This window comes from Oncorhynchus gorbuscha, linkage group LG15 (assembly GCF_021184085.1).
Source record: "Oncorhynchus gorbuscha isolate QuinsamMale2020 ecotype Even-year linkage group LG15, OgorEven_v1.0, whole genome shotgun sequence".
NCBI lineage: Eukaryota > Metazoa > Chordata > Actinopteri > Salmoniformes > Salmonidae > Oncorhynchus > Oncorhynchus gorbuscha.
In genome coordinates this window covers 27928372-28063639 of record NC_060187.1, presented here as the reverse complement: position 1 = coordinate 28063639, position 135268 = coordinate 27928372, and the positions used below count along the sequence as shown (strand labels likewise).

Sequence of the window (135268 nt, the reverse complement as noted above, 5' to 3'; positions counted from 1 at the left end):
TGTTCCTGGTTCTAAATTTTTTGAATGGGGCATTCCTATTTAAGATGGTGAGGAAAGCACTTTTAAAGAATAACCAGGCATCCTCTACTGACTGAATGAGGTCAATATCTTTCCAGGATACCCGGGCCAGGTCGATGAGAAAGGCCTGCTCGCTGAAGTGTTTTAGGGAGCGCTTGACTGTGATGAGGGGTGGTTGTTTGAACGCGGACCCATTACTGACGCAGGCAATGAGGCTGTGATCGCTGAGATCCTGGTTGAAGACAGCAGAGGTGTATTTAGAGGGCAGGTTGGTCAGGATGATATCTATGAGGGTGCCCAAGTTTACGGATTTGGGGTTGTACCTGGTAGGTTCCATGATAATTTGGGTGAGATTGAGGGCATATAGTTTAGATTGTAGGACGGCCGAGGTGTTAAGCATGTCCCAGTTTAGGTCACCTAACATTACAAACTCTGAAGATAAATAGGGGGCAATTACTTCACAAATGGTGTCCAGGGCGCAGCTGGGGGCTGAGGGGGGTCTGTAAACAAGCGGCAACAGTGAGAGACTTGTTTCTGGAAAGGTGGATTTTTAAAAGTAGAAGCTCAAACTGTTTGGGCACAGACCTGGATAGCATGACAGAACTCTGCAGGCTGTCTCTGCAGTAGATTGCAACTCCACCCCTTTGGCAGTTCTGTCTTGGCCTAAAATGTATTCACATACCTAGAGTCATTTTTCAGCTCTGATTTTACCACTCAGAATCCAGAATGGATATGACAATGGTGCCAGCACAGGATGTAATACACCCTTACAACAATCTACGTTTTGTTCTTCTTGACTTGTTATCTGGTAAACTGCTACTATGTGTCAAGAAAAGAGCCCCAATTAGGGGTTAGTGTACTCCAGTAAAAAAGGTCTGGTCTAGATTAAAAACTATTGCCCTGTGTCCCTGTTCATAGGGGCATGAGAGACTAGTCAGTGGTAGAATTGAGTTGGCACTTTTGTTGGCCCAAACACCCATAGACCCACAAGGTTGAGGTTACTCATGGACAGTAATTAGTAATACAGATTTTGCATTGATGCATTTTGTCTTCTAACTGTCCAATAATATAATCCAAAGTGTTATGAAATATTTGTTTCCATAAATACAAAGGAGGATGTCTCTCCTCATACCTCTGGCACTTTAGTCAGACTGCCAGACTGTACCACAGAGCCAATCAGGAGAGAATACATACAGGTCAGCGGTGCCAGTTGAAAGTCAGGGGGAGTGTCTGTGCCTTTTGGATTACTCTCTTTTAGAGAACCCCTGTGGTTCTTGTCTGCTCTGCGCATGTCTGAAAGTGACAGAGCCAGCAGCCAAGATAGTTTTTCACAGTATGTCATAAAAAAGTATTACACTTATGAATGTATGTAAAATGCTCATATGTATTAGATCCAGTACAATGGAATAACTAAGACCTGAATTTGAATGCAGCGTGTTTCCAATTCCTCCTTCTCTTCCTGTCCAGCAGGGTCAACCAAAAACACTTGGCCTGATGGTTCATGCAGATACTGGGGAGGCAATATAGAAATGTATTGATCACTTAAAAGATTTGACTATTAAATGACCCATATCACAACCAAATCGAATCAAATCAAATGTATTTATTTAATATTGCATTTTGTAAGTTGTCTGCAGGTGGCTTGTTGTGAATGCACTCAAATATCAAGTCATTATCAGGTTATGTAAATTGCGTTCTAATACTCAACGTAGAAGGATTAGTCTTAATGTGCAGTATATGAAAGTGGTGCTATGAAAATAATTATTTCACCTTATCAAGCTCACTCTGACTAACATCACTGCCTATTACTGTGATTAAAAAGAGCATATGAAACATTGTTTTTCATGAGGCCTGCCTGTGCGCCTTCCTTTAAGCACCTCTGTTCGAACACCTCTCCTGTCCTTGATCCATTCCACATACAGCCATTTGCGGATCTTTTCAGTGTCCATGTAAAAGATAGTTATTGCGAGGATGGAGCATTTGTTGACTTAAACGTTTTTTTAAACATCCATGTGAAATGAAGGCCTGCAAAGCTTACAGGTTTAAGTCTAATAGCATAAGATGAAAGTAGACAAACATCAGAATGTGCAATTTGTAGGCCCACTGAGTGGACATTCTGAACCTTGTTTGAAGTCACTAGGTCACATGACCAAAGAGCTATTTAAATTTTAAATTTGGAATAATTCATGGAAAACCATGTGAGATGAAAATGGACAAACTAAAGGGTGTGCAATATAGAAGGGTAGTCAGTGGACATACTGAACTTTGTTTTAAGTCATTAGGTCACATGACCAAAGAGCCATTGAAATTCTGCATTTTGAAAAATTCATGTAAAAACATGTGAGATGAAAATGGACAAACTAAAGGGTGTGCAATATGTAGACCCACTCAGTGGACATTCTGAACCTTGTTTGAAGTCACTAGGTTACACGACCTAGGTGTCATGTTTGTCATTTATTATCATGTCTTGTCCCTGTGCTCCCCATTCTATTCGTTTCCCTCTGCTGGTCTTATTAGGTTCTTTCCCTCTTTCTATCCCTCTCTCTCCCCCCTCCCTCTCTCACTCTCTCGCTCTCTCTTCTCTCTATCGTTCCGTTCCTGCTCCCAGCTGTTCCTATTCCCCTAATCATCATTTAGTCTTCCCACACCTGTTCCCGATCCTTTCCCCTGATTAGAGTCCCTATTTCTTCCTTTGTGTTCCGTTCCTGTCCTGTCGGTTCCTTGTTTAGAATTCACCGTGCTGTGATTGTGTATCGCCCTGTCCTGTCGTGTTTTTGCCTTCATCAGATGCTGCGTGTGAGCAGGTGTCTCTGTCAGCTACGGCCTGCGCCTACCCGAAGCGACCTGCAGTCTGTGGCCGCTTCCCCTGTTATTCCCCTCTACAGACTAGAGGATTTCTGTTATTCCCTGTTTGGACATTTCCTGTTAAGGATTCAGGATTTGTCGTTTTCTGTTTGGACTTGAATAAACTCTGTTTCTGTTAAGTCGCTTTTGGGTCCTCTTTCACCTGCATGACAGAAGGAACCGACCAAGGAATGGACCCAGCGACTTCAGACGCTCGTTACACTGCCGTCGAGATCCAAGGAGCCATGCTCGGCAGACACGAGCAGGAATTGTCTGCTGCTCGCCATGCCGTGGAGAACCTGGCCGCTCAGGTTTCCGACCTCTCTGGACAGTTCCAGAGTCTACGTCTCGTGCCACCTGTTACTTCCTGGCCTGCCGAGCCTCCAGAACCTAGGGTTAATAACCCACCTTGCTACTCCGGGCAGCCCACTGAGTGCCGCTCCTTTCTCACGCAGTGTGAGATTGTGTTCTCTCTCCAACCCAACACATACTCTAGAGAGAGAGCTCGGGTTGCTTACGTCATTTCACTCCTTACTGGCCGGGCTCGAGAATGGGGCACAGCTATCTGGGAGGCAAGGGCTGATTGCTCTAACAAGTTCCAGAACTTTAAAGAGGAGATGATTCGGGTTTTTGACCGTTCAGTTTTTGGTGGGGAGGCTTCTAGGGCCCTGGCTTCCTTATGCCAAGGTGAACGGTCCATAACGGATTATTCTATTGAGTTTCGCACTCTTGCTGCCTCTAGTGAGTGGAACGAGCCGGCGCTGCTCGCTCGTTTTCTGGAGGGACTCCACGCAGTGGTTAAGGATGAGATTCTCTCCCGGGAGGTTCCTTCAGATGTGGACTCTTTGATTGCTCTCGCCATCCGCATAGAACGACGGGTAGATCTTCGTCACCGGGCTCGTGGAAGAGAGCTCGCATCAACGGTGTTTCCTGCTCCGCATCGCAACCATCTCCCTCCTCTGGCTTTGAGACTGAGCCCATGCAGCTGGGAGGGATTCGCATCTCGACTAAGGAGAGGGAACGGAGGATCACCAACCGCCTGTGCCTCTATTGCGGAGTAGCTGGACATTTTGTTAATTCATGTCCAGTAAAGCCAGAGCTCATCTGTAAGCGGAGGGCTACAGGTGAGCGCAACTACTCAAGTCTCTCCATCAAAATCCTGTACTACTTTGTCGGTCCATCTACGCTGGACCGGTTCGGGTGCTACATGTAGTGCCTTGATAGACTCTGGGGCTGAGGGTTGTTTCATGGACGAAGCATGGGTTCGGAAACATGACATTCCTTTCAGAGAGTTAGAGAAGCCTACGCCCATGTTCGCCTTAGATGGTAGTCATCTTCCCAGTATCAGATTTGAGACACTACCTTTAACCCTCACAGTATCTGGTAACCACAGTGAGACTATTTCTTTTTGATTTTCCGTTCACCGTTTACACCTGTTGTTTTGGGTCATCCCTGGCTAGTATGTCATAATCCTTCTATTAATTGGTCTAGTAATTCTATCCTATCCTGGAACGTTTCTTGTCATGTGAAGTGTTTAATGTCTGCCATCCCTCCCGTTTCTTCTGTCCCTACTTCTCAGGAGGAACCTGGCGATTTGACAGGAGTGCCGGAGGAATATCATGATCTGCGCACGGTCTTCAGTCGGTCCCGAGCCAACTCCCTTCCTCCTCACCGGTCGTATGATTGTAGTATTGATCTCCTTCCGGGGACCACTCCTCCTCGAGGTAGACTATACTCTCTGTCGGCTCCCGAACGTAAGGCTCTCGAGGATTATTTGTCTGTGTCTCTTGACGCCGGTACCATAGTGCCTTCTTCCTCTCCGGCCGGGGCGGGGTTCTTTTTTGTTAAGAAGAAGGACGGTACTCTGCGCCCTGCGTGGATTATCGAGGCTGAATGACATAACGGTTAAGAATCGTTATCCGCTTCCCCTTATGTCATCAGCCTTCGAGATTCTGCAGGGAGCCAGGTGCTTTACTAAGTTGGACCTTCGTAACGCTTACCATCTCGTGCGCATCAGAGAGGGGGACGAGTGGAAAACGGCGTTTAACACTCCGTTAGGGCATTTTGAGTACCGGGTTCTGCCGTTCGGTCTCGCCAATGCGCCAGCTGTTTTTCAGGCATTAGTTAATGATGTTCTGAGAGACATGCTGAACATCTTTGTTTTTGTCTATCTTGACGATATCCTGATTTTTTCTCCGTCACTCGAGATTCATGTTCAGCACGTTCGACGTGTTCTACAGCGCCTTTTAGAGAATTGTCTCTACGTAAAGGCTGAGAAGTGCTCTTTTCATGTCTCCTCCGTTACTTTTCTCGGTTCCGTTATTTCCGCTGAAGGCATTCAGATGGATTCCGCTAAGGTCCAAGCTGTCAGTGATTGGCCCGTTCCAAGGTCACGTGTCGAGTTGCAGCGCTTTTTAGGTTTCGCTAATTTCTATCGGCGTTTCATTCGTAATTTCGGTCAAGTTGCTGCCCCTCTCACAGCTCTTACTTCTGTCAAGACGTGTTTTAAGTGGTCCGGTTCCGCCCAGGAGCTTTTGATCTTCTAAAAGAACGTTTTACGTCCGCTCCTATCCTCGTTACTCCTGACGTCACTAGACAATTCATTGTCGAGGTTGACGCTTCAGAGGTAGGCGTGGGAGCCATTCTATCCCAGCGCTTCCAGTCTGACGATAAGGTTCATCCTTGCGCTTATTTTTCTCATCGCCTGTCGCCATCTGAGCGCAACTATGATGTGGGTAACCGTGAACTGCTCGCCATCCGCTTAGCCCTAGGCGAATGGCGACAGTGGTTGGAGGGGGCGACCGTTCCTTTTGTCGTTTGGACAGACCATAAGAACCTTGAGTACATCCGTTCTGCCAAACGACTTAATGCCCGTCAAGCTCGTTGGGCGTTGTTTTTCGCTCGTTTCGAGTTTGTGATTTCTTACCGTCCGGGTAGCAAGAACACCAAGCCTGATGCCTTATCCCGTCTGTTTAGTTCTTCTGTGGCTTCTACTGATCCCGAGGGATTCTTCCTTATGGGCGTGTTGTCGGGTTAACAGTCTGGGGAATTGAAAGACAGGTTAAGCAAGCACTCACGCACACTGCGTCGCCGCGCTTGTCCTAGTAACCTCCTTTTCGTTCCTGTTTCCACTCGTCTGGCTGTTCTTCAGTGGGCTCACTCTGCCAAGTTAGCTGGTCATCCCGGTGTTCGAGGCACTCTTGCGTCTATTCGCCAGCGCTTTTGGTGGCCGACTCAGGAGCGTGACACGCGCCGTTTCGTGGCTGCTTGTTCGGACTGCGCGCAGACTAAGTCGGGTAACTCTCCTCCTGCCGGTCGTCTCAGACCGCTCCCATTCCTTCTCGACCATGGTCTCACATCGCCTTAGACTTCATTACCGGTCTGCCTTTGTCTGCGGGGAAGACTGTGATTCTTACGGTTGTCGATAGGTTCTCTAAGGCGGCACATTTCATTCCCTCGCTAAACTTCCTTCCGCTAAGGAGACGGCACAAATCATTATTGAGAATGTATTCAGAATTCATGGCCTCCCGTTAGACGCCGTTTCAGACAGAGGCCCGCAATTCACGTCACAGTTTTGGAGGGAGTTCTGTCGTTTGATTGGTGCGTCCGTCAGTCTCTCTTCCGGGTTTCATCCCCAGTCTAACGGTCAAGCAGAGAGGGCCAATCAGACGATTGGTCGCATACTACGCAGCCTTTCTTTCAGAAACCCTGCGTCTTGGGCAGAACAGCTCCCTGGGCAGAATACGCTCACAATTCGCTTCCTTCGTCTGCTACCGGGTTATCTCCGTTTCAGAGTAGTCTGGGTTACCAGCCTCCTCTGTTCTCATCCCAGCTTGCCGAGTCCAGCGTTCCCTCCGCTCAAGCGTTTGTCCAACGTTGTGAGCGCACCTGGAGGAGGGTGAGGTCTGCACTTTGCCGTTACAGGGCACAGACGGTGAGAGCCGCCAATAAACGCAGGATTAAGAGTCCAAGGTATTGTTGCGGCCAGAGAGTGTGGCTTTCCACTCGCAACCTTCCTCTTACGACAGCTTCTCGTAAGTTGACTCCGCGTTCATTGGTCCGTTCCGTGTCTCCCAGGTCGTCAATCCTGTCGCTGTGCGACTGCTTCTTCCGCGACATCTTCGTCGCGTCCATCCTGTCTTCCATGTCTCCTGTGTTAAGCCCTTTCTTCGCACCCCGTTCGTCTTCCCTCCCCCTCCCGTCCTTGTCGAGCGCACCTATTTACAAGGTACATAAGATCATGGACATGCGTTCTCGGGGACGGGGTCACCAATACTTAGTGGATTGGGAGGGTTACGGTCCTGAGGAGAGGAGTTGGGTTCCGTCTCGGGACGTGCTGGACCGTTCACTCATCGATGATTTCCTCCGTTGCCGCCAGGATTCCTCCTCGAGTGCGCCAGGAGGCGCTCGGTGAGTGGGGGTACTGTCATGTTTGTCATTTATTATCATGTCTTGTCCCTGTGCTCCCCATTCTATTCGTTTCCCTCTGCTGGTCTTATTAGGTTCTTTCCCTCTTTCTATCCCTCTCTCTCCCCTCCCTCTCTCACTCTCTCGCTCTCTCTTCTCTCTATCGTTCCGTTCCTGCTCCCAGCTGTTCCTATTCCCCTAATCATCATTTAGTCTTCCCACACCTGTTCCCGATCCTTTCCCCTGATTAGAGTCCCTATTTCTTCCTTTGTGTTCCGTTCCTGTCCTGTCGGTTCCTTGTTTAGAATTCACCGTGCTGTGATTGTGTATCGCCCTGTCCTGTCGTGTTTTTGCCTTCATCAGATGCTGCGTGTGAGCAGGTGTCTCTGTCAGCTACGGCCTGCGCCTACCCGAAGCGACCTGCAGTCTGTGGCCGCTTCCCCTGTTATTCCCCTCTACAGACTAGAGGATTTCTGTTATTCCCTGTTTGGACATTTCCTGTTAAGGATTCAGGATTTGTCGTTTTCTGTTTGGACTTGAATAAACTCTGTTTCTGTTAAGTCGCTTTTGGGTCCTCTTTCACCTGCATGACACTAGGAGCTATTGAAACTTTACATTTGGAAAAATTCATGTAAAAACGTGTGAGATGAAAATTGACAAACTACAGGGTGTGCAAGAGTAGTCAGTGGAAATTCTGAACCTTGTTTGAAGTAAGTATGTCACATGACCAAGGAGCTATTGAAATTCGAATGTAAAAAAAAGTTTGTACTTTGTTCACGCTCCCTAACTAATTCAATTAGGAATACAAGAAGCTGCTCACATTTCCACATGTTTATTAGCTTTGGAAAGCAAATGAATGTATAAATCGTGAAAATAAGACCTGTGCAATGTTGTGCGCAATGTTTCCAACATCCTGACACTTATTTGGAGTTTGTTGCTCAAGTGGTTTGGAAGCTATTGAGGTTTGAAAGCACGAATATCTGTCGAATATCAAACTTGAAACTGTCTTTACCTCGGTCTTTTCACCCCACTTCGATGCAAAGTGTTCGTAGCATGTTAGGAGAGCATTTTTGATAACCCGAACCCAAACCATTTTCCTGACCTCAGTCTCCTAACCTGCTATGTTAATTCTCCTAACCTTACTCAAGTGTCGTGAAAAGAGTGTTTGCTTTTTAAATTTTTGACATTTAGCAGATGCTGTTAGCCTCTTATCCAGAGCGACTTACAATTAGTGCATTCATTTTAAAATATGTGGGACGACCGCATATCACAGTCATAGTAAATACATTTTCCCTCAATAAAATAGCTATCAGCAAAGTCAGAGCTAGTAAGGAAGAAAAATTGTAGTGTATGAAAGGCATTTTTTGGGGGTGCTGTGGGATTATTTAAAATATTATTTGTGTTTTCAGAAGATGGGCAGGGACTCTGCTGCCATAGTTTCATTTTGAAGCTTTTTCCAACATTGGGGTGCAGGACAGAGAAGAGCTTGGGCTGGGCTCGATTTGGGGTGTAGGGTCTGAACATAGCCTGAAGGTAGGGAAGGGCAGTTCCTCTTGCTGCTCCGTAGACAAGTACCATAGTTATTTTGAGGTGACATTTCAACCACAAGATTGTCATTTTGGTAACCAAATTTCAACATAGACAAACCTTTAAAATAATGTCAGATCTTCAATGTTATATCCACTATCAGAAAGAAAACTCAAGGCTGGGCAGCACCTCCTACTGGAGAGATACCCTTTGGTCTCCCATCCAGGGTTTTATTCAAGACCAGCCCTGATATTTGTCACTGGCTATTACTATTGTGAGAGTGATTGTTGAGAGATCTCCACTTAATAAAGTAGATTCACTGTTGCTACCAAAGTCATTCCAAAGGATAAGTTTAACAGAGCAAATTAAATGTGACCATACTTTATCACTCATATATCATTAATGATGCTATTTAGGCCTACAGTACCTTCAGAAAGTATTCACACCCCTTGACTTTTTCCAAATGTTGTTGTGTTACAAGGTGGGATGTAAATGTATTCCTTTGTCATTTTTTGTTAACAATCTACACAAAATACGGTGTAATTCTAACATTTGTCAAATATTTATGAGAAATAAAACGCTGATATTTCTTGTTTACATAAGTATTCAACCCCCATAGTCAATACATGTTAGAATCACCTTTGGCAGTAATTACAGCTGTGAGTCTTTCTGGGTAAGTCTCTAAGAGCTTTACACACCTGGATTGTACAATATTTGCACATATTATATATTGATTTATTATTCAAGCTCTGACAAGTTTTTATGTCATCATTTGGTGAAATCCCTGAGCGGTTTCCTTCCTCTCAGTTAGGAAGGATGCCTGTATCGTTGTTGTGACTGGGTGTATTGATACACCATCCAAAGTGTAATTAATAACTTTACCATGCTCAAAGGGCTATTAAATGTCTGCATTTTTTAAACCCATCTACTAATAGGTGCCATTCTTGCGAGGCATTGGAAAACCTCCCTGGTCTTTGTGGTAGAATCTGTGTTTGAAATTCATTGCTCGACTGAGGGACCTTACAGATAATTGTATGCATGAGGTACAAAGATGAGGTAGTCATTAAAAAAGCATAATAAACACTCACACAGTGAGTTCATGCAACTTATTGCGACTAATTAAGCAACTATTTACTCCTGAACATATTTATTCTTACCATAAGAAAGGGGTTGAATACTTATTGACTCAAGAGATTTCAGCTTTTCATCTTTAATTCATTTGTAAAAGAAACAACATATATATATATATATATATATATATATATATATATATATATAAACATGAATCCACTTTAACATTATGGGGTATTGTGTGTAAGCCAATCTCAATTGAATCCATTTTAAATTCAGGCTATAGCATAACAAAATGTGGTCAAGGGATGTGAATACTTCTTAAGACTATTGTTTCAATAGAATTCAACAAAACATTGAAAATACAAAAAGGCCTGTAGTTTCAAGCTCTGGTTGATTTCAAATGTATGATCTTTAGTGATATTGAATTGTGTTTGGTTGTCAACAGAACCAAATATCAACATTTGAAAGACACGTCTTCTGCTAGTTATATCTGTGCCACTGACTTAATAGGCTTTAATTCCAGTTTGTCTACAAATTTATATTGATATATTAGATTCACGTCTCCATCTCAACCAAAAATCTAAGTTAAAGAATAGGCATTTCAATGCATTTAAAGTTTGATTTGATTTAGTCTTATTCTTTAACTTAGATTGTTGGTTGAGATGGAGTAATGAATCCGACACATCCAGTACATTTTGAATTTGTAGAGAAACTAGAATTAAAGCCAGACTAAGTCAGTGGCACAGATGGAACTATCCAAGCAGAAGATTCATCTCCTTCAAATGTAGATTTTTGGTTGCTTTGATAACCAAACACAATTCAATATCACTTGAAATACAATAAATAGCCTATTAAAATGGAAATTCAACTAAGTTTTGGCCGTCTTTTTAATTGTTTGAATATAGGTTGTAATCTCATTGATCAATGTCTCAGCCAAATATTACCCAACTATTCACTTTGAAATGATGTGGTGTGCCCAGTAGGATGTGTGTGTATGTGTGAAAGAGAGAGCGAGAGACACTTTTGTTTATTATCTATTTCAATTGCTTTGGCAATGTAACATGTTTCCCATCCCAATAAAGCCCTTTGAATTGAATTAAGAGTCAGACAGCCGGATGGACGGACGGAGAGTGTCACAATCGTCGTATGAAGGAGACCAAGGCGCACCGAACAAACTAACAAAATAACAAACTAAATGTGAAGCTATACAATAATGCTGACAGGTAACTACACATAGTCAAGATCCCACACCAGAAAGTGTTATATTTCAATCACCATATGCTGCCTAAAGGCCTGCCTAAATATAATCCCCAATCAGAGACAACGATAAACAGCTGTCTCTGATTGGGAACCATATCAGGCCAACATAGAAATACAAAAACCATAGAAGAACAAAACTAACCCTAGATGAACAAAACTAACCCTAGATGAACAAAATTAGAATACCCACTCTAGCCACACCCTGACCTAACCAAAATATAAAAAAACAGAGATATCTAAGGTCAGGGCGTGACAGAGAGAGAGATATGCCATTCCTATTGTGTGGTGTAATTAATGATCAATAGACTAGTTCAAATGTGTTGGCCTATGTAGGATATTATCTCTGAAGCCGAACATACAACCAGTCAACATACAAACCTCTGTTCATCTGGGTATTATAATCTTCAGTGATTATACTGTAATGATTGACTGGCCAGTTGGGTTTCTCTACAACTAGCATATGGTGATTGAAATATAACCTAACCTCTAATTCCCAAACTTATACAACCAAATTGCACAGAATAACAGTATGTGTATTTATAAAGTACCATCATGTAATCATTAAAACGTGATGAAGTACTTGCCAGCCAAGGAGATACATCTGGGCTGTTTGTGTATGTGAAGCCGACTGTCCCCTTAGGAAAACCCTTTGAAGAATCCTTTGAAGAATCTCTGGGTTCTACATGGAACCCAAAAGGGTTCAACCTGGAACCAATAGGGGTTATGTTATGGGGACAGCCAAATAACCCTTTTGGAGAGAAACAAATCTAAAGGGGTTCAACCTGGAACCAATAGGGGTTATGCTATGGGGACAGCCAAATAACCCTTTTGGAGAGAAAAAAAATCTAAGAATGTAGGAAGTTGGTGTCCCTGAGCACCATTCTATTCTCCTCCTGGTGAATCTCTTCTGGAGGTGTCTTGGGACGGATACCCTGGTGGCAGGACAAGGAGATCATCAGGTGACTGACCACTAGATGTCCTCGTACACACATGTATGTATCACATCTGGATTTTTCATGTGGATTTCAATAGGATTAGATTATATCAATTCAATCCAAGTATTCAAACTATTTTGTTGAACTTTACATAATTGAACAGTATTTCAGTTTTATATTCTGTTGCACATGCATATACTGTTCCCGAGCTAGTGGAGGCAGGGAGAGGCCCTGAGTGTAGTAAACTATATGAAAAATTTGAAAATGTGTGTATGTCATTTGAAAGGTATTTTGTGAAAACATGCTAAACTACAGGTTGTTGAAGACAGACAGACAGAGACATGCTGCTATACGTGTTGATTCAGGTCCATCTCCTATTCCTGTCACTAACTCTGGGTTGACAGCTGATTAGAGGAGCCTAAGTGAAGGGTGTGGCCACAGTGTTCCTCTTGCGGTGTGTTTGGTTGAGGCAGTGTGTGGGCCTGTCTGAACTGATGTCACACTTCAAAGCTGATCTCCCGTGATTGGCCAAACAGGGGTTCCGAGGCCAGGTGTCCGTCTGAGTAGGCACGGCGCAAGTGGGTGGAGCTACAGGTATTCTTGATGGCGACCTCGTAGGGAGGTGGGGGGCCCAGCCAGGGGGGGATAGTGGGAGGGGGGGCTGAGTGGGGGGGTAGTCCACATCATCACCCCCATTCACACCTCGCTGCTGGTGCTCGGAACTAGACACACAAACACACACCCACATAAAGAACAGTTGCAGTACATGCACAGTGCGTTGTGAACTTGAATTGACCTTTTATGCACTTTAAAGGCCCAGTGCAGCCAAACATGTGATAATCCTGTTTTATACAGTGCCTTCGGAAAGTATTCAGACATTTTCCACATTTTGTTACGTTACAGCCTTATTCTAAAATTGATTAATTAAATAAGAATCCTCAGCAATCTACACACAATAACCCATAATGACAAAGCAAAAACAGGGTTTTTAGAAATACATTATTTACATAATGTCACACCCTGACCATAGAGAGCCATTGTGGTAAAGTAGGTCAGGGTGTGACTGGGGGGTATTCTAGTTTATTATTTCTAAGTGGGGTTCTAGGTTATTATTTCTATGTTGATGATTTGTATGATTCCCAATTAGAGGCAGCTGGTAATCGTTGTCTCTAATTGGGAATCAATATTTAAGTAGCTGTATTCTCCTCCTATGTTTGTGGGATATTGTTTATGGGTAGTTGTATGTCAGCACTCCATTGTCGTCATGTTTCGTTATTATTTATTGTTTTTGCTAAGGTTCACTATTAATAAATTATGTGGAACTCAACATTCGCTGCGCCTTGGTCCGTTTCTACACACGAACGTGACACAATTCAGACTCTTTGCTATGAGACTCGAAATGTAGCTTTCCATTGATCATCCTTAAGATGTCTCTACAACTTCATTGGAGTGCACCTTTGATAAATTAAATTGATTGGACATGATTTGTAAAGGCACACCTGTCTATATACGGTTCCACAGTTGACAATGCATGTCAGAGCAAAAACCAAGCCATGAGGTCGAAGAAATTGTCCGTAGAGCTCCGAGACCAAATTGTGTCGAAGCACAGATCTGGGGAAGGGTACCAAAAAATGTCTGCAGCATTGAAGGTCCCCAAGAACACAGTGGCCTCCATCATTCTTAAATGGAAGAACTTTGAAACCACCAAGACTCTTCCTAGAGCTGGCCGCCTGGCCAAACCATGCAATCGGGGGAGAAGGGCCTTGGTCAGGAAGGTGACCAAGAACCCGATTGTAATGATCTGGGTGTAGTGGGTGCGAAGTCAGGTGCAGGAAGCAGAGAGTTCAGGGTAGTGCTATTTAATGCACAAATGGCGAACATAAGCCACCCCACGAAAACACAGGGCGCACACAAAGCAAATGCCCCAAACATGGGGACTAAAACAGTCCAGCAAAAACCCACGAACAGGAAACACGTTAACCTCAACCATGCACACTAGTCACACAAACAATCCCGCACAAAGAGCAGGCGGGCCGGCTGGCTAATAAAGCCCAACTAATCACCAAATAAACAACAGGTGTAACCAATAAACAGACAAGGAGGGGGAGGAAAGAATCAGTGGCAGCTAGTAGGCGACGACGACCGAACGGGAAGGGGAGCCACCATCGGTAGGAGTTGTGACACCGATGGTCACTCTGACAGAGCTCTAGAGTTCCTCTATGGAGATGGGATAAACTTCCAGAAGAACGACCATCTCTGCAGCACTCCACTAATCAGACCCTTATGTTAGAGTGGCTAGATGGAAGCTCAGCAAAAATGTTTTTATTTTATTTCACCTTTATTTAACCCGGTAGGCTAGTTGAGAACAAGTTCTCATTTACAACTGCGACCTGGCCAAGATAAAGCAAAGCAGTGTGACACAGACAACAACACAGAGTTACACATGGAATATACAATAAACAAGCCAATAACACAATAAACAAGTCAATGACATAATAGAAAAAAAGAAAGTCTATATACAGTGTGTGCAAAAGGCATGAGAAGGTAGGCAATAAATAGGCCATAGTAGCAAAGAATTACAATTTAGCAGATTAACACTGGAGTGGTAAATGAGCAGATGATGATGTGCAAGTAGATATACTAGTGTGCAAAAGAGCAGAAAAGTAAATAAAAACAGTATGGGGATGAGGTAGGTAGATTGGGTGGGCTATTTACAGATGGACTATGTACAGCTGCAGCGATCCATTAGCTGCTCAGATAGCTGATGTTTAAAGTTGGTAAGGCAAATAAAAGTCTCCAGTTTCAGCGATTTTTTTGCAATTCGTTCCAGTCACTGGCAGCAGAGAACTGGAAGGAAAGGCGGCCAAATGAGGTGTTGGCTTTGGAGATGATCAGTGAGATATACCTGCTGGAACGTGTGCTACGGGTAGGTGTTGTTATCGTGACCAGTGAGCTGAGCTAAGGCGGAGCTTTACCTAACATAGACTTATAGATGACCTGGAGCCAGTGGGTCTGGCGATGAGTATGTAGCGAGGGTCGCAGTGGTACAGGTAGCAGTGGTGGGTGGTGATTTGGTCACAAAACAGATGGCACTGGGATAGACTGCATCCAGATTGCTGAGTAGATTATTGGAAGCTATTTTGTAGGATCGGCAGGATAGTCAGTTTTACGCCGCCAAACTTACCCTAGTGAGTGAAGGAGGCTTTGTTGCGAAATAGAAATCCGATTCTAGATTTGATTTTGGTTTGGAGATGTTTAATATGAGTCTGGAAGGAGAGTTTACAGTCTAGCCAGACACCTAGGTATTTATAGTTGTCCACATATTCTAGGTCAGAACCATCCAGGGTGGTGATGCTAGTCGGGCAGGTGCGGGCAGCGAACGGTTGAAAAGCATGCATTTGGTTTTACTAGCGTTTAAGAGCAGTTGGAGGCCACGGGAGGAGTGTTGTATGGCATTGAAGCTCGTTTCGAGGTTAGTTAGCACAGTGTCCAAGGAAGGACCAGAAGTATACATAATGGTGTCGTCTGCATAGAGGTGGATAAGGGAATCGCCCGCAGCAAGAGCGACATCATTGATATATACAGAGAAAAGAGTCTGCCCGAGAATTGAACCCTGTGCCCTCTGATTTGACACACTGAACTCTGTCTGCAAAGAAGTTGGTAAACCAGGCGAGGCAGTCATTAGAGAAACCAAGGCAATTGAGTCTGCCGATAAGAATACGGTGATTGACAGAGTCGAAAGCCTTGGCCAGGTCGATGAAGACGGCTGCACAGTACTGTCTTTTATCGATGGCGGTTATTATATCGTTTAGCACCACAGTACTGTCTTTTATCGATGGCGGTTATTATATCGTTTAGCACCACAGTACTGTTTTTTATCGATGGCGGCTATGGAAACATATGTCTCCGAATCCCTAGGGCAGGGGTACATTTGGCCATCCACTCCACCTGCCTCCTCCAGTTTATTTTGTGAAGAAGAAGGATGGAGGTCTGCGCCTGTGCAGGTTTTTTTTGTTTCTTTTTTGTTGTTGAATTTTTACCCCTTTTTCTGTGGTATGCAATTGTTTAGTAGCTACTATCTTGTCTCATCGTTACAACTCCCGTACGGGCTCGGGAGAGACGAAGGTTGAAAGTCATACGTCCTCCGATACACAACCCAACTGCTTCTTAACACAGCGCGCATCCAACCCGGAAGCCAGCCACACCAATGTGTCGGAGGAAACACCATGCACCTGGCAACCTTAGATAGCGCACACTGCGCCCGGCCCGCCACGGGAGTCGCTGGTGCGCGATGAGACAAGGATATCCCTACCGGTCAAGCCCTTCCTAACCCGGACGACGCTAGGCCAATTGTGCATCTCTGGTGGCACAGCTGGCGCTGCAGTACAGCGCTCTTAACCACTGCGCCACCCGGGAGGCCGGTTGTGGTGTATATCGACGACATTCTGATATACTCCGCTACACACGCCGAGCATGTGTCCCTGGTGCGCAGGGTGCTTGGTCGACTGTTGGAGCATGACCTGTACGTCAAGGCTGAAAAATGTCTGTTCTTCCAACAGTCCGTCTCCTTCCTAGGGTACCGCATTTCCACTTCAGGGGTGGAGATGGAGAATGACCGATTCCCACCACGGTAAAGGAAGTGCAGCGGTTTCTACGGTTTTCCAACTAATACCGGAGGTTGATCCGGGGCTTTGGTCAGGTGGTGGCTCCCATCACCTCACTGCTGAAGGGGGGACTGGTGCAACTGCAGTGGTCGGCTGAGGCGGACAGGGCTTTTGGTCACCTGAAGGCTCTGTTTACCTCGGCTCCCGTGTTGGCTCATCCGGATCCCTCTTTGGCGTTCATAGTGGAGGTGGACGCATCCGAGGCTGGGATAGGAGCCGTGCTCTCTCAGCGCTCGGGTACGCCCCCCAAAGCTCCGCCATTGTGCTATCTTTTCGAAGAAGCTCAGCCCGGCGGAGCGAAACTATGATGTGGGGGACCGGGAGCTGTTGGCTGTTGTCAAGGCTCTGAAGGCGTGGAGACATTGGCTTGAGGGGGCGAGACACCCTTTTCTCATCTGGACTGACCACCGTAAATCTGGGTGGCAAGGAGACTGAACACTCGCCAGTGAAGGTGGGCCATGTTCTTTACCCGTTTTGTTTTCACCCTGTCCTACAGACCAGGTTCCCAGAATGCTAAGACAGACGCACTGTCCCGGATGTATGACACAGAGGAGCAGTCCATAGATCACACTTCCATACTTCCGGCATCTTGCCTGGTGGCATCGGTGGTGTGGGAGCTGGACACGGACATCGAGCGGGTGTTACGTGCAGAGCCCACTCCCTCCCCCCAGTGTCCAGCTGGACGTCTGTACGTTCCGTCTGCTGTCCGCGACCATTTGATCTATTGGGCCCACACGTCACCCTCCTCTGGTCATCCTGGCATCGGTCGGACTGTGTGCTGTCTTAGTGGGAAGTACTGGTGGTCCACCTTGGCCAAGGACATGAGGGTTTATGTTTCCTCCTGCTCGGTGTGCGCCCAGTGCAAGGCCCCTAGGCACCTGCCCAGAGGGAAGTTACAGCCCTTATCCGTTCCACAGAGGCCGTGGTCGCACGTATCGGTAGATTTCCTCACAGATCTTCCTCCCTCACAGGGTAACACCACGATCTTAGTCGTTGTGGATCGGTTCTCTAAGTCCTACCGTCTCCTTCCTTTGCCCGGTCTCCCTACAGCCCTACAGACTGCGGAGGCCCTGTTTACACATGTCTTCCGGCACTACGGGGTGCCTGAAGATATAGTATCTGATTGAGGTCACCAGTTCACGTCCAGGGTCTGGAGGGCGTTCGTGGAACATCTGGGGGTCTCGGTCAGCCTTACCTTGGGTTTTCACCCCGGTGGCTGGTCCACTCCAGGAGTCTGAGGTGCGGGAGGTTGCTCCGCCCCCTCTGGACATCTGGATATATGTTAGAGGCATACTGGACTCGAGGCACAGGACGAAGGCCCTTCAGTACCTCGTGGAGTGGGAGGGGTATGGTCCGGAGGAGAGATGCAGGGTGCCGGTGGAGGACGTTTTGTTTGGACTTTGTTTTACACACCTGGTTTCAATTCCCCAATTACATGTTCATTATTTAACCCTCTGTTTTCCCCATGGTTTTTGTGAGTGATTGTTTTATTGTAAGTTTGGTCCGATGTTCGTAGGCTTGGTATTACTTAATGTATTTGAACACAAGTTCCTTGTGTTACTCATCTCTGCTGTGCTGCGCCTGACTCCTCTGCACCAGCTACACCCAGATCCTTACAGTTCTTAGTTCTGCATTTTTTGAAAGGGGCATGCTTATCTAAGATGGTGAGGAAGTTACCTTTAAAGAACGACCAAGCATCCTCAACTGACGAGACAAGGTCAATATCTTTCCAGGATACCCGGGCCAGGTCGATTAGAAAGGCCTGCTCACAGAAGTGTTTTAGGGAGCGCTTGACAGTGATGAGGGGTGGTTGTTTGACCGCTGACCCATAGAGGATACAGGCAATGAGGCAGTGATCGCTGAGATCCTGATTGAAAACAGCAGAGGTCAAGTTGGAGGGCAACTTGGTCAGGATAATGTCTATGAGGGTGCCCATGTTTACGGATTTAGGGTTGTACCTGGTGGGTTCCTTAATGATTTGTGTGAGATTGAGGGCATCTAGCTTAGATTGTAGGACTGCCGGGGTGTTAAGCATATCCCAGTTTAGGTCACCTAACAGTACGAACTCTGAAGCTAGATGGGTAGTGATCAATTGACATATGGTATCCAGGGCACAGCTGGGAGCGAGGAGGGTCGGTAACAGTGAGAGACTTATTTCTGGAGAGATTCATTTTTAAAATTGAAGTTCAAACTGTTAGGGTATAGACCTGGAAAGTATGACAGAACTTTGCAGGCTATCTCTGCAGTAGATCACAACTCCTTCCCCTTTGGCAGTTCTATCGTGGTGGAAAATGTGTAGTTGGGTATGGAAATCTCCGAATTTTTGGTGGCCTTTCTAAGCCAGGATTCAGACACGGCAAGGACATCAGGGTTGGCGGAGTGTGCTAAAGCAGTGAGTAAAACAAACTTAGGGATGAGGCTTCTGATGTTAACATGCATGAAACCAAGGCTTTTTCGATCACAGAAGTCAACAAATGAGGGTGCCTGGGGACACGCAGGGCCTGGGTTAACCTCCACATCACCAGAGGAACAGAGGAGGAGTAGGATGAGAGTATGGAAAAAAGGCTATCAAAACTGGTCGTCTAGAGCGTTGGGGACAAAGAATAAAAGGAGCAGATTTCTGGGCATGGTAGAATAGATTCAGGGCATAATGTGCAGACAGGGGTATGGTGGGGTGCGGGTACAGCGGAGGAAAGCCCAGACACTGAGCGATGATAAAAGAGCTTGCATCTCCGGACATGCTGGTTATACTGGGTGAGGTCACCTCATGTGTGGGAGGTGGGACAAGGGAGGTATCTAAGGCATGTACAGTGGGACTAGGGGCTCCGCAGTAAACTAAAACAATGATAATTACCCTAAACAACAGTACACAAGGCATATTGACATTTGAGAGAGACATAAAGCGAGGCATAAAGCAACCACAGGTGTTGATTGGAAGAGCTAGCTAAGACAACAACGGGTAAGACAACAACAGCTAATTGGCTAAAACAACAACAACAGGTAAAATGGTGATGAATGGGCAGAGAGGGTCGGTTAACTACACACCGGGCCTGAGTTTGGGGCTAGGGCCGACAGATAAACAAAGGTAAACAAAGTGGAGTACCGTGATAAATGAACAGCACACAGACAAGACAACGCAGGAGTGGCTTCGGGACAAGTCTCTGAATATCCTTGAGAGGCCCAGCCAGAGCCCAGACCTGATCAAACATCTCTGGAGAGCCTTGAAAATAGTTGTGCAGCAATGCTCCTCATCCAACATGACAGAGCTGGAGAGGATCTGCAGAGAAGAATGGGAGAAACTTTCCAAATACAGATGTGCCAAGCTTGTAACGTCATACCCAAGAAAACGCAATGCTGTAATCGCTGCCAAAGGTGCTTCAACAAAGTACTGAGTAAAGGGTCTGAATACGTATGTAAATGTGATATTTCCATTTGTATTTTTTATAAATAAGCAAAAATGTTTTTTTTTAAACGTGAGGTATTGTGTGTAGATTGATGAGGGGGGGAAACAATTCAATACATATTAGAATAAGGCTGTAAAATAACAAAAATTGGAAAAAGTCAAGGGGTATGAATACCTTCCGAAGGCAATAGACAGTTTATTAGGTACACCCATCTAGTACTGGGTTGGACCCCCTTTGTCTACAGAACAGCATGAATTATTTGGGGCATTCTACAAGGTGTGGGAAATGTTTACATGGATGTTGGTCCATGCTGAAGCAATGGTCAAATCAAATCACATTTTATTTCTCACATGCTCAGAATAAAACATGTGTAGATCTTACAGTGTAATGCTTACTTACAAGCCCTTAACCAACAATGCAGTTTTAAGTAAAAAATACGATTTAAGTAAAATTTAAAAAAATAACAGTGATAAATATTTAAAGAGCAGCAGTAATAACCATAACGAGGCTATATTATGAGGGTACCGGTACAGAGTCAGTGTGCAGGGGCACCGGTTAGTCGAGGTAATTGAGGTAATATGTACGTGTAGGTAGAGTTAAAGTGACTATGCATAGGTAATAAACAGAGAGTAGCAGCATAAAAGAGGGGACAATGCAAATAGTCTGGGTAGCCATTTGATTAGCTGTTCAGGAGTCTTATGGCTTGGGGGTAGAAGCTGTTAAGGAGTCTTTTGGACCTAGACTTGGCGCTCCAGTACTGCTTGCTGTGTGGTAGCAGAGAGAACAGTCTATGACTAGGGTGGCTGGAGTATTTGACCATTTTTAGGGCCTCCTCTGACACCGCCTGGTGTATAGGTCCTGGATGGCAAGAAGCTTGGCCCCAGTGATGTACGGGGCCGTACACATTAGCCTCTGTGGTGCCTTGCGGTCAGAGGCCGAGCAGTTGCCATACCAGGCAGTGATGCAACCAGTCAGGATGCTCTTGATGGTGCGCTGTAGAACTTTTTGAGGATCTGAGGACCCATGCCAAATCTTTTCAGTCTCCTGAGGGGGAATAAGCTTTGTCGTGCCCTCTTCACAACTTTCTTGGTGTGTTTGGACCATGATAGTTTGTTGGTAATGTGGACACCAAGAAACTTGAAGCTCTCAACCTGCTCCACTACAGCCCTGTCGATGAGAATGGGGGCATGCTCAGTCCTCATTTTCCTGTAGTCTACAATCCTCTACTTTGTCTTGATCACGTTGATGTAGAGGTTGTTGTCCTGGCACCACATGGCCAGGTCTCTGACCTCCTCCCTATAGGCTGTCTCCTTGTTGTCGGTGATCAGGCCTACCACTGTTGTGTCATCTGCAAACTTAATGATGGTGTTGGAGTCGTGCCTGGCCATGCAGTCATGAGTGAACAGGGAGTACAGGAGGGGGCTGAGCACGCACCCCTGAGGAGCCCCCCGTGTTAAGGATCAGCGTGGTAAGGGTTGTTATCTACCCTAACCACATGGGGGCATCCAGGATCCAGTTTCAGAGGGAGGTGTTTAGTCTCAGGGTCCTTAGCTTAGTGATGAGGTTTGAGAGCACTATGATGTTGAACGTTGAGCTGTAGTCAATGAATAGCATTCTCACATAGGTGTTCCTTTTTGTCCAGGTTGGAAATCAATGGCTCATCCGTGACAAAGATCGGCAAGTTGTGTCGTTCTGCACATCACTGTTGTACTGCGCCATGATTTGTCTGTTTGTCTGTTAGCTTGCACGATTCTTGCCATTCTCCTTCAACCTCTCTCATCAACAAGCTGTTCTTGCCCACAGGACTGCCGCTGGCTGAATGTTTTTATGCCTGTCGCACAATTTTCGGTAAACCCTCGCCTTGACACTGTCGTGCGGTAAAATCCCAGGGGGGGGGGGGGGGGGGGGCGCTTTCTGAGATACTGGATTCGGCGCGCTGGCACTGACAATCATACCAAACTCAAAGTTGCTTAGGTCACTTTTTCTTTGCCAATTCTAACATTTAATCGAACAGTAACTGAATGCCTTGATGCCTATCAGCCTGCTTTATATAGCATAGATCCATTTTTGTACCTAATAAACTGTCCGGTGAGTATATTTCCACACTATGAGTCTAGAATAATACTGTGAAATTGTAAAAATTATTATAATGCACTTCAGTGTAAGAACTGTTTGACAATACCGCCTGAAAGGTCTGCCTGTTTTGGTGGGACAGTCCTTGCAGTCCTTGCAAAATTCTTGCATGAGGGATTTCTGTTTGGTAAGAAGCTATTTTTGTTTCATTTTTACCATATTAATTGGAAAAAAATCACCGCAAGGTACTTAATTGTTACCCAGTAATTATTTGATATTGAGATAAAAACGGCTGCATTAGACCTTTAAATTCAACAATACCAATTCAAGAAGGATGATATACACCTCTGCAGCAGGGCTGATTGTGACTCTGGGAAGTGTCCAACAGGACCAGGGTGGCTGAAGAGGACGTGGCCCAGATCAGGATGGGCGTACCGGCCAAGGTAGTTGAGGTCTGGGTGTGGATAGGGGTAGTTGGGGTGTTGTCCCTGGTGAGGATAGTGGGGGATGTTTGGGTACTCTCCCTGGCTGTACTCTACATGGTTCTTGTTGTTCATGGCCCAGAACAGCCCCAGAATCAGCATGATGGCTCCCAGAACCACGCAGCACAGAGAGAAGGCCTGCAGGCGACTCTACAATCATAACAACATCATATTTATATTAACATTAATTTTAATAGTAATACATTTCACATTGTATTTCTTTATAGTACCCACCTGAGGGGAGGTGAGAAAGGCAGTGGAGCCACCTGTCACAATGAGGAAGAATCCGAGGAAGATGGCTGCTTGGTGGAGGGAAGGCATCGCTCCGGGACCCCGGGGATGGTGTTTGTTAGTCTCTGTGCTGTAGGGAAGGCATCTCCCTCTCCATGTGACCACCGGGGATGGAAAATATTAGTCTTCCCAGTGGAGTAATCCCCAGGTAAATAACCCTAACCCCCGTTAGGCATGCTCTGTCCCGGTCAGTTCCATGGGACCAGGTCCAATTCTAAGTGTGCTTCCGTGTCGGTTATTTGGGATTCAAGAAGCAATGATATGATGAATGGAGCTGAAGTTAAAGGAGACTTCAAGTTTAAAAACATTCCCACAGAGTCCCGTTACCTCCAGGTTTTAAGACAAATAAAATGGGTGAAATGTTGGTATTTTATTCCTTCCAGGCTGGATAACGAAATTAAGACAAAACATGAAATGATCTCCATCAATTTCTTTTAGAATAATAGAGACACATTTTCCAATGATATCCAGAGGCTCGCATGAAAAACTGACAATATAATACAGTTTCTTAGATAAAGGCAGATTTTCTCTGAAAGTAGGAGAGCATTGCCCGGGAGGGCTGAGCATGTGTGTGAGTGAGAGAGAGAAAGAGAGGGAGAGAGTGTATGCGAGTGTGCATGTGCATGTGTGTGTGTGTGTGTGTGTGTGTGTGTGTGTGTGTGTGTGTGTGTGTGTGTGTGTGTGTGTGTGTGTGTGTGTGTGTGTGTGTGTGTGTGTGTGTGTGTGTGTGTGTGTGTGTGTGTGTGTGTGTGTGTGTGTGTGTTCCGGACTGGAGAGACAGACAAGCTGACAGCAGAAACCATTAAGGATCCTTACTGGCGCCCCACCCTCTGTCTAATGGGTGTGTACCACTCAGCAGCCTAGTAACGCTCCATTCGTGTGTGTGTGTGTGTGTGTGTGTGTGTGTGTGTGTGTGTGTGTGTGTGTGTGTGTGTGTGTGTGTGTGTGTGTGTGTGTGTGTGTGTGTGTGTGTGTGTGTGTGTGTGTGTGTGTGTGTGTGTGTGTGTGTGTGTGTGTGTGTGTGTGTGTGTGTGTGTGTGTGTGTGTGTGTGTGTGTGTGTGTGTGTGTGTGCGCATGCCTGGGTGTATGTGTGTTTTCATGTTCACTCCTTTTTATTTGACCCAACAATTGAAAGTGAATTAAACAGATTTCCATTGAAGATGTGAAAACACTTTAATTGAAACCAATCAGTCAGAATTCCCTCCCATCACTGTGACAGTTCATAGATGTCACTAAAGCTATGTACAGTTGTGGCCAAAAGTTTTGTGAATGACACAAATATACATTTTCACAAAGTCTGCTGCCTCAGTTTGTATGATGGCAATTTGCATATACTCCAGAATGTTATGAAGAGTGATCAGATTAATTGCAATTCATTGCAAAGTCCCTCTTTGCCATGCAAATGAACTGAATCCCAAAAAAACATTTCCACTGCATTTCAGCCCTGCCACAAAAGGACCAGCTGACATCATGTCAGTGATTCTCTCGTTAACACAGGTGTGAGTGTTGATGAGGACAAGGCTGGAGATCACTCTGTCATGTTGATTGAGTTCAAATAACAGACTGGAAGCTTCAAAAGTGGGTGGTGCTTGGAACCATTGTTTTTTCTCTATCAACCGTGCTTACCTGCAAGGAAACACGTGCCGTCATCATTGCTTTGCACAAAAAGGGCTTCACAGGCAAGGATATTGCTGCCAGTAAGATTGCACCTAAATCAACCATTTATCGGATCATCAAGAAGTTCAAGGAGAGCAGTTCAATTGTTGTGAAGAAGCCTTCAGGGCGCCCAAGAAAGTCCAGCAAGGGCCAGGACCGTCTCCTAAAGTTGATTCAGCTGCGGGATTGGGGCACCACCAGTACAGAGCTTGCTCAGGAATGGCAGCAGGCATGTGCAGTGAGGCGAAGACTTTTGGAGGATGGCCTGGTGTCAAGAAGGGCAGCAAAGAAGCCACTTCTCTCCAGGAAAAACATCAGGGACAGACTGATATTCTGCAACAGGTACAGGGATTGGACTGCTGAGGACTGGGGTAAAGTCATTTTCTCTGATGAATCCCCCTTTCCGATTGTTTGGGGCATCTGGAAAAATGCTTGTCCGGACAAGACAAGGTGAGCACTACCATCAGTCCTGTGTCATGCCAACAGTAAAGCATCCTGAGACCATTCATGTGTGGGGTTGCTTCTCAGTTAAGGGAGTGGGCTCACTCACAATTTTGCCTAAGAACACAGCCATGAATAAAGAATGGTACCAACACATCCTCTGAGAGCAACTTCTCCCTACCACCCAGGAACAGTTTGATGACGAACAATGCCTTTTCTAGCATGATGGAGTACCTTGACATTAGAAAAAAGTGATAACTAAGTGGCTCGGGGAACAAAACATCAATATTTTGGGTCCATGTGCAGGAATCTCCCTAGACCTTAATCCCATTGAGAACTTGTGGTCAATCCTCAAGAGGGGGGTGGACAAACAAAAAACACAAATTCTGACAAACTCCAAGCATTGATTATGCAAGAATGGGCTGCCATCAGTGTGGCCCAGAAGTTAATTGACAGCGTGCCAGGGCGGATTGCAGAGGTCTTGAAAAAGAAGGTTCAACACTGCAAATATTGACTCTTTGCACCAACTTCATGTAATTGTCAATAAAAGCCTTTGACACTTATGAAATGCTTGTAATTATACTTCAGTATTCCATAATAACACCTGGCAAAAATATCTAAAGACACTGAAGCAGCAAACTTTGTGGAAATTAATATTTGTGTCATTCTCAAAAGTTTTGGCCACGGCTGTATACATACCTATATGGTATTATTTTTCTGGTATGATTTCAGAATACAGTGCCTTCAGAAAGTATTCATACCCCTTGACTTATTCCACATTTTGTTGTGTTACAGGATTTTTTCCCCCCATACAATATCCCACAATGACAAAGTGAAAACATGTTTTTAAAAATGTTTGTAAATGTATTGAAAATTAAATACAGATATCTAATTTACGTAAGTATTCACACCCCTGAGTCAATACTTTGTAGAAGCACCTTTAGCAGCAATTACAGCTGTGAGTCTTTCTGGGTAAGTCTAGAAGAGCTTTCCACACCTGGACTGTTCAACATTTGCCCATTATTATTTTCAATATTCTTCAAGCTCTGTCAAATTGGTTGTAGATCATTACTAGACAACCATTTTAAAATCTTGTCATAGATTTTCAAGTAGGTTTAAGTCAAAACTGTAACTCGACCACTCAAGAACATTCACTGTCTTCTTGGTAAGCAACTCCAGTGTAGTTTTGGCCTTGTGTTTTAGGTTATTGTTCAGCTGAAAGGTAAATTCATCTCCCAGTGTCTGTGGAAAGTAGACTGAACCAGGTTTTCCTCTAGGATTTTGCCTGTGCTTATCTCCATTCAATTGATTTTTTATTCTGAAAAACTTACCAACCCTTAATGATTACTAACATACCCATAACATGATGCAGCCACCACAATGCTTGAAAATAAATGTTATTTGGGGATTTGCCACAAACATAACAATTTGTATTCAAGACATCAAATTACTTGCTTTGCCAATTTGTTTTGCAGTATTACTTTAGTGCCTTGTTGCAAACAGGATGCCTATTTTGGAATATGTTTTATTCTGTACAGGCTTCCTTCTTTTTGATCAATTAGGTTACTATCGTGGAGTAACTACAATGTTGATGACCCATCCTCAGTTTTCTCTTATTATAGCCATTAAACTCTGTAACGGTCTTAAAGTCACCATTGACCTCATTGTGAAATCCCTGAGTGGTTTCCTTCCTCTCCGGTAACTGAGTTAGGAAGGATGCCTGTATATTTGTGGTGACTGGGTTTATTGATACACCATCCAAAGGGTAATTAGTAACTTTGCCATGCTCAAAGGGCTATTAAATGTCTGCTTTTTTTCTCTTTCTTTTTTTACCCATATACCAATAGGTGCCCTTTTTTTGTGAGGCATTGGAAAACCTCCCTGGTCTTTGTGGTTGAATCTGTGTTTGAAATTCACTGCTCCACTGAGGGACCCTACATATAATTGTGTGTGGGGTACAGAGAATAGGTAGCCATTTAAAAATCATGTTAAACACTATTATTGCACACAGAATGAGTCCATGCAACTTATGTGACTGTTTAAGGAACGTTTTACTCCTGAATGTATTTAGGCTTGCCACAACAAAGGGGTTGAATACTTATCGACTCAAGACATTTAATATTTTCATTTTTGATTAATTTGTAAAAATTTCCAAAAACATTATTCCACTTTGACATTATGGAGTATTGTGTCTAGACCAGTGACAACAAACAAAATGTGGAAAAGGTTAAGGGTAGTGAATACTTTCTGAAAGAACTAGTTAAATGCATTAGATTTAGCATTGGTTAGGGTTTCATGTAATAATCAGTGTAGTTGTATTACCTGGTTTATGGCAGTAATATTGTTATATAATACCGTTATATAAAATCTATAATTACTATGGTAGTTAGATGTAAGTTATAATAAATAGGTTATATAAATAATGGTTAACCACTGTAGGCCTAGTTTGATATCAGTTTAGTTGAATGGTTTTAACAAAGTTTTACTGACACTGCACCGGGGGAATGATGTGACGTGGTTTCTGCTCTCTGATTGGACGAAGCGCTCAACGTAGCAAATGGAGTCATCCCGATTGACGCGTCTTTAGCAAATGAGCGCCGGCCAGAGGCGGGGCTAGCCGACCACACAATATTCACCCACCTGTCTGTCTATGTAGTGATGTGTGCATTTATGTGTGTGTATGTGTTGGCATAGATCATGTATGTGGATTTTAAAAAGCAGAAGTTTAGAAATCTTACATCGCATCCCAACTAAAGGCAATAAAAAATCGATTGTTCCTAGAAGGGAGTCATTCTCTGGAACAGTCTTAACTAGACCATCATCAGGCCAATAGACCAGCAGCGCAGGGAGGATGGATCCGTTGTTGTATCTCGGTGGACTGGTAGTTAGTTCTCTTTCTGTTGTGGATCAAGGTGAAAGGCTTAGACTACGTGATCGTTCACCAGAGATGGATATTCGTCTGTCTATTTCTGCTGCCGCTCTCAGTCATATTTGATGTATATTATTACATGCGCGCGTGGCTCATCTTCAAAATGTGTTCCGCGCCAAAACAGCACGACCAGCGCGTGCGGGACATCCAGAGACAGGTAAATCCACGTGGCTAAATTACAACGACAACGTGTGTGCGCGTGCGTGAGAGAGAGAGTGCTGTGAGGTTCCTGGGGTTCATAAGGTGAATGCACCAATTTGTAAGTCGCTCTGGATAAGAGCGTCTGCTAAATGACTTAAATGTAAATGTTAAATGTTCGGAAAGACTGTAATCCCTCTCTTCCTAAAGAGCTTTTTGGAAAGAACGAGGGATTTGGGAATGAAGGAGAGGAATAACAAACTGCGGCATTCACTGCATAGGTCTTGGAGTTCAGTGTGTGTGTGCATTCCGGGAGCTCAGTATTTGAACATGGCATCAGATACTGTATTTCCTTCTGTCATTTACAAAGTTTAAATTCTTTCTTCCATTGAATGCTCTGTAGTGATTTATAGGGAATAGCAGGAGTAGGGCTTTAATCAGAGACCCCAGAGAAAGTGCAGTGCCTTCTGTGCCATAAAGGTCCAGACCTTTAGGCAGAGGCCATAATACATACAGTATGATACTGTGTGTGGGTTGCAGGTACATGTGTGGAGGAAGGAGGGGGGAAGACTCACATGTACAGGTCGACCTGGCTGGCTGGCTGACTGTCTCTCTCAGAGATGGGAAATACAAGAAGACTAACAAGAACATCATGATCAACATGATGGACATACTGGAGGTGGACACACAGAGGCAGGTAGGACAAACCCACTCGCACGCTGTAGCTCTGTATATAAATGTATGTAGGTGTGTGTAAACCTGGGAAAGTATATGTACAACACGTGGTTCGTGTGGAGCTCCTGGTCAACATGGGTCAGATCACTGCTCTCCTCAACTCCCTGGGCTGGACTCTGCCTGTGCTGCCAGAACTGGACGACCTCACTGTCGGTAACTCCCTGGGCTGGACTCTGCCTGTGCTGCCAGAACTGGACGACCTCACTGTCGGTAACTCCCTGGGCTGAACTCTGCCTGTGCTGCCAGAACTGGACCACCTCACTGTCGGTAACTCCCTGGGCTGGACTCTGCCTGTGCTGCCAGAACTGGATGACCTCACTGTCGGTACGCTATGCATATCATTATCATTATATCTGCATTTCATCAGTATATATTGTTGGCTCAGGTTTTATGGTGTATGGTGGTATATGTTTTTGTGTATGGTTTTGAGTTATTGGTATATGGTATATAATGTATATATTGTTGCATGGCTGTTATATGGTATATATGGTGGTATATGCAATGATGTATATAAACCCCAGATTGCTTCTTTCACGCTTCTAGGTTTGTAGAACGGAAGTTCAGCAAAGTGGTATTGTTTATGTTCTGGTCGCAAGCTTGCATAATGGCGGCACAATCCTCTCACCGATGCTGCTGTAGTGTCCCTTTTTGTTCCAACAACAAACAAAAACCATATCTCAGCTTTCACGACTTCCCAAGGATGCAACTTTACGTGACAGCGGGGTGAGAGCAATTAGAAGAGATGAGGGCCCTGACGTCACTATTTTACATGGGAGCACCTTCGTCTGTCGCCTGCATTTTAACCTGGCCAACTGTCAGCCATATTGGCACTCCCCAGTAGGAGCAGTCCTCCATAGGAATGAATGGAATTCTACACTATTTCAATTAAGGACAAAATTATATGTATTTAAGTATTTTTATTGTTGTAGTGGGGACAGTAAAATTATACTTGAAGGAAAATGTTTTTAAATCTATTTATATTTAATTTGAGTCTTTAGTTCACATAATAATATTTATACTGAACAAAAATATATAAACTGTCACTTTGTGTATGTAGGTAGCAGGGAAGTCAAGCGCAGGAGAATTAAACTTGGTATAAATGGAGTATTTTAATAACTTAAAACACAGACTCCAAAACCAAAGTCCATAATAAAATAAATGTGGGTACAAGAACCCGTCGCACATCAATCCATAAAACATGAACATAACGATAAACAATCTCTGACTAGGACATGAGGGGAAACAGAGGGTTAAATATACAACATATAATGAATGGGATTGGAACCAGGTGTGTAAGAAGACCAGACAAAACCAATGGAAAATGAAACATAGATCAATGATGGCTAGAAGACCGGTGACGTCGATCGCCGAGCACCACCTGAAAAAGGAGAGGCATCGACTTCGGCAGAATTCGTGACATAAACACAGGCCTCCCGAGGAGCGCAGCGGTCTAAAACACGCAGTGTTGCAGTGTCACTACAGCCTGAGGTTCACATAGGGAGTCCCATAGGGCGGCACACAATTGGTCCAGAGTTGTCCGAGTTAGGGGCAGATAATGCCAAGAGTGTGCAAAGCTGTCATTAAGGCAAAGGGTGGCTACTTTGAATAATCTCAAATATGAAATATATTTCGATTTGTTTAACACCTTTTTGGTTACTACATTATTCCATATGTGTTATTTCATAGTTCTGATGTCTTCACTATTATTCTACAATGTAGAAAATTGTAAAAATAAAGAAATACTCTTGAATGAGTAGCTGTGTCCAAACATTTAACTGGTACTGTATATAAACGCAACATGTAACAATTTCAAAGATTTTACCTTCTTATAGTTCATATAAGGAAATCAGTCAATTGAAATAAATAAATTAGGCCCTAATCTATCGATTCTAGGGCATAGGCCCACCCACTTGACAGCCAGGGCCACCCACAGCCAATCAGAATGAGTTTTTCCCCACAAAAGGGCTTTATTACAGATAGAAATACTGATCATGCTGCTTAATCAGTTTCTTGATAAGCCACACATGTCAGGTGGATGGATTATCTTGGCAAAGGAGAAATGCTCACTAACGGGGACGTAAGCAAATTTGTGCACAAAATTTGACAGAAAATAGCTTTTGTGTGTATGGAACATTTCTGGTTGCGCGGTGGCTTCAACCCATCGCCCCATGTCAGTCATCTAGCGTATATATGAATCATTGGGTTTATATATTGTTGTTCGGCTGTGTTATATGATGTATATATATACATGGTGGTATATGTTGTTGTTATTGTTGTTGTTCTATAGAACAACTGACTGATCCAGAGGGGTATACTACAAAGCAGGATCAATGAGTTAGCAGGATCAATGAGTTAGTCAGCTGACTTGCCTTTCTATTCTGAAATAACCCTTTTTTTTTTTTTTAGATAAGCTTGAAATGGGCATGGACTAATTGACTCAATAACCCAAAACACATATCTACTTTTAGTTTTCTTAATGAACCAGAAAATCAATAGTTATTTCTGGTTGTTGATCAAAGTTAGCTGGCTAACTCATGTTAGATGTTTCCATGGCATCTTATCCATCAGGGTTGTTTATTTCCTGTTGGGAGCATCATCACCCTCTCTTATTGGATTAGAGGATCCATTGTTTATAGATGGTAGAGTTCCGAGGGTGAAACTCAGAGGAAATGGCTTCAGAGTGCACAGCACTCCTGGATCAGATTCCATAATGGTTTTCCGGATCCATAAATGTTAGAGCAACAGCTTAATGTTTTCTCTTCAGCATGCTGTAGATTGATCTGGAGCAACACACACACACACACACACACACACACACACACACACACACACACACACACACACACACACACACACACACACACACACACACACACACACACACACACACACACACACACACACACACACACACACACACGATAAACTCTTTGAGTGTTTACGCTGCTCTCTGCTTCACCTGTGAGGAGATTGAGTTCCCCAAGTCCCTAAAGTGTTGTTGTTTTGTTTGTCTATGTATCCTGTATTGTTGGTGTTGTAAATTGACTGTGTCCCTGAGCACTAGTGTGCCCCAACTGTCTTTTGTTTACTGAATAATCAAGTCTACCTGTCTACCCCACCCCATCGCTCCCTCTTTCTCCCTCTCGCTCTCCATCTACAGGAGGTCTGGTGATGGGTACAGGCATAGAGTCATCCTCTCATATCTACGGACTCTTCCAGCACATCTGTGTTGCACATCTGTGTTGCCTTTGAGCTGGTGCTGGCTGATGGCAGAGCTCTCTTTACTGCTCAGATCTTTAAGAGAACCTTGGTGTCGGAGCAGAGCAATACCTCCAGTTCTGAAGCTCACAGAGCAATGCTACAGGCTTCCAGTTCTGTATCCCACAGAGCAATGCTACAGGCTTCCAGTTCTGTATCCCACAGAGCAATGCTACAGGCTTCCAATTCTGTATCCCACAGAGCACTGCTACAGGCTTCCAGGTCTGTAGTTCACAGAGCAATGCTACAGGCTTCCAGTTCTGTATCCCACAGAGCAATGCTACAGGCTTCCAGTTCTGTATCCCACAGAGCAATGCTACAGGCTTCCAGTTCTGTATCCCACAGAGCAATGCTACAGGCTTCCAGTTCTGTATCCCACAGAGAAATGCTACAGGCTTCCAGTTCTGTAGCCCACAGAGCAATGCTACAGGCTTCCAGTTCTGTATCTCACAGAGCAATGCTACAGGCTTCCAGTTCTGTAGCCCACAGAGCAATGCTACAGGCCTCCATTTCTGGAGCTCACAGAGCAATGCTACAGGCTTCCAGTTATGTAGCCCACAGAGCAATGCTACAGGCCTCAATTTCTGGAGCTCACAGAGCAATGCTACAGGCTTCCAGTTCTGGAGCTCACAGAGCAAGGCTACAGGCCTCCAGTCCTTAGCTCACAGAGCAATGCTACAGGCCTCCAGTTCTGTAACTAACAGAGCAAAGCTACAGACCTATAGTCCTTTAGAAAACATAAAGCCAACACCACTGGAAATGGCAGTTAATCTGGAAACAAAGGTTCCACAGTACAACCAGAGAGAGCGAGAGAGAAGGAAAGGAGAAAGAAGGAGGATTGCATCTGCAATCTGCTATGTGGCTCTTACAGAAGGGGAACTGATGTTCTCGTGTGTGTGTGTCTTCTCTCAGGAAGAGAACTCTGACCTGTTCCACGCAGTTCCATGGTCCTGTGGAACTCTGGGGATCCTGGTTGCTGCAGAGATAAAGATCGTCCCGGCAAGGTATTGGGTTCGTCGGCAGTATGAGCCAATCAGAGGGCTGGAGAACATCTGCCGTCGTTTCAGTGAGGCGTCTGAGGACAAGAACAACACATTTGTAGAAGGACTGCAGTACTCACTTGACAAAGTTGTTATCATGACTGACATGGCTGAACCCGACAAGGTGAGAGAGAGAAATAGAGGAAGAATGATAAGGTACTCTCAGAAGGACAATGGAAGATCTAACCATATCCCTGCACTGTGTGTGTCTGTGTGTGTTTCAGATCAACAGGATCAGCCTGCACTATAAGCCGTGGTTCTTCAAGCACGTTGAGAGATACCTGACAGAGAACAACACAGCAGTGGAGTACATCCCTCTACGCCACTACTACCACAGACACACACGATCCATCTTCTGGGAGCTCCAGGTACACACATACACACACATACACACACACACACATACAACAAAATCTCATTTTATTTGTCACCTGCGCCGAATACAACAAGTGTAGACCTTACCATGAAATGCTTACTTACAAGCCCTTAACCAACAGTGCAGTTCAATAAGTTAAAATAATTACCAAATAAACTAAAGTAAAAAATAATAATAAAGTAACACAATAAAATAACAATAACGAGGCCACATGCAGGTTGATACCGGTACCGAGTCAGTACCTGGGGGTACAGGCCAGTTGAGGCAATCTGTACATGTAGGTAGGGGTGAAGTGACCATGCATAGACAAGCAAATGGAGGAGGGGGGTTGGTGTCAATGTAAATAGTCTGGTGGCCATTTTATTCATTGTTCCATGACTTTGGGTAGAAGCTGCCAAGGAGCCCCCCGGTCCTAGACTTGGCGCTCTGGTACCGCCTGCTGTGCGGTAGCAGAGGAAACAGTCCTCCTTATAGGCTGTCTCGTCATTGTTGGTTCTCAGGCCTACCACTGTTGTGTCGTCAGTAAACTTAATAATGGTGTTGGAGTCATGTTTTGCCACGCAGTCGTGGTTGAACAGGGAGTACAGGAGGGAACTAAGTACACACCCCTGAGGGGCCCCAGTGTTGAGGATCAGCGTGGCCGACGTGTTGTTGCCTACCCTTACCACCTGGGGGCTGTCCGTCAGGAAGTCCAGGATCCAGTTGCAGAGGGGGGTGTTTAGTCCCAGGGTCCTTAGCTTAGTGATGAGCTTCATGGGCACTATGGTGTTGAACGCTGAGCTGTAGTCAATGAACAGCATTTTCACATAGGTGTTCCTTTTGTCTAGGTGGGAAAGGGCAGTGTGGAGTGCGATTGAGATTGCGTCATCTGTTAGGGCGGTATGCACACTCAAGTGGGTCTAGGGTATCCGGGAGGATGCTGTTGATGTGAGCCATAACCAGCCTTGCAAAGCATTTCATAGCTACCGACGGGAGTGCTACGGGCAGTAATCATTTAGGCAGGTTACTTTCGCTTCCTTGGGCACAGGGACTATGGTGGTCTGTTTGAAACCTGTAGGTATTACAGACTCGGTCAGGGAGAGGTTGAAAATGTCAATGAAGACACTTGCCAGTTGGTCCGCGCATGATTTTAGTACACGTCCTGGTAATCCGTTTGGACCCGCGGCTTTGTGAATGTTGACCTGTTTAAAGGTCTTGCTCACATCGGCTACCAATCACGTTGTCACACAGTCATCCAAAACAGCTGGTGCTCTTGTGCATGCTTCAGTGTTGCTTGCCTCAAAGCGGGCATAAAAGTCATTTAGCTCGTCTGGTAGGCTCGCGTCACTGGGCAGCTCACTTCTGGGTTTCCCTTTGTAGTCCGTAATAGTTTTCAAGTCCTGCCACATCCGACGAGCGTCAGAGCCGGTGTAGTAGGATTCAATCTTCATCCTGTATTGACACTTTACTTTTTTGATGATTTCTTATTTTTTATAAGCGTCCGGATTAATGTCCCGCTCCTTGAAAGTGTCAGCTCTAGCCTTTAGCTCGATGCGAATGTTGCCTGTAATCCATGGCTTCTGGTTGGGACATGTACGTATGGTCATTGTGGGGATGATGTCGTCAGTGCACTTATTGATGAAGCTGATGACCACTTTCGTATTGAGCGATTCACTGGTACTTTAGTTTTAGCATGTAAGCAGGAATCAGGAGGATATAATTATGGTCAGATTTGGCAAATGGAGGGCGGGGGAGAGCTTTGTATGCATCTCTGTGTGTGGAGTAAAGGTGGTTTGTAGTTTTTTCCCCTCTGGATGCACATGTGACATGCTGGTAAAAATGTGGTAAAACTGCATTAAAGTCCCTGGCCACTAGGAGCGTCGCTTCTGGGTGAGCATTTTCTTGGTTGCTGATGGCCTTATACAGTTGTTTGAGTTCCAGCATCGGTCTGTGGTGGTTGGTAAATAGACGGCTACAAATAATATACGTTTCATCTTCAATGCCCTTGCTAATGGAAGGAGGTTTTCACTCAAAATCTCACGATACATGGCCCCATTCATTCTTTCCTTTACACGGATCAGTTGTTCTGGTCCCTTTGCAGAAAAACAGCCCCAAAGCATGATGTTTCCACCCCCATGCTTCACATTAGGTATGGTGTTCTTTGGATGCAACTCAGCATTCTTTGTCCTCCAAACACGACGAGTTGAGTTGTTACCAAAAACTTATATTTTGGTTTCATCTGACCATATGACATTCTCCCAATCTTCTTCTGGATCATCCAAATGCTCTCTAGCAAACTTCAGACGGTCCTGGACATGTACTGACTTAAGCAGGGGGACACGTCTGGCACTGCAGGATTTGAGTCCCTGGCGGCGTAGTGTGTTTGTTACTTTGGTCCCAGCTCTCTGCAGGTCATTCACTAGGTCCCCTCGTGTGGTTCTGGGATTTTTGCTCACTGTTCTTGTGATCATGTTGACCCCACGGGGTGAGATCTTGCGTGGAGCCCCAGATCGAGGGAGATTATCAGTGGTCTTGTATGTCTTCCATTTCCTAATAATTGCTCCCACCGTTGATTTCTTCAAACCAAGCTGCTTACCTATTGCAGATTCAGTCTTCCCAGCCTGGTGCAGGTCTACAATTTCGTTTCTGGTGTCCTTTGACAGCTCTTTGGTCTTGGCCATAGTGGAGTTTGGAGTGTGACTATTTGAGGTTGTGGACATGTGTCTTTTATACTGATAACAAGTTCAAACAGGTGCCATTAATACAGGTAGCGAGTGGAGGACAGAGGAGCCTCTTAAAGAAGAAGTTACAGGTCTGTGAGAGCCAGAAATCTTGCTTGTTTGTAGGTGACCAAGTACTTATTTTCCACCATAATTTGCAAATAAATTCATTAAAAATCCTACAATGTGATTTTCTGGATTTTTTTCCCTCATTTTGTCTGTCATAGTTGAAGTGTACCTATGATGAAAATTACAGGCCTCTCTTATTCTTTTAAGTGGGAGAACTTGCACAATTGGTGGCTGACTAAATACTGTTTTGCCCCACTGTACATACACATACATAAATATACACACACATACACACAGTGCATTAGACAGATGATACAAAGTGACCCTTTTATCCTGCAGATTTCAGCATGTCATCATCTCCTTCCCCAGAACATAACTCTGCATTAGTCTCCCTAATGTACACAGACACACACGCTGCCATTAGGAAGCCACGTGTGGTTTGCTGGTAATTGTTCCTTAACCTTAAATTATGTTTGAAATTATGGCAAGTTTTTCTCTGACAGTTATATGAGACATAGACGAGGGTCGTGTTCTGTGGGACATATAATAAACAATCTTTCTGAAATAGAAAACTAAAATGTGTTTCACTCCATTTCAAAACTGTTTTTCCTTACTGGACACAACTGTGGAGCTGGAAAGCTGATTGCTATAAACATGAATGTGTGTTTTTGTCTCGAGGACATCATCCCGTTTAGTAACCACCCAGTGTTCCGGTGGATGGTTCCTCCTAAGATCTCTCTGTTGAAGCTGACCCAGGGAGAGACCATCTGACAACTGTATGAGCATCACCATGTTGTGCAGGACATGCTGGTCCCCATGAAACACATCCAGACCGCTATCGCAAGCTTTCACCAGGACATCCATGTAAGACACACAGACACACACAAACTAGTACATTTCACATAAGACACATAGCATGCTTCCTCAACGTAACATACCCTAATACATTATACACACAAGTGTGACTGAGTTGGTTTATCTCATTTAGGGGTGTGAATGAGTTGGAACAGTATATCTCATTTTAGGGGAGTGACTGAGTTGGTATATCTCATTTAAGGGTGTAACTCTCTCACTGTAGGGGTGTAACTAAGTTGGTATGTCCCTCCTTGCAGGTGTACCCTCTTGGTTGTGTCCGTTCGTGCTCCCCCTGGCCCGGGGGATGGTTCATCCTAAAGGTGAGGAGGCAGAGCTATACGTGGACATCGGAGTGTACGGAGAACCCAGGGTTAAACACTTCATGTAGACAGCTGGAACAGTTTGTCAGAGAGGTGTGTGTGTGTGTGTGTGTGTGTGTGTGTGTGTGTGTGTGTGTGTGTGTGTGTGTGTGTGTGTGTGTGTGTGTGTGTGTGTGTGTGTGTGTGTGTGTGTGTGTGTGTGTGTGTGTGTGTGTGTGTGTGTGTGTTCCAGATGCTGTATGCTGATGAGTACATGGAGCGTAGTGAGTTCTGGGTAATGTTTGTCGAGATGTCAAAATCACCGGAGCTGGGCTGTCGGGATGCTTTCCCTGAGGTATACGACAAGATCTGCATAGCTGCACGACACTGACCTCTGACCACTAACCCCTGATCCTTTAACATCTGCCATCCCACTAGTAACATGATGAAGATTAGAGCCTTTAAGGAGTGTTCTCAGCCTGTTTGTATTGTAAAGCCCAGTGAATGTGCTGATGAAACAAATACAGCCATAACACCAGCCTGTTTAGATGTACATTAGCGTTCAAAGGTTTGGGGTCACTTCGAAATTACCTTGTTTTTGAAAGAAAAGCACATTTTTTTGTCCATTAAAATAACATCAAATTGATCAGAAATACAGTGTAGACATTGTTAATGTTGTAAATGACTATTGTAGCTGGAAACGGCCGATTAAAAAAAAAAAGGAATATCTACATAGGCGTACAGAGGCCCAATTTCAGCAACCATCACTCCTGTGTTCCAATGGCAGGTTGTGTTAGCTAATCCAAGTTTATCATTTTAAAAGGCTAATTGATCATTAGAAAACTGTTGTGTTAACTACACTGCTCAAAAAAATAAAGGGAACACTTAAACAACACAATGTAACTCCAAGTCAATCACACTTCTGTGAAATCAAACTGTCCACTTAGGAAGCAACACTGATTGACAATAAATTTCACATGCTGTTGTGCAAATGGAATAGACAACAGGTGGAAATTATAGGCAATTAGAAAGACACCCCCAATAAAGGAGTGGTTCTGCGGGTGGTGACCACAGACCACTTCTCAGTTCCTATGCTTCCTGGCTGATGTTTTGGTCACTTTTGAATGCTGGCGGTGCTTTCACTCTAGTGGTAGCGTGAGACGGAGTCTACAACCCACACAAGTGGCTCAGGTAGTGCAGCTCATCCAGGATGGCACATCAATGCGAGCTGTGGCAAGAAGGTTTGCTGTGTCTGTCAGCGTAGTGTCCAGAGCATGGAGGCGCTACCAGGAGACAGGCTAGTACATCAGGAGGCGTGGAGGAGGCCGTAGGAAGGCAACAACCCAGCAGCAGGACCGCTACCTCCGCCTTTGTGCAAGGAGGAGCAGGAGGAGCACTGCCAGAGCCCTGCAAAATGACCTCCAGCAGGCCACAAATGTGCATGTGTCTGCTCAAACGGTCAGAAACAGACTCCATGAGGTATGAGGGCCTGACGTCCACAGGTGGGGGTTGTGCTTACAGCCCAACACCATGTTGCCAGAGAACACCAAGATTGGCAAATTCGCCACTGGTGCCCTGTGCTCTTCACAGATGAAAGCAGGTTCACACTGAGCACATGTGACAGAGTCTGGAGACGCCTCCACATCTCCTGGCGTTGTACGAGATATTCAGTTTCTTGGTAATTTCTCACATGGAATAGCCTTCATTTCTCAGAACAAGAATAGACCGACGAGTTTCAGAAGAAAGTTCTTTGTTTCTGGCCATTTTGAGTCTGTAATCAAACCCACAAATACTCAACTAGTCTATAGAAGGCCAGTTTTATTGCTTCTTTAAATCAGCAAAACAGTTTTCAGCTGTGCATAACAATTGTAAAAGGGTTTTCTAATGATCAATTAGCCTTTTAAAATTATAAACTTGGATTAGCTAACACAACGTGCCATTGGAACACAGGAGTGATGGTTGCTGATAATGGGCCTCTGTGCTAGAGGTCGACCGATTATGATTTTTCAACGCCGATACCGATTATTGGAGGACCAAAAAATACCGATACTGATTTTAATCGACTGATTTTAATTGATTTATTTGTAATAATGACAATTACAACAATACTGAATGAACATTTATTTTAACTTAAAATGATACATCAATCAAATCAATTTAGCCTCAAATAAATAATGAAACATGTTCAATTTGGTTTAAATAATGCAAAAACAAAGTGTTGGAGAAGAAAGTAAAAGTGCAAAATGTGCCATGTAAGAAAGCTAATGTTTAAGTTCCTTGCTCAGAACATGAGAACATATGAAAGCTGGTGGTTCCTTTTAACACGAGTCTTCAATATTCCCAGGTAAGAAGTTTTAGGTTGTAGTTATTATAGAAATTATAGGACTATTTCTCTCTATACGATTTGTATTTCATATGCCTTTGACTATTGGATGTTCTTATAGGCACTTTAGTATTGCCAGTGTAACAGTATAGCTTCCATCCCTCTCCTCGCCGCCACCTGGGCTTGAACCAGGAACACATCGACAACAGCCACCCTCGAAGCAGCGTTACCCATGCAGAGCAAGGGGAACAACCACTCCCAAGTGTCAGAGCGAGTGACGTTTGAAACGCTATTAGCGCACACCCCGCTAACTAGCTAGCCATTTCACATCGGTTACACCAGCCTAATCTCGGGAGTTGATAGGCTTGAAGTCATAAACAGCGCAATGTTTGAAGCATTGCGAAGAGCTGCTGGCAAAACGCATGAAAGTGCTGTTCGAATGAATGCTTACGAGCCTGCTGGTGCCTACCATCGCTCAGTCAGACTGCTCTATCAAATCATAGACTTAATTATAACATAATAACACACAGAAATACGAGCCCTAGGTCATTAATATGGTCAATTCCGGAAACTATCATTTCGAAAACAAAACGAACTGTTCCGTATTTTATCTAACGGGTGGCATCCCTAAGTCTAAATATTTATGTTACATTGTACAACCTTCAATGTTATGTCATAATTACGTACAATTCTGGCAAATTAGTTTGCAATGAGCCAGGCGGCCCAAACTGTTGCATATAGCCTGACTCTGCGTGCAATGAACGCAAGAGAAGTAACACAATTGCACCTGGTTAATATTGCCTGCTAACCTTTCTTTTAGCTAAATATGCAGGTTTAAAAATATATACTTCTGTGTATTTATTTTAAGAAAGGCATTGATGTTTATGGTTAGGTACACGTTGGAGCAACGACAGTCCTTTTTCGCAAATGCGCACCGCATCGATTATATGCAACGCAGGACACGCTAGATAAACTAGTAATATCATCAACCATGTGTAGTTATAACTAGTGATTATGATTCATTATTTTTATAAGATATATTTAATGCTAGCTAGCAATTTACCTTGGCTTCTTACTTGCGTAACAGGCAGTTAACTGTAAGGTTGCAAGATTGAATCCCTGAGCTGACGAGGTAAAAGTCTTGTCGTTCTGCACCTGAACAAGGCAGTTAACCCACCGTTCCTAGGCCGTTATTGAAAATAAGAATGTGTTCTTAACTGACTTGCCTCGTTAAATAAAGGTGTAAAAAAAATAATAATAATAATAATCTGCAAAATCGGCATCTAAAAATACCGATTTCCGATTGTTATGAACTTGAAATCGGCCCGAATTAATCAACTATTCTGATTAATCGGTCGACCTCTACTCTGTACGCACATGTAGATATTCCATAAAAAAATTAGCCATTTCCAGCTGCAATAGTCATTTACAACATTAACAGTGTCTACACTGTATTTTTGTTATTTTGATGGACAAAATGTTTTGCTTTTCTTTAAAAAACAAGGACATTTCTAATTGACCCCAAACTTTTGAACAGTAGTGTACAACTTCTGACCTCTAACCCCAACCAACACCTGCCTGTTCTGACCTCTAAACCCCTAACATGTTCTGACCCCCAACCCTAACCTGGTTATTTCTACTGCCTGGCAGAGAGAAAGGAGATCACTGCTATTGTCCACAAATGTTTTTGTTGGTGTATGATGATAATAAAGTTTGTTTTGTCAACAGCAAATCTCTACTACTTTCTACCAAACATAAAAACATCTCATGTTGATCAATATTGATTTTAATATAGTTGAAAAACTAAACTTGAAATCTGATGGGTTGTAAAAACATGTATCCGGAGTCTTTGTTCCATGCTGCTTCGATGTGTGTGTGTGTGTGTGTCTAAGCTGATTTCATCAAAGTGTTCCTTCCAGGCTGCACCAGGAAACTCAGTCTGTCCACCGGAACATTTATCGCACGCAACCTCTCCCTGAAACACACAGAGACACACACACAACACAACAATCACTGTATACTGATAGAAAATGTGATATTTATTTAATTTCAGGTGAGGTATCACCTGTATGTGTATGTGTATGTGTGTGTGTCTTACTGTGTGTGTTTGTCTCTGTCTGGTTTGTGAAGATATCTCTGTGTCCGGGAACTGAAGGAGGAGGTGTAGCCATTGTCAGTCTTACTACACCCCTTTTCTGCAATGTCATAACGACCAGGACCAACCATGCTCTGATTGGAAGAAAGGATGTTACAGTTTACGGGACAGGGTTAGAGGTCAGAGTTAGAGGTGAAGGTTAGGCTTAACTCACATAATTTCCGTTCTGCAATCTTTCTGTCCTACGGCTGGCACGGGGGGCAGAGGAGAGGAAGGGGGGATGGGTGTGACTCTCTGGGCGGGACTGTGGAGAGACGACCTTATACCAGCCTGGCCCTGGGAACGTCTGAGGGGAGAGGGATAGAAAGGAGGAATAGAGGGAGAAGAGAGAGATATTATATTTGTTCTTTCACTTTTTGGGGCAGCGGTTGGATGTTAAAGGTTAGCTAGAACGGTTGGAGAGCATTGGGGCAGGGTTAGGGTTCAAAGGTTAGGGTACTCACAGCAGGTCGAGGGCATTGGGACAGGGTGCTGTGGTAGATTCTCTCTGTTGGAACAACTGGGTACTGATCCAACATTCCAAACACACCGTGGTTCCGCTTTTCACGACGACACAACTCCTCTCCAAAGCCCCCACACCCACTGGGGTACTCCCCTGGAGTTAGATTTACACACTTCTACACATGTACACACACACGATAAGTTGATGGTGGTCCCTCACAATTTGATGTGTTCTGAGGTGTGTGTGATGTGAGTGTGTTACCGGGGTAGCGAAGTATCCAGCGGTGATGGGTTTGTCTCGTGGTCCAGTGAAGAGATCATATGCGCCTCTCCTGCTGCTGCCGCTGGCCAACAACACCTCTGTGCTGCTCTTTAGAGTATAGGTACAGGGACTCAGCCCACAGTCCTACACAGATGCACACACAGTTAGTTGTAGTATAGCGAGTTTTATAAACTGTGTGGTTCGAGCCCTGAATGTTGATTGGTTGACAGCCATGATGGTATATCAGACCGTTTAGCACAGGCATAACAAAACATTTATTTTCAATGCTCTAATTATGTTGGTAACCAGTTTATAATAGCAATAAGGCACCTTGGGGTTTGTGGTATATGGCCAATATACCACGGCTAAGGGCTGTATCCAGGCACTCTGCGTTGTGTGGCGCTTAAGAACATCACTTAGCCGTGGTATATTGGCCATATACCACACCCCCTCGTGCATTATTGTGTAAGTAACCTATACCTTGTTGTTTTCAGTTATAGTGTTGTGTTTATGTTTGTCATACTGTACTGTTGCCTTCTGGGAAGCGTTGCAGTGAGGAGCCGAGGTGCATGCTAGGAGCCCCATTTAACCCCGACCTCTTCTCCTCCAGCGCTGCCCATGGAATACCCCCATTACCATAGCAACCAGGGCCTGGCGTCCAGCTCTTTAAACACAGAGTTTGAGAAGGGGTTGGGGTGTAAGGCACTTTGAGTATCACGGAGAAAGATTTATCATAGTAGTTTGTAGCCAGTTTACACCTGCTATTAACATGGTGTTAACATGTGACCTACCAACAGTATGCTGAGTATAACATATTGTGTCCTCCTGCCCTCTAGAGCTGCACTGTGGTACCTCTGTGTGTGTGTGTTGTGGTACCTGTGCATTTCTGAACCGCTCTTCCCTGCTGTCACACACTCCTCTCACACTGCCTGGTTTCTTCTGCAGCTCCTCTATAAAGTCTGCTACTCTGTAGGTTCCTGGACCCACTTTAGTTTTCTATGGGACAGACAGAGAGACAGAGGTTAGGGGTCAGGTGTGTGTGTGTGTGTGTGTGTGTGTGTGTGTGTGTGTGTGTGTGTGTGTGTGTGTGTGTGTGTGTGTGTGTGTGTGTGTGTGTGTGTGTGTGTGTGTGTGTGTGTGTGTGTGTGTGTGTGTGTGTGTGTGTGTGTGCGCACATGCGTGTGTGTGTGTGACCCACCAGGAAGCGTTTGTTTTCCCAGGCCTCCCTATAGAGGAGGTGAGGTATGGCTGCCAACCTGGCAGTCTCCTGGGCCCTCTGCCACCCCGGCCCTTTGGCCCGCTCTGCCACCGACCGTTTACTGAAGTCCCCATGGCCTGCAGCATCATAGGACCCTGGGCCCAGCCGCCTCTCCTGACAAACAACACACATATCCTTATAAGTGAAAAAGTTTGTTATGATTTTGAAGCATAGAGAGGACGTTTGAGAGAGAGAAAGAGTTATTTCACTTTTGTTTATTATTTATTTCACTTGCTTTGGCAATGTAAACATATTGTAATGAAACAGGCAGGGAGCAGGTCACCAACCCTCGAACTTCTAGCCCGAGGTCAGGCACGCTATCGAATGTGCCGCAAAAGCATGCTCGTGCAGCAGGGTCGATTTCCTCGCTTATAAACCCAGGGTCAGGGTCGTTACAATATGTTTCCCATGCCAATAAAACCCATTGAATTGAGGGGGAGAGAGAGGTTGGGAGTTACAAGTCATACCAGGTCATTGGTCATCTTTTTGCAGTAGGAGATCTCTGTGTAGGTCCCTACTCTCTTATTGGCTGGATGGACCGCTGACACATCAAACCTGCAAACGCACATTGCAGTAAGACATCAGGCCGGAAGTGCTACGGATAACAACATCCATATTGTTTTCCTTATTAATCTTCACGATTCCGCATGTCCTTTTGGCGCTTGTCTAATGTCTTACCTCGATGTCTGTGTTCCAAACGGGGCTCCTTTGAACTTTTTTTCAGCCATTGTTTATTTTAGCCTCCCCTGACACAAGAAATGAAACCTGTGTATTTGACAGACGTAGCTATGGCAACAGTGACGTATACGAATATCCCATAACGTATTGTTGATAGAATTCGCGTTGCTAGGAGATACTATCTTTATTCTCTTTTTATACAGCAGCACTCTGGCAGGCAGGGTTGCGATCTCCAGTTTGCTGCCGGATTGGCTACTTTCAAAACGATGTCGCCGGTCAAACTGTATTGATCGCGGGCTGCAGGTTTTTGGGCTACTTCTAAATTGCACCGCGGCCGCCATGGGATTTTTCTTTCAAATATTTCACTGTGACCTGCTGCTGCTAACTATCAGGTAGTAAGGCCGCGGAGTTGCTGAGTGTGTTAGTGGTGGGGAGGGGGCGGAGGGGTGTACGTATGTTGAGACTGAGCGCCGCAGCAGGCAGAAGTCACATGAGCAGCACGCTCGCACGGCATGACAACTTTTTACCAGTTGTAGGTAGATTGTCATTATGGAGACACATATTCCCAACCCTTTTTCCATAAAACATATTAACGCGCTATGAACTGACGCGCATCAGGAAATAAGGCGTCAGTGCACAGACACAAACTACTTTAGGCGCTCTAGAGCGCATTAGATAAAGTCGTTCGGAGGTGGTTTAAACTGGATTCATTTGTCGACTTTTCTTATGGAAAACCACATCAATAAAATGTTTTACGTATGCTCCGTTCTTGGGTCTCGAGTGCTGCGCGATTGGGAATTTTAAATTGAAGATTTGGAACTCATTTGCATGCTTCTGACATGGGGAAAAGTACACTATGAAACTGACATTGAATGTGGAGAGTAATACATCTGTTGACGATGTCACTGATTGGAGTCGTTGCAAGTCAATTTGTGCCACTTGTGTAGCCTACCGGAGCTGGCAAATTTGATTTAATAAATAGGCTATAACTTCAGTGTATTGTTGTTGTAGCCTTGTGTTATTATGCAATTATTAATGGCCATGTTTAGTTAATGCAATTGGAAGTTATCAATCATGATCACAACTCTATCAGCTGTTAGAATAGTGTAACGACCCTGGATTTTATAACCGCGGAAATCGACTATGCCGCACGAGCATGCTTTTTTCCCCGAAGGTCGAGGGTTCGAGACCTGCTCCCTGCTGTTTCATTACATTGGTGTCAGAAGTGGGATACCCAGGGTCGTACAATATCCGCAGAGTACGACCCTGCCTCACACAGGAAGCGGCGCAGGTCCTAATCCAGGCACTTGTCATCTCCCGTCTGGATTACTGCAACTCGCTGTTGGCTGGGCTCCCTGCCTGTGCCATTAAACCCCTACAACTCATCCAGAACGCCGCAGCCCGTCTAGTGTTCAACCTTCCCAAGTTCTCTCACGTCACCCCGCTCCTCCGCTCTCTCCACTGGCTTCCAGTTGAAGCTCGCATCCGCTACAAGACCATGGTGCTTGCCTACGGAGCTGTGAGGGGAACGGCACCTCAGTACCTCCAGGCTCTGATCAGGCCCTACACCCAAATAAGGGCACTGCGTTCATCCACCTCTGGCCTGCTCGCCTCCCTACCACTGAGGAAGTACAGTTCCCGCTCAGCTCAGTCAAAACTGTTCGCTGCTCTGGCTCCCCAATGGTGGAACAAACTCCCTCACGACGCCAGGACAGCGGAGTCAATCACCACCTTCCGGAGACACCTGAAACCCCACCTCTTTAAGGAATACCTAGGATAGGATAAAGTAATCCTTCTCACCCCCCCCCCCCCTTAAAATATTTAGATGCACTATTGTAAAGTGGTTGTTCCACTGGATGTCATAAGGTGAATGCACCAATTTGTAAGTCGCTCTGGATAAGAGCGTCTGCTAAATGACTTAAATGTAAATGTAATTAAATGGTCGTTACAATACATTCGATTGAAGGTAACAGTCAATCAGATTAGTCTACAGGTTTAAAACAACAACAAAAAACACTGGCTGTTGACAAGCATAGGCCTATTCAGTTCATATCCATATGATTAATATACGATTTAGTGATTGAAATTAAGACCCCATCCTCGGTAGCCTCCTCCAGCAGGCTATCGAACAACAGAAGCACTTCTTAACTCTAAATCGCCTCGCTATTCATGTTATATACATTAGTCTGTCAATATGAACTAAGCAAGCTTGCCTAAGCTATTGTAGGCTATAGGCTACCTGCGATTAACATAACTAAACCAAATTGAATTACAATCATAAACTCAGATTTTAGTAGGCCTAGCCTATGCCTATTGAAATGACAAGTCAATCTCGTTAATAGGCCATATATAATCGTTTGTATAACAACGGCACAATCACCAGAAAATAGTTTTAACATTATTTTGACGTTCGTCCAAGTGCTTCTTGCACAGAGATTTCGAGATGATCTGTCCAACTTTCATCCCTCAAACTCTCCTGTTGGATTTATCTATAGTTATGCACATACACATACGGGATTAATATACAATCATAGCAGTCAAACTAGTTAAATCAACATCCATTGATGGAACATTATTTGGCGACATATTGAAATTCCTTTATTAGTAACGGTTAGCTCGCAATAATTAGACCAATTATTTTAATGGAAAACCAAATTTAGCTTCTTATGTCGTTACAAATGACTTTGATATTCTTAATTAATTTGCTCGATAACGTAATGGAAAAAGGGTTCATTGGCTAAATGTGGCAACTCGTCTTGCTGCAGCAAAAACAATGTGGGCTAGTTTGTAAGGTTTTTAGTAGTCATTGCGAGTAAAGTCTTAGCTATACCTGGCAACCCTGGCAGGGCGGTTCCGGACGTGCGATTCTTCGAATGTGCTGTTCCGGACATGCGATATCAGCTTCTTGACATCATCCTCATGATGCTGGAGACAATAAACAGGAAAATAGCCTACAAGAAACTCTCGTCATACAAAGTTGAATACCAGTAAATTATATATCAAACTCATGGAAATCCCTAGTTAGTTGCAGTAGCAGTGCGTGAGTAAAATCACTGGGGAAGCCAAGCAAGAATAAAAAAACATTATAGCCAATGGGTTGTTATAATTGTGTTGTTTGCTCTAAAACCTGTTAGTTCATATGGCTTGTTATATAGGCCTAAGGCCGATACAATATGAAGACGCTGGCAGAATAATTCACACCTTTGTTTCTTCACAAAACCAGAGCAACCACTGTTGGATGAAGTGCACAAAGCTTATTGCATGTAACAAACACTTACATGACCTACAGCATGGTCAGGTAAGTTAATGTTCCCAACATTTTCAGACCACTAAACAACTATGGATTTAAAACCAAGGAGAGTTACCACAAGTTTCAAAGATAATAGGAGCTGCCTCCACTATTCCAGCACCATTTCAACTTCAACATTTCAACATAATCAAATCATCTATGCATAGTCTAATACAATGACAACTAAAATATACCAAAAACAATTTAGTCCAATCAACTTAAGCTAAATATGATGTGGCTGTCCATGGTTGTGATTTGTGTGTTTGTGCATGCGTGTGCGTTTGTGCAAGTAGAAAAACATGTTGACTCGCCCTACTTGTAGAGAAATGCCAATGCCATCCTCCTATCTTTCATTTTGAAAAATGGTCTCTGTCATACAGTTCAAGCTTTTATTTTATGTTGTCCCGCTACCTGGCTAAAATGCTTGTTCGCTAGCCTAACTTAATTTCATGTTCATCGTTAGCTAGTTAACATTGGCCTTCTACATCTAGCTACATATTGAACTTTCATCCTGTCCAACTAGGGGCACAATGTATGCATTTATGGTTTGATCAGAATCATTGGCCAGTACGGAGAATTAACTAAAACCACAAGTGCAAATCCTTATCTCCATTGCTAATTTAGAAAAGGTACCGTTTTAGCAAGCTAGCAACTGGAGGACAACAACACCATGAGATGCAACAATTCAAGTTGTTTCTGTCAATGAAATATGCTCTCAATGCAATGTGATTGGAGAGAAGCCAAATCCAAACACTTTTTTTTTGGTGCGCCAAAAAAAGAAGACCATTTAGCTGAATGCTGATTGGCTTTTATTATTTATTTTTATCAAGGGAGGCCAAATGCTTGCTGGCTTCCCTTGCATGCAATGCTACTAGTGGCAACAATCTCATTCTCTTTTGGACAAGACAGCATCAGATAGATGGCCTACACATGCAGAGACAGAGGGGCGCTGAATGAAAATTATGAAACACAGAGATGAAAGATAAATGATTTCATATGTTTTTTGGGGGAAGTCTGGCTTTATCAGGAATCAAGGTAAGTGTAGACTGTGTGACGTAACAATGATTATTGTAACAGCAGGGGCGGGCAAACAAGAGGTCAAGGTAGGCAGGAGAATCCAGAGTAGAGGCCAAGGTACAGGACGGCAGGCAGGCTCAGGTCAGGCAGAGGTCGGTAATCCAGAGGTGGAGCAAAGGTAAAGGACGGCAGTCAGGGTCAGGCGCAGGCAGTGGTCAGGCGGGCGGGTACAGGGTCAGGACAGGCAAGGGTCAAAAACCAGGAGGACGAGAAAAGAGAAACTGGAACAAGCAGGAGCTGAGACCCAAAATGCTGGTAGGCTTGAACAAATGAGACGAACTGGCAACAGACAGACAGAAAACACAGGTAGATATACACAAGGGATAATGGGGAAGATGGGCGACACCTGGAGGAGTGTGGAAGCAAGCACAAGGACAGGTGAAACAGATCAGAGCGTGACAGGCTTCCCCTGGCATCCACGAATACATGCCACTGGTTAGTTGAGCATGCATAGGCTACAGACTTAATATACCTTAGTGGCTACAGAACATGAAGTCTATTCTACAATTGTCCTGCAGGGACTCCTCAACTTCAAACTGCAAAATGCACACCAACCCCAGTTTTATGTTCAAGAGACGAGTTCAACCAGTAATATATCTTTCAATAAAATGATTTCAGTATAATTTCTGATGGGTGTTTCCTGTATGGTGAAATACCCTAGCATTTTATGAGAGCAAAGATCATTTACTGATAATGCGTTATTGTATGTCTTGTATTCATGAGCTAACAAGTAAGCTTCACCCGGAGTCTGTATTACATTTAATATGCTTCTGAATGTTCTTCTTCCTAAATAGATTTGCAATCAGCTAATTTGGTGTTAATAGCCAGCAATCAGCTGGAAGAGTAGAGCTACCCTCCACAGGCAGACCAAGTGTAATGTGTGAACCCATGTTTCTCATGAACAATCAATGATTGAATTTTAACCTAAGATGTGCTTGACAAAAACCTTCACTGGTGAAAAATGTACCACATTATAGGTAATGTATCCAGGGCAGTGTGAATGGTTAATCATGACAGTTTCCCTGAATTGTAAAAGTGTAATGTTACATTAGGTCTACCTTCATCTTTGTTATGTTACCTTAGTACTGTAGAAGCTGATGTGTCCCCCAAATGGCACCCTATTCCCTATAGGGCTCTGGTCAAAGGTAGTGCACTATGTATGGAATAGAATGCCATTTGGGACAGAATCACTGATACTTGTAATAAAGGTATTATTAACTGTAAACACCCAGAAGAGAAGTGTCAGCTGTCTTCCTTGACCTCAGTGTGACCTGTGGTGGAGCATAAGTCTGAAGGTGTCAGCTCTCCAGGTTGGGAAAAGTACTAAAAATATGTTCATATATGCTACAAACCTCTTACGAGTGGGTTGTTACAAGGATGTACTGTATTATCAATTATTGTCAATTATATTATTTTGTCTGGCCAAATTCCCCTTAGGCTCTACCCTTGTTGAGGGATCTGAATTTGATCACTCGGTTGTCGCTGAGAATTTTCCTGTGTCGCATGATTGACATAAATTCACTGAAACGCTGCAATAACACACGGTTATATTAACACTATTGCACTTTTCAAGTCGCCTGATTTTGGCCAGCTAATAGCCTAACCACTGATCAAGCAACATTACATCAGAGGAAAAGTGTGACTGGACTAAACGTTAAGATCCTGTTGCTGCATGATTATTGTGCTGCAACAATACTGGTCATTTTAAGATCCCATCTGTGCAGTAAAGCAGGCCCACTGGGTAAACAAAACAAGACTGGGTCTGTGTGTTTATCTTCCCGAGGTCTGCCTCCCTCTCACATTATCAAACCTCTTCCAATTCTCTGAGGCTTGGACAAATAGTGCTGACACTGCTGCGCACGCACTGCTGTTCTCACATCATTCTGCTCTTTGGGCAGGCTATCTGTACTGTTGGTGACAACTGTTATAGGGCTGTTACATTTTTAAAGGTGGGCAGGGAGAGTTTTAGCTAGCAGCTGTGTGTGTCATAGTTTAACCAATAAAACCTGGTAGTGGCCACACCAAGGTCTGTTTGATTCCATTGTTGGACTGCTCCTTCAACTTTAATGTCTGACCACTGGGACTTTGACTGAGCCAGCAGCACAGCTTTCACTCTTTCTTAGTTCTGTTCTTATCCTCAGGAGGGGATGTTGGTGTGGATCCTGTTTCTGCTCTGCCAGGTGGGGGCACCTGCTCTGGCACAAGACCTCTGCCAGCGCGGTGAGTGACTCAGAGTAGCTAGGTTTATAAGATGCTCACATCCTCATAGCTGGAATTACTTGGTGTTTGGTTTTTATTATTTAGTTTGTAAGTATTACAATTTGTACAATACCAGTGTATTGCTTCCCTGAATGTTTGTTTCAGCTAATATTCCAATAGTTTAATGTAGGGAGAAAGACAGTTTAATATGTCAGCTGATCAGAGTCTTGAGGAAGAAGGTACTGGTTGTGAGTGTTTTCATGACTTCAAATGGTCTACACAGGATGTTGTTATCTTGTCTTTGCATTAAATGTGGCTAGTTTAACAGCAGCGAGTGCCTGAGTGGGCAGAGGGTGAACACGCAGTAAATATGAAAATACTTTATGGTTTGTGGTACAGATAGTGTCCTTCATACTGTCCTGATAAAGAACTGTGAGACTAGATGAGCAGGGTGTCCTATTCACTGTTTGTTTAGTTGGTGTCCTGTTTTTTGTTATTGTACTGTTTGTTTCATTGGTGTCCTGTTTTTTTGTTATTATACAGCTTATATAAACCGATGTGACTCAAGTCAACATCTTCGTGACTTATTAGACTAGACTATTGTATTCTGTTTCATGGTGTCTAAAACATTGAGCATACAATATTTGAGGTAGGGGAGAGAGATAAAAAAAACTGTTATTCTCTCTTTAGATGCTCCAAACGGCTACAAAGTGCGCATCAGCCTCAAAACTGCTTTGGGAGAGGATGCTGTGAGTACTATGCTTACCAAAAGATACAGCAGATTATTCAATTATTTTCAGAAATGTTCTCTGAAATCAGTGATATGCTCTAAAATACAGATGGGGTCCTATCGATCAAGAGCTTTGAAATACTATTCATTTATTATTTTCAACATTTTCAACACAGAAAAATGTGTTTGAATATTGTGATTGGTGATGAGATTATACTTTTTTTGTCTGCAGTATGAATGGAATCAGAGTGAAATGTTCTTTTTCCAAGCTACTATGGCCTTTGCCATGAGGAGGCACTTCCAAATGGAAACATACAAGTAAGAATATCCACAGTGCCGAATAATGTCTGACACATTATTTAAGCAGTCTCTGTTTGAACTCAATACAAAGCACATGCTACAGTACATCAGCATGTAGTACATTATAAATTGGGTTGTTTGAGCCCTGAATGCTGATTGGCTGACAGCCGTGGTATATCACTGTATACCACAGGTATGACAAAATGTTTATTTTTACTGCTCTAATTAAGTTGGTACGCAGTTTATAATAGTAATAAGGCACCTCGGGGGTTTGTTGTATATGGCCAAATATGTTTTTTCACTTCTAAAAAAAAAAGGTTTATTTCCAGCCTTCCTGTGAGCATGTTTTATGACTTCTGTTTAAGTCAATAAAATTGTCTTCCTGGTGTGTTGTGTAATGCTGTCATCATGGCATTTCTGGCATTATGATGTTTGTGGGACTTTTCCAGTGTCGACAACATTATCCTGTGTGTTCAGACTTCGAGGGTGTCCTTCTGGTTTGTGGTGACATCACCAGACAACACCACCATGCTTATTCCTAAGGCAGATGTGGAGAAAGCTGTAAGGTAATGCTCTGGTCTACTTTAAAATAAAATGTTCTGGTCTACACCTGTAGATAAAACTAAAGTAAGAAAATGAACATAAGCAACCACCTGAATACCTTATAAAACAGAAAATAGATATTATGCTTGCACTGTGAAACACAAGGCAAGCGGTATTTAGACAGATTCAAGTACAGTTTGAGATAACAGACCTGTAAAAGAAGAGATGTACTATCTGGACCTAAATTAACCCCTTCTATAACCAACAGGATGTCAAGGCATCGCATCAACAATGCCTTCCTCCTGTCAGATAGGACCCTGGAGTTTCTAGGAATCTACCCTACACTAGCAGCGCAAGTCAACCCTGACACCCCTCCTTGGCTCATCGTGTTTGGAGTGGTCATAGGTGCTGTGTGTGCTGGAATCATTGCCCTGCTCGTATCCTCTCTGCTTCAAAAGAGACGGTAAGTCCACCCTTTGACAATACTTCAGTCTTTCTGTTCATAATGATATGTTTGGTTATTTAACTGGTGTTGATGGTTCATCTTGATCTAGGAAAGAGAAAGGGATGACAGAGGATGGGCAGGATGAAGAGGACATGCAGGTGAAAGGAGTGGAGAATGGCATCAACCTGGATGGCACTTACAATAGAGGATTCACAGATGATGATCGCTTTACAAAGCTGTAAATGCTTTTCCGGTACAATGCTGCCAAGTAAGCACTCCAAAGACCCTTTTATGCACTGTGTCTACAGTAAAACAGACTCTAGCCACAAGGTAAATAAATAAGTGAAAAGAACAGTAAGACGTGTAGCCTTCAACCTATGTGAATTCAATGTGAAATCAACAAAACATGTCACCATGACATTGGATTTAGGTTAAAAGTTTTGTGGAAAAAAATACAAAATTCCCTTATGTTGATGACTGTTTTAAAATCCAATCAGTTTTCCACATTGATTTAACTTCATCGCATTGAATGTTTGTGGAATCAACAACGTTGATTCAAGCAGTTTTTGCCCAGTGGGTTCAATCCAATTGTAAATGTATGAAAAGGTCTATTGCATATTTGTTTATACTCAATGAATGAATAAACATTATCTCAGTGGTAGTTTATAAATCAAGCACAAGATTATATGGTTGGGTTTCCTTTTTCCTTTATTTTTGTGGTAGGCTATATGGCGAATATCACAATTCAGTTACAGTTGAAGTCGGAAGTTTACATACACCTCAGCCAAATACATTTAAACTCAGTTTTTAAACTCAGACATTTAATCTTAGTAAAAAATTCCCCGTCTTAGGTCAGTTAGGATCACCACTTTATTTTAAGAATGTGAAATGTCAGAATTATAGTAGAGAGAATGATTTCTTTCAGCTTTTATTCTATCACATTCCCAGTGGGTCAGAAGTTTACATACACTCAATTATTATTTGGTAGCATTGCCTTTAAATAGTTTAACTTGGGTCAAACGTTTCGGGTAGCCCTCCACAAGCTTCCCACAATAAGTTGGGTTGTAACTGAGTCAGGTTTGTAGGCCTCCTTCCTCGCACACGCTCTTTCAGTTCTGCCCACCAATTTTCTATAGGATTGAGGTTAGGGCTTTGTGATGGACACTCCAATACCTTGACTGTGTTGTCCTGAAGCCATTTTCCCACAACCTTGTAAGTATGCTTGGGGTCATTGTCCATTTGGAAGACCCATTTGCGACCAAGCTTTAACTTCCTGACTGATGTCTTGAGATGTTGCTTCAATATATCCACATAATTTTCCTACCTCATGATGCCATCTATTTTGTGAAGTGCACTAGTCCCTCCTGCAGGAAAGCACCCCCACAACATGATGCTGCCATCCCCGTGCTTCACAGTTGTGATGGTGTTCTTCGGCTTGCAAGCATCCCCCTTTTTCCTCCAAACATAACGATGGTCATTATGGCCAAACAGTTATATTGTTGTTTCATCAGACCAGAGGACATTTCTCCAAAAAGTATGGTCTTTGTCCCCATGTGCATTTGCAAACCGTAGTCTGGCTTTTTATGGTGGTTTTGGAGCAGTGGCTTCTTCTTTGCTGAGCGGCCTTTCAGGTTATGTCGATAGAGGACTCGTTTTTACTGTGGATATATAGATACTTTGTACCGGTTTCCTCCAGCATCTTCACAGGGTCCCTTGCTGTTGTTCTGGGATTGATTTGCACTTTTCGCACCAAAGTACATTCATCTAAAGGGGACAGAACACGTCTCCTTCCTGAGCAGTATGATGGCTGCGTGATCCCATGGTGTTTATACTGGGCGGCAGGTAGCCTAGTGGTTAGTGCGTTGGACTAGTACACCGAAATGGTTGCGAGATTGAATCCCCGAACTGACAAGGTAAAAATATGTTGTTCTGCCCCTTAACAAGGCAGTTAACCCACTGTTCCTAGGCTGTCATTGAAATAAGAATTTGTTCTTAACTGGCTTGCCTAGTTAAAATAAAATAAATACTTGCGTACTATTGTTTGTACAGGTGAACGTAGTACCTTCAGGCAATTGAAAGTTGCTCCCAAGGATGAACCAGACTTGTGGAGGTCTACAAAACCTTTTCTGGAGTCTTGGCTGATTTCTTGTTATTTTCCAATAATGTCAAGTTTGAAGGCAGGTCTTGAAATACAGCCACAGGTACACTTGTGACTTAAATGATGTCAATTAGCCTATCAGAAGCTTCTAAAGCCATGACATCATTTCTGGAATTTTTCAAGCTGTTTAAAGGCACAGTCAACTTGGTGTATGTAAACTTCTGACCCACTGGAATTGTGATACAGTGAAATAATCTGTAAACAATTGTTGTAAAAATGACTTGTGTCATGCACAAAGTAGATGTCCTAACCAACTTGCCAAAACTATAGTTTGTTAACAAGAAATTTGTGGAGTGGTTGAAAAACAAGTTAATGACTCCAACCTAAGTGTATGTAAACTTCCAACTTCAACTGTACAGTATGGGCTTTAGTTAAGCATTTCTGCAAACCAAGGAGGTGACAATGGTCTACAATTTTAATATTGTCAAAACTGTGAAGTTATAGAAAGAATCCATAAGCATGTTCATTTAGAGATCATGAATGCTTCTTCTCAGTGATCGCAGATCTGAAAATAATCCAAATGGAGCAACAGTTCAATAAATTTACATTTACATTTAAGTCATTTAGCAGACGCTCTTATCCAGAGCGACTTACAAATTGGTGCATTCACCTTATGACATCCAGTGGAACAACCACTTTACAATAGTGCATCTAAGTATTTTAAGGGGGGGGGGGAGAAGGATTACTTTATCCTATCCTAGGTATTCCTTAAAGAGGTGGGGTTTCAGGTGTCTCCGGAAGGTGGTGATTGACTCCGCTGTCCTGGCGTCGTGAGGGAGTTTGTTCCACCATTGGGGAGCCAGAGCAGCGAACAGTTTTGACTGAGCTGAGCGGGAACTGTACTTCCTCAGTGGTAGGGAGGCGAGCAGGCCAGAGGTGGATGAACGCAGTGCCCTTATTTGGGTGTAGGGCCTGATCAGAGCCTGGAGGTACTGAGGTGCCGTTCCCCTCACAGCTCCGTAGGCAAGCACCATGGTCTTGTAGCGGATGCGAGCTTCAACTGGAAGCCAGTGGAGAGAGCGGAGGAGCGGGGTGACGTGAGAGAACTTGGGAAGGTTGAACACTAGATGGGCTGCGGCGTTCTGGATGAGTTGTAGGGGTTTAATGGCACAGGCAGGGAGCCCAGCCAACAGCGAGTTGCAGTAATCCAGACGGGAGATGACAAGTGCCTGGATTAGGACCTGCGCCGCTTCCTGTGTGAGGCAGGGTCGTACTCTGCGGATGTTGTAGAGCATGAACCTACAGGAACGGGCCACCGCCTTGATGTTAGTTGAGAACGACAGTTTGTTGTCCAGGATCACGCCAAGGTTCTAAATGTATTTGAGAGGGAGGAAAACCCCACGATAATTGATTTAACTAAGAAATGCATGTAGTTAAGTGTTAAGCGCCTATTAATGTTTTTTACTGCTTGTTTTGCACAATGTGAACCACTGGAGAAGAACACGTGAACAGATTGGTTTAAACTTTAAATAGGTTTTATAGTGGATGTTCTAGTAGTTTGACATAATGGCCATTTTGATATTACTGTAGATTGCTAAATTATGGATTTAGATGGAACCTCTCTAGTTTGTTGAGATTAAAGCAAATTAAACTTCATTAAGGACTTGAGCTTCCAATTGGCTCATATATCCCCCTCTGTTACTATTCCCCAGGTCGCTGCTGTAAATGAGAATGTGTTCAGTCAATTTACCTGGAAATTTAAAAAAAAATTGTTACCTCTATTCAGCTACAGCATACGACAAAAGATTATGGGCACATGATGCAACACACATTCAGTCAATGCCTGCAATTACACATGCATAAGGGGTAGTGAGGGGTATGTGAGGTCAGCTGTACAGGCGGCGACAAATGCGGCAACGCCCTGAAACGTGGTAGGCCACCAAAAGCATTGTTGCAGAAATGCCAGGGTCCGCCGGGAGCCTGGGTGGCAGGCAAGCCTGGAGGAATGGGCCCACTCCAGGACAGCGGAGCGGACAGCATCAGGCACGAACATCTGGTTATCTGGGACTCCCCCAGGGTACGGCTGGGACCTGTTTCCCAGCTGAGTCTCGTCACCAGGCTCGAGCTGGGAAGGATGGTCTTGGGCTCCGGGGTGGTAGCTGTGGGGTTATAGCGGCGAGACAGAATATCTGGCTTAAAGGAGAGGGAAGAGTTGAACCGGATAAACAACAGGGCCCATCTCAATTGCCTGGAGTTGAGGCACTTGGCGGTGTGGAGATACTCCAGGTTTTTGTGGTTGGTCCACACAATGAATGAATGTTCCGCCCCGTCGCGCCAGTGCCTCCATTCCTACATCTTCATTGCGAGAAGCTCCTGATTCCCCATATCGTAATTCCTCTCTGTGGTGGTGGAAGAAGGCGGCACGGGTTGCAGTTTAAGGTCCAGTGCAGACCCCACTCCGAAGCGTCGACCTCCACCACGAACTGACGGGAAGGGTCCAGATGAACCAGGATCATAGCCGTGGTGAAGCGGTGTTTAAGGTCCCTGAACGCCCTGTCCGTGGCCATAGACCACGTGAACGGAACCTTGGTAGAGGTAAGTGCAAACAGGGGGAGGCTAGGGTGCTGTAACCCTGGATTAAGTGGCGAAAAAATTGGCGAACCCCAGGAAGCATCACAGCTGCACCTTGTACGAAGGCTGAGGCAAATCGACCACCACTTTCACCTTCTCGGGATCCATCTTGACGCTCCCAGCAGAGATGTTGTAGCCCAGAAAGGGAATGGTGGAGTGATGGAACATTTTTCCGCCTTAACAAACAATTGGTTCTCCAGAATGCGCTGGAGATCCTGCCGGACATGGAGCTAGTGTTCTTGGGGAGAGTGAGAGAAGACAAGGATGTCATCAATGTAGACGAAGACGAACCGGTTCAGCATGTTGCGGAGAACGTCAATCACCAGACCCTGGAACACAGCAGGGGCGTTGGTGAGACCAAAGGGCATGACCAGATATTCGTAGTGGCCGCTGGCCGTGTTGAAGGCGGTCTTCCACTCGTCTCCCTCTCGTATCTGCACCAGGTGGTAGGCATTATGTAAAATCAAATCAAATCAAATTTTATTTGTCACATACACATGGTTAGCAGATGTTAATGCGAGTGTAGCGAAATGCTTGTGCTTCTAGTTCCGACAATGCAGTGATAACCAACAAGTAATCTAACTAACAATTCCAAAACTACTGTCTTATACACAGTGTAAGGGGATAAGGAACATGTACATAAGGATATATGAATGAGTGATGGTACAGAGCAGCATACAGTAGATGGTATCGAGTACAGTATATACATATGAGATGAGTGTGTAGACAAAGTAAACAAAGTGGCATAGTTAAAGTGGCTAGTGATACATGTGTTACATAAGGATGCAGTCGATGATGTAGAGTACAGTATATACATATGCATATGAGATGAATAATGTAGGGTAAGTAACATTATATAAGGTAGCATTGTTTAAAGTGGCTAGTGATATATTTACATCATTTCCCATCAATTCCCATTATTAAAATGGCTGGAGTTGGGTCAGTGTCAATGACAGTGTGTTGGCAGCAGCCACTCAGTGTTAGTGGTGGCTGTTTAACAGTCTGATGGCCTTGAGATAGAAGCGGTTTTTCAGTCTCTCGGTCCCAGCTTTGATGCACCTGTACTGACCTCGCCTTCTGGATGATAGCGGGGTGAACAGGCAGTGGTTCGGGTGGTTGATGTCCTTGATGATCTTTATGGCCTTCCTGTAACAACGGGTGGTGTAGGTGTCCTGGAGGGCAGGTAGTTTGCCCCCGGTGATGCGTTGTGCAGTCCTCACTACCCTCTGGAGAGCCTTACGGTTGAGGGCGGAGCAGTTGCCGTACCAGGCGGTGATACAGCCCGCCAGGATGCTCTCGATTGTGCATCTGTAGAAGTTTGTGAGTGCTTTTGGTGACAAGCCGAATTTCTTCAGCCTCCTGAGGTTGAATAGGCGCTGCTGCGCCTTCTTCACGACGCTGTCAGTGTGAGTGGACCAATTCAGTTTGTCTGTGATGTGTATGCCGAGGAACTTAAAACTAGCTACCCTCTCCACTACTGTTCCATCGATGTGGATAGGGGGTGTTCCCTCTGCTGTTTCCTGAAGTCCACAATCATCTCCTTAGTTTTGTTGACGTTGAGTGTGAGGTTATTTTCCTGACACCACACTCCGAGGGCCCTCACCTCCTCCCTGTAGGCCGTCTCGTCGTTGTTGGTAATCAAGCCTACCACTGTTGTGTCGTCCGCAAACTTGATGATTGAGTTGGAGGTGTGCGTGGCCACGCAGTCGTGGGTGAACAGGGAGTACAGGAGAGGGCTCAGAACGCACCCTTGTGGGGCCCCCGTGTTGAGGATCAGCGGGGAGGAGATGTTGTTGCCTACCCTCACCACCTGGGGGCGGCCCGTCAGGAAGTCCAGTACCCAGTTGCACAGGGCGGGGTCGAGACCCAGGGTCTCGAGCTTGATGACGAGCTTGGAGGGTACTATGGTGTTGAATGCCGAGCTGTAGTCGATGAACAGCATTCTCACATAGGTATTCCTCTTGTCCAGGTGGGTTAGGGCAGTGTGCAGTGTGGTTGAGATTGCATCGTCTGTGGACCTATTTGGGCGGTAAGCAAATTGGAGTGGGTCTAGGGTGTCAGGTAGGGTGGAGGTGATATGGTCCTTGACTAGTCTCTCAAAGCACTTCATGATGACGGAAGTGAGTGCTACGGGGCGGTAGTCGTTTAGCTCAGTTACCTTAGCTTTCTTGGGAACAGGAACAATGGTGGCCCTCTTGAAGCATGTGGGAACAGCAGACTGGTATAGGGATTGATTGAATATGTCCGTAAACACACCGGCCAGCTGGTCTGCGCATGCTCTGAGGGCGCGGCTGGGGATGCCGTCTGGGCCTGCAGCCTTGCGAGGGTTAACACGTTTAAATGTCTTACTCACCTCGGCTGCAGTGATGTAGATCCAACTTGGAGAACACATTGGCCCCGTTCGGAGTTGTCAGGTCCCGACAGTGAGTACAGACGCCCTCTGGGCAGTGTGGTGCTAGGGAGAAGGTGGGCGTGGCAGAACCGACACCAGCCCATGATGACACCCGTAGACTGATAGTTGATGAGTGAGCTGTGTCGCTGGAGCCAGGAGAATTCCAAAACCATGGGGATCTAGGGGGAATTGTTGAGCAGGAACTGAATGATCTTGCTGTGATTCCCTGACACCCGTAGGTTGATGGGATTGGTGTTATGGGTGACCTGACCCATAGAGCGCCCATCCAATGCTCCAACATCCACGGGAATGGAGAGGGGGCTGTTCAGCTCGGAAGCCAGTGTCGCGTCCAAAAAGCTCTCATCGGCCCCAGAGTCAATGAAGACCCGAAGAGATTTGGACTGTTTTCCCCACAGCAGAATGACATGAAAAGGGGTGCGAGTAAGGAGCAGAAAAGTTCCTCATATCGTCCACAAGAGTACTCGTTCCTACCGGTGAGCCTGGTCTTTTACTGGGCACGCGGACACAAAATGACCAAAAGTCCCGCAATACAGACAGTTCCTTGTGCTAATCCGGTGTTGCCATTCCGCTGGCGACAGCCCAGCCCTGCCTAGTTGCATGGGCTTGGGAAACAGTGCCTCAGCCCTCCACTGTAATTCTCGAGGAAGGTCAGGATATCTCGGGTGCTCTCGGCCACGGGACCGCCGGTGACTTCCGGGATGACTCGGAGGCAAGGTGGAATCCCTGGACGTAGGAGTGAAATCGAATTTCCTCTCCATTCGTCATTCCCGCAGTCGCCCATCGATGCAGATGGTCAAAGCGATGAGGGAGTCAAAATCTGTGAGTAACTCCCGAGCCGCAAGCTCGTCCTTAACCTCCTCCGAGACGCAGTGCAGGAACATGTCGAACAGTGCTTCCGGGGTCCACACACTCTCCGCTGCCAAAGTACGGAAATCCACCACATAGTCGGCCACAGTGTGCACGTCCTGCCAGAGCAAGATTAGCTTCCGGGCAGCTTCTCTCCTGGAGAACGGGGCATCAAAGACCTTCCTCACCTCTCTCACGAACCCCTCCAGGCTCGCACAGACAGCCGGCTGCTGTTCCCATATGGTAGTAGCCCAGGTGAGAGCCCTTTCAGACATCAGCGTGATGAGGTAGGCTATTTTGGAGCAGATTCAAGGGGAAGGAGGAGGGCTGAAGCTCGAAAATGGGGGCACACTGAGCTAAAAACGCCCAACAGGTGATTGGCACTCCATCTATCACCATACTTTTTGCCTTACCTCTCTAACCTTACTACATTTGCACACACTGTACATATATTTTTCTATCGTGTTTTTGACTGCATGTTTGTTTATCCCATGTGTAACTCTGTTGTTGTTTTTGTCGCACTGCTTTGCTTTATCTTGGCCAGGTCGCAGCTGTAAACTGGCCTACCTGGTTAAATAAAAAAAGTAAAATCAGGTATGAAGGTTAAGACCCAAATGCAGACCACATCAAATAAACAATAGTTTAATATTCCAACAGGGGCAGCCAATAGACAGGTCAAGGCAGGCAGGTGTCAGTAAACTAGAGGTGGGGCAATGGTACCAGGCAGCAGGCGGGCTCAGGGTAAGGCAGAGGTCGATAATCCAGAGGGGGGGCAAAGGTACAGGTCGGCAGGCATGCTCAGGGGCAGGCAGGTGGGCTCGGAGTCAGGACAGGCAAGGGTCAAAACCAGGAGTACGAGAAAAGAGAGACTGGAAAAATCAGGCGCTGTGACACAAACCGCTGGTTGACTTGAACAAACAAGACGAACTGGCAACAGACAAACAGAGAATAATAATAATAATAATAATAATATATGCCATTTAGCAGACGCTTTTATCCAAAGCGACTTACAGTCATGTGTGCATACATTCTACGTATGGGTGGTCCCAGGGATCGAACCCACTACCCTGGCGTTACAAGCGCCATGCTCTACCAACTGAGCTACAGAAGGACACGGGTATAAATACACAAGGGATAATGGGGAAGATGGGCAACACCTGGAGGGGGGGTGGAAACAATCACAAAGACAGGTGAAACAGATCAGGGTGTGACAAAATGGGTGGCAATTAACTTCCTACAACCTCTAATGGTTAGGTATTCTACCAGTTTCAGCTCTGGTAGTGGAACACACAAGGGCCTTAGATTTGTTGAATCAAATGTAGCATCAGCAACTAAAGCAGCTTGCAACAACCTCAAGTGTGACGCTCAAGTGCCTTTGATCCTTCTCCAGAAAGGACATGTTACAAAGGGAAAGCTTCTGTGAGTCATTTGTTTGAGAACATTCTGTTCACTTGTTTTTTTCCCACATCATAGCCATTTCTTATTCTAGACACAAGGGGGAGGTTTTAGCCATGCGGTCAGAACATACAGTTGTCTAGGACATACAGTTGTTTTAGCTATATAAGTGTAATATCAGCCAAGGTCGATTAGATGGTCCTTTGCCAAGGCAGCAGCTACTCTTCCTTGGGTCCAGCCAAATTAAGGCTGTTATACAATTGTAAAAACATTACAATACATTTCACAACACATTAAGTGTGTGCCACTACTCTACAACACAAAATCCATGTGTATGTGTGTGTATAGTGCTTATATTATCATGTGGGTTTGCAGTCTTATTATGGCTATTCATTTGATAGATAAGGGGATAACTTCCACCTCCAAAGCATGTATTGTAGGCCTACGGAGACCATCGACAGACTGAAGTATGACCTCTGCTGGTCGATAAGTGTATACCGAAGATGGTTTAGCTAAAGTGTGGAAAGATCTCAATTGAATACTCCTCTCCTTGTCTCCTTCTCAAAACCAATTAGATTCCCTCAGATTACACAGACCCAAAAGTAATTTGAAAACAAATCCAATCTTGATAAACTCCCACATCTATTACATGAAATACCACAGTGTGCAATCACAAAAAAGGGCAACCAGTGAAGCACAAACACCAATGTAAATACAACCTATATTTATCTGTTTATATATTTCCCCTTTTGTACTTCAATAATTTTCTCATTTTTACAACCAATAATATAATATTTGACATGTCTATTCTTTTAAAACTTTTGTGAGTGTAATGTTTACTGTTAATTTCTGATTGTTTATTTCCCTTGTTAAATGTATTTGTCAGCTCCAGCAGGTATATTTCACTGGTCACCCCCAAAGCCAATTCCTCCTTCGGCTGCCTTTCCTTCCAGTTCTCTGCTGCCAATGACTGGACCGAACTGCAAAAATCGCTGAAGCTGGAGACTCATATCTCCCTCACTAGCTTTAAGCACCAGCTCACAGATCACTGCACCTGTACGTAGCCTATCTGTAAATAGCCCATCCAACTACCTCATCACCATATGGTTATTTATTTGATTTATATATTTTTTTCTTCCCCTTTGCACCATTTATTGTATTATTGTATTTATTTTGCTCCTTTGCACCCCAGTACCACTACTTGCACACTCATATTCTGCACATCTATCATCCCAGTGTTTAATTTGCCATACTGTAATAATTTCGCCACTATGGCCTATGTATTGCCTCACCCCTCTTATCCTACCTCATTTGCACACACTGTATATAGACTTTCTCTATTGTATTTATTGACTGTATTTTTGTTTATTTCATGTGTAACTCTATGCTATATGTGTCGAACTGCTTTGCTTTATCTTGACCAGGTCGCAGTTGTAAATGAGAACTTGTTCTCAACTAGCCTACCTGGTTAAATAAAGGTGAAATAAATAAAACATGTAAAAAAGGACACCCCATTGGACTTTGAATGGAGGACCGTATAGACAGATAAACAGTAATTGCGTCTTTTTGTAGGCACTAACTCTATCATGGTTCATTGGACAAAGCCTATGATGAAAATTAGTGGCGTTTTATAGGGTTTTGGGATAAACGCTGAAAATAAGGTATGTGGTAAACACGGGCATCGGATATTTTATACATTTTGCTCTATGAGATTATCTTCATCAGTTAACGTCACTTTTTGTGAATTAAGGCTTCATAATTAATAATGGTCATGTAAACTGACTGCTATTATCTCATAGAAACCGTATAATATCTCCTAAACATGTGTTAACCTCGTACCTTATTTTCTGCGTTTATTCCAAATCCCCATTCATTTTTCCCATAGGGATGGCGGAACGAACCAGAGGTAACTATTTTTCGGGTTTTAGGACACCAAACTGGCGAGCTCACGCCCCACCAAACTGGCCGTCGTCCAATGGCGTTCACGTTGTCATTCTGCATCACGCGGTTGCTAAGCAAATCGTCCCGCAAGTCCTTCTCAAAGTCAGGGTATGAGTAGATAAACCTGACTATTTTCATCGAAAGTACGCAATGTCACTATTCAAAAACGACACAATATTACAGATAAGTTAAATATCGGAAAATATTTGTAATGTTGTACTTGTTGTTCACGAAATTCATGCTAATGTTGGGTTTTTGAGCGAGCGCTCAGTGTTGATCAGAGCGTTCTGACCTCAAAAAGGGTGCGTTCGTAAATTCGCTCTGGCTGTCTACTCCGATTTTAGAGCACTCTCGCCTCAGTGTGCCTGAGCGGCGCAGAATAACTGATGAATTTACGAACATATACCAAAGGCAGTCAAGCGCCCAATGTAACTGACTAAAGTTGGATAGCCTACTAGGTTGCGAACGTAAATTACTTCCAGACATTGAGAACACTTCACTCTGACAATTTTGCTCGCCATAGCATAACTAGTTAGGCTGTGTTCATGTTATCTAGAGCGTTAGTGGCTGTAACTGTGTTGCAAGCAACAATTTAATTCCGTTTTTTGTCAACCTTTACTGACACATGTCATATTCAAAGGATGTTTTGCGTTCGTAAATTCATCAGTTAATCTGTGCTCTGGCAGATACGATTCCAATGTAGTTTCCCCATCTCCTCAAAGTATCACTGGTATAGCTACCAATGTGATCTATTTGTACTTTTACTTCCGCATCTAGATCTTCTGAGCACATAACCACAACTACCACACTGTATGTAGCTAGCTTGTCGTAGATTTTACGATTATCAGGGTCAGTTAGCTACTAGAGAATTGAAACAGTTACTGCTTAACTCAGGAAATAGCTAGCTATGTCCAAACCAAAGTTAGTTGTGTTTGACCTGGGTAAGTTGAAAATATAACTACTGTAACGTTAGCTAGCTAACTTTATCTAGCTATGTAGCTAGCTAGCAATGCTATGAGAATGAAGACTCAACAAATAGCATACCTTGCAAAGCAGAACAAGAATATTGTTACAGCTAAAGTAGCTTGTCTGGCTATCTGTCATGTGTTTCTGTCATCCTCCATCATCTCTCTTTTGTTTTTTCCTTATCTCAGATTATACTCTTTGGCCCTTCTGGGTGAATAGCTATGTGGACCCACAATTTCACAAAGACAAAGAGTGAGTTTATTGGTTAAAATCTTGTTGAGTATCAAGTTAATGATGGCTTTAGGCTATATCTTTCTCTAAATCGTCTCCCTTCCAACTCTTACACACATCAGCCATGTCTTTTCAAATTTCAAATAATATCTCACCTGCCTTTCCCGACAGGGGAGTGGTGTTGAATGCAAGGAGGGAGAAAATCCAACTGTTCCCCGAAACAGTGGACATATTGACTTCTCTACATGGCCAAGGGATCCAGATTGGAGTGGCATCACGGTCAGTTCATACAGTGATCAACAAATTGTAAAACAAAATCATGCTATATTATAATCTGATTAAAAATGTTTTAACATCTATGTAAAAATGTGTTTAGACAACGGGCATTTCTGTTTTTAGCCTCTAGACGACTGTTTGAAATAACATGCCATTATAAATCAACATTTTATTTATATTTCTCAGCACAGATGAGGTAGATGGAGCCAATCAGCTGTTGTCCCTCTTCAATCTCAACCAATACATATCCTTCAAGGAAATATACCCGGGGTCAAAGGTCCCTCACTTCAAAAAGTAAGTGTCTGAATTTGAGATTGTCGTGTTCACGTGCTATTTGGAACTAGGAAACTCTGACATTTCTGACTTGCTATAACTGGTTGTAGTTAATCACGTGCCACGTGAAACAAATGAGCAAATCTGAAATTTCTAGCAAGTGAATGCAGCGTTAACGACCACTACCACTGGACGATTCTTCTGTGAGGATGGAAGTGTGTGTTTGTGTTCATGTCTGGCCGTGAAAGAGTGTTTATAGTGGAACTCACTCTCATTGTGTCTTTGTTCAGGCTCCAGGCAGACAGTGGATTCAAATTCAGTGAGATGATGTTCTTTGATGACGAGCACAGGAACATCACAGCAGTCAGTCAACTAGGTACAACTTTCATAACTTTCCACCTCAACTCAAACCAATTTATAATTTCATAAAGTCCACTTTAACTTCGTAAAGTCATTAAAATGCATGCACAACAGGGTAGGTCAAAATATAGATGATTTAAAATTATTCCATATCATGAGTTGACCACGGACATTATGACATGACATCTGTTTTGAAGTATAGCAAATTAGCAAGTACTGTATATTGCATAAACCTTTCGCACCAAAAGGAGATAACAACACAAGTACTTTAACTTACCCTGAACTCTGGTTTCTCTCTCAGGTGTGCACTGTGTTCTGGTCCCTGAACTCTGGTTTCTCTCTCAGGTGTGCACTGTGTTCTGGTCCCTGAACTCTGGTTTCTCTCTCAGGTGTGCACTGTGTTCTGGTCCCTGAACTCTGGTTTCTCTCTCAGGTGTGCACTGTGTTCTGGTCCCTGAACTCTGGTTTCTCTCTCAGGTGTGCACTGTGTTCTGGTCCCTGAACTCTGGTTTCTCTCTCAGGTGTGCACTGTGTTCTGGTCCCTGAACTCTGGTTTCTCTCTCAGGTGTGCACTGTGTTCTGGTCCCTGAACTCTGGTTTCTCTCTCAGGTGTGCACTGTGTTCTGGTCCCTGAACTCTGGTTTCTCTCTCAAGTGTGCACTGTGTTCTGGTCCCTGAACTCTGGTTTCTCTCGCAGGTGTGCACTGTGTTCTGGTCCCTGAACTCTGGTTTCTCTCGCAGGTGTGCACTGTGTTCTGGTCCCTGAACTCTGGTTTCTCTCTCAGGTGTGCACTGTGTTCTGGTCCCTGAACTCTGGTTTCTCTCGCAGGTGTGCACTGTGTTCTGGTCCCTGAACTCTGGTTTCTCTCACAGGTGTGCACTGTGTTCTGGTCCCTGAAGGAGTGACTATGAAATTAGTCAATGAAGCACTTCTGCAGTTCTCCCAGGGTGCAAAATGAGGACTTGAGGACAGAGTTGATGCAATACATACAGTGCCTTGCAAAAGTATTCATCCCCCTTGGCGTTTTTCCTATTTTGTTGCATAACAACCTGTAATTTAAATTGATTTTTATTTGGATTTCATGTAATGGACATACACAAAATAGCCCAAATTGCTAAAGTTAAATTTAAAAAATGACAGAAAAGTGGTGCTTGCACATGTATTCACCCCCTTTGCTATGAAGCCCCTAAATAAGATCTGGATTCAACCAATTACCTTCAGAAGTCACATAATTACTTAAATAAAGTCTACCCGTGTTCAAGCTAAGTGTCACATAATCTGTCAAATGATCTCAGTATATATATACACCTGTTCTGAAAGACCCCATAGTCTGCAACACCACTAAGCAAGGGGCACCACCAAGCAAGCGGCACCATGAAGACCAAGGAGCTCTCCAAACAGGTCAGGGACAAAGTTGTGAAGAAGTGCAGATCAGGGTTGGGTTATAAAAAAATATATGAAACTTTGAACATCCCATGGAGCACCATTAAATCCATTATTAAAAAATGGAAAGAATATGGCAGCACAACAAACCTGCCAAGAGAGGGCCGCCCACCAAAACTCACAGACCAATCAGAGAGGCAACAAAGAGAACATAGATAACCCTGAAGGAGCTGCAAAGCTCCACAGCAGAGATTGGAGTATCTGTCTATAGGACCACTTTAAGCCGTACATTCCACAGTGCTGGGCTTTAAGGAAGTGTGACCAGAAAAAAGCCAATGCTTAAAGAAAAAAATAAGCAAACACGTTTGGTGTTCACCAAAAAGGCATGTGGGAGACTCCCCAAACATGTAGAAGAAGATTTTCTGGTCAGATGAGGCTAAAATTTAGCTTTTTGGCCAGCAAGGAAAACACTATGTCTGGTGCAAACCCAACACCTCTCATCACCCCGACCACAGCATCCCCACAGTGAAGCGTGGTGGCAGCATTAGGCTGTGGGGATGTTTTTCATCGGCAGGGACTGGGAAATTGGTCAGAATTGAAGGAATGATGGAGGGCACTAAATACAGGGAAATTCTTAAGGGAAACCTGTTTCAGTCTTGCAAAGATTTGTGACTGGGACGGAGGTTCACCTTTCAGCAGGGCAATACCCTAAGCATACTGCTAAAGCAACACTCAAGTGGTTTAAGGGGAAACATTTAAATGTCTTGGAATGGACTAGTAAAAGCCCAGACGTCAATCCAATTGAGAATCTGTGGTCTGACTTAAAGATTCTTTATCCCTTTACACTTGTGTGTATAAGGTAGTAGTTTTGGAATTGTTAGGTTAGATTACTCGTTGGTTATTACTGCATTGTCGGAACTAGAAGCACAAGCATTTCACTACACTCACATTAACATCTGCTAACCATGTGTATGTGACAAATACATTTGATTTGATTTTTATTTGAAGATTGCTCTACACCAGCGGAACCCATCCAACGTGATGGAGCTGGAGCAGTTTTGCCTTGAAGAATGGACAAAAATCCCAATGGCTAGATGTGCCAAGCTTATAGAGACATACCCCCAAGAGACTTGCAGCTATGATTGCTGTAAAAGGTGTCTCTACAAAGTATTGAGTTTGCGGGGGTGAATAGGTATGCACGCTCAAGGCAAAAAATATTTTGTCTTATTTCTTGTTTGTTTCACAAAAAAAAATATTTAGCATCTTCAAAGTGGTAGGCATGTTGTGTAAATCAAATTATTCAAACACCCCAAAAATCCATTTTAATTCTAGATTGTAAGGCAACAAAATAGGAAAAAATGCTACGGGGTGTGAATACTTTTGCAAGCCACTGTATGCTTTACCTCTTGGGACATTGTTGTACTGCCACAAACCTGATTCATACAGCATTTTTTTTTAAACTCCAGGCTGTGATCTCAAACCTCATTGCTTCACTTCATTCAGTGTTACTGCAAGATGAGAGCAATGTTTGAGAAGATGGACGAATGTTTTCTTCATGGCTTTTTATGTGTATAATCAACGATACTTCAAGGGTGGCCAGGGCCAGAGCAATCAATATGTTATAAATGTATTGAATTGGAATTCAAGGTACATGAAATAACGTTCTCTGTCTTGTTTTTTAATTTGACCAATTGTATTATACTTATTATTACTGTTGCAGAGAAAATATAAAAAAATATATATATAAAAGTATTTTTTAATGAATATAGCTGGCTTCATTTTGTCTTATTGCCATATTAATTTATTCCATATCAACTGTACATAGTCGTGGTAATTTTTATTTTATTTTTTACCTTTATTTAACTAGGCAACAAATTCTTATTTTCAATGACGGCCTAGGAACAGTGGGTTAACTGCCTGTTCAGGGGCAGAACGACAGATTTGTACCTTGTCAGCTCAGGGGTTTGAACTTGCAACCTTCCGGTTACTAGTACAACGCTCTAACCACTAGGCTACCCTGCCGCCCCATCATCATTATGTATTCAATTTGTCATTAGTTTTGATATCAATGTTCTATCATTTATGCACTGTTATTTTCTCTAATTTAGCCTTAGACTATTCATTCATAGTTTTAATTTACTCCTCTTTCTCATTGCCTATTCTTCCTAGAAGCCCCAGGACAATCTCCACATCTAATTTTTCTACCCAAAGAACTAAGGATTTTTTTGTCAAATGTATCAAGTACAAATCTAATTCTCATTAAGATGGTTGGTTCATTGAAATTTAATTCCCCTTGGTGATCACATAGAGGCCTGGTGGAACAAACAAATGTCAGTTTGACCAAGGCTCCTGGTCTATGCTAAATGTAGTCGTCACATAGTAATCGAAAGTAACATTGTTATCATTTTAATAGCTCATTCTAAAAGCGATGAGTTTTTTGCAGTAGTAGTAGAAATTAGCCATATTGTTTGCAAATCAGATCATCTTGATCTTTTGGTGGGAAATATTGATTGGTGGTCATATTAATCATTCTTCAGTTAAATTATTCATAGTATAGTCAACAGTAAGATTGCGTGTGTATGTTTTCCCAGTTCCATCTCAGGTTTAAAGAAAGAGCCAGCTTGTGTAGTAGGAAGGGTTGCAAATATGAAAGCAGACCAGAATATCACTACAGCCCTAAAATCAATGAACAGGTTTATATTGCCCAAAATGTTATATCTGAACTATCTGGGGGAAATAACATGTCACGAGACATATTCAACACCAACCATTTAATCACTTCAAATTATGGGTGTCATTTTTTGTGAAATAATGACAGTGTTACTCATAAAGGGACGCTTTCTTGGTTTGTGTGAAATCCTCCACTGAATAATCACCACATTTGCAGAGGTTGATATTTACAAAATGCACATAATCATGTCGCTATAGTAGGAAACATTACACTTTTTACAAGGCTCCTTCAAGGACATATTATCTCAGGTATGTGTGCAAATTGCATAGTGTTTCATAGAATTTACTACTGTGATTATAATTACTGGGAGTTACACAATACATAGCTTGTTGGCTACACAATTCAATTCAGAGGAGCTCCCTCCTGATTGTGAAGCAACATGGCACCTGTATACAACAGTGTGTCTACTAAGATGTTATCATCAGAACAGCATCCATTTGACTGGATGTAATGTGGACAGATTCTTTAGTCATGCCTATATATTTATATTAACTCCATGTAAAGTGTGCTTTTTAAATTGGTTCAATTCAGTTTAAATGATGCATTTGGGAACACAGTGTTCTGATTGAGAGTGCCCCTATTAAACTATCAATATTAAATATCACAATTCCATTACATTTTTCATGAGGCCTATTTTCCAACAATGCGACTTTCAGGGCTGGGAATCAATATTTCAGAAAGTTATTTTTTCATAACTTTAGCTAAGTGAATTATTCATATCAGTTACAAGAGAAGTCTAAAAGTGACAGATTTTATATGCTCTTTAATAAACACAGAAGAGTGAGTTCATGAGGTGTGCTGAATGGATCCTCTGGCATGTCTTGGCTGTGCTGCATTGCCAATGAGCAGGAAGTTTAGTCATTGAACAGAACTTTCTCTCTGAAGTTGTGCATAACACCCTCGTATTGCTTTGAAATGGAATCCGTTGGAATGTTTCTCTCTCCTCCTTTCCAAACTGCTACTCAGTGTCTTTGGTTCACAGGTTCTCTAAAAATCACACCTTGAGACTTTTTCTTCACCCACACTCTGTTTTGATTGTGTCATTGACAACCAAACCTTGGCTTCTATCTCCTACCAGTGTCTCCTCCTCCACTGACCTTCTGTCACACTCCTTTTCTTGTTCTCTCTCTTTGATTATCTTCACCAGCCTTTGGAACTTCTGGTCCAACTTGTCTACTGTTTCCCTCACCCTCTCCTCCTCTCTCTCTCCCTCGCTCTCCAGTGAGCTCAGCGACCCCGCTCGGGAGTCCCCCCCCTCAAACTCGTAGGTCTGCAGTGAGTCGTAGGGTGGCTGGGATAGGTCTAAGGTCACCTGGTCCAGACGGTGCTTCAGGAAATCCTCCATCCTCACAGGCAGGGAGGATTTACAGTTAGCCCCACCCCCTGCCATGTCAGCCACCAGTCCCCGCTCACAAAACCACCCCCTGCCGTATCCCAGCATGCCTCCAGAGAGGGGTAGTAGCTGTGGGGTCAGGTCCCTCCTACTCAGTGCATACATGTTCAGGAATTCTGCACTGCCTGGATACAAAGTAGTTCCGGTCACAGGTATCCCTCCACTGCCCTGGTTTAGTGAACCCACAATGCTGTATGTTGAGTCCCCCAGTAGATTAGTGTGGATGTGATTAGTATTTATCTGGCTAACACCAACAGCGTCTTCATTCTTCTCTGAGCTGGGGAGAGAAGAGGAATCTGTGTCTGTGTCTTCTACTGCTGAGCTAGAAGCTCCGGTGGTGGTGGTGGTGGTAGTGTGGGAGGGAATGAGGTCTGGATTGTTCTCCTGCTGCTCTGATGAAGAGATGCTGCTGCTGTGACTCTGAGAGGATGAGCCATTTGGGACAGAATAGGTCAGAACCCGTGCTTCATCTGTCAGTACAGACTCCGGCTGTGTCTGGGGAGGAAATACACAATACTTTTATAATGATTATCAAATACTTTAAAAAGCCTGAGAAATTTACAAAAATAATATTGAGACAGCTGAGGTTGATAATAACAACATTGTTACATCCATTATATATGAAAGCTAATATCTGACTCTGATTGGGCCATGCTCTGGATGCAGCTGCTGCTGGGTGTCAGTGTTGGTCTCCCTGCCTCCCTCTTTTTCTGTGGGTCTGCTGTTAGCCACCCAGATCTCTGGTCCATCTCTGCTGGGGAACCATGGCTCAGCAGAGTTGAGATGAATCGCCTCAGGCTCCAGTAGATCAAAGGTGCCCTGGTTCTGGATGACTAGGGAGTTATTATCCATGTGATTGCCAGGAAGCCCATAGGTTCCCATCGGTTTGGCCAGCTGCAGACCTGACTGGAATGGTGTTTTCCCCTTGTGACAGTCTCTGAGGACAGGCAGGGTGTGAATGCTGTAGCAGAGGCATCCATATACAGGGGCTGAGCCTGGACGCTGTGGGTCCGCAGTAGAGTGTGGGGTCCGGCTCCAGCTGTACGTCATGTCCCTGGCCTGATTCTGCTGGGTATACCATCTGGGGGAAGACAAGAGCATAAGGCAGAGCAACACAGAGACACGTGCACGCCCACATTCCCTCACACATGCTCACACACACACGGCCACAAACAGATGTCACAGCTCACATGTTCCTGCTGTCCTGCATGCTCTCTACTCTGTGCATGCTCTCTACTCTGTGCATGCTCTCTACTCTGTGCATGCTCTGGAGCGCGGTGATGTCAAAGGCAGCAGTGTCTGCCTCCCCTCCCCCTTCGTCATCGTAGGTAATGATGTTCTCCCTCACATCCTCCTCCTCAAATGGGGAGTGGGAGTCTTGCTTCTGATGCCGCAGAGACAGAGACAGAGCACACACCACTGGGGGAGAGAGAGAGGCACATTATCGTAAATACCACACACTGACACTGCAGTCCATTTCACGGGATACTGATCTTCAGACAGACAGACACAGGCAGTATACTGAGAACAGTAGAAACAGGCATGTGTACTATACATCAGACAGTAGACCTCAAGTCTTACCTAGCAGTGTAGTGACACAGGCCAGCAGGGCCAGCAGGGTGACCATACTGAAGATCAGTGATGGTGAGGTTGAGGGCCGGGGCAGACATACCATCTGTCTCTCCCAGCCCCTGTCCCTCTGTCTCCCCTGCTCCTCGGCCCGCATGCCCCCTCTCAGACAGGGACATACGTTCACGGTGACCGTCCCGGTGTTGGTGAGGCCAGACGCCCCATCCCGCAGCACAATGGGCACGTACAGGGTGAGGAGGGAGAAGGAGAAGTCAGGGAGGGGCTGCAGTGCCGACTGGAGAACAAGGCTGGCTGTGGCACCTGGGATTGAATAAGACAATAACACCAGAAACTCAAGTCAGTCATCAGGTCACTTCTACATGAATGCCCTTCTCCAGTTAAACGTCATAATATGAATTTCAGTTAACTTCAACAGGCCTATATCGTTACTATAAGATGCAGGCGCACTGTCATCAAGCATGTAAAATTTAAAAAAGCATATTGTCAATGATAATCCAGTTGCAAAATTTCTGATTTGACATAAGGGGTTTGAGGAGGGTGACAGCTTGACATAGAGGTTGAACATAGCTAGAATTCACCTCCACTCTCCCTGATGGTGAGGTTTAGAGCAGAGCTGAACTCTGGAGGGATGCTGAAGTGGATGGTGACGCCCTGTCCTCCCTGGTCCCTATCCACTGCCCTCACCACCTGAACAACCTGCGAGACAGATCAGAGAGGAGAACTTCTATTGGACCTCACAAGCTAGGTTTCCATCCAATTGGCGACAGATTTTCAGACGAATATTCAAAAATCTGCATAAATAATATATGTACATTTTCCCACCAGAGATGTGATTCCATCAAATTGACTTGTTGCGGATAAAATTCAGTGCATGAAGCATTGACATTAAAAGCCAGTAGATGGTGATAGCGCTGGCGTCATCCTATTCCTTTGGAAAACTCTCGATGGCGTATGAAGACGGAAGTATTTGAATTTGAAGAACGCCATATTGCCACAGATAGAACAATGAGCTAGATGTTTCAACAGATGTATAAATCTGAAGCCTCCGGTTGACATTTTCCCTCACCAACAAATGGCCCAGTGGGAGAAGATGGAGAGAGATGGATTTTGGCTGTCATTCTGCTAATTCTCTCATCAATGAAACATTTGATCTCAATACAGTTTTCTTTTCCTGAAAACTATCATCTGTAGAGGACTAAGTTTGGTAAACTTTACCCTTTGCTAAAGTTTCAATACGTTTTATTGTTTAGTAGGAGTGCAAGGGCGAATTTAGTTATTGCACACGCTCACTTCATAGAGTAGGCGTTTCCTAACGTAAATATTCAAATACATGCTAGAACATTCCAAAAGGATCTCGCGAGCTCGTGCTTGGCTTGGCCCACCTCATTGCTTGTTTTGCCCACTATGATTAATTTGCTCCCATTGGAAACAACAGGCTGTGGTCTATCTTGGGTTATTTATAAAAAATCTTTGATATTGCTGAATGGGTTTGAATGGCACCATAAAATCATGGTGAAAGTCACCGTAACTAGCACAGGATCATGGTTGATGTAATTCTTTTCATCCTGCCTGAGAGAGTTAACTGGGAACCTCATTGTAGCCTACCAGCCCATGATTGGTCTGGGTCAGCATGTAGTCCTGCGTGACAACAAACAAATGCAGTAGTCAGAATGGATCTCTATTTAATCTCGATTTGTAGCGAACTTGAAAATAATTCACCGTGGGTATCGAATTTGATCATAATAAGCCCATTTTAAATCCCAAAATGGGGGTCAATTTTTGGGGGTGTTTGGCCATTCTGATGATCGTAATTTACATAGGCTTTCTAGGTCAGACCAGGGCTTTTGGCACCGCTAGGTTGCTACGACTGAGGTATAATAAGAACAGTTGCTATGCAGTAGACGTCCAACAGAGCTCGTGACTTCACGCTCCAGACCGGAAATTTTACTTACAAATTTCCATCATTACATTTTTTATCTGATGTACTTTAATGGCATAAAAGGTTGGATGGAAACCTGGTTACAGCCACACAACTCCAAATCAAATCAAATGTTATTTGTCACATACACATGGTTAGCAGATGTTAATGCGAGTGTCGCGAAATGCTTGTGCTTCTATAGTTCCGACCATGCAGTAATATTTAACAAGTAATTTAACCTAACAATTTCACAACAACCACCTCATACACACAAGTGTAAAATAATTAATAAGAATATGTACATAAAAATATATGAATGAGTGATGGCCGAACGGCACAGGCAAGATGCAGTAGATGGTATAGAGTACAATATATACATATGAGATGAGTAATGTAGGGTATGGAAACATTATATAAAGTGCTATTGTTTAAAGTGGCTAGTGATATATTTATTACATCAAGATGCAGTAGATGGTATAGAGTACAGTATATACATATGAGATGAGTAATGTAGGGTATGTAAACATTAGTGGCATTGTTTAAAGTGGCTAGAGATACATTTATTACATAAATATTTCCATTATTAAAGTGGCTAGAGTTGAGTCAGTATGTTGGCAGCAGCCACTCAATGTTAGTGATGGCTGTTTAACAGTCTGATGGCCTTGAGATGGAAGCTATTTTTCAGTCACTCGGTCCCCGCTTTGATGCACCTGTACTGACCTCGCCTTCTGGATGATAGTGGGGTGAACAGGCAGTGGCTCGGGTGGTTGTTGTCCGTAATGATCTTTTTGGCCTTCCTGTGACATCGGTTGGTGTAGGTGTCCTGGAGGGCAGGTAGTTTGCCTCCGGTGATGCGTTGTGCAGACCTCACTACCCTCTGAAGAGCCTTACGGTTATGGGCGGAGCAGTTGCTGTACTAGGCGATGATGCATCTGTAAATGTTTGTGAGTGATTTTGGTGACAAGCCAAATGTCTTCAGCCTCCTGAGGTTGAAGAGGCGCTGCTGCACCTTCTTCACGATGCTGTCTGTGTGGGTGGACCATATCAGTTTGTCCGTGATGTGTACGCCGAGGAACTTAAAACTTTCCACACTCTCCACTACTGTACCGTCAATGTGGATAGGGGGCTGCTCCCTCTGCTGTTTCCTGAAGTCCACGATCATCTCTGTTGTTTTGTTGACATTGAGTGTGAGGTTATTTTCCTGACACCACACTCCAAGGGCCCTCACCTCCTCCCTGTAGGCTGTGACGTCGTTGTTGGTAATCAAGCCTACCACTGTAGTGTCGTCTGCAAACTTGATGTGCATGGCCACACAGTCGTGGGTGAACAGGGAGTACAGGAGAGGGCTGAGGACGCACCCTTGTGGGGCCCCAGTGTTGAGGATCAGCGGGGTGGAGATGTTGTTACCTACCCTCACCACCTCACCACCAGGGGGCGGCCTGTCAGGAAGTCCAGGACCCAGTTGCACAGAGCGGGGTCGAAACCCAGGGTCTCGAGCTTAATGACGAGTTTGGAGGGTACTATTGTGTTAAATGCTAAGCTGTAATCGATGAACAGCATTCTTACATAGATATTCCTCTTGTCCAGATTGGTTAGGGCAGTGTGCAGAGTGATTGTGTCATTTGTGGACCTATTGGGGCAGTAAGCAAATTGGAGTGGGTCTAGGGTGTCAGATAGGGTGGAGGTGATATGGTCCTTGACTAGTCGGTTGGTGTATGTGTCCTGGAGGGCAGGTATTTTGTCCCTGGTGATGCGTTGTACAGACCTCACTACGCTCTGGAGAGCCTTACGGTTATAGGTGGAGCAGATGCCGTCTCAAAGCACGTCTCAAAGCACTTCATGATGACAGAAGTGAGTGCGACGGTGCGGTAGTCATTGAGCTCAGTTACCTTAGCTTTCTTGTGAACAGGAATAATGGTGGCCCTCTTGAAGCATGTGGGAACAGCAGACTGGGATAAGAATTGATTGAATATGTCCGTAAACACACCAGCCAGCTGGTGTCCAATGGCATTGGATAAAAATGTGATAATAATAACTCAGCCAAGGGCAATGGAGAAAAAGAACTCTGGAGAAACAGGACACCAATAAGGTGAAGAAGAAAAACAGAAACAGTGATCTGACATCAATTTGCTCTTGAGTCAAAAGGAGACGCAATAAAAGGAATAGGAAATCTTCAAAGACTTCTACAAATAATTGTACTGAAGGTTGTCATCAGAAATTAGCATTAAGGTTTTCAGCATGCAGGGCTATAGAAAGACAGACTGATAAAGTGGAGTGTCAAAGTTCCATGGGTAAGTGTTAGCAGCACTGACCTGTCCAGGGGTACTGGAGTCACACACAGATGTTGTGTACTGTCTGTCCAACTCTGGTGCATTATCATTCTGGTCCAGTGTCTCTATGGCAACCACAACCCTGGTCACAAGGTTTGGATTGTCTAGAAAAGGAAAGGAGTGCCGAGTGAGTTTAACTTCAACTTCATCACAGCCATCACCAGGGCTACAATGAGTGATGTGAGGGAAAACATGACTCTGTACTAAGCCAGAGTGAAGGTATTGTCTGTGGGCAGCTGGGTCTGAAAGGACTTGAACCTCATACCTCTCTGTGTTGCGATGACAGTGATATTATGCCATTGCTCACGCTCCCGGTCCAACTCCATCACCGTGGTGATGAGGCCGCTGTCAGTAGTAATACGGAACAGAGCCTCCAGGTCAGACTGGGGATCAATGGAGTACCTGAGAGAGAGACGGGAGGGGAGGGGAGGGGGAGAGAGAATAGTTTGAGTAAAGAATATGTGTGTGAGTGACAGACACAGACAGATGGACGGACAGACAGACAGACAGACTGACGGGCTGACTAAGTGAGTGTAGCCTACCTGATGTTTGTGCTTTGTCCTGTGTCTGGGTCAACAGCAGATACTCGGCCCACGCTGCAGACAGGAGGACAGTTCTCAGGCACGTCCAGACGGTAACGGGATCGGGAGAAGCGGGGGGGCTCGTCTGCGTTGAGGACCATGACCCATACGGTCGCACAGTCCTTAAAGGGACCCTTCCGTAGGAACCGTGCATCCACCATGGGGTTCACAACTTCCACTGAGAATGAGAATGAACTGCGACTCTCATAGTCCAGCAACTGAGGAGAGAAATACAGCCAATTATGTTTTACTATACTTTTCTATTACAATTTTTGTCTATTATTTCTCTCTGTACTTTGCTTCCTCTCTATCACTCTCCCTAACTCGAACACTCTTTCTTTCCCTCTTTTCATCATGCCCTTTTCCTACCCTTGTTCCATAATTATTTCGCTCCCACATTCACTCATCATCACCTCATCCTATCTCATACTCTCACGCTTGTCACACAAACTTTGTTAAATGGAGCTTGCGATGCCCCATGCACTCAACACCACACTGAAAAATACACAGGCTCACAGTCTATTTTCCAGTTGGTGATTTAAATTCAACTGCGAGTCGGAATCTTTAATTTATGAATTAGTTGTGCATAAATTCCATTGTATTTGAATCCCCTTTTTGTCTATTACTTATTTTCAAGTTATCCACAGTGAGACAATGTTTTGTTTGAGATCATTAAAGGGATTCTCTGGAACTCTTGTATACTTTTTAGCCAGTAGGTTAGAAAGGAGCACTCGAGACAAAATATGTCCCCCAAAAATTGCGTAGTACATCACATATTTTCTCTCACGCTCTGCTCTGTGTGCATCATGTGCATCTTGCTAGCTGTCACTCATATGGCAAGGGGCTGAAGCTCATTGGTTGAACTCGAATTGCTTGGGGTCTGGCCCATGCGGGGGAAAATGGAGCAGCGTCCAGAAAAACAGTTGCCTTCAAATGAGGGATTTTCGTGGTCAAAAGCGGGAGGTTTAAAAAATACTTAGTAGTCACCAATGTTCCGGAGGATGTCTTTAAATTTGCAGGACTCCACACAACAGGATTGCAATGGAAAACTGTTAAATGACTGTTTCCAGGGCCTCCCGGGTGGCGCAGTGGTTAAGGGCGCTGTACTGCAGCGCCAGATGTGCCACCACAGACTCTGGGTTCGCGCCCAGGCTCTGTCGCAACCGGCCGCGACCAGGAGGTCCGTGGGGCGACGCACAATTGGCCCAGCGTCGTCCGGGTTAGGGAGGGCTTGGCCGGTAAGGATATCCTTGACTCATCGTGCACCAGCGACTCCTGTGGCAGGCCGGGCGCAGTGCACGCTAACCAAGGTTGCCAGGTGCACGGTGTTTCCTCCGACACATTGGTGCGGCTGGCTTCTGGGTTGGATGCGTGTTGTGTTAAGAAGCAGTGTGGCTTGGTTGGGTTGTGTATCGGAGGACGCATCAATTTCAACCTTCGTCTCTCCCGAGCCCATACGGGAGATGTAGCGATGAGACAAGATAGCAGCTACTAAACAATTGGATACCACGAAATTGGGGTAAAAAAATATATATATTTACAGATCACATGGGCATACTGTCTGTTCATCATCATGGCTATCAAATGGCATATAACACGTAGCTTGGTAGGAGTGTGTATTATAGGCCTATCAGACCTGTCTGAGGATCCACAATTTTTACTGTTTCCAGACCAAATATTTATTCAAAGCATCCTATTACCAGGCCTGATTATGACTGACTGAAGTCTCTGCAGGCAACACTGTCCTGCTGTTTTAAATGTTTTTCACTGAATGAACTTCCTGGTAAGAGTGCCATGGAGGAGCTATTCTTAGTTTAGCCCCTCATTTTACACCATTGTGGATGTTTTTGACTTGAGTCTGATTAAGAGCTAAATGCAGTATAAATCTGGTCTCCATGATTTATTTCTCACCTTGTTTAGTACAATGACAGCTTCTTGGTCTCTTCCGGTGATGTTAAATGTGTCTCCCTCCTCTCCGTCCAGGATGGTATATTCCAGCATGGCATTATCCCCCAGATCAGCATCTGTTGCTGAGAGGCGACCCACCTCCACCCCTGGTGCTGCCAGCTCAGAGATAGAGAACGACCAGGCACCTACAGACAAACAGACAGAGAGAGAGAGAAAGAAAGAGCGAGAGAGCGAGAGAGAAAGAGAGAGAGAGAGCGAGACCACACAGATGAGTGACAGGCATGGACTAACTAAACATACCGTTTAGACCACAAAATGATAGAGTAGTCATCCAGTAGTCCTCAGGGAAAATGTTTACAGTAATGATAAGTGGAGGGAGAGTAGAGGGAAAGTCAGAAAATTAGGGACACAGTATAGAGGAATGTATTGTGTCTCAGAGCATTATATTTGGCAGTGATTTTATTGTCTATTGGAGCAGAAATGACTGAACTTTAGATGAAATATTAATAGAATAGAATGTAGAAGCGCTTGGATAAGAAAAGACTGACATTATCTTTCACTGTTGTTCATGAAGAGTTAGCTTTGTCCTGTTGAGGACCCTAATAGAGCAATCTCAAGATGTTATTCATTCAGATTGATGACAATGATAATAATAAGGATGATTAATATGATGATGATGATGATGATGAAGAGGTAAGCAGGAATGTATTCAATGATGAAGGAAGAGCCACATGCACATATCAAGCAACACTGCCTAAAATGAAATCAAAATCAACCAGTATGGCTGGTGGCATTGTCATGTAGGAGGGTCATGTCAGGATGAGATCGCAGGAAGGGTACATGAGGGAGGAGGATGTTTTCCCTGTAAGCTCTTCTCACAGCTGCTGTGTGACAACCCTGGCAGAGGACACCCTAAATGTGCACTTAGCAGCAGAAAGATCAGTGCACCATCACAAGTGCCACAGTACAAGGCATTTCATCACTCTAATCACACACACACACACACACACACACACACACACACACACACACACACACACACACACACACACACACACACACACACACACACACACACACACACACACACACACACACACACACACACACACACACACACACACACACACACACACACACACACACACACACAAATGGAGCATTACTAGGCGGTAATACATGACATATGCCAATAACAAAACAGTAACAGTAATGTTGCTCACTCTTTCTGAAGTGAGGGGGGTTGTCGTTGACATCACTCAGCCTCACAGTGACTGTGGTCGTCCCTGACATCCCCCCCAGGTGCCCCCCCATGTCTTTGGCCTCAAGTACTACCAGATAGGTGTCCTGACTCTCCCTGTCCATGTCAGTTACAGCAGTACGTAGGACACCTGGCAGAGAGGAAATGGAGAGGACATAGGACAGTAAATTACCCCATTACAATGACAAGGACAGCTAAAGGGACAAGCAGACTGTACCAGGATGAGTTATCTGCTTTAATATCACATATTGCTATGTTACAAGCTTTTATGTACATAGAATACCTGTAGACTGTCTATGGCTGTACATACAGACAAACAGAAGTGCACAATGTTGTATCTTTACAGATCACATGGGCATACTGTAGTCTGTTCATCTTCATGGCTATCAAATGGCATATAACACGTAGCTTGATAGGAGTGTGTATTATAGGCCTATCAGACCTGTCTGAGGATCCACAGAGAAATACTGCTGGCCCTGGGTCACAGCATACACCAGCCTGGCACTGTTACCATACGTAGGGTCGTCTGCATCTGTGGCTGTCACCTGGATTATGGATGTACCTGTTAGTGAGAGATGGAGTGGTGAGACTACAGGAATGAGAAATAAGCCCTTGAGATAGCCTGACCAGACTGTAATGTAAACCACAGATCAGGACCGGAGACCTGTCAGTCACATGTAGTACCTATATTGGCCATCTCGGGCACAGTGGCGGTGTAGGGCTCATTCTGGAAGACAGGTGGGTTGTCGTTGATATCCTGAACTCTGATGATGAACGTGGACGAGGGTTCGAGGGCGCGGCCTGTCTGGCGGTTGGTTGCTGTAGCAATCAGGCGGTACTGGTCCTTGTCCTCTCGGTCCAGGGACTTGGTGACGTGGATGTTTCCTGTGTTCCCGTCGATGACAAACACAGACCCCACCCCCTCTCCTTCTAATATGTACTTAGTACGCCCATCGCCCCTGTCCATGTCTGTGTGCAGCTGGAGGAGATGGGTATGGACAGAAAATAAAGTCATAACAGTAATCTATGCATTCTGCTTTGAGCCTTGCTTAATGAGCGACTTTTGTTCTCTCTGCTCTATTCTCTAAAACGCCAGAGTTTATAGTTTAACTGATGCTTTTGATATATTGTGTCCGAGCCACCACTGACACAGACAATGCATCCCTCATCAGCGCCATTTATCACCAACCTAAACAAAAACATGTGATTGTGAAATGAGCGATTGAATCAAGCTCAAGATGTGGTATTCAGTGAGTGTGAATTGAATGGCACCAGGTGTGAAAGGGACAGTGGGGAGCTGAATGAGTACTGATGCGTACCGCTAATGAACTCATTGGACCAAGCAGGCCACTGTGGGATTGTTAGGGGGTGAAAGTACATGACTGTGGACAGTGGCCCCAAATGTCCTGCTCACACAGAACACTGACAGCCCAATGTGTCCATCTGCATGTGTCGCTCTTTCTGTCTTCTGTTCTGTTAGGTTCTGTCCATCTGTCTGTTTCCTTTCCCTCTCTGAATCCATCTGTTTGCTTGTCTCTGTATCTCCCCTTAACTTTGTTTTTCTGTCACCCTCTCTCTCTCTCTGGGAACGTGCCTCTCTCTCTGACAGTACATCTGCCCATCTGTTTCTCTCTCTCTCTGGGACCGTGCCTCTCTCTCTGACAGTCCATCTGCCCATCTGTTTCTCTCTCTCTCTCTCTGGGAACGTGCCTCTCTCTCTGACAGTCCATCTGCCCATCTGTTTCTATCTCTCTCTGGGAACGTGCCTCTCTCTCTGACAGTCCATCTGCCCATCTGTTTCTCTCTCTCTCTCTCTGGGAACGTGCCTCTCTCTCTGACAGTCCATCTGCCCATCTGTTTCTCTCTCTCTCTCTCTGGGAACGTGCCTCTCTCTCTGACAGTCCATCTGCCCATCTGTTTCTCTCTCTCTCTCTCTGGGAACGTGCCTCTCTCTCTGACAGTCCATCTGCCCATCTGTTTCTATCTCTCTCTGGGAACGTGCCTCTCTCTCTGACAGTCCATCTGCCCATCTGTTTCTCTCTCTCTCTGGGACCGTGCCTCTCTCTCTGACAGTCCATCTGCCCATCTGTTTCTCTCTCTCTCTCTGGGAACGTGCCTCTCTCTCTGACAGTCCATCTGCCCATCTGTTTCTCTCTCTCTCTCTCTGGGAACGTGCCTCTCTCTCTGACAGTCCATCTACCCATCTGTTTCTCTCTCTCTCTGGGAACGTGCCTCTCTCTCTGACAGTCCATCTGCCCATCTGTTTCTCTCTCTCTCTCTGGGAACGTGCCTCTCTCTCTGATAGTCCATCTGCCCATCTGTTTCTATCTCTCTCTCTTTCTTCATCTGTATCTCTATCGGTCTCTGTTTACTTTGCAGTAAACAGTGCTTGCTTGTTCAGTATTTAATGGCAGTAGGGGGACATTTACAGGGAGCTGGTTGGGTAAAAGGCCAGACACACAGAAATAGAAAGCTACAAGGATTACTCAAGCCTTCATCACACAGGGCTTTCTGAACAGGAACCTCAACATCTCACTCCCCTTAAGGCACATCTGCACATGTTCATAATCTACTAGGTTTATTCATATCACATCATTTTCTCCGCTCTGCTGCGGACCCTCTGTAAAAGACCAACACAACCTCTATCTTAAACCACAACCCTTTATTTGAACTAAACTCAGCAAAAAAAAGAAATGTCCTCTCACTGCGTTTATTTTCAGCAAACTTAACATGTGTAAATATTTGCATGAACATAACAAGATTCAACAACTGAGACATAAACTGAACAAGTTTCACAGACATATGACTAACAGAAATGGAATAATGTGTCCCTGAACAAAGGGGGGGTCAAAATCAACAGTAACAGTCAGTATCTGATGAGGTCACCAGATGCATTAAGTACTGCAGTGCATCTCCTCCTCATGGACTGCACCAGATTTGCCAGTTCTTGCTGTGAGATGTTACTCCACTCTTCCACCAAGGCACCTACAAGTTCACAGACATTTCTGGGGGGAATGGTCCTAGCCTCACTCTCCGATCCAACAGGTCCCAGAGATGCTTTTAGATGCACTATTGTAAAGTGACTGTTCCACTGGATGTCATAAGGTGAATGCACCAATTTGTTAATCCCCCCTGATAAGAGCGTCTGCTAAATGACTTAAATGTAAATGTAATGCTCAATGGGATTGAGATCCGGGATCTTCGCTGGCCATGGCAGAACACTAACATTCCTGTCTTGCAGGAAATCACACACAGAGCGAGCAGTATGGCTGGTGGCATTGTCATGTAGGAGGGTCATGTCAGGATGAGACCGCAGGAAGGGTACAACTTGAGGGAGGAGGATGTTTTCCCTGTAACGCACACCGTTGAGATTGCAAGCTTAGTCCGATGATGATGTGACACATCGCCCCATTACTTTGACAATAAACGCGAATCTGACCATCACCCAAGTTGAGACAAAACCGCGACTCGTCAGTGAAGAGCACTTTTTGCTAGTCCTGTCTGGTCCAGCAACGATGGATTTGTGCCCATAGGCGATGTTGTTGCCGGTGATGTCTGGTGAGGACCTGCCTTACAACAGGCCTACAAGTCCTCAGTCCAGCCTCTCTCAGCCTATTGCGGACAGTCTGAGCACTGATGGAGAGATTGTGCTTTGCTGGTGTAACTCAGGCAGTTGTTGTTGCCATCCTGTACCTGTCCCGCAGGTGTGATGTTAGGATGTACTGATCCTGTACAGGTGTTGTTCCACGTGGTCTGTCACTGCGAGGACGATCAGCTGTCCATCCTGTCTCCCTGTAGCGCAGTCTCAGGCATCTCACAGTATGGACATTGCAATTTATTGCCCTGGCCACATCTGCAGTCCTCATGCCTCCTTGCAACATGCCTAAGGCATGTTCATGCAGATGAGCAGGGACCCTGGGCATCTTTCTTTTGGTGTTTTTATCAGAGTCAGTAGAAAGGCCTCTTTAGTGTCCTAAGTTTTCATAACTGTGACCTTAATTGCCTACCGTCTGTAAGCTGTTAGTGTCTTAACGACTGCTCCACAGGTGCATGTTCATTAATTGTTTATGGTTCATTGAACAAGCATGTGTTTAAACCCTTTACAATGAAGATCTGTGAAGTTATTTGGATATTTAACGAATTATCTTTGAAAGACAGGGTCCTGAAAAAGGGACCATTCTTTTTTTGCTGAGTTTATAATAAACAGAATGGGTTGTTTGATATTTATTGAGCAGTATACTGCAGGTTTTTACATTAATATGGACACAGCTTTGTGGTCAAACTGTGGTTGTTATATTTATCACAAGCCACAGGCAAGGAACATTGTTCATGTTATTATGTCACATAAGCCTGGAGAGAGCAAGAGCAAAAGAGTATTATGGCCCCATAGGACTTAAATCACATAAATGTGCATTTCTTCTACACAAAAACACCAAAGGGATGCATAAACACATTGGTAAACATGTCAACTGTAATTCATAAACCACAGGTGTATACAGCCGTAGTACACAAGTGTCTCTGGGTGTGAGTGTGTGTGTGATGTGTGTTAGAGAGAGAGCAAGAAAAAGAGAGAAACAGTGTGTGTATATGTGTGTAGTTGAGCGTGTAGTTAGGGATTAAAGAAACACATGATAACACACAGTAAGAAATGCTAGATGAGGGAGTAGGGGGTTTATTCTCTCCAACACCCCCCTCCTCTTCTTCCTCCTTGAATCTGCTTTTATTTGTATCCCACGCATCACCACGAGAGACATCTTTGTCATTCTTCCATCTCACTCTCCTAAAAAACATCCCCCCACCCTCTCTCTCACCAACCCATACCCCCCTACTCTCAATCCAATTGCTAGCTCAGTCCTGCTGTGCATCAGTCGCCATGGCAAAGTATTTCTCTGTGGGGTTGAAACTTATCCAATCCATAAAAACTGAGAGTAGAGGGGAATTCTTTTTTGAAGTGATCTCTGAGGGAATTCCCAGAGGTCTACTTGTCTTTCCCTATCCTGTTGTCACTCTCCCCACTCTTTCATTTAAATGTTCTGTATTCTGCTTGTTGATTTTCTCTTCCTGAAAATGTCTCATTCATTGCCATGATGGACTTTATCTTACCCCACTCAATGCTTACTATCTATGTCATTCAAACAGCGTAGAACATACACTCTAATCATGTATGTAAGTTATTTTTTTAACTTATTATGCACATAATGTTGCTGTTACCATCTCTTATGACCGAAAATAACTGGGCATCAGAACTGCGATTACTCACCACGGACTGGCAGAATCCTTTTTTCCCTTTAAAGAGCCTGATGAGCCCGACATGAATGACATACTGCTTTCCCAGGGACAGGCCTAGATCCCCGTTATTTGTGTGAAGAGGAGTTGGAGAAAAAGGGGCCAGAGGGCAGGCTGCCTTCTGAGAATTCGTAGGAGATCGAACCTCCACTTCCTTCCATTCTGCTAGCAAACTTACAATCTTTGGAAAATTAAATCGATGACCTACGATGAAGATTAAACTACCAACGGGACATTCAAAACTGTAATATCCACGGAGTCGTGGCTGAACGACAACATTATCAACATATAGCTGGCTGGTTATTTGCTGTTTCGGCAGGGTAGAACAGGGGCATCTGGTAAGACAGGGGGCGGCAGACAATTAAGTTTTGTAAATAACAGCTGGTGCATGATATCTAAGGATGTCTCGAGGTTATGCTCACCTGAGGTAGAGTATCTCATGATAAGCTGTAGTCTACACTATCTACCTAGAGAGTTTTCGTCTGTATTTTTCAGAGGGAAAAACAACTCTGGACCACATTTACTTCACACACAGAAACGCATACAAAGCTCTCCCTCGCCCTCCATTTGGCAAATCTGACCATAATTCTATCCTCCTGATTCCTGCTTACAAGCAAAAATTAAAGCAGGAAGCACCAGTGACTCGATAAATAAAAAAGTGGTCAGATGAAGCACATGCTAAGCTACAGGACTGTTTTGCTAGCACAGGCTGGAATATGTTCCGGGATTCCTCCGATGGCATTGAGGACTACACCACATCAGTCATTGGCTTCATCAACAAGTGCATTGATGACGTCATCCCCACAGTGACCGTACATACATACCCCAACCAGAAGCCATGGATTACAGGCAACAACTGAGCTAAAGGCTAGAGCTGCCGGTTTCAAGGAGCGGGTCTCTAACCCGGAAACGTATAAGAAATCCCACTATGCCCTCCGACAAACCATCAAACAGGCAAAGCATCAATACAGGACAAAGATCGAATCGTACTACACCGGCTCTGACGCTCGTCGGATGTGGTAGGGCCTGCAAACTATTACGGACCACAAAGGGAAGCACAGCCGAGAGCTGCCCAGTGACACGAGCCTACCAGACAAGCTGAACTACTTCTATGCTCGCTTCGAGGCAAATAACACTGACACATGCATGAGAGCACCAGCTGTTCCCGAAAGTCTGTGTGATCCCGCTCTCCGCAGCAGATGTGAGTAAGACCTTTAAACAGGTCAACATTGGCTGCAGGGCCAGACGGATTACCAGGACGTGTGCTCCGGGCATGTGCTGACCAACTGGCAGGTGTCTTCACTTACATTTTCAACCTCTCCCTGTCCAAGTCTGTATTACCAAGATGTTTTAAGCAGACCACCATAGTCTCTTTTGCCCAAGAACACTAAGATAACCTGCCTAAATAACTATCGACCTGTAGCACTCACACCTGTAGCCATGAAGTGCTTTGAAAGGCTGGTCATGGCTCACATCAACACCATTATCCCAGAAATCCTAGACCTACTCCAATTTGCAGATCCACAGATGATGCAATCTCTATTGCACTCCACACAGCCCTTTCCCACCTGGACAAAAGGAACATCTATGTGAGAATGCTGTTCATTGACTACAGCTCAGCGTTCAACACCATAGTGCCCTCAAAGCTCATCAATAAGCTATGGACCCTAGGACTAAACACCTCCCTCTGCAACTGGATCCTGGACTTCCTGATGGGCTGCCCCCAGGTGGTAAGTGTAAGGGTAGGTAACAACACATCCGCCACGCTGATCCTCAACACTAGGGGCCCCTCAGGGGTGCGTGTTCAGTCCCCTCCTGTATTCCCTGTTCACTCATGACTGTACGGCCAGGCACGACTCCAACACCATCATTAAGTTTGCCGATGACACAACAGTGGTAGGCTTGATCACCGACAACAAGGAGACAGCCTATAGGGAGGTCGTCAGAGACCTGGCCATGTGGTGCCAGGACAACAAGCACTCCCCCATTCTCATTGACAGGGCTGTAGTAGAGCAGGTTGAGAGCTTCAAGTTCCTTGGTGTCCACATCACCAACAAACTATCATGGTCCAAGCACACCAAGACAGACATGAAGAGAGCATGACAAAACCTATTCCCCCACAGGAGACTGAAAAGATTTGGCATGGGTCCTCAGATCCTCAAAAGGTTCTACAGCTGCACCATCGAGAGCATCACTGGTTGCATCACTGTCTGGTATGGCAACTGCTCGGACTCTGACCACAAGGCACAACAGAGGGTAGTGCGTACGGCCCAGTACATCACTGGGGCCGAGAGGAAGTTCCTAAAAATTGTCAAAGACTCCAGCCACCCTAGTCATAGACTGTTCTCCGTGCTACCGCACAGCAAGCGGTACCGGAGCTCCAAGTCTAGGTCCAAGAGGTGTCTAAAACAGGCTCTACCCCCAAGCCATAAGACTCCTGAACATCTAATCAAATGTCTACCCAGACTATTTGCATTGCCCCCTCTCTTTTACACCACTGCTCCTCTCTATTGTTATCATCTATGCATAGTCACTTTAATAACTCTACCTACATGTACATATTACCTCAACTAACCGGTGCCCCCACACATTGACTCTGTACTGGTACCCCCCTGTGGATAGTCTCGCTATTTTTATTTTACTGATGCTCTTTAATTACTTGTTACTTTTATTTCTTATTCTTACTCATATTTTTTTCAACTGCATTGTTGGTTAAGAGTTAGTAAGTGAGCATTTCACTGTAAGGTCTACAGCTGTTGTATTCGGCGCATGTGACTAATACAATTTAATTTGATTGGATTTGATCATAAAAACTCTCTTAAAGCCCTAAAAAGCTGCACAAAAAACAACTCCTCCATATGTGAGATCCCTTATGACATCATAGCTATCTCAAGCCCAGAATCAGACTAGTGCACTAACTGCAACATTGGTCTCCACCGCTGAACTGCCATCCCTTCCTGACTGTATCAATAAAAGCCAGAGAGGAAGATGGAACATTTACATGGCTGCTTCTACTGTGGCTGGCACAGTTCCGTGTTAGCGTTACAGCTAATAGAATTCACATACACACTAAAGCTGCCAGCAGCTGCATTAACAGTCCACCGCTTAGCCTGTGATGTGCTACAAGTAACCTCCAGGGCTCTAGATGGATCAGGTGCGAACTGGCTTAAAACGTATTCAATCATCTCATCATCAGACTGGTTGAACACTGACTTCCTGTCAGCTCTATGGTGTTCTTAGTGTGGTGCGACCAACCATATTTATTGACTAACCTTAGTGAACTACAGTATGGCTGACTAGTAGAGTACTGTATCATCAAGCTATTGTTCTAGGAATAACTTAACCAAAGCTACAAGTATGACATTTGTATGAACCAAAGCTATAAGTATGACATTTGTATGAACCAAAGCTACAAGTATGACATTTTTATGAACCAAAGCTACAAGTATGAACACTTTTATAACACTTGAATTCACACTGTACTTTTAATGACATACAGTATATGAGCATTTGTTTTGATGAGGCCTTACCCGTCCGATGAGCACTGGTTCTGGTCCTCTGTACTCCTCAATCACAAAGAACTGGTTCCACTGCCAACTCCGCCTATGACGAGAGCGAGGCCGCTCCCAAATTAGAGTTAGCCCCACCACCCCCGCCTGAGACACCAAGCCCCGGCTAGAGATGCTCTTTGGAAGAACTCTGGACTCTGGATGGAAGTCAGTCTGGAGTTTCAAATGATGGCTGGGGTCTCCATTTGGATCTGCCTCCATGGACTCTTGAGTCTCCAGTGACTGAGTGTGAACATTATCCACAGCTTCACTCTTGGATATAATTACATTCCAAGTGGTGTGGATGGTAAAGGCAGTTTGGGTTGATATCTGTACCAGTTCATCCAGGCCATTATTTCCCTTTTCTGTTAATCCAGGAGCCAGTGGGATGTGGGTAGTCATAAGAACCTCAGCATTCTCACCATGATTCACAGTGAGAGAGACAGTGTTTTCTCCAGCCCTGACATCTGTTAGGGCTTCCTCACTGTTCTCAACTGGAATTAGTAAACTAACAATTAGTGAGCTCTCACCTCTGTGCTCCTCCCACATACAAACCAAAAGTAGAAGAAGCACCGTTGGGGTGGTCATAGTGGAGTTGGTATGTTGGTATGTTAGTCAACTAATTTCAACAAAGAATTCTTTAGAGATTTTTGTTCCTCTACTTGGATTCTGCTATGTCTTCTCGCCACATTGTGCTTTCCTTTGCTATGTCCAGGGTCAGTCTTCATTCTGTTTGGTTTTCATTCAGAGCTGGATTACCTGAGGAGAGATAATTAGAGTAATCTCAGCTGTTTTAATTCAAAGGAGAGCAAACAGCTCTGAGGTGCAGGAGGCATGAAGACATGCAGAGTGGTGACAGTATTCTCATTAACTCCTCAAGACCTTAGGAAAGCTGGCTGCCATTTTACAACTCCACATTGTGGGGAATATATATATTTTTTATTTCACCTTTATTTAACCAGGTAGGCTAGTTGAGAACAAGTTCTCATTTGCAACTGCGACCTGGCCAAGATAAAGCATAGCCGTGTGAACAGACAACACAGAGTTACACATGGAGTAAACAATTAACAAGTCAATAACACAGTAGAAAAAAAGGGGAGTCTATATACATTGTGTGCAAAAGGCATGAGGAGGTAGGCGAATAATTACAATTTTGCAGATTAACACTGGAGTGATAAATGATCAGATGGTCATGTACAGGTAGAGATATTGGTGTGCAAAAGAGCAGAAAAGTAAATAAATAAAAACAGTATGGGGATGAGGTAGGTAAAAATGGGTGGGCTATTTACCGATAGACTATGTACAGCTGCAGCGATCGGTTAGCTGCTTAGATAGCAGATATTTGAAGTTGGTGAGGGAGATAAAAGTCAACTTCAGCGACTTTTGCGATTCGTTCCAGTCACAGGCAGCAGAGAACTGGAACGAAAGGCGGCCAAATGAGGTGTTGGCTTTAGGGATGATCAGTGAGATACACCTGCTGGAGCTCGTGCTACGGATGGGTGTTGCCATCGTGACCAGTGAACTGAGATAAGGCGGAACTTTACCTAGCATGGACTTGTAGATGACCTGGAGCCAGTGGGTCTGGCGACGAATATGTAGCGAGGGCCAGCCGACTAGAGCATACAAGTCGCAGTGGTGGGTGGTATAAGGTGCTTTAGTGACAAAACGGATGGCACTGTGATAAACTGCATCCAGTTTGCTGAGTAGAGTGTTGGAAGCAATTTTGTAGATGACATCGCCGAAGTCGAGGATCGGTAGGATAGTCAGTTTTACTAGGGTAAGTTTGGCGGCGTGAGTGAAGGAGACTTTGTTGCGGAATAGAAAGCCGACTCTTGATTTGATTTTCGATTGGAGATGTTTGATATGAGTCTGGAAGGAGAGTTTACAGTTTAGCCCGACACCTAGGTACTTATAGATGTCCACATATTCAAGGTTGGAACCATCCAGGGTGGTGATGCTGGTCAGGCGTGCGGGTGCAGGCAGCGAACGGTTGAAAAGCATGCATTTGGTTTTACTAGCGTTTAAGAGCAGTTGGAGGCCACGGAAGGAGTGTTGTATGGCATTGAAGCTCGTTTGGAGGTTAGGATAGCACAGTGTCCAAGGACGGGCCGGAAGTATATAGAATGGTGTCGTCTGCGTAGAGGTGGATCAGGGAATCGCCCGCAGCAAGAGCAACATCATTGATATATACAGAGAAAAGAGTCGGCCGAGAGTTGGCCGAGGTTGGAGTAGCCAGGCGGAAGGCATGGCCAGCCATTGAGAAATGCTTGTTGAAGTTTTCAATAATCATGGGTTTATCGGTGGTGACCGTGTTACCTAGCCTCAGTGCAGTGGGCAGCTGGGAGGAGGTGCACTTGTTCTCCATGGCCTTCACAGTGTCCCAGAACTTTTTGGAGTTGGAGCTACAGGATGCAAACTTCTGCCTGAAGAAGCTGGCCTTAGCTTTCCTGACTGACTGCGTGTATTGGTTCCTGACTTCCCTGAACAGTTGCATATCACGGGGCTTTTCGATGCTATTGCAGTCCGCCACAGGATGTTTTTGTGCTGTTCGAGGGCAGTCAGGTCTGGAGTGAACCAAGGGTTATATCTGTTCTTAGTTCTGCATTTTTTGAACGGAGCATGCTTATCTAAATAAAATGGTGAGGAAGTTACTTTTAAAGAATGACCAGGCATCCTCAACTGACGGGATGAGGTCAATGTCCTTCTAGGATACCCGGGCCAGGTCGATTAGAAAGGCCTGCTCACAGAAGTGTTTTAGGGAGTGTTTGACAGTGATGAGGGGTGGTCGTTTGACTGCGGCTCTGTAGCGGATACAGGCAATGAGGCAGTGATCGCTGAGATCCTGATTGAAGACAGCGGAGGTGTATTTGGAGGGCCAGTTGGTCAGGATGACGTCTATGAGGGTGCCCTTGTTTACACATTTAGGGTTGTACCTGGTGGGTTCATTGATGATTTGTGTGAGATTGAGGGCATCTACCTTAGATTGTAGGACTGTCAGGGTGTTAAGCATATCCCAGTTTAGGTCACCTAACAGAACAAACTCTGAAGCTAGATGGGGGGCGATCAATTCACAAATGGTGTCCAGGGCACAGCTGGGAGCTGAGGGGGGTCGGTAGCAGGCGGCAACAGTGAGAGACTTATTTCTGGAGAGTAATTTTCAACATTAGTAGTTCGAACTGTTTGGGTATGGACCTGGAAAGTATGACATTATTTTGCAGGCTATCTCTGCAGTAGACTGCAACTCCTCCCCCTTTGGCAGTTCTATCTTGACGGAAAATGTTATAGTTAGGTAGGGAAATCTCCAAATTTTTGGTGGCCTTCCAGAGCCAGGATTCAGACACGGCAGGGACATCAGGGTTAGCAGAGTGTGCTAAAGCAGTGAGTAAAACAAACTTAGGGAGGAGGCTTCTGATGTTGACATGCATGAAACCAAGGCTTTTTCGATCACAGAAGTCAACAAATGAGGGTGCCTGGGGACATGCAGGGCCTGGGTTTACCTCCACATCACCCGCGGAACAGAGGAGGAGTAGAATGAGGGTGCGGCTAAAGGCTATCAAAACTGGTCGCCTAGAGCATTTGGGACAGAGAATAAAAGGAGCAGATTTCTGGGCATGGTAGAATATATTCAGGGCATAATGTGCAGACAGGGGTATGGTGGGGTGCGGGTACAGCGGAGGTAAGCGCAGGCACTGGGTGATGATGAGAGAGGTTGTATCACTGGACATGCTGGTTGTAATGGGTGAGGTCACCGCATGTGTGGGAGGTGGGACAAAGGAGGTATCAGGGGTATGAAGAGTGGAACTAGGGGCTCCATTGTAAACTAAAACAATGATAACTAACCTGAACAACAGTATACAAGGCATATTGACATTTGAGAGAGACATACAACGAGGCATACAGTATTCACAGGTGTTGAATTGGGAGAGGTAGCTAAAACAGTAGCTAAAACAGTAGGTGAGACAACAACAGCTAATCAGCTAGCACAACAACAGCAGGTAAAATATTGTAATAGCACTGTTCTGTCTGCACAGTTTTTTTGCCTACTGTCTATGTTCAGATTTGTCCATTGTTTAGTGTTTGGTGAATTGAAGGATTAGACACCATAGTCATAGCTAATAGAAAACCAGAGGCTATTGTCAGTCTGTTGTAAAATTGCAGCATATAAATATCTATTGTCTATTTATAACATAATAAACATTTCAAGGGCTCAGACATGCTCATAACCAGTGAAAAAGCATAACACCGGTTAGTTAAAGAATGTCACTTAATACTTAATGACAGAATGGGGCATAGTATAATGAGACTATTGTGTTAAGTTATGAGCTCAATGTAGAGCCTGTAAGGGAGCTTTGTCTCTGGAGGCTGAGTTTGGACCTGAAGGGCAGAGTGTGTGTCGCAGCCCACTACTTTACTGTGTCAGACACAATTGTCAGTCCATCCGATGATTGATTTCATCCTAAAGATGGCCTCCTTATACCTCAATGCCCATTAGTAGAAGAAGTTACCCTTAAGAGATTAATTGGACTCATAAATATTTTAATACATTTCTGTCCTCATTTCCCAAAAGTTTAACGATCTGAGTTTCGTTGGTATTAGAGTCAGACCCCGGCTATCGATCTTCCAGGCTTTGTACAATGAAGGCTCGTCACCAATTTAACAATACTGAAAATGTGTAATCCCAATTTCTCTATCTATCTCCCTCTATTTTCTGCAATCGCCGCTCTATCTTGTGAATCTTCCTGTGAATTTGTCAATGTCACTCTTTACCTTTTTCCTCTCTCACATTTAACACACAATCACACACTCATATTCAAAGGTCAATTTATTTCTATCGATAAGAAATGATATAATGGCCTCATCCCTACAATCACTGATTTAGTAATCCTCTTTTTTATATTGAATAGCCTTATCGGTACTATACAGTGCAATTAAAATATCTGCAATTGTATTACAACACCCATTCATTTAGATGCAAATGAGGGCCTAAGTTCAAATATTATTAACCCAAAATGACTGTGTAATATTTATCAGAATGTTTAATTTATCCAATTTTAGAATGTTTACAACAGGGACACAATACTCATTCATTCCAATTCAGCAATTGCCCTAGTTTCTTAATACTTGAGAACAAAGTACTAATTTGAGCTTTTGATCATAAGAAAAATTGTTGCTTTTTTCTACCCTTCTCCCCTCTTCACATCAATTCTTTCGCAGAAGAAAAAAATGACTGTTGAAAAGGAATAAGGCTATTTTCTTGCACATATTAAAGCCACCTCATCAATATGAATGCCAGATGTGCACTCAGTCTCTCTGAGCCGACGTGTCTGTTCCCTCATCTTTAAACCATCCCCTATATCTCCGCTCTGGCACTTTTAGAGCTATTCTCTTTCTTCTGTATAATGTTGCATTTTTAAATCCATTTCTTGGCCCATTTTAAAACAATTAGTTTGAGTCTTTTTCATGTTGTTTTTCATGTCTACCGCTCCACAATTAAAGAGAAAACATGCCATTTAATATTATTTTTCAGTATGTGAGATGTAAGTGTTCGTGAGGGGATGGATCGTGGCTAGAAAGAGATAGAATGATAAAGATAGGGAATGAAAGAGTCAGGGCGATTTACTGTTGCTGGCTGATGAGTGGTGACACAGGTCTAAATTGCAAATCGTTGTTTCAGTCTCCCTTCACTCTGTGTGCAGCTTCACTTTTATTTTTTATTAAAAGTAGCCTGTGCATGTCAGGCCTTTACATAGATATATAGAGAGAAGAGAGGTAGAGGGGGTAGAAAGGGAGACAAAGAAAGGGAGGAGAGAGACAGAAAGAGAGAGGGAGGTGGGTGGGGGGGGAGATAGAGGAAGAGGGAAAGAGAGAGGGGAATATGTGATGAAGGGAAAGCTTAGCTGGCTTAAAGACATGCTCTGGAACTTTGGCGACTACTAAGTATTTTTTAAACCTCCCGCTTTGGGCTGGATGTGTCAACGTATAGTTCATACATGCATAATCTATGAGCAGAATTACTGTTTTACCTCAATTAGCCACAAAATCCCTAGTTTGAAAGAGACTGTTTTTCTGGAAACTATGCTGCACCATTTTCCAATTATTGTTCCCCACATGGCCACCCCCCTAGCAAATCACGTTATAACCAATGAGCTTCAGCCCCTAGACATTTGAGTGACCGCTAGCAAGATGCACACACAGCAGAGCGAGAGAGCAATGATGTAATGCACATATCTGCACATATGTGACTTAGTACTCAATTTTCGGGGAACACTTTCGGCTCGTGAGCGCTAATTTCAGAACTACTGGCTAAAAAGTATACAAAATTACTAAAGAATCTCGGTAAACAGCTAAGGGATGGGACTGAAGAATGTCACTCTCAAATTCATAGACAGAGCTATGGATGCATGGACTGACCATCCATGTTATCAAAATTGGATAAATCACTGCCACTCCAGCTGCTCTTTCTTCATATCTTCTCTCATAGTCCGAGAGCATCTGCGGTAGTGGCACAGGCCTACTCATTTCTCCCAAATGGAGATTTAGTCTTTTCTCGCTCTCTTAACTGACCATCTCCTCATTTCAATTCCATGCTGTCACTGTAACTTTTTCGCTCAACATTAACATTGTTGTCATCTATCGCCCCCCTGTGCCCTTGGAGAGTTCCTCAATGAGCTTGACACCTTGATAAGCTCATTTCCTGACGATGGCTCACCGCTCTTCATACTTGGCGACTTCAATCCCCGGACTTCTGCCTTGGATTCATTTCTTTCTAACTCTCTCTTTCCCCTCCTTGCCTCTTTTGGTTGCACCCTTTCCCAATCCCCTCCAACTCACAAGCAAAGCAATACGTTTGACCTCACTAGAGGCTGTTTGCCTACTAAACTCACTGCAACCCCCTCCAGGTCTCTACTTTGTTTTTCTTGTCTGTCTCCCTTTCCTCCAACGCGGGCAGCTTAGTGAAAATGGAGGAAAACTAAACTTCCAAAGAACCTATTATTCATTCACTCCCTCATCTCTACCTTCTCTTCCTCTGCATCCACTGCAAAGCCACTTTCTATCACTCCAAAGCTTCTGCCTCTAATGCTAGGAAACTATTTTCTACCCTCTCCTCCCTCCTTTATCCTCCACCCCTCCCCCTCCCTCCCTTATCCTCCACCCCTCCCCCCTCCCTCCTTTATCCTCCACCCCTCCCTTATCCTCCACCCCCCCCTCCTTTTATCCTCCACCCCTCCCCTCCCTCCCTTATCCTCCACCCCTCCCCCTCCCTCCCTGCAAACAACTTTGTCAACCACTTTGAAAAGAAGGTTGACAACATCCGCTCCTCAGTCACTCAGCCTATTGAGTTCACTGGTCCCACACACATAATTACCATATGTCTTGTCCTCTTTCTCCCCTCTTTCTCCAGATAAAATCCTGTGACTAGTGAGGTCTGGCCGCCCTACAACATGCCCGCTCGACCCCATCCCCTCCTCTTTTCTCCAGACCATTCCTCACTTGCCTCATCAACTCATCCCTGACCACTGGATGCGTCCCCTCTGACTTCAAAATGGCTCGAGTTTCACCCTCCTCAAGAAACCAACACTCGATTCATCTGATGTCAAAAACTATGGACCAAGATTCGCAAAACCTTCTTAAGAAGAAATGTCTTCTTAACTGCCATTTTTTCGTTAACTATAGACTTAAGATGAAAGTTAAGGAAAGTTGCTATTCCTAAAAATGGTTATTGGAAATGTTCTTGCGGTAAATAGATTCTTGAAAATAAACTTTTTGTACACGTTCTTAATTCCAAGATAGCTAAACCCTTGTCTTAAACTCAGGGCAGTGAGAAAAAAGCAATTGAACATATTTAATTCACTCACACACTTCATCTGAAAGTGAGTATTGTGAGTATTGATTATTTTAAACCCAAGAACATGTTTTAGATCAGCAACCTCAGTAATAAATATGCTAAAATGATTGCCATTGTGAGCTAGATAGCTACCTAAAATGTTTGTAAGTTCGTAAGAAATCATTCAATCTTAAGACATTGTTCAGGAATTGCACTTCCGAACTATGTATATTTTTTCTTTCTTTCTTGAATTTTTTTACCACTTTTTCTCCCCAATTTTGTGGTATCCAATTGTTTTAGTAGCTACTATCTTGTCTCATCGCTACGGGCTCGGGAGAGACGAAGGTTGAAAGTCATGCGTCCTCCGATACACAACCCAACCAAGCCACACTGCTTCTTAACACAGCGCGCATCCAACCCGGAAGCCAGCCGCACCAATGCGTCAGAGCACACCAATGTGTCAGCACCGTGCAACTGGCAATCTTGGTTAGCGCGCAATGCGCCCAGCCAGCCACAGGAGTTGCTGGTGCTCGATGAGACAAGGATATCCCTACCGGCCAAGCCCTCCCTAACCCGGACGACGCTAGGCCAATTGTGCGTCGCCCCACAGACCTCCCGGTCGCGGCCGGTTACAACAGAGCCTGGGCGCGAACCCAGAGTCTCTGATGGCACAGCTGGCACTGCAGTACAGCGCCCTTAACCACTGCGCCACCTGGGAGGCCCTTAAGAAGCTTCTTATGTTTTTGCGTAAGAAGTGTTTTGTGAATCTGGGCCCTGTATCCCTTCTTTCTTTTCTTTCCAAAACACGTGTTGTCTTTGATCAACTTTCTCGTTATCTCACTCAGAGCCATCTTCTTGACCCTAACCAGTCAGGCTTCAAGACGAGTCACTCAATCTAGACTGCTCTTCTCTGTGGCACGGGGGCTCTCCACACTGCCAAAGCTGACTCTCTCCTCTGTTCTCATCCTCCTAGATCTATCTGCTGCCTTTGACACAGTGAACCATATGATCCTCCTCTTCACCCTCTCATGGCTGGGTGTCTCAGGCTGTGCACACTATTGGATTGCATCCTACCTGGCAGAGCCGCTCCTACCAGGTGAATTGGAGAGGATCTGTGTCTGCACCACATACTTTCACTACAGGTGTCCCCCATGGATCGGTTCAAGGCCCTCTCCTCTTCTCTCTGCACACCAAGTCACTAGGCTCCGTCAAATCTTCACATGGTCTCTCCTATCATTTCTATGCGGATGGCACTCAACTACTTTTCTCCTTCCCCCTTCTGACACCCAGGTGGCGACATGCATCTCTGCAAGCCTGGCAGATATCTCAACTTGGATGTCGGCCCACCACAAGCTCAACCTCGACAAGGTGTAACTGCTCTTTCTCCCGGGGAAGGCCTGCCCACTCAAAGACCTCTCCATCACGGTTGACAATTCCAAAGTGTCACCTTCCCAGAGTGCAAATAACCTTGGCGTGACCCTGAACAACACCCTGTCGTTCTCAGCAAACATCAAAGCAGTGACCCGCTCCTGCAGGTTCATGCTCTACAACATCCGTAGAGTACAACCCTTCCTCATACAGGAAGCGGTGCAGGTCCTAATCCAGGCACTTGTCCTCTTCTGTCTGGACTACTGCAACTCGCTGTTGGCTGGGCTCCCCGCTTGTGCCATCAACTTATTCAGAACACAGCAGCCTGGTTTTCAACCTTCCCAAGTTCTCTCATGTCACCCCGCTCATCCGCACACTCCACTGGCTTCCAGTTGAAGCTCACATCCACTACAAGACCATGGTGCTTATCTACAGAACTGCAAGAGGAACTGCCCCTCCCTACCTTCAGGCTATGCTCTAACCCTACACTCCAACCGAACACTCCGTTCTGTCACCTCAGGTCTCTTGGGCCTCCCACCCACTACGGGAGGGTAGCTCCCGCTCAGCCCAGTCCAAGCTCTTCTCTGTCCTGGCACCCCGATGGTGGAACCAGCTTCCCCCTGAAGCTAGCAGAGCGGAGTCCCTGCCCATCTTCCAAAAACATTTGAAACCCTACCTCTTCAAACATTTGAGCCTGTTTACATTTACTTTGTTTACAAACATTGGAGTAAAACAAGCTCATGGGCTCAAGCTACTCAATCCATATTGTGGAAGTTAAGTGTTACAGTCTGATGAGAATTTTAAGGCAAAGTTCCCACGTTAGCGGAGACTGCATTCATGGTAAATGCTGCATATGTCAGAGTTTAAATTTCTATCTCAACGCTTCAGCGATACAGATTGAATAGAGCCCTATATTTTGGGTTCTGATAAATAAAGCTGGGTTCTGGGTTCTGATAAATAAAGCTAATGAGGTATTAATAAGTTGAGAATCAATGGGTACATATAATTAATTGACAAGTCCAAAAATGGATGTAGCAACTGTTTATTGCCCCTTTTATTGCCCCGTAACAAAGACAGGCATCTACCTGGCATTCTCTTCTTCCTTCCATTCAATTTAAAATTGTAAGACTGCTCACCCTCTCTCTCCCTCCTCTCTTTCCCTCTCAGTCTTCACAGCCTGTCCAAATCAAACTGATGAGAGGCCTCATTGTGACTATACTCGGCACATCCCCCATCTTGCTATTGTCACCATCTTACATTCAGACAGTCAGTAAGTAGTAATTCAATACCCAATCAAAGCTCTGCGTTGTGGCAGACGTATGCTCTAACAATGTGCTAGTGCTTATGACTCAGTTGTACATTCACTTGACAAATAAATGTGTTCAACAAAGACTACGGTGAGCGGGGACTAGGGAATATCTATACTGGCTGGCAGGATAATGTGTGTGTGTGTGTGTGTGTGTGTGTGTGTGCGTGTGTGTGTGTGTGTGTGTGTGTGTGTGTGTGTGTGTGTGTGTGTGTGTGTGTGTGTGTGTGTGTGTGTGTGTGTGTGTGTGTGTGTGTGTGTGTGTGTGTGTGTGTGTGTGTGTGTGTGTGTGTGTGTGTGTGTGTGTGTGTGTGTGTGTGTGTGTGTGTGTGTGTAAACCCTAGCCTATATGCTGAGTGAAATTGGCTGATAATGATTTTCTCTTTGATGTCTAAAGTCAAAGTGTTGTTGGTGTGTGAATGTGGTACATGGTCTCTCTCGTTCTCATTCCAAGTGTTTGTTATTTATCTCCCTACTTTCTCTCCTCTTGTGTCACACACATACAAACACACACACGCACTTCAAAGCTGGGCATTAGCATACTTTAGATAAACTGAACAGCCTGGAGCATGACCTTGTCTTGTTAGAGAATGTTGGAGCTGTGACCCCTCTGACGCATGTTATTGTGATCTGCACACAAACGCTAAAATGTTAACACTGTGGGAACAGTGCCAGGAAAACTTATCCAAGGGATGGATTGCTGTCATAGCTTCTCCATAGACTGTTTACAGGGTAAGGTAACCAATGTGTAATTTGATGAACTAACCCTTTAAGCATGAGTAAATCCGTGTGGACTGTGGAACCAGTGCAGGCTGCAGGTGAGCGTTTCTGAGCACACGCACGCACGCACGCACACACACACACACGCGCACACGCACGCACGTGCATCCTAGTCCAGGAAGGGAGGGAAGATGACAATCACATTGGTACCATCTGTCAAATCTCTGCGTTTAGTTCAGTCAACCAGAAGAGCCACAGTTTGGTCCCATAATTCCAACAGATCTCTTGGATAACTCTGTATTTGTCTGCATTTAGACTGCCGCTAAAACAGCTGACATCTGTTCCTGACATTTGAAGGCGAACATCTTTATTTTGAACATTTTATTTTGGTATAAGCACGTGCACCACACAATTTAGGCTATATTTCAGATGATATAGAATTCAGATTCAAATGGATAGGCTTTTTGTATTGACATTAAAATAAAAACATTTGGGCATGCATAACCCTGTCAACAGTCAACAGCCATGATAAACCATCCATACCCCATTCATTCTGCAAGATAAATGGGCTAAAGTGAAAGTAGGCTACAAATAAACTGAACCATATTAAGAACAAAAGATTTTGTCCTGATGCATTTCTCACACCAATTTCAATCTTACCTTTCAATAAAGATATCATCTCATAGCTCTTTCAACTGCCTGTGATTTAAGTGAACGCGCTGAATGAAATACAACTAGAATCCAACGTTGGAGAGAAGCCTGTGTTCCTTGTGTGCCCGCTCTCACTCTCTCTACTCTCACTGTCCCTGAAAATTACATATCACTCCCCCTCAGTCCTCACAGACCCCTTCCTCCTCCTTGCGGGGCTGACAGTTTGTTTGTCATATTTTTGGGATATTGTAGACTAGGCTACTATTTTGCCAGCCTTCATGCCATAATGTAATTGTGGGCATGTTTGCTTTGCATCATGTGAATGAATATTTAGCCTAGGGGTTCCCAAACTGTTTTCCTCACAACCCCATTTTTATATCTGAAAATGTTTGGGACCCCAACCATGTGAAACAAATTATGTAGACTTTTTTATTTGGGGCTATGGCAATCAATTGAAAAACATTTTAACAGTCTTCTCAACTAAACAATCACATACTTTTAATGCTTGGCTATGACAGTCAATTACAAATTAGTCTGACAAATGTATATTATCTCACCACCACTAATAAGATGGGTGTGCTTGATGCATGTCATGTCGGAGCATCTCAAAGTCCGGGGGCGTGGATGACAGTGCACACCTCAATACAATGCCATAGATGTCTCAAGTTTTGAGGGAGCATGCAATTGGCCTGCTGACTGCAGGATTGCCCACCAAAGCTGTTGCAGGATGATTTAATGCTAAATTAAGCCATCATTTTAGATAAATTGGCAGCAAATCCAACTGACCTCACAACCACAGACCACGTGTAACCACGCCAGCCCAGGACCTTCACATCCGGCTTCTTCACTTGAGGGATCGTCTGAGACCAGCCACTCAGACAGCTGATGAAACTGTGGGTTTGCACAACCAAAGAATTTCTGTCAGAAACCGTCTCAGAGAAGCTCATCTACGTGCTTGTCATCCTCACAAGGGTCTTGACTTGACTGCATTTCAGCGTCGTAACCAACTTCAGTGGGAAAATGTTCCTCTTCAAAGGCCACTGGCACACTGGAGGAAAAGTGTGGTCTTCAACGGATTAATCCTGGTTTCAAGTGTACCGGGCAGATGGCAGACGTCGTGTGGCGTCGTGTGGGCGAGCAGTTTGCTGATGTCAACGTTGTGACCAGAGTGCCCCATGATGGCGGTGGGATTATGGTATGGACAGGCATAAGCTATGGACAACAAACACAATTGCATTTAATCGATGACAATTTGAATGCACAGAGATACCGTGATGAGATCCTGAGGCTCATTGTCGTGCCATTCATCCGCCGCCATCCCCTCATGTTTCAGCATGACAATGCACTGCCCCATATTGCCATAATCTGTACACAATTCCTGGAAGATGAAAATATCCCAGTTCTTCCATGCCCTGCATACTCACCAGACATGTCGTCCATTGAGCATGTTTGGGATGCTCTGGATTGACAAGTACGACGGCATGATCCAGTTCCTGCCAATATCCAGCAACATCACACAGCCATTGAAGAAGAGTGGGACAACATTCCACTGGCCACAATCAACAGCCTGATTAACTCTATGGGAAGGAGATTTGTCATGCTGCATGAGGCAAATGGTGGTCACACCAGATACTGACTGATTTTCTGATCCATGCCCCGTTTATTTTAAGGTATCAAATCAAATCAAATTGTATTGGTCACATACACATGGTTTGTAAAGCCCGACGCTGGAGATGAGAAACAAGTACAGGGAGTGAACATTTAATGGAAAATGTACATGAAATGAAACAAGAACAGTGTCTGGACTGGGGGAACAAAACGACATGACTGGTGGCTGAGTTGTAGGAGCCCGACGAGCCAGCTGAGGCATGATGTGGGATGGGAGCCTACCGAGCCAACCGAGGCAAGGAAACCTCTCGAGCCAGCTAAGGAGTGAAAGCCCAACGAGCCACCTGAGACACCCCCGGTTCCATTGGCGGCGGCACCAGGACCCAACGTCACCACCAAAAACAAAAAACAAGAACTCCTGCTTCAAATAGTGGTGTCAGTATTCTGTAAGGACTGACACTGGAGACGAGAAGCAAGTACAGAGAGTGAACATTTTATGGAAAAAGGACATCAAACAAAACAAGAACAGCAACTGGACAGGAGGAACAAAATGACATGATGACAATAATGTTGACACGGCGAACCAACGAAGGAACATACAGATATAGATGGGGCAATCAACAAGGTGAAGGAGTCCAGGTAAGTTCAATGAACACTGATGCGCGTAATGATGGTGACAGGTGTGCGTAATGATGGGCAGCCTGGTGCCTTCGATTGCCAGAGAGGAGAAGCAGGGGCAGGCGTGACATGGTCAGCAAATGTTATTGTGAGTGCAGCAAAATGCTTGTGCTTCGAGCTCCAACAGTGCAGCAATATCTAACAAGTAAACTAACAATTCCACAACAACAACCGAATACACACAAATCTAAGTAAAGGAATATATGGATGAGCAATGACAGAGCGACATAGGCAAGATGCAATAGATGGTATAAAATACAGTACAGTCGTGACCAAAAGTTTTGAGAATGACACAAATATTAATTTTCACAAAGTCTGCTGCCTCGGTTTGTATGATGGCAATTTGCATATTCTCCAGAATGTTATGAAGAGTGATCAGATTAATTGCAATTAATTGCAAAGTCCCTGCAAATGAACTGAATCCCCCAAAAACATTTCCACTGCATTTCAGCCCTGCCACAAAATGACCAGCTGACATCATGTCAGTGATTCTCTCGTTAACACAGGTGTGAGTGTTGACGAGGACAAGGCTGGAGATCACTCTGTCATGCTGATTGAGTTCGAATAAAAAAGTTTCAAAAGGAGGGTGGTGCTTGGAATCATTGTTCTTCCTCTGTCAGCCATGGTTGCCTGCAAGGAAACACATGTCGTCATCATTGCTTTGCACAAAAAGGGCTTCACAGGCAAGGATATTGCTGCCAGTAAGATTGCACCTAAATCAACAATTTACCGGATCATAAAGAACTTTAAGGAGAGTGGTTCAATTGTTGTGAAGAAGGCTTCAGGGCGCCCAAGAAAGTCCAGGAAGCGCCAGGACCGTCTCCTAAAGTTGATTCAGCTGCAGGATTCGGGGCACCACCAGTACATAGCTTGCTCAGGAATGGCAGCAGGCAGGTGTGAGTGCATCTGCACACACAGTGATGCAAAGACTTTTGGAGGATGGCCTGGTGTCAAGAAGGGCAGCAAAGAAGCCACTTCTCTCCAGGAAAACATATTCTGCAACAGGTACAGGGATTGGACTGCTGATGACTGGGGTATAGTCCTTTTCTCTGATGAATCCCCTTTCCGATTGTTTGGGGCATCCGGAAAAAAGCTTGTCCGGAGAAGACAAGGTGAGCGTTACCATCAATCCTGTGTCATGCCAACAGCAAAGCATCCTGAGACCATTCATGTGTGGGGTTGCTTCTCAACCACTCACAATTTTGCCTAAGAACACAGCCATGAATAAAGAATGGTACCAACACATCCTCCAAGAGCAACTTCTCCCAACCATCCAGGAACAGTTTGGTGACGAACAACGCATTCCCAGCATGATGGAGCACCTTGCCATAAGGAAAAAGTGATGACTAAGTGGCTCGGGGAACAAAACATTGATATTTTGGGTCCATGGCCAGGAAACTCCCCAGACCTTAATCCCATTGAGAACTTGTGGTCAATCCTCAAGAGGCGGGTGGACAAACAAAACCCTACAAATTCTGACAAACTCCAAGCATTGATTATGCAAGAGTGGGCTGCCATCAGTCAGAATGTGGCCCAGAAGTTAATTGACAGCATGCCAGGGCAGATTGCAGAGGTCTTGAAAAAGAAGGGTCAACACTGCAAATATTGACTCTTTTCATCAACTTCATGTAATTGTCAATGAAGTCCTTTGACACTTATGAAATGCTTGTAATTATACTTCAGTATTCCATAGTAACATCTGACAAAAATATCTAAAGACACTGAAGCAGCAAACTTTGTGGAAATTAATATTTATGTAATTCTCAAAACTTTTGGCCCCGATTGTATATACATATGAGATGAGTAATGCAAGATATGTAAACATTATTAAAGTGTTATTATTAAACTAACTAGTGATCCATTTATTAAAGTAGGCAATAATTTCATGTCTGTATGTAGGCAGCAGCCTCTCTGTGTTAGTGATGGCTGTTTATTTAACAGTCTGATGGCCTTGAGATAGAAGCTGTTTTTCAGTCTCTCGGTCCCAGTTTTGATGCACCTGTACTGACCTCTTCTTCTGGATGGTAGCGGGGTGAACGGACAGTGGCTCGGGTGGTTGTTGTCCTTGTTGATCTTTTTGGCCTTCCTGTGATATCGGGTGCTGTAGGTGTCCTGGAGGGCAGGTAGTTTTGCCCCGGTGATGCGCTGTGCAGACCGCTCCACCCTCTGGAGAGCCCTGCGGTTGTGGGCGGTGCATTTTCCGTACCAGGCGGTGATACAGCCCAATAGTCTCAAGTGTGCATCTGTAAAACTTTGTGGTTTTTAGGTGACAAGCCACATTTCTTCAGCCTCTTGAGTGGATCTGTGTGGATGGACTATTTCAGGTTGTCCATGATGTCCAGGGCGAGGAACTTGAAAACTTTTCACCTTCTCCACTGCTGTCTATCGATGTGGATAGGGGGATGCTCCCTCTGCTGTTTCCTGAAGTCCACGATCATCTCCTTTGTTTTGTTGATGTTGAGTGAGAGGTTTTTCTGTCATCACACTCTGAGAGCCCTCACCTCCTCCCTGTAGGCTGTCTCATCGTTGTTGGTAATCAAGCCTATTACTGTTGTGCCATCTGCAAACTTGATGAATGAGTTGGAGGACTGCATGGCCACGCAGTCATGGGTGAACAGGGAGTACAGGAGAGGGCTGAGCACACACCCTTGTGGGGCCCCAGTGTTGAGGATCAGCGAAGTGGAGATGTTTCCTACCTTCACCACCTGGGGGCGGCCCGTCAGGAAGTCCAGGACCCAATTGCACAGGGTGGGGTTGAGACCCAGGGTCTCAAGCTTAATGATGAGCTTGGAGGGTACTATGGTGATGAATGCTGAGCTATAGTCAATGAACAGCATTCTTACATAGGTATTCCAGTGTGCAGTTTGATGGCGATTGCATCGTCTGTGGACTTATTGTGGCGGTAAGCAAATTGAAGTGGGTCTAGGGTGACAGGTAAGGTGGAGGTGATATGATCCTTGACTAGGTTCTCAAAGCACTTCATGCTGACAGAAGTGAGTGCTATGGGGTGATAGTCATTTAGTTCAGTTACCTTTGCATTCTTGGGTACAGGAACAATGGTGGCTATCTTGAAGCATGTGGGGACATCAGACTGGGATAGGGAGAGATTGTATATGTCCGTAAACACACCAGCTAGCTGGTCTGCGCATGCTCTGAGGATGCAGATAGGGATGCTGTCTGGGCCGGCAGCCTTGCGAGGGTAAACACATTTAAATGTCTTACTCACATCGGCCACGGAGAAGGAGAGCCCACAGTCCTTGGTAGATTTTGTATCAAGACTGCCCAAATGTGCTGGTTAACTGGTTAATAACTTTTCAAGATCATAACTGTGCACTCTCCTCAAACAATAGCATGGCATTATTTCACTGTTATAGCTACTGTAAATTGGACAGGAGTTAGATTAAAAACTTTCGGCCAATATCAGATATGTCTATGTCCTGGGAAATGTTCTTGTTACTTACAACCTCATGCTAATTGCATTAGCCTATGTTAGCTCAACCGTCCCGTGGGGGGGACACCGATCCTGTAGAGGGTTTAATATGTCTGGAAGCAAGACGCCGGTGTTAGTGACGTGGCTGGTTTTCCTTTTGTAGTTTGTGATACATACGTACCACATTACAATGACTTTAAAATACAAAGACCATATTTTTTTGTTGTTGAATACATATGTAGTGCATTCGGAAAGTATTCAGACCACTTGACTTTTTCCACATTTCGTTATATTACAGTCTGATTAAACAGTTATATTCCTAATCAATCTACACACAATACCCCATAATGACAAAGCGAAAACAGATTTTAACATTTTTTATAATTTTTTAAAAACAGAAATATTCAGACCCTTTGTTTTGAGACTCGAAATTGAGCTCAGGTGCATCCTGTTTCCATTGATCATCCTTGAGATGTGTCTACAACGTGATTGGAGTTCACCTGTGGTAAATTCAATTAATCGGACATTATTTGGAAAGACACACACCGGTCTATATAAGGTCCCACAGTTGACAGAGCAAAAACCAAGCCATGAGGTCGAAAGGAATTGTCCGTAGAACTCCAAGACAGGATTGTCTCGAGGTACAGATCTGGGGAAGGGTACAAAAACATTTCTGCAGCATTGAAGGTCCCCAAGAACACAGTGGCCTGCATCAATCTTAAATGGAAGGAGTTTGGAATCTCCAAGACTCTTCCTAGAGCTGGCAGCCATGCAACACTGAGCAATCTGGGGATAAGAGCTCCAGAGTTCCTCTGTGGAGATGAGAGAACCTTCCAGAAAGACAACCATCTATGCAGCACTCCACCAATCAGACCTTTATGGTAGAGTGGCCAGGCGGAAGCCACTCCTCAGTAAAAGGCACATGATAGCCTGCTCTCAGACCATGAGAAACAAGATTATCTGGTCTGATGAAACCAAGATTGAACTTTTTGGCCTTTTTTCCTCGTCTGGAGGAAACCTGGCACCATCCCTACGGTGACGCATCGCAGAATCATGCAGTGGGGATGTTTTTCAGAAGCAGGGACTTGGAGACTAGTTAGGATTGAGGGAAAGATGAACGGAACAAAGTACAGATAAATCCTTGAAGAAAACCTGCCCCAGAGTGCTTATGACCTCAAACTGGGGTGAAGGTTCACCAACAACGACACTAAGCACACAGACCTGAAAATAGCTGTGCAGCGACGCTTCCTATCCAACCTGACAGAGCTTGAGAGGATCTGCAGAGAAGAATGGGAGAAACTCCACAAATACAGGTGTGCCAACACTCAAGGCTGTAATCGCTGCCAAAGGTGCTTCAACAAAGTACTGAGTAATGGGTCTGAATACTTATGTAAATGTGATATTTCAGTTTTGTATTTGTAATAAATTTACTAAAAACTGTTTTTTGCTTTGTCATTATGGGGTATTGCGTGTAGATTGAGGAGAAAAACAATGTCAATACATTTTAGAATAAGGCTGTAACGTAACAAAATGTGGGAAAAGTCAAGGGGTCTGAATACTTTCTGAAAGCACTGTATATATTTTTTCTTCAGGGTTCTGGGTCTGAATACTTATGTAAATGTGATATTTAGTTTTGTATTTGTAAAAAAAAATCTAAAATTTATAGTATAACCTGTTTTTGCCTTGTCATTATAATATATAATAATAATAATATATGCCATTTAGCAGACGCTTTTATCCAAAGCGACTTACAGTCATGTGTGCATACATTCTACGTATGGGTGGTCCCGGGGATCGAACCCACTACCCTGGCGTTACAAGCGCCATGCTCTACCAACTGAGCTACAGAAGGACTGCATGTTGATTGAGGGGAAAAAAATATTTCATCATTTTTTTAATAAGGCTGTAACGTAACAAAATGTGGAAAAAGTCAAGGGGTCCGAATACTTTCTGAATGCACCATATATATTTTTTCTTCAGAGATCTGGAAATTTTCCCATGACCCCATTTTCATTTCAGGGACGCAACCCTTAAGTTTGGGAACCGCTGATATAGCCTATTCTTGTACACTTATCCTAGCACCTGTGACCCAGTAAACATTATCACTGAAGTCAGAGGGTGCATCCATCAGCCAGTTGTAAACAATATGGTGTTTTTGTTATGGGAAAGTGCAATAGTTTGAGTCTGAAAATAGTCCGTCGCCTTGCAGCCTTGCACTCACAAATAAGAATGCTCTGCATTAGTCATCTCCCCATCAGTCACTCTTCAATGGCCTCTTCGAGGTGGTGGCTGTTGAGGTAGGAATATGCTGAGTAGAGTCAAACTGAAGTTGGTGAATACCACAAGAGGTTGGTGGCACTTTAATTTGGGAGGACGGGCTCGTGGTAATGGCTATAGCAGAATGGTATCAAATACATCAAACAAATACACTGTGTTCGAATACTCATACTAATTGTACTATTTGTGATGTAAATTGAGTATGTAGTATGTTTATTGGTCATAGTATGGATATAGTTAAAATGCCAAAATTTCCCGGATATCGTACTAAATTCTCCAAAATAGAAAGTATACACGCAGTGGACACCATTTCCGTGCTTTTAGGGCCCAGCCTGTAAGCCTGCCAGAAGTGGCATGCCATCCCTGCCGACCTCAAAATGGATATGGTGATCATGTTGTTGGACCCCCAGCTTCCGAGAGTCCTCTGGCACATCGGACGTGTCATTAAAGTTCACACAAGCGCAGATCGTCATGTGAGGTCAGCCGAGGTCTGATCAAGGACAGAACATACACCCGTCCTGTTACCCGGTTGGTAGTCCTGCCAGCTCTCCCAGACAGAGAATACAAAGACAGTACGTCTGCCGTAACCACTCCCAAGAGCCCTTAGCCTTTCTCAGGAACAAATTGCCGTTGCAATTTGGGGTATGAAAGACTATTTAGAGTAAATAATAGTTCATCATAGGAGAGTTTTAGTGTAACAGGGTTATATTGGTGATTCCCCTTGCCACTTTATTGTTAAGCCAATGGGTTTTTGGTTTGAGTTTGTCTTGCCTTCACCTACTCAACATGGCATCTTATTGGCTGGTTTACGTAGCTTGCTTACGAGGGGGGATGTTCCAGTTAGAATCGTCCCAGTGAACAAGCACCAAACCAGCGGCAAGTTGTTGGTTGCAAAGCACCGTACGTCAAAAGTGATTTTATGCTCTCAAGTGATGATTTAAATGTACAATTTATATCAAATAGTTCGTAAATGTTATTCAAACATCACACATAAGATGCAGCTGTTTTTGGAGAATATTTGTTGTGCATTTTGTTGTAGAGAATTCCCGCCAGTATTAGCTAGCAACTTACTGTGTCTGGTGGGTGGGGTTCATATATTTTGTACAGTGCGTGAGTGCAGAGTTGGATGTGAGACGGGCATTGCATGACGTGCAATTTTGTGTCGTTCTTATCAGGTACATTGTTAAAGATATTATATTGTATATTGTAATTGTATTATTTTGGTAACTGTCCCAGTGAACAAGCACCAAACCAGCGTGCGTGAGTGCAGAGTTGGATGGTGAGACGGGCATTGCATGACGTGCAATTTTGTGTCGTTCTTATCAGAATAAAGCTACATGATTGGTGCTACATATTGGAGTTCCGTGTCGATGACTGATGTACACAACGCCAGAAGAGTACTGTTACAGTGGTGCCGTGACCGTTCTTCTGGATCGGATCATCCTTCGCTGGATTTCCATCCCAGAACTTCGCCGTGGTTGCTGTTGAAGAATCAGATAAGACGTTGCTGGTGTAGTTTGGCGATATCGCATTTCGCCACAAGATGGCGCCACTAGAACGTTTTATTATTGCAATTGATGATTTCTCTGGCTGAGGCTCTTCACAGACAAAGGATAACTTTTGTGTTACTTGTTTATTTGCAATTCTGATGTATATCTGATATAAGTAGGGTGAGTTTTACCAGTGTACTAGATATAGGTGATATTTAGGTGATATATATATATACATGTTTTGCTGTTTACATTTTCATTGGGGTGTTGATTTCCCATTGTTAAAATGGAAGGTGTTGGGAGAGGTAGGGGTTTCCTGTCATTTAATCTGTCACCATCTGTGGGTAGGGGTTCAGCCAAAATTCCAGTTACTTCTACACCTATGCCCAAACTGGAGGGTTTTGATGATAGTTTATCCATGGACACGCCCAAGGATGTGTATGAAAGAGTTTTGTCAAATACAGGGAGTGGGGAGGTCTCCATGGATTTCATAGCAGACATAGTAAAGCAGATTGGTCATTCCATTGGGGAGAACATTGCCTCCTGTTTGGAGTCAAAGGCAATTGTTGGACATGTTGGGGACAATGTTATGGGGAGTGTATGCAGCTCGAGGGGTATGGATGTGTCAGGCCTGAACCTGGTATTGAAGTCTGATATCAGGGAACCGGTGTATTTTCGGGGGGATGGCTCTGATAAGTGCACAGTGCATGAGTGGGAGGATATGGTAATGGTTTACATGCATAAGAGGGGCGTGTCTGTGATGGACCAAGCAGTTGAGGTTATGGGCAGGCTTATGGGAAGGGCCCGCGATGTTGTTAAAGTTGGCATACGCAGCAATCCCTCCATTGATTTATCTAAAGGCCCGAGTCCCATCTTTGACATACTGAAACAACATTTTAGTGACACTGTTTTTTCAGGCATGCCCCTTGCCGACTTTTATGCCACATTACCTCTGACTGATGAACAACCATTTGAATACTGGCTCAGACTGAACAGGGCTATGGAGGTTGCTGAAGATTGTCTAAAGAGACAGAAAAAAAGTGTTGAAGACCCATCTCGTGAGCTCACAGTCATGTTCATCAGACATTGCCCTAACGCTGAACTGTCCCTTATCTTTAAGTGCAAGCCATTACAGCAATGGACCGTTGCAGATGTTCATGAGAGGCTGGATGAATACAGGAGGGAGCGGAGGTACTCTCACTTATCTAAGGTGACCCCAGCCATCGCAACAATGGAGCTTTACAGCAGCAAGTGCAGAGAACGGCCGATATACTCACTGACTGCCAAGATGACTTGACACTGACTGACGGTTCCAGCCAACTTCACGATACTGACGGACCTGACAGTTCAAGCGAGCCTGAGGTCTTACGTGACTTAGGTTGGACTGATATTGATGTCTCCTCCTGTCAAGCGTCTCCTGCTGGTAAGAAGAAACTCATCCAGCTCATTGCTGAGTACCAGTCTATTTTTTCCAGGCACAAGTTGGATTGTGGAAAAGCTTCCGGATGTCTTCACCGCATTCAACTGAGTGATGAGAAACCCTTTCGGATGCCCTACCGACGCCTTTCACCAAATAATTATGAGAAGCTCAAACAAGCATTGAATGAGATGGAAGAACGTGATATCATAAGGAAGTCTAGTAGTGAGTTCGCCTCTCCCCTTGTCCTTGTATGGAAGAAGTCTGGAGACCTGAGACTCTGTACTGATTTTCGTTTGCTCAATGCTCGCACCATCAAAGACGCCCACCCACTCCCTCACCAGGCTGACGCGCTGGCTGCGTTAGGTGGAAATGCCTTTTTCTCGACAATGGACCTTACCTCTGGCTACTACAATGTGGAAGTGCATGAGGATGACTGGAGATTCACAGCTTTTACGTCCCCATTTGGATTGTACGAATACAATCGAATGCCACAGGGGTTATGTAATAGTCCGGCAACCTTTATGAGGATGATGCTAAACATCTTTGGGGATCAGAACTTTCTTAGCCTGCTGTGTTACCTTGACGATGTCTTGGTCTATGCGCCCACTGAAGATCTGGCTATACAGCGCCTGGAAATGGTTTTTGAGCGTCTCAAGGCTCACAACCTGAAGTTGGCGCCAAAAAAGTGTAACTTTCTGCAGAGGTCTGTGAAGTTTCTGGGGCATATCATTAGTGCGGATGGTGTAGCTACAGACCCTGAGAAGGTGAGGGCCATTACAGGAGTAACAGAAGCTGATCTGATGAAAGATGGCACTGACATTCCATCTCAGAAGAAATTGAGGTCATTCCTTGGGATGGTGGTGTATTATCAACAGTTCATTGAAGGTTGCTCGACCATTGCAAAGCCGCTCTTTGGATTGACTACTGGACACAAGGCTCCACGCTGGAAAAAGAAGCGAAGCTCACCTGTCAGGAAGTTGACGGCTGCCGACTGGACAACAGAATGCAGACAGGCCTTATTCCAGCTAAAGCAAGCCTTACTGAACCAGGTTTTGTTGGCCCACCCCAACTTCGAAAAACCCTTTCTACTCTCGGTGGATGCATCCAGCAATGGCTTAGGTGCTGTGCTATCTCAGGTGCAGGAACCGGGAGCTACAGCGAGACCTATAGCCTTCGCGAGCAAGTCCCTCAGTTATGCACAGTCAAGGTATCCTGTGCACAGGCTCGAGTTCTTTGCCATGAAATGGGCTATCTGTGACAAGTTCCACCACTGGCTACGGGGACAGCAGTTCACGGTATGTACGGGTAATAATCCCTTGACATTCATTCTGACCAAAGCAAAGCTTGATGCTTGTGAACAGAGATGGGTCGCCAAGCTGGCACCGTACGAGTTTGACATTAAATACATCCCTGGAAAAATGAATGTTGTTGCAGATACTTTGAGCAGAGAGCCCTTCGTACGACCCAGTGCACTCCATCGCCTGACAAGGGTCCCGTACGAGACCTTACTAGCTGAAGCCGATGCTGTGTGCACAGACAGAGTGCAAGATGTGTTTCGCTGGTCCAGCCACCCCTTTGACAAAGCCTCTGACTCCAACGAAGTGGTCATTAGCTGTCAGGCTACTGTTGACCCCCCATCTGGTGCGTTATCAAGACATGAAGTTGCAGCTGTTCTTCATTCACATAGGTGCTGGGTGGGTGAAGTGGGCTCACATGCACTGCTGTTGCCACAGCTCCCACAGGCTGTTATGCCATCAGAGCAGACCGATGTCGATGTTCTGCCACACGACCTACTGATGAGTAAGCAGCGTGATGACAATGTGATCAGCAAAGTCATCTTCTTTGTTGAGAGGGGGAGAAGACCATCCCGGAGAGAGCGTGCCCATGAGAGTGTTGAGGTTTTGGGTCTTCTCAGAAGTTGGGACACGTTGACCATGAAGATGGGTGTACTGTATCGTGTTTCGAAGAATGTGGTTACAAAGAGGAAAATGTATCTGTATGTGGTTCCAGCCTCCATGAAAGCAATGGTGTTGAAAGGTGTCCATGATGAAGCTGGCCACCAGGGCCAACAGAGAACAGTCTACCTGACAAGACAGAGGTTCTTCTGGCATGGCCTGGAAAGGGAGGTAAAAGCCTATGTGAAGTGCTGCAGGAGATGCGTGGTGAGCAAGACTCCTGATCCGGAAGCAAGAGCTCCTCTTGAGAGCATAATAACAACTGAGCCTCTTGAACTAGTGTGCATAGACTTCTGGTCTGCAGAAGATTCTTCAAACAAATCCTTGGATGTGCTCGTTGTTACTGACCACTTTACCAAATTAGCTCATGCCTTCTTGTGTCCGAACCAGTCTGCTAAGTCAGTAGCTCATCAGTTGTGGAACAACTATTTCTGTGTCTACGGGATGCCTCGCCGTATACACTCAGACCAGCGAGCCAACTTTGAGAGCGCTTTAATAGCCGAACTGTTGAGTGTTGCAGGCATTCAGAAGTCTCACACCACGCCGTACCATTCGATGGGGAACGGGTCCTGCGAAAGGATGAATAGGACTTTGGGAAACATGATCCGGGCCCTGCCAACGAGAGCAAAGCACAGATGGCCTCAGGCGCTGAAGTCCCTTACGTTTGCATACAATTGTACAATCCGCAGACCACAGGCTTTGCCCCTTTCCTGCTAATGTTTGGGAGGACGCCAAGACTGCCGGTTGACATAGTCTTTGGCTCGGTCATAGAGAACCCAGAAGTTGTCGACTATGACCAGTTTGTTCAGTCTTTGAGGAGAGATCTGAAAGAAGCCATGAATGCAGCACAGGCATCTGCAGCGAAGCAGTTGAAGAGGCATGCTGACCTTTATGACAGAAGAGTCAGAGGAGCACCAGTGGAGATTGGGGATCGAGTATTGCTGGCTAACAAGGGGGAGCGGGGAAAGCAGAAGCTCGCTGACCGTTGGGAGGATACTGTCTACCTTGTCACTGGATTGAATGCTGACAGTCACACTTTTAAGATTCAGAACAGCTCCACTGGACGGGAGAAGACGGTACATCGCAACCTGATAATGCCAGTCAACTTTCTTCCTCTTCCCCATGCTGCTGTTGAGGAGGGAACAGACATGTCTGGATTAACAGAGTCTGAGGACATGAATGACAGCCTAGTGGTCTCAGCTGCCATGGACACTGCAGTGGATGATGGTGCTGAGTACAGAACCAGAGTGTGGGTGTCAGAGTTGTCTTCTGAAGGAACAGGTGACACAAGCCTGGAGGGTGATGTGCGATCCTTGGATGCTCAGGATATTCCACCTTTGGTTTCCGTGGATGATATACTGCAGCTGGAAGGTCTGCCTCGATCAGAGAGTCTTCAAGAATCTGACCGAGACTGTAACAGTGTAGTGAGTGAGCTAATTGACCAGTCTGCTTACGATATCCGTACTGACCTACCAAACGCGGACCATTCCTTACCTGATCAGTTACGTACTGACTGTGTTGACGGACACACTATTGCAACAGTACACAACACTGTTACCCCTTATGCAGTTGAAGGTAGTCGGGCTCATATTAGGTCAAGGGCAGGAAGGCTATTTAAACCAGTGTCAAGACTGATTGAGATTATGAATCAGCAGAAAGTTAGCTCTTGAAGGTAAAATATGTGAATAGAGGGTCAATGGTATTGACATATTTTATTTGTTTTGCTTTTACATCATTGTGACCATAATTAGAGGTTGCAGGATGGTAATGTGACATATGATAAAGTCTCTTATGGTGGTTTATTTTATTACTTGGATGTTTTAAAGTCACCGAGTGTACTTAACATGTGACAGGGCATGTTTACCTATGAGGGCTAAGGGGATTGATCAACCGCTTTTCACTCTAATTCTCAAGGAGAATAGTCTAATGACTGGAATATTTAGTGACTGATTTAAAGCAGGGTCTGCATCCTTGATATACACAGCATTACCTTTTAGTTTTCTCTATTAGGTAGTACATTTTTTTTCTCTGGATTATTCTGTACATATGTTGAGTGTCTCTGTATCTGGTATGTTTGCACAGTGCCGTTTTGTATTTTGTTATTTTTCTTGGCAAGTGGAATTCAGTAGGGGGGAGTGTAACAGGGTTATATTGGTGATTCCCCTTGCCACTTTATTGTTAAGCCAATGGGTTTTTGGTTTGAGTTTGTCTTGCCTTCACCTACTCAACATGGCATCTTATTGGCTGGTTTGCGTAGCTTGCTTACGAGGGGGGATGTTCCAGTTAGAATTGTCCCAGTGAACAAGCACCAAACCAGCGGTAAGTTGTTGGTTGCAAAGCACCGTACGTCAAAAGTGATTTTATGCTCTCAAGTGATGATTTAAATGTACAATTTATATCATAGTTCGTAAATGTTATTCAAACATCACACATAAGATGCAGCGGTTTTTGGAGAATATTTGTTGTGCATTTTGTTGTAGAGAATTCCCGCCAGTATTAGCTAGCAACTTACTGTGTCTGGTGGGGGGGTTCATATATTTTGTACAGTGCGTGAGTGCAGAGTTGGATGGTGAGACGGGCATTGCAAGACGTGCAATTTTGTGTCGTTCTTATCAGGTACATTGTTAAAGATATTATATTGTATATTGTAATTGTATCATTTTGGTAACTGTCCCAGTGAACAAGCACCAAACCAGCGTGCGTGAGTGCAGAGTTGGATGGTGAGACGGGCATTGCATGACGTGCAATTTTGTGTCGTTCTTATCAGAATAAAGCTACATGATTGGTGCTACATATTGGAGTTCCGTGTCGATGACTGATGTACACAACGCCAGAAGAGTACTGTTACATTAGCACCACCAACCGTTGATGTGGAGCAGAGCATGCTGGGCAATCTCTGAGGAGAAGGAAGTAACTTGAGAAAGTACACAAGCCGTGATAAGTTCCAGTCATCTCCTGTGATTACCTCTAGTTAGTATTCTTTGTATTAGCCAAGGCCAGTGTGCGTCCTTCAGAAATGTGTTCATATTTCTTACAATTCGTGTGTTGTGGATGCAGTCCTGTGTTATGCTAATTAGCTTCTTTTTTTGTTTTACCCCGTCCTAGCAACTGTACGCTTGCTAACCCTATTGTTTCTGTCATCTCATTTCAGACATTTAGCATTTCAGTGTCTAGTCTTATATGCCCTGTGGATATATGATGTATACCGTATAGATTATGTGGGTATTTCGTTAGCAATGTGCCTTGTGGATGCATTATACAATCAAGTGCATGCAGTTGTGTAAAGATGATGGTGCTGCTCAGTAGTGCTGTGTAGTTGCACTCTCCTGATCATGCATTAGTGAAGTCACAGCCATGTTGTTAGGTTGTATTGCCCTGTGCAGAAGATAAGCTATACATAATATGGCTACAATTGGTTATGTAATTGGAGGTTGTATTAAGCCTATACCTGCCATTTACTATTGTATTTAATTTCCCCCTTTTCAGAACCACACACTCTTGGTTAACACAATTGTCAGGCCATAACACTGTGCCATTACTGCTCTGTGTGAATCAGCGTCATTAAAACAACCACAACTGGAATCCTACCGGTCTGTCACCTGTGCCCTTACAAGCACCTAGGAGAGAACACATAGTGCTAAGTATAACCTAACCCTTAAGAATATACAGTCCACCAAGTCCTCAACTACATCATATATACGCATTAAGTATGTTGTATGTTAGTATCCAAAATGAAATCTAGAATCAGCTTCCTATATCGCAACAAAGCATCCTTCACTCATGCTGCCAAACATACCCTCGTAAAACTGACCATCCTACCGATCCTCGACTTCGGTGAAGTCATCTATAAAATAGCCTCCAACACTCTACTCAACAAACTGGATGCAGTTTATCACAGTGCCATCCGTCTTGTCACCAAAGCCCCATACACTACCCACCATTGCGACCTGTAAGCGCTCGTTGGTTGGCCCTCACTTCATACTCGTCGCCAAACACACTGGCTACAGGTTATCTACAAGTCTCTGCTAGGCAAAGCCCCGCCTTATCTCAGCTCACTGGTCACCATAGCAGCACCCACTCGTAGCACACGCTCCAGCAGGTATATCTCACTGGTCACCCCCAAAGCCAATTCCTCCTTTGGTCGTCTTTCCTTCCAGTTCTCTGCTGCCAATGACCGGAATGAACTACAAAAATCTCTGAAGCTGATCACTGCACCTGTACATAGCCCATCTACTTACCGCATCCCCATACTGTATTTAACTTGCTCCTTTGCACCCCATTATCTCTACTTGCACAGTGTGACTTCCGGCGCCGACTGAGATGGCCGCCTCGCTTCGCGTTCCTAGGAAACTATGCAGTTTTTTGTTTTTTTACGTGTTATTTCTTACATTAGTACCCCAGGTCATCTTAGGTTTCATTACATACAGTCGAGAAGAACTACTGAATATAAGATCAGCGTCAACTCACCATCAGTACGACCAAGAATATGTTTTCCGCGACGCGGATCCTGTGTTCTGCCTTACAAACAGGACAACGGAATGGATCGCATGCAGCGACCCAAGGAAACGACTCCGAAAAAGAGGGAAATGCGGCGGTGTTCTGGTCAGACTCGAAAAGGGCACATCGCGCACCACTTCCCAGTATTCTTCTTGCCAATGTCCAGTCTCTCGACAACAAGGTTGATGAAATCCGATGGCATTCCAGAGGGACATCAGAGACTGCAACGTTCTTTGCTTTAGGAGACATGGCTTACTGGGAAAACGCTATCCAGGGCGGTGCAGCCAACGGGTTTCTCCACGCATCGCGCCGCAGAAACAAACATCTCCTGGTAAGTAGAGTGGCGGGGGCGTCCTCATGACTAACGGGACATGGTGTGATGAAGTCATACAGGAACTCAAATCCTTCTGTTCACCTGATTTAGAATTCCTCACAATCAAATGTAGACCGCATTATCTTCCAAGAGAATTCTCTTCGATTATAATCACAGCCGTATATATCCCCCCCAAGCAGACACATCGATGGCTCTGAACAACTTTATTTAACTCTTTGCAAACTGGAAAACATTTATCCGGAGGCTGCATTCATTGTAGCTGGGGATTTTAACAAAGCCAATCTGAAAACAAGACTCCCAAATTTTATCAGCATATCGATTATGGTAAAACCTTGGATCATTGTTACTCTAACTTCCCTATAAGGCCCTGCCCCGCCCCCTTTCGGGAAAGCTGACCACGACTCCATTTTGCTGATCCCTGCCTACAGGCAGAAATTAAAACAAGAGGCTCCCACGCTGAGGTCTGTCCAACGCTGGTCAGACCAAGCTGACTCTACACTCCAAGACTGCTTCCATCACGTGGACTGGGACATGTTTCTGTCAGATGGGAATATTGACAATACGCTGATTCGGTGTGCGAGTTCATTAGAACGTGCGTCGAAGATGTCGTTCCCATAGCAACGATAAAAACATTCCCTAACCAGAAACCGTGGATTGATGGCAGCATTCGCAACCAAACTGAAAGCGCGAACCACTGCTTTTAATCAGGGCAAGGTGTCTGGCAACATGACTGAATACAAACAGTGCAGCTATTCCCTCCGTAAGGCTATTAAACAAGCTAAGCGTCAGTACAGAGACAAAGTGGAATCTCAATTCAATGGCTCAGACACAAGAGGCATGTGGCAGGGTCTACAGTCAATCACGGACTACAAGATGAAATCCAGCCCAGTCACGGACCAGGATGTCTTGCTCCCAGGCAGATTAAATAACCCCGCTTTGAGGACAATACAGTGCCACTGACACGGCCTGCAACGGAAACATCATTTAAACGTGTTAACCCTAAGGCTGCAGGCCCAGACGGCATCCCCAGCCGCGCCCTCAGAGCATGCGCAGACCAGCTGGCCGGTGTGTTTACGGACATATTCAATCAATCCCTATACCAGTCTGCTGTTCCCATGCTTCAAGAGGGCCACCATTGTTCCTGTTCCCAAGAAAGCTAAGGTAACTGAGCTAAACGACTACCGCCCGTAGCACTCACTTCCGTCATCATGAAGTGCTTTGAGAAGTCAAGGACCATATCACCTCCACCCTACCTGACACCCTAGACCCACTCCAATTTGCTTACCGCCCAAATAGGTCCACAGACCAATCTCAACCACACTGCACACTGCCCTAACCCACCTGGACAAGAGGAATACCTATGTGAGAATGCTGTTCATCGACTACAGCTCGGCATTCAACACCATAGTACCATCAAGCTCGAGACCCTGGGTCTCGACCCGCCCTGTGCAACTGGGTACTGGACTTCCTGACGGGCCGCCCCAGGTGGTGAGGGTAGGCAACAACATCTCCTCCCCGCTGATCCTCAACACGGGGCCCCACAAGGGTGCGTTCTGAGCCCTCTCCTGTACTCCCTGTTCACCACGACTGCGTGGCCACGCACGCCTCCAACTCAATCATCAAGTTTGCGGACGACACAACAGTGGTAGGCTTGATTACCAACAACGACGAGACGGCCTACAGGGAGGAGGTGAGGGCCCTCGGAGTATGGTGTCAGGAAAATAACCTCACACTCAACGTCAACAAAACTAAGGAGATGATTGTGGACTTCAGGAAACAGCAGAGGGAACACCCCCTATCCACATCGATGGAACAGTAGTGGAGAGGGTAGCTAGTTTTAAGTTCCTCGGCATACACATCACAGACAAACTGAATTGGTCCACTCACACTGACAGCTAAGAAGGCGCAGCAGCGCCTATTCAACCTCAGGAGGCTGAAGAAATTCGGCTTGTCACCAAAAGCACTCACAAACTTCTACAGATGCACAATCGAGAGCATCCTGGCGGGCTGTATCACCGCCTGGTACGGCAACTGCTCCGCCCTCAACCGTAAGGCTCTCCAGAGGGTAGTGAGGACTGCACAACGCATCACCGGGGGCAAACTACCTGCCCTCAGGACACCTGTTGTTACAGGAAGGCCATAAAGATCATCAAGGACATCAACCACCGAACCACTGCCTGTTCACCCCGCTATCATCCAGAAGGCGAGGTCAGTACAGGTGCATCAAAGCTGGGACCGAGAGACTGAAAAACAGCTTCTATCTCAAGGCCATCAGACTGTTAAACAGCCACCACTAACACTGAGTGGCTGCTGCCAACACACTGTCATTGACCCAACTCCAGCCATTTTAATAATGGGAATTGATGGGAAATTATGTAAATATATCACTAGCCACTTTAAACAATGCTACCTTATATAATGTTACTTACCCTACATTATTCATCTCATATGCATATGTATATACTGTACTCTACATCGACTGCATCCTTATGTAACACATGTATCACTAGCCACTTTAACTATGCCACTTTGTTTACTTTGTCTACACACTCATCTCATATGTATATACTGTACTCGATACCATCTACTGTATGCTGCTCTGTACCATCACTCATTCATATATCCTTATGTACATGTTCCTTATCCCCTTACACTGTGTATAAGACAGTAGTTTTGGAATTGCTAGTTAGATTACTTGTTGGTTATCACTGCATTGTCGGAACTAGAAGCACAAGCATTTCGCTACACTCGCATTAACATCTGCTAACCATGTGTGTGACAAATAAAATTTGATTTGATTTGACAGTCATCTTCTGCACATCTACAATTCCAGTGTTTAATTGCTATATTGTAATTACTTCACCACCATGGCCTATTTATTGCCTTAACTTACCTCATTTGCACTCACTGTATATAGACTTTGTTTTTTTTGTTCTACTGTATGTTTTGTTTATTCCATGTGTAACTGTTGTTGTGTGTCGAATTGCTATGCTTTATCTTGGCCAGGTCGCAGTTGCAAATGAGAACTTGTTCAACTAGCCTACATGGTTAAATAAAGGTGAACAAAAAAAACTAAAAGTATGGGTATTCAAACAGCTCAGGTTTCTGTGTTTTCCATTATTGAGCCATCCTCCCCTCAGCAGCCTCCTGTGGTGAATACATGTAGTATGCCTATACTAGTGTGATAAGAACATTAATCACTTCAATTTTTACATGTGGAAACATGACACAGGAAATAAAATGTTTTACCAAGTTTGCACAACTTCAAGTGCATGGAAGCCCCGGTGGATGCTATTGTTATATGGTACAGCAACTGCTCGGCCTCCGACTGCAAGGCACTACAGAGGGTAGTGCTTACGGCCCAGTACATCACCAGGGCCAAGCTTCCTGCCATCCAGGACCTCTATACCAGCCGGTGCCAGAGGAAGGCCCTAAAAATTGTCAAAGACTCCAGCCACCCTAGTCATAGACTGTTCTCTCTGCTATCGCACAGCAAGCGGCACCGGAGCGCCAAGTCCAGGTCCAAGAGGCTTCTAAACAGGTTTTACCCCCAAGCCATAAGACTCCTGAACATCTAATCAAATGACTAACGAGACTATTTGCATTGCCCACCCCCACTACTGCTACTCTTATGTATGCATAGTTACTTTAACTCTACATATTACTTCTATACCACCTGTATATAGCTATTTACTGCTGCTCTTTAATGTTAGTTTTTTTCCCCTTTAGGTATTTTCTTAACTGCATTGTTGGTTAAGGGCTTGTAAGTAAACATTTCACTGTAAGGTCTGCGCATGTGAAAAATAAAATGTTAATGTCTGGGCTGCATATTGAACCTGGTTAATCCCTTAAGCCTTGAAAGTGAGAGTAGTGCTATTGCTGTTTTCACTGAAAACCGCTCATATTTCCTTTGCCCTAATTCTTCATGACAATAATAGAATCGTAAATTACTGGTCTGTTCAATTCACTGTTACCAATAACATTTTTTTTATTTTCAAAAGCACACGTTAGATGAGAATGAATGAGAACATTTATAAAAAATGTTACAGAGCAGTCAAAAAAAAAAACATGTAAGTCAGCAACGCCACTACGTAGCAACACCCCTTTATCCCTGGCAGAGCATGGAAAATGTAGTGACAACCAGGTTACAAATATCTTTAATGGTCATTTTCAGACATCCAGATCCTGAGCCAAGTTTGGATGTGTGTAAACACCATTATGTTTTGATTGAATGGTCCCCAAGGCTGTCTGTCACATAACATCTACCCTCCCATACATTCTATTAACCCCTGCCCTTCTCTCACCATCCATGAACCAACTCCTCTATGCCTTCTCTGCCTGGTACTGTTGGTGCAGCATTAGGACATCTGACTGGGACACTCTGGTCCAGCCCTCACTGTGGACATGGTAGAGGTTGACCTGTCCACCACTGTAGGCATCACGGTATGTGGCCTGATAGATGGCCCTGCGACCCAGATCACAGGCCTCCTCCACTGTCAGGTCCTTCTGCTTCAGACCGCTGTCCACGATGCCATACGCGTACATGGAGCCAGAGCCCACTGCAAACAGGTCCCCACACACACGGTTCCCCTCAGAGTCCACGTAGTAGAGACCTGGAAGGGGGAGAAAGTGAAATGTTAATATTTGCGAACGTTAGCCATGTGCAGTAAATCACCTGTTGGTGTCGCTGAATGGAAGAGATTGAACATGTAGAATCGCTGGGAAAAAAAATAAATGACGGCTGCTGTACTGTGGTCTGAGGTGATAGGACGGTGTGTTTCCCTTTTTGGATTTTTGTCTTTAGTGCACTTTAATAGGATCTTTCCCTCCCTAAGGGGAAGGATGTGCCATACATTTATAAAATCATGGGAGATATGACATTTACACTGCAATATGTAAATCAGCAAAAAAAAAAGAAACGTCCCCTTTTCAGGACCCTGTCTTTCAAAGATTATGTAAAAAATAAATAAAAAAATAGCTTCACAGATCTTCATTGTAAAGGGTTTAAACACTGTTTCCCAGGCATGTTCAATAAACCATAAACATGCACCTGTGGAACGGTCCTTAAGACACTAACAGTTTACAGACTGTAGGCAATTAAGGTCACAGTTATGAAAACTTAGGACACTAAAGAAGCCTTTCTACCGACTCTGACAGACCACGTGTAACACCTGCACAGGATTGGTACATCCGAACATCACATCTGCGGGACAGGTACAGGATGGCAACAACTGCCCGAGTTACGCCAGGAACGCACAATCCCGCCATAAGCGCTCAGACTGTCCTCAATAGGCTGAGGCTGGACGGAGGGCTTGTAGGCCTTTTAATATTCGTGTGTAAACATACTGAATTATAATAAAATGCAGTACTACAGGATATTTCCTAAAGTAGCTCTTTATTATCTAGCTATAACTTGCATGTCCACGTATCTCCAACCATGATCAACTGCCCATGACCTAACCATCTGGGTGGTCTTAACCAATCATAGCACAGTATGAAACGGCGGTAAAATGCATCCAATTATAATTCAGTATGTTTACACATGCGTGCAAAACAAGACATGGTGTCAGAGTAAAAGGTCTTAAAAGATTGAGTTCCTTCACCTCGAATGGACTGAGAGTCTACCAACTTACCCGATGCATCGCGTAAGTACAAACAGCATGTGGAGCTAATGTTCACGGGTCCTCTGAAGGACAGAGGAGAAGAGGAAAAGTGCAGCTACATGCTCCTCTGGGTCAGTGAAAAAGGGAGAGATATTTACAACACATGGACACTTACCGTGGCCGAATCAAAAGGTACTGAAAACATATTACGATCGATTTGAAGCATATGTTGTGCCGAAGACCAATACGATTTTCGCTAGGTACAAATATCATGAGAAAGTACAGGGAGCTAGCGAGTCTTTTGAACAGTTTGTGACTGAGCTGCATCTGCCTGAGGAGAGGAGAAAATGCCCTCAGAGCGTCTCAGAATTCTGGAACCATCATGATGAACTATCATAGATCAACGGAATAGTTTTCAAAGGAGAAAAATCATTATTCCGAACCAGTCTCAGAAGAGATTTTGAAAAAGATCCATGCTGGACACATGGGCGTGAAAAGTGCAAACAGAGAGCACGGGATATTTTGTTTTGGCCCGGAATGTGCAAACAAGGACATTGTTGGTAAATGAGTCATATGTCTTGAACGACACCCCTCAAACACCAAAGAGCCAATGTTACCTCACTGTATCCCAGACCGACCCTGGCAGGTCGTGAACGACACCCCTCAAACACCAAAGAGCCAATGTTACCTCACTGTATCCCAGACCGACCCTGGCAGGTCGTGGCAGCCGATCTGTTCACCTGGAACAACGAGGACTGCATCGTAACAGTGGACTACTACAGCCGATACTACGAACTAGACAAGCTTCACAGCACTACATATGCAGCTGTGATACACAAGCTGAAAGCAGCCTTTGCCAGGCATGGTATTATAGAGACTTTAATATCTGACAATGGGCCCTGTTACAAATCAAATTAGTTTGAATCCTTCACAAAAGCATGGGAGTTTACACATGTCACCAGAAGCCCACATTACCCTCAAAGTAATGGCCTTGCTGACAAATCTGTGCAGATTGCTAAATCACTCATGGACGAGACCCTACATCAGTCTCCTTGAATACCACAACACTCCAGTTGACAACTTCAAATCACCGGCCCAGCTGTTGATGAGCCATAGACTTCGCTCAATCCTTCCCAGCACCAACCTTCAACCTGAGATGGTTGGCTACAAGGAAATGCATGAAAAACGTGCACAGACAACAACAAAAGCGATACTATGACAGGTCAGCTAGACCACTGCCACCACTGATCGACGGAGAGTCAGTTAGAATCCAGAAGCATGGCTTCTGGGAGACAGCAGTCGTCATCCAGCCAGCTGACACTGAACGTTCATATCACGTTCGCGCCGCAGAAGGAGTGGTGTACCGCCGCAATCGTCGTCACCTACTGAACACAAAAGAACAACACACTGAGGAGATGAACTGTTCCCCTGAAAGAGAACGTGATGGACTAACACACACAGCACAACATAGACCATACTTACCTGCAACACCACAAGAGCTGTTGACTGACACAGAAGCATGTTCAGCATCATATCGCACAAGGTCAGGGAGGGAGGTCAAGCCCAGAGCTGTCCTAGACCTGTGAAATGTCAAAGGGTGTAGGCGGATCGCTGCCCTAAAAGAGTTCGACTGTAAACTTGTTATTGAAAGTTCACTTAATGCTTTGTTATTGTATTTGTTTGAAATGTTAAGATGTAATTTCTACTGCGAAAGCAGAGTTGCCGAGAGTCGCTTGTTTGAAAAGTGACAGTATGTTAACCCCACCCAAATGGTTAGGTCATGGGCAGTTGATCATGGATGGAGATACGTAGACATGAAAGTTATAACTAGCTAATAAAGAGCTGCGTTAAGAAATATCCTGTAGTACTGCATTTTATTATTTTGTACAAAGCGTTCAAAACAAGACAGGCCTGTTGTAAGGCAGGTCCTCACCAGACATCACCGGCAACAACGTCGCCTATTGGCACAAAACCCACCGTCGCTGGACCAGACAGGACTGGCAAAAAGTGCTCTTCCGCGACTCGTCAGTGTTTTGTCTCACCCAGGGGTGATGGTTGGATTCGCATTTATCGTCGAAGGAAGGAGCATTACACCGAGGCCTGTACTCTGGAGCAGGATTGATTTGGAGGTGTAGGGTCCATCATGGTCTGGAGTGGTGTGTCACGGAGTCATCGGACGGAGCTTGTTGTCATTGCAGGCAATCTCAACACTGCGAGTTACAGGGAAGACATCCTCCTCCCTCACGTGGTACCCTTCCTGCAGGCTCATCCTGACATGACCCTCCAGCATGACAATGCCACCAGCCATACTGCTCGTTCTGTGTGTGATTTCCTGCAAGACAGGAATGTCCTTGTTCTGCCATGGCCAGCGAACAGCCCGGATCTCAATCCCATTGAGCACGTCTGGGACCTGTTGGATCGGAGGGTGAGGGCTAGGGCCATTCCCACCAGAAATGTCTGGGAACTTTCAGGTGCCTTGGTGGATGAGTGGGGTAACATCTCACAGCAAGAACTGACAAATCTGGTGCAGTCCATGAGGAGATGCATTGCAGTACTTAAATGCAGCTGGTGGCCACACCAGATACTGACTGTTATTTTTTATTTTGACCGGCCTTTGTTCAGGGACACATTATTCAATTTCTGTTAGTCACATGTCTGTGGAACTTGTTCAGTTTGTGTCTCAGTTGTTGAATCTTACATCCATACAAATATGTTAAGTTTGCTGAAAATAAACAGTTGACAGTGAGGACGTTTCTTTTTTTGCTGAGTTTGTGGCTCACGTGTGTAATTCAAATTCAGATCCCTAGTTGTCCAATCTAGTCTAAGACTGCAAGATCTGATAGAGGTTAGGGTCTAGATTCCATCCAGACCATGCAATATCCGCATTATATTGTGATTGAAATTTAAAGATGTTTGACAAAAATTGCATGTCGGCTCAATCAGAAAATCCCTTTACATTTCAATCTCGCTATAAAATGGATCTTCCATCATGATGAACCTAGCCCTAGATTTATCAGGGCTAATCTTGTGTGATAGAATGGGTTAGCCTATATATTATCCCTATCCAGCTTAAGACTATGATGTCAGTTGGTGCACGTGTAACAGAGATAAGATCGTACTGTAAACTCACTCCACAGCTTCAAATGTCTCCACTCATGTTGCCGAATGGCTTACTTTTTGGTGGTGCAACTGGCTAGCATGTTTGCGAAGCAGAGGATCACTTGTTTGAACCCAGTAAGAGGACATCGACAGTGAAGGAGGATATACTGCTATTAAGCTAGAACAGTGAAGCCTGACACACAGTTCATATCATATCCATACCTGGTCCAGTCTTGTCCCAGCCACACACCATGGTTCCCATGCTAAGGCCCATGCCTTTGTACTGGTACACCATGTTGGCCAGCAGTTTTGAGGCGGCTGCCACTGAGATGCGTTCCTTGTTGCGGAGCTCGTAGACGCGGCACTGGCGGGCCAGCAAGCGCTCCCAGAAACTGCAGTCAGCTGCACCTCCAGCCATGGTGCCCAGTAGGTAGGGGTTGATCTCTATTACCTTCTTCACTGTCTGGGAGGCGATGTAGGAGCCGGCTGTGGCTCTGGAGTCCACAGCCACAATGACACCATGCTGGAACTAGGGAGAATGGATGAGGCAGAAGACAATGGTTAGCCTTGATTATTTCAGATGTAATTGTTTAAACAAGTAGCCTATGGAGAACTAAAATGGCCATGGAGGAGCCATTTTAGTCTGATTATGTTCTCATTCAATATGTTGTTTGTGTTGTCTGTCTAAGGATGTTACTGGGGGCCTTTTCACATGGGGTTATAGGTCACTTGATGTAGGTACACAGGTGACCTGGAAGTGTTAGCTGTCACAGGTGAGAATTGCTTATGGGATGCACCTCACGTTGGTTCAGTAAGTTAATGTTTTTGCATTGGAACGCAGTAGTTAGCTATTTCATATTCAGTAGTACATGGCCCAACAAAAGATCTAACTAAGGTTAGCTAGGTCTAGAAAACAAAATGTACGTGGACGCGTGATGAACTTCTCTTAAACTGCGACAATGGCGTTTCATAGCGTTAGCGTTACAGTTAATTCATTGATGATACAAGCTAGCTAACTAGCAAGCAATCGTGCAAACTATTCTTTAACTAACTAAAGTTGGCTATGTAGTTAGCCACCGTTCGCAAACATATTAGCTAGCTACCAAGAAAATTAGCTTAGCATACTTACTTTGAAGGCTAATGTGGTTGTGCCATGAAGGAATTCAATCTTTCTATCTGGTCCATCTCCGTTAGAGCACGAGGTGCTCAGAGCGAAAGAGAGTCGATCTCCTCCAACAGACTCCAAACCCAACTCTGCTTCATACAAACCACTGGCGAAGCCATGACGCTGGCGACCATAGTTGGAAAAATCTACTGACTCACTCTGCAACACATTAGCAAGCGCCATCTTTGAACTATGGATGATGATGACGATAGGGTAGGGCTTCTGTTGTTATCGAATCAATTTTGCCGGTAAAAGGAAATACGTCACTGTTTTGAACATCGTTCGGGGTTTTCTCAAGATGGCCAAATGACACAGCATTGTATCCAATGATTATTTATAAATAGGCAAGTCTGTTAAGAACAAAGTCTTATTTACAATGACGGCCTACCAAAAGGCCTCCTGCGGGATACAAAATAAAAAATAAATACAATATAAATATAGGACAAAGCACACATCACAACAAGAGAAACATCACAACACCATATAGATGCCTAAGATAACAACATAGCAATCAAAAGCTTTGGCCAAGTCAATAAAAATAGCAGGACAATATTGCTTAGAATCAAGGGCAATGGTGACATCATTGAGGACCTTTAAGGTTGCAGTGACACATCCATAACCTGAGCGGAAACCAGATTGCATACCCGAGAGAATACTATAGACAAGAAAGACAGTCAGTTTATTATTGACAAGTTTTTCCAACACTTTTGATAAACAGGACAACATAGAAATAGGCCAATAACAGTTAGGATCAGCTTAACTGTGGCTGCCTTCCAAGCAATGGGAACCTCCCCAGAAAGGAGAGACAAGTTAACACGTTTGTAGATAGGCTTGGCGATGATAGGGGCAGCAACCTTATAGAAGAAAGGGTCTAAACCATCTGACCCAGATGTTTTTTTGGGGTCAAGTTTAAGGGGCTCCTTTAGCACCTCGGACTCAGTGCCTGCCAGCAGGGAGAAACTTTGTAGGTGGGCAGGGGGAAAAGAGTGAGAAGCATCAGGGATAGTCGCACTGGAAAGGGTGGGAGATGAGGAAATGTTGTACGGGCAAGGAGGCATGGTTGAGTCAAATAGGAATCCTGACTTAATGAAGTGGTGATTAAAGCGCTCAGTCTTGTGCTTCTTGTCAGTAACAACCACATCATCAACATTAAGGGACATGGGCAGCTGTGAGGAGGAGGGTTTATTCTCCAGGTCTTTAGCTGTTTTCCAGAACTTCTTGGGGTTAGACACACAGAGAGAGAACTGCTTCTTAAAGTAACTAACTTTGGCCTTCCGGATAGCCTGAGTGCACTTATTTCTCATTTGCCTGAACAATAGCCAGTCAGCCTGAGTATGTGTGTGCCGAGCCTTTCACCAAATGCAATTCTTGAGATGGAGTAACTCTGCAAGATCACGGTTGAACCAGGGGCTGAACCTGTTTTTTATTCTAATTTTGTTTATGGGGGCGTGTTTTTTAACAATACCACTGAAATATTAAAAAAGAAGATCCAAGTGTCTTCAAAAGAGGCGATCAAGCTGATTCTATACCATTTTACAAAGGCCAGTTCATGAAGGAAGGCTTGCTCATTAAAGTTTTTTTAGCAAGCTTCTATGACAAATCAGGACAGGTTGTTTCACTAAGCAGCCGTTATGAACACAGGCTATAAAACAGTGATCACTAAGGTCATTACAGAAAACACCAGACTGATACCTATCAGGATTATTTGTGAGGATAACATCAAGGAGAGTAGCCTTTTCTGGGTGTTTGGAGTCATACCTTGTGGGATTGTTAATAATCTGAGACAGATTTAGGAAGTCCCATTGCTTTAGGACTTGGTCAGGTGATTTAAGCATGTCCCATGGTTAGGTCAGGATAAATTCGGATTTAGTGTAAGGGGCCAGGAGAGAGCTTGGGGCAGGTAGGGTACAGGCCGGTGCTGATGGAGGACGATAGCATCCAGCAACAGTCAACAAAGAGCTATTTGAAAGTTTAATGCTTAAAACCAACAAATCAAATTGTTTGGGGAGAGACTTAGTGGAGACAACCGAGCACTGAAGGTGAACCTTAGTAAAGATTGCCACTCCCCCACCTTTGGAAGATCTGTCTTACCAAAAATGGTTATAACCAGAAAGGTTAACATCAGTATTCAAAACACTCTTCCTTAACCATGTCTCAGTGATGACCAACACATCTGGATTGGAGCTGTGAACCCACACTTTCAATTGATCCATTTTAGGTAATACGCTTCTAGTGTTAACGTGCAGAAAACCCAGGTTTTTATGAGAGCAGAAATCAGTGAAGCAGATATCAGAGCACAAGTCAGAATTGGGGCTATCAACAGTACATGGGCCAGGATGTACATGCACATTTCCAGATATCATCAACAGTAATACAGTCAAGGCACGGCAGAGGACAGGAAGAGCTCTGCAGTGCTGATTTATGACATCTGAATGTGCATCAGATGGCAACAAGATCATAATGTACAGCAATTTCATCAGGTAACATGATTACAAAGCGAGAGGTGGTTAGAATAGGATGGGAGGCCAAAAGTCTGTGTAACCAATAGAGAGTCAGAGTCCTGAGTTTGGGAACATACATAATCTGTCCCATGGTTGGGTAAAGAAAGTTTGTAGTCAACAAAGTATGCAGGAATCATGAGGAAAATAGCAAAATGCATAAGAAAAAAATGAAATATATAACGAGTTGGGGCTAGCCATTGTAAATTCAGAGTCACTCACCCCAACAGTGTGTGTGTGCTGGAGGTGAGCGAAAGCTCAGGAGAGAGTGGTGAGTGTGGTGGAGGTACCTGTACCAGACGGGGAGACAGGCCAGGGCAGACGGTGAACAGATCGCCAGGTGAAATCCAAGCAGCAGTGCAGTAGACAACAGGGGTAGGTGTCACACCCACTTGGGAGAAGCTTTTATTTCTGGAGGCAGATTTCTTGTAGAAAATGAATGAATGGTCTTTGAACAGCAGGAGGCGGCTTCAGAGGATGCTTCAAAGACTCCTGACATTTGTTGGGCCCAAAGTCCTTGCAAGCCTGGGAGCCTTAACTCAGCATTCAGTCCCCATAAAATAAATATATCATTGTAATGTACATTATTTTAATTGTTTATTTTTCTTCTTGGCTTTCAAAATAGCATCAGACCAAACACTACTCACTCAGTTCCGGGTTGGATGGTGTCCTCAGGTCTCTGCTGTTTGTTTGATAGAGTACCCTCTGTATGGCTTGGCATGATCCTATCTGTGTTGTATCTGTCCCATTATGGCGTCTGTGAAAGCATGGGCACTGCCATTGAGGCCATCTACTTCTATAGGTTGGTAAACAAACTAAAAGGATACGTACTGGCACTTGGAGTGTGTTGTTTGAACCGGTATAAAGCTACGGTTGGCGATTTACTGCCACCTGCAGTTATGGAATGTTTGCTCACGAGTAGAATGCATTGGCCAATCCCTCCTGATGACCTGCGTGGAATTATGTGACCCTTCCTTAACGCATAGGAAATCGCACCCAGCTGACTACTTCAAAATGGTGAAAGTCCTCAATGGGCTGCGCATGCTAAAATGGGATTTCATCTCTAAGAGATGACCCAGTAACTGTAGTTGGCCCCACCAAGATATTTGGATGATTCCCTATAGGTCATTGTCAGCTATAGATAGATGGGTTACGAAAACGAAGCACATGCTTCAATGGGGCAGAAGTCTGTGTGTTGTTGTGATTCTGGATGGCCAGATAGCTAGCAACAACTTGGTCCTCTGCGGATGGAACGGGCAGTTGATATTAGTTGAGAACCTTTGTTGTCCCCGGGAGGCTCTGGGAGAGCACAATGCGTGGTCCGTCTTGCCGGATGCCAGACATGCAGAGATGCGCCCACCTGGTCATCAGAAGGGGGAAAGGAGAAGATTAATTGTGTGTCCTGCATAGCAATGATAGGAGAGACCATGTGATGTCAGCCGATAGGTCTAGAAGGATGAGAGCAGAGGAGAGAGAGTTAGCTTTAGCGGTGCGGAGCGCCTCCGTGATACAGAGAAGAGCAGTCTCAGTTGAATGACTAGTCTTGAAACCTGACTGATTTGGATCAAGAAGGTCATTCTGAGAGAGATAGCTGACCAAGGACAGCACGTTCAAGAGTTTTGGAGAGAAAAGAAAGAAGGGATACTGGTCTGTAGTTGTTGACAGAAGCTGCCATGTGTGTAATCGTAGCTGGCTCGTTCTTGATACCATGTCTTGTTTTGAGATGCTTTGACTGATGTCAAGTCTATGCTAATATGGCAAAAATTTGCTCGCTAGCTAACCAATAACTGTAACAAAGTTTTTGAGAGACAACAAGTGTTCATTGTGCACATTTATTTAAAAATGTTCAATAAACATTGGAGACGAAATATAGTTTATATGTTGCTAAACAACCAACCCGTCTATAGGCAGAGAGGAAAAGGGTAGTTCATTATGGGTTATTATTTGGTAGAAGTTTGTTTACACATAATAAAGAAAAATATTTATGAAAATATGATGGTTCACAATAATGAAAATGCAGTATTAGGCTTCATGATGCATATTTCTTATTTGCTGAGAGAAATTCCATGTGGTTTTACTGTAACTGAAGATCTCTGAACACACAGTATGATTGATTTACCTTAAAAAATAATTTTATGGATTTTACCACCTCACCAAATCTTTGGCCTTGGTTGACCTGTCATGATATATTGCTTGTTTGTTTTTTTGGTCTTGAAGCACTTTGAGATTCTATGACAGCGCTATAGAAATGTAATAAATTAATATCATTATTATTATTATTAACCTATCCCACGTCCCCATTCTCCCATTCAACATACCTAAACAATGAATGACATCACAGTTCTTATAATGTCATAAAAGCTATATTGTGTTCTGTTTCCATGGCAATTTTTTAGGTATTTTTCTTAAAACTGCATTGTTGGTTAAGGTCTTGTAAGTAAGTATTTCACTGAACCTGTTGTATTCGGCGCATGTGACAAAAACAATTTGATTTGATTTTGATTTAGATTTGAATTATGCTTCTACATTTTTATTTTATTTTATAAAGACAAGAAACTTTCCAAAAGCTTAATTTTGAAAGTGTAAAATTAAGAGGAAAGGTGTGAGTACATGTTTCTTATGGCTATACAGACAAGGTGGAGTCCACCCACAGCTACAGTAAAATACAGAGAACTACCAAAGCAAACCCAGACTTTGTCAAAGACAAATATAAGGACAATACCAGCTATGGACAAGAGATCTGCAGGTTATGGATCGACACGCAACCTTCTTGGACTGGCGAAATTGAGGGTGTCAATGTCCTCCTTGT

General features: G+C 44.4%; 5 protein-coding genes and 1 pseudogene across 10 annotated transcripts; 3 read left to right on the top strand and 3 right to left on the bottom strand.

Moving 5' to 3' along the window:
* The first annotated feature begins 27765 nt into the window (after positions 1–27765).
* Positions 27766–38085, top strand: LOC123996395 (annotated as a pseudogene).
* A 3255-nt stretch (positions 38086–41340) lies between these two features.
* LOC123997976 (lymphocyte expansion molecule-like) lies at positions 41341–45814 on the bottom strand. Of its 2 annotated transcripts, none has more exons than XM_046302738.1 (10): positions 44593–45814; positions 44382–44469; positions 43855–44028; positions 43533–43652; positions 43180–43320; positions 42657–42800; positions 42397–42548; positions 42108–42239; positions 41897–42027; positions 41341–41773 (listed from the first exon to the last, which is right to left on the bottom strand). In XM_046302738.1, exons 1-10 carry the CDS (start codon positions 44640–44642, stop codon positions 41754–41756), a joined length of 1152 nt encoding a protein of 383 aa, XP_046158694.1. In that variant the 5' UTR covers positions 44643–45814; the 3' UTR covers positions 41341–41753. The 2 variants fall into 2 exon arrangements, with proteins under 2 accessions (XP_046158694.1, XP_046158693.1); XM_046302737.1 differs by having other exon boundaries at positions 42397–42570; positions 44593–45813.
* Positions 45815–47819: 2005 nt separating this feature from the next.
* Positions 47820–53850, top strand: cltrn (collectrin, amino acid transport regulator). Of its 3 annotated transcripts, none has more exons than XM_046302739.1 (7): positions 47820–47890; positions 51100–51178; positions 51848–51906; positions 52120–52205; positions 52637–52753; positions 52999–53193; positions 53285–53850. In XM_046302739.1, exons 1-7 carry the CDS (start codon positions 47831–47833, stop codon positions 53415–53417), a joined length of 729 nt encoding a protein of 242 aa, XP_046158695.1. In that variant the 5' UTR covers positions 47820–47830; the 3' UTR covers positions 53418–53850. The 3 variants fall into 3 exon arrangements, with proteins under 3 accessions (XP_046158695.1, XP_046158697.1, XP_046158698.1); XM_046302741.1 differs by lacking the exon at positions 47820–47890 and adding an exon at positions 49193–49213; XM_046302742.1 differs by lacking the exon at positions 47820–47890 and adding an exon at positions 50932–50984.
* An 11394-nt stretch (positions 53851–65244) lies between these two features.
* On the top strand, positions 65245–69753 carry LOC123996851 (magnesium-dependent phosphatase 1-like). Of its 3 annotated transcripts, none has more exons than XM_046300624.1 (6): positions 65245–65440; positions 65654–65717; positions 65868–65975; positions 66159–66266; positions 66536–66621; positions 66907–67472. In XM_046300624.1, exons 1-6 carry the CDS (start codon positions 65407–65409, stop codon positions 67017–67019), a joined length of 513 nt encoding a protein of 170 aa, XP_046156580.1. In that variant the 5' UTR covers positions 65245–65406; the 3' UTR covers positions 67020–67472. The 3 variants fall into 3 exon arrangements, with proteins under 3 accessions (XP_046156580.1, XP_046156582.1, XP_046156581.1); XM_046300626.1 differs by lacking the exon at positions 66907–67472 and adding an exon at positions 69456–69753 and having other exon boundaries at positions 65246–65440; XM_046300625.1 differs by lacking the exon at positions 66907–67472 and adding an exon at positions 67479–67714 and having other exon boundaries at positions 65249–65440.
* Positions 69754–70442: 689 nt separating this feature from the next.
* On the bottom strand, positions 70443–102546 carry LOC123996850 (cadherin-2-like). Its single transcript, XM_046300623.1, has 14 exons — positions 102415–102546; positions 90518–91294; positions 82386–82680; positions 82144–82263; positions 81664–81831; positions 80444–80625; positions 78494–78750; positions 78217–78353; positions 77934–78055; positions 74282–74399; positions 73695–74003; positions 73304–73532; positions 72753–73194; positions 70443–72608 (listed from the first exon to the last, which is right to left on the bottom strand). The coding sequence occupies exons 2-14, from the start codon at positions 91121–91123 to the stop codon at positions 71736–71738; spliced, it is 3858 nt and encodes a 1285-aa protein (XP_046156579.1). The 5' UTR covers positions 91124–91294; positions 102415–102546; the 3' UTR covers positions 70443–71735.
* A 21518-nt stretch (positions 102547–124064) lies between these two features.
* LOC123996849 (proteasome subunit beta type-5-like) lies at positions 124065–130254 on the bottom strand. Its single transcript, XM_046300621.1, has 3 exons — positions 129926–130254; positions 129019–129325; positions 124065–124707 (listed from the first exon to the last, which is right to left on the bottom strand). Exons 1-3 carry the CDS (start codon positions 130142–130144, stop codon positions 124418–124420), a joined length of 816 nt encoding a protein of 271 aa, XP_046156577.1. The 5' UTR covers positions 130145–130254; the 3' UTR covers positions 124065–124417.
* Positions 130255–135268: the final 5014 nt, after the last annotated feature.

What these genes read in the sequence shown, in the direction of transcription:
- LOC123997976 (XM_046302737.1), bottom strand. Translation starts at nt 44,642, where the DNA reads ATGGCTGAAAAAAAGTTCAAAGGAGCCCCGTTTGGAACACAGACATCG. An exon ending in AAAAGATGACCAATGACCTG is followed by an intron (nt 44,029 to 44,381) that starts GTATGACTTGTA and finishes GTTGTTTGTCAG; the next exon opens with GAGAGGCGGCTGGGCCCAGG. An exon ending in GACAGAGACAAACACACACA is followed by an intron (nt 41,774 to 41,896) that starts GTAAGACACACA and finishes TGTGTGTTTCAG; the next exon opens with GGAGAGGTTGCGTGCGATAA.
- cltrn (XM_046302739.1), top strand. Translation starts at nt 47,831, where the DNA reads ATGAAGTGCACAAAGCTTATTGCATGTAACAAACACTTACATGACCTA. An exon ending in ATGACCTACAGCATGGTCAG is followed by an intron (nt 47,891 to 51,099) that starts GTAAGTTAATGT and finishes TCTTATCCTCAG; the next exon opens with GAGGGGATGTTGGTGTGGAT. An exon ending in GATGTGGAGAAAGCTGTAAG is followed by an intron (nt 52,754 to 52,998) that starts GTAATGCTCTGG and finishes TATAACCAACAG; the next exon opens with GATGTCAAGGCATCGCATCA.
- LOC123996851 (XM_046300624.1), top strand. Translation starts at nt 65,407, where the DNA reads ATGTCCAAACCAAAGTTAGTTGTGTTTGACCTGG. An exon ending in CAGATTGGAGTGGCATCACG is followed by an intron (nt 65,976 to 66,158) that starts GTCAGTTCATAC and finishes TATATTTCTCAG; the next exon opens with CACAGATGAGGTAGATGGAG. An exon ending in CACAGCAGTCAGTCAACTAG is followed by an intron (nt 66,622 to 66,906) that starts GTACAACTTTCA and finishes TTTCTCTCTCAG; the next exon opens with GTGTGCACTGTGTTCTGGTC.
- LOC123996850 (XM_046300623.1), bottom strand. Translation starts at nt 91,123, where the DNA reads ATGACCACCCCAACGGTGCTTCTTCTACTTTTGGTTTGTATGTGGGAG. An exon ending in AACCAGTGCTCATCGGACGG is followed by an intron (nt 82,681 to 90,517) that starts GTAAGGCCTCAT and finishes CATCTCCTCCAG; the next exon opens with CTGCACACAGACATGGACAG. An exon ending in ACTCCAGTACCCCTGGACAG is followed by an intron (nt 74,400 to 77,933) that starts GTCAGTGCTGCT and finishes TCTGTCTCGCAG; the next exon opens with GTTGTTCAGGTGGTGAGGGC.
- LOC123996849 (XM_046300621.1), bottom strand. Translation starts at nt 130,144, where the DNA reads ATGGCGCTTGCTAATGTGTTGCAGAGTGAGTCAGTAGATTTTTCCAAC. An exon ending in CAACCACATTAGCCTTCAAA is followed by an intron (nt 129,326 to 129,925) that starts GTAAGTATGCTA and finishes CATTCTCCCTAG; the next exon opens with TTCCAGCATGGTGTCATTGT. An exon ending in CTGGGACAAGACTGGACCAG is followed by an intron (nt 124,708 to 129,018) that starts GTATGGATATGA and finishes TCCCCCTTCCAG; the next exon opens with GTCTCTACTACGTGGACTCT.